Source organism: Phoenix dactylifera, unplaced genomic scaffold, assembly GCF_009389715.1.
Source record: "Phoenix dactylifera cultivar Barhee BC4 unplaced genomic scaffold, palm_55x_up_171113_PBpolish2nd_filt_p 000101F, whole genome shotgun sequence".
NCBI lineage: Eukaryota > Viridiplantae > Streptophyta > Magnoliopsida > Arecales > Arecaceae > Phoenix > Phoenix dactylifera.
The window spans coordinates 1,111,411-1,255,589 of record NW_024067683.1 but is presented as its reverse complement, the minus strand read 5'-3'; the positions used below and the strand labels follow the sequence as shown (position 1 = coordinate 1,255,589).

Below are 144,179 nucleotides of genomic sequence, written 5' to 3'. Positions count from 1 at the left end.
TCCGGTGGGATTGCAGCCGCTTCGGATGGAGGTTTCGGGATCCCAGATCTCCAGCTCCTCGGAGTCTCCACCTCTTCTTTACTTTCTTTACACCCTAATTCCCCTCTGAAAATTCCTTGTAATCACACGAGCACGCCGTTGTAACCGGAAATTATTGAAATGAAAAGTGTTATACATTTTTGAACTGTCTTTCTGGCATTGTCGTTCTACTGGTAATACATCCGCAGGTTAGCGGAATTCCAGCTCCTTGGAATTTCTCGACCATCTAGGGCCTCCAACTGGTAGGAGCCAGGTCGGTTTACCCAGCGAACCCTATACGGGCCTTCCCAATTTGGCGCTAGCTTCCCACCTTCCGCAGGTTGAGATGCTTTAGCTCGCCTTAGCACCAGATCTCTGATTCTGAAAAGCTTCGGTCGGACCTTGGAGTTGTAATATCGGGCCACCCTCCGCTGATACATCGCCATCCGAACCTGCGCCATTTTCCTCACTTCTTCCAAGAGATCCAGGTTCCCTCGGAGTTGCTCCGAATTGGCCTCGGGTCGGTGTGCGGCCACCCGAGGTGAGGGGAGTCCGAGCTCCACGGGGACAACGGCTTCCGTGCCATAGGTTAGGCTGAAAGGCGTCTCCCCGGTAGGGGTCCGATGCGTGGTCCGATACGCCCAAAGGACATTCTCGAGTTCTTCGACCCAAGCTTGCCCCGTCCGACCGATTCGCGCTTTGATTCCTTGGAGGATTGTCCGATTTGTGACCTCTGCCTCGCCGTTGGTTTGGGGATGCGACACAGATGTGAACAGATGCTCGATCCCGAACTCCTCGCAGAAGTCACGGAAATGCTTGTTGTCGAACTGTCGACCATTATCCGAGATGAAACCCGAGGTACCCCAAATCGGACAATGATGTTCTTCTTCACGAACTTCCGGACTTGCGCCTCCGTGATAGTGGCCAGCGGCTCTGCCTCCACCCACTTGGTGAAGTAGTCGATTGCAACAATCAAAAATTTCTGCTGAGCTGAAGCGACGGAGAATGGTCCGAGGATATCCATTCCCCACTGGGCGAAGGGCCAGGGTGCAGTAATTGGTGCCAAGGGGACAGAAGGGACTCTCTGGACGCTGGCGTGGCGCTGGCAGGCGTCGCATTTCCGTACATGATCCTTTGAGTCCTCCAACAGGGTAGGCCAATAATAGCCTTGCCTCATGATCTTGTGCGCCAAGGACCTAGCCCCCAAGTGTGATCCGTAAACACCTTCGTGGACTTCGCCGAGGACGTAGGCCGCTTCCGAGGGGCGGAGGCACTTTAAGAGGGGGGCGGTGAACGAGGTCCGATACAGCCTCCCTTCATAGAGTACGTAGTGGGCGGACTTCATAACAAGTCGCCGAGCTTGATCTTCGTCTTCAGGGAGGATCCCTTCGGCGAGGTAGGCGACAAGCGGGTCCATCCAAGACGGCTCCGGATCAATCGCCATCACCGCTCCAGCCTCGCCGATGCTCGGGGCATCCAGGGTCTCCAGGTAGATCGCCCTCGACAAGTTGTGCGCGTCTGCGCCCACTAAGCGGGACAACCTGTCGGCCCTGGCATTTTCACTTCTTGGGACCTGCTGGATGTCGACACTGCCGAGGTCGGGAATGAGTGCTTGCACCTTCCGGACGTAATTCTGCATGGTCGGGTTCCGGGCTTCGAACTCCCCACGGACCTGCCCGACCACCAGCTGGGAGTCGGTGAAGACCTTCAGGCGCCGGATGCCGAGCTCCTTGGTGAGTTTGAGTCCCGTGACTAGGGCCTCGTACTTCGCCTCGTTGTTGGTCACTGGAAATCCGAACCTCAAGGCATACTCGGCTATCACTCCATCAGGACTGGTAAGGACCAGCCCGGCCCCTCCACCTTCGGGGTTCGACGACCCATCGATGTGAAGCGTCCAAATCGGGAGGTCGAGGCTGGGTGTTTCCGGCGACCTAGGTTCCGCCTCTTGCACCGTGCACTCAGCGAGGAAATCCGCGAGCGCCTGGGCCTTGATGGCGGGTCGGGGCTGGTAGCGGATGTCGAACTCACCAAGTTCTACTGCCCACTTCACCAGCCGTCCCGCATTCTCAGGATTGCTGAGGATCTGCCGCAGCGGTTGATCGGTCAAGAGGGTGACAGAATGGGCCTGAAAATAGGGGCGAAGCCTCCTGGTCGCGGTCAGCAGCGCGAAGGCGATCTTTTCAGCCTTCGTATACCGCGTCTCGGCATCCCGTAGGACCCGGCTGATGTAGTACACAGGCTTCTGGAGCTTTGCCTCTCCTGAACCAGTACCGCACCGACTGCGGTTGGGGAGACCGCCAGATAGAGGTAGAGCATCTCCCCTTCTTGCGGCTTGGACAGCAGGGGAGGAGACGCCAAGTATTCCTTGAGCTGGTCGAATGCTGCTTGACATTCGGCCGTCCAGAGGAAGTCTTTCGGGCGTTTCAACACCTTGAAGAAAGGTTGGCAGCGTTCGGCCGATTTTGCCACAAATCGTCCGAGCGCGGCGACCCTCCCAGCGAGCTCCTGAACCTCCTTCACTTTGGTCGGAGGGGACATATCTTGGATGGCCTTGATTTTGTCCGGGTTGGCTTCGATCCCCCGCTGGTTGACAATGAAACCGAGGAACCTCCCGGCCGAAGCGCCAAAGGCGCACTTCGCTGGGTTCAGCTTCATGCGAAACTTCCGTAGGGTGGCGAAAGTCTCCTCCAGATCCGCGATGTGCTGGTCTGCATGGCGGCTCTTCACCAGCATATCGTCCACGTACACCTCCATGTTCCGGCCGATTTGCTCTTTGAAGATTTTGTTGACGAGGCGCTGGTAAGTGGCGCCAGCATTCTTCAGACCGAAGGGCATTACCTTGTAACAGTACAGCCCCCGGTATGTTATAAAAGCAGTTTTCTCCTCGTCCTGTGGAGCCATCATTATCTGGTTGTAGCCGGAGAAGGCGTCCATGAAAGACAGCAGCTGATATCCGGAAGTCGCGTCGACCAGTTGGTCTATCCGCGGAAGCGGAAAGCTATCCTTGGGGCATGCCTTGTTCAGGTCGGTGTAGTCGACGCACATCCTCCACTTTCCGCTCGCCTTTCGGACAAGTACGACATTTGCCAGCCATTCGGGGTAGCTGACCTTCCTTATGAATCCTGCCTTCAAGAGCTTGTCTACCTCCTGGTCGACCACTCGGATCCGATCCGGGGCACAGTGTCTCTTCTTCTGTTTTACCGGTCGGTGGGTCGGGTCGACGTTGAGGGCGTGAGAAATGACCTCCGGGTCGATTCCAGGTACATCGGCCGCCGACCAGGCAAACACATCGACATTGGCTCGGAGGAATTCCACCAACCGGGCCCGAGCTCCCAGGTCGAGATTGGCGCCGACCCGGATCGTCCTGTCCGGGCGACCTTCCTCGAGGGGAACTTCGATCACACCCTCGGCCGGCTCCCCGTGCCGCAAGGCCACCTCGTCTCTAGCGTCGAGGGACTCGACGCTTAAGGCTTCTACGGGCTTCTTCCCTTTGAGAGTTGCTAGGAAACATTGCCTTGCGGTCGGTTGGTCACCTCGGACCTCTCCAATTCCGGCCGCCGTGGGGAACCGCATGAGCAAGTGGTACGTAGAGACCACCGCGCGAAGGGCGTTCAGTCCGGGTCGTCCGAGGATAGCGTTGTAGGCCGAGGGAACACGGACGACCAAGAACCCGAGCCGCACCGTGGCTTCTGCGGGTGCAACGCCCGCAGTCACAGGCAGCTCAACGACACCTTCGGCCGAGATAGCGTCACCAGTGAATCCTATGAGGGGGGTGGATGTTTTGTGCAACAATTGTCTGGACAAGCTCATCTTTTGGAAGGCCTCGTAAAACAAAATATCAGCTGAGCTTCCACTATCCACAAGAACACGCCTTACATCATAGTTTGCCATAGTGAGGGAGATCACCATGGCGTCATCGTGGGGGGTCTGAACCCCCTTTACATCTTCATCACAAAAAGTGATTACATTACCGACCCTCTGCCTCTTTGCGACGGCTGCCCCTGACGCTTCAGTCGAGCCCCCTGCGTTCCTCTCGGGCCGGGGGCAGCCCCCAGTGATAGTGTGGATCACGCCCGCGACGGGTCGATTCTGCTCCCGAGGCTCCTGAGGGGCCGGGTCGGCCGGACGCGGGTCTGCGGGGGGACGTCGGTCGTTCACATATCGACCGAGACGCCCTCGGCGGATGAGAGCCTCGATCTCGTCCCGAAGCTGGAAGCAATCTTCGGTGTCGTGGCCGTGGTCCCGGTGGTACTCACAGTACGCCCGAGAGGGCCTCCTCCCAGGAATCTTCTTCATCTGTCTCGGGACCGGGAGGTCCTCCCGCCCCTTGATTTCCATGAGAATCTGGGCCCGGGGAGTCAGGAGAGAAGTGTACCGGTTGAAACGTCGGGGCGGAGAACGAGGGCGTAGGGCGCCGTGGTTCCTCGCCGGCGACAGGCTTCTGCGCCGACGTTGAGGCGTCGGGCTCCTCCTCTGGCGTGCCTCTTTTCGCCTTTTCTTCCCGAGCTTTGGAGGGATCTCGGCGGCCTCCTTGCTCCCGTGGGCGGCCGCCTCCTCGGCGTCCGCATACTGGTTCGCCCGGGACAACAGCTCCGGGAAGCTCCGCGGCAGGCGTTTGTCCAGGGAGAAGGTGAGTATGCCCTTTCGGAAGCCACGCTTCAGGGCTGAAAGAGCCACCTCCTGGCTCAGGTTCCGGACTTTCAGCGTAGCCTTGTTGAAGCGGGTAAGATAATCCCGCAAGCTTTCTCCCTCGTTTTGCCGGACATCAAAGAGGGAGTCGGAGACCAGTCGCCGCCGGCTACTGACGGCGAAATGGGTGATGAAGAGGCGAGTAAACTGGTCGAAGGACTGGATTGAGTTAGCCTCCAAGCCGGCGAACCACGCCCTTGCCGGGCCACGGAGGGTCGCCGGAAAGGCCTTGCAGAGGAGAGGATCTGATGCTCCGTGGAGGAGCATAAGGGTCCTGAAACTCTCGACGTGATCCCGCGGGTCCGCCGCCCCGTCATAGGGCTCGATCGCCGGCATTTTAAACCCCGGCGGATTCGGGGTCCGCAGGATCCTCGAGGCAAGCGCCGGCTGGGAGGAGATCTCCAAGTCGGCGAAGGGATCTTTGGAGTGGCCCTTCAGGACCTGGAGTTGTCGGTGGAGATCGTCCACCCGCCGGTCCAGGGAGCGCGACCGATGGGTGGGAGACAAGGAGCACCGAGAGGGGGACCGACTGGAGCGCGGGTTCCTTGAGGACTGGGGGGTTTGGGAACGCGCCCGGGCCCGCCTCTCGTACCCCGCGCAGCTCCGATGGGAAGGTCCTGGCAGAATGGACCGTGCTCGAGAATCTTCCTCGCGCCGGCGCTCCTCCCCATGGGAGAGGAAGGAGCGCGGGTTGAGGAGGACAGGTGAGCGCTCAGGGAACAGCGGCTCCTGGGCCCGCTGCGGCGCCCGAGACATCACACCCTGCAGGTTCTGCACTGCCTCCGCGAGGGTGCGAACCTGCTGGGCTAACTGGTCGAACTGAGCGGCTTCGACCATCTGAATGGGGGGTGGAACGGTGGAGTGTTGCTAAGAATGTGTTGGAGATGCAGCGGCCTCCCGACCGGAGGCGCGAGAGGCCCCGCGACCGGAGGCATTGGAAGCTCCACGACCACCTCGCCGTGCCATTACGATCGCTCTGAGATTCGGGCCCTCCTTCTAGCGCCAACTGTTGCTGGTGGTCCAAACCGAGAACGATTGGCACAGCGGTGTGAACGGGGTTCCGTTTGAGTTGCCTTGGTTGGTGTTGATTGCGCTCCACCTTCGACCGGAAAACCTGCAAGCAAGCCTCGCACCACCACTGGGGTAGTGGGGGCCCTCCGACGATCAAGTCAGAGGAGATTGGAGGAGAAGGAGAGATAATAGTAGCAAGTAAGAGAATGCACTGGAAGTTCTTGCTTACCCCCCCTCCTCCCCCAGCCGCATATATACCAGGCTGGGGGGTCTTTCAGGGGGGTTCGTCATCGTGGGGCACGATGGAGCTGCCACTGACACGGCCGTTACAGGGCGTCGTGGGGCAGCGCTGGGTACGGCCATGACAGGGCGTAGTGGAGCTCCGCCTTGTACGGCTGTTACAGGGGATCGTGGAGCAGCGCCAGATACAACCGTTGCAGGGAGTAGTGGAGCAGGAGGCTGCGGCGTGCCTCTGGGGAATAGCCTGTCGTTATTGAGAGATGTCCGACTCGGGGTCGGGCTGCGGAGACGAAGATATCCGACTCGGGGTCGGATTGCTGGATCAAGGGGCTGCCGACTCGGGGTCGGGCTGCGGAGCCGAAGATATCCGACTCGGGGTCGGATTGCTGGATCAAGGGGCAGCCGACTCGGGGTCGGGCTGCGGAGACGAAGATATCCGACTCGGGGTCGGATTGCTGGATCAAGGGGCTGCCGACTCGGGGTCGGGCTGCGGAGCCGAAGATATCCGACTCGGGGTCGGATTGCTGGATCAAGGGGCAGCCGACTCGGGGTCGGGCTGCGGAGACGAAGATGTCCGACTCGGGGTCGGATTGCTGGATCAAGGGGCAGCCGACTCGGGGTCGGGCTGCGGAGACGAAGATGTCCGACTCGGGGTCGGATTGCTGGATCAAGGGGCTGCCGTAGTCTTCCTGGGCGCGCATGCCGGTCACGTGGGGCATGGTGGCTAAGTTCCCCCGTAACACTTGTTGAATAGAATTACCTCTAAAAGTCCGTTCCTACCACACCATATGAGATATGACATGGTAAGAAGCCGAGTATTGGTCATCTCAAGATTTGGGGATGTCCGGCCCACGTCAAGCGACAACAGGCGGACAAGTTAGAGGATAGGACAATTAATGCTTGTTTTATTGAATATCATGAAAGAGTTATTAGGATACAATTTTTTATCCCAAAGGATCACAAAGTGTTTGTGAGACGCCATGCTATCTTCATGAAAATAGTTTATCCTTGATAGAGGCAGTAGGAGGAAAATTGAGCTTGAAGAGAAAGTCTCTGAAAAGCAACGAGTCATGGATTCTATCGAACCCATTCATACAGAGCCAGTACACGATGTCCCTCAACCACCTCGTAGATCTAGTAGGGTCTCCCATCCTCCCGATAGATACTTAGGTATAATAGAAGAGGATACCAAGGAAATGTTCCTAGTGGGAGATAGGGATCACATACAAGATTCCAAAACCTACAACAAGGCGATATCTGATATCGATTCCGAGAAATGGTTGGAAGCTATGAAGTCAGAGTTAGACTCCATGCATTCCAACCAAGTCTGGACCTTAGTAGACCCACCAGAAGGTATTGTACCTATTGGATGCAAATGGATATACAAAAGAAAGATAAGTTCGGATGGAGAGGTAGAGACCTATAAGGCAAAGCTTGTGGCGAAAGGGTATAGTCAGCGCGAGGGCATTGACTATCAGGAGACTTTTTCACCTGTAGCCATGCTGAAATCCATCCGAACATTGCTTGCCATTGCAGCATTTCATGATTATGAAATCTGGCAGATGGATGTGAAAACAGCTTTCCTGAATGGATATCTTGATGAAGACATCTATATGGAACAGCCTTTGGGTTTCACTTCCAGTGATGGAGATCACAAGGTCTGCAAGCTGCAAAGGTCCATCTATGGACTAAAGCAAGCATCTCGGAGTTGGAACACTCGTTTCAATGACGCAATCAAAACGTTTGATTTCATCAAAAACGAAAAGGAACCGTGTGTTTACAAAAGGGTTAGTGGGAGCGCTGTCGTATTTCTCGTACTGTACGACATCCTCCTGATAGGGAATGATATTCCCATGCTAACCTCGGTCAAGGTCTGGTTGTCAAAAAGGTTCTCCATGAAAGACTTTGGGGAAGCATCCTATATTTTGGGAATAAAGGTCTATAGAGATAGATCTAAAAGGATGCTTGGCCTATCACAGAAGATGTACATAGAGGAAGTGCTGAAAAGGTTCAGCATGGAAAACTCTAAAAGGGGTCTCTTACCCCTAAGGCATGGAATTAATCTCTCCAAGAAGATGTGCCCCAACACATCTGAAGAGATTCAACGCATGAGCAAAATCCCCTATGCATCAGCAATAGGGAGCCTCATGTATGCCATGCTATGTACATGACTTGATATAGTACATGCTGTGAATGTCACGAGCATATGTCAATCAGATCCAGGCAAGAAGCACTGGATAGCTGTGAAGAACAGTCTTAAGTACTTGAGAAGAACTAAGGACATATTCTTGGTCTTTAGAAGAAGATCAGAGTTGAAGGTAGAAGGATGCACACATATTGATGATAGAAAGTCTACATCAGAATATGTGCAATGGTGGTTCAGTAAATTGGAAGAGTTCCAAACAACCTATCATTATAGATTCTACCTTAGAAGCTGAATGTTAAGCCGTATCTAAGGGTGCAGTGGAAATCTTCTGGTTAAAAGTTCATTGCAGAGATAGGTGTAATGTCATTAGATGCCATAACACTTTACTGCGATAACATTGGCACCATAGCACTAGCTATGGAGCCAAGGTCTCATCAGAAGTCCAAGCACATAGAGCGGCGCTTCCATCTCATACGCGACTATGTTGAGAAGAAATATGTAGAGGTGCAGAGAGTAGACTCCGCGGATAACGTGGCAGACCCGTTCACTAAGCAGCTAAGTCAGCAAAAGACTGAAACCCACCTTGAGAAGATGGGGCTTAGATATATGACTGATTGGCTTTAGTGCAAGTGGGAGATTGTTAGATGTATGCCCTAGAAGCCAATCTGGCTGACACATTGTTAATTCTAGGGACATAATTTTGTACTTGACTATTTATTATTGAATAAATAAAAGGCATCTTTTCATTCATATTATTTATGTGTCTATGAATCGTCCAAGAAATTAATAAGATGATGATGCATATTCTCAAGAGTTGAGAATTTGAGCCATGTATCATTGGTGATTAATTTCTAAATGCTCCTGATCAATGGATCATCACGAGGACGGTGATCGATCCGATCAGTGCACAGATCACTTTTCTTCTGGATGGACGAGACTTGAGTCCACAGTGTAGGGACACTGAAGTGATAGTGCAGGTGCTTGTTAGAGAACAAGGGTACTGAGCGTGACCAAGACAAGAAGTCACTTGGATGTCTATCCACTCGTCAGTGACTTGCTTGATGTTGCAGTAGTGTAACTGGTCCTTTGACCTGCGGTGCTTCGGCTACTCACAGTGAGGTTATTGTAGTTTGACTGCACACATACATGGTCTCTAGCCATATGGGTCCATGCAGTGTAGATTGGCTGCAGTAGGTTCACTGTAGGAGTAGGGTATGCACCTACAAGGAATCTATCGACCTTGATAGAAGAGGAGTGATCCTATGTGATTTGTTAGACTGAGTTCTAAGACCTTGGCCAGGGCAGTAATATAAAGTGGAGAAAGAGTTTTCCACTATCGAACTCGAGTCGAATAAATTTTGACATATGACAGACGATGGGGTTTGACGAGTTGTCCATGACCTCCGTCCTGTAGGGATCCACGATAGTAGGACTGTATCACATGGTAACTGCACCTAGAGGTTCATCTTTCTATTCTACTGGGTAGCCACTATATGCTGCTAGGTGTCACTGGTGGATGGTGGGACTCACAGGGATTATCTCGATGATCGATAAACCCTAATGAGTTGAGTTGGAATCGTTCCAACCCATTGAAAGGAGTTTTCAATGATATAGTGATAGAGATCACAATATATCTCACTACCAGTCAGAGTAGAACCTATGGGGTCACACACACTAGAAGTATTGGCCGATCCGATGGTTGAAAAGTGATTATGAATCACAAGTAATCAATTCGATTGATATTCAGTTGAAGAAGGAACAAAGGAAATTAATTAATTGGACTTGAAACAAGAGTCCTACTTCGAGTAGGATTCCTAGAGTCCTAATTGGATTAGGACTGGAAATTCTAGTTGGAGTAGGACTGGGATTCCTACTTGGAATAGGATTCCTGCAATCCTAATGAGATTACGAGTTTTGAATCAAAATTGGATTCCTACTTGGAGTAGGATTCCTAGAGTCCTAATCGGATTAGGACTTCGGATTCAAATAGAGTCCTAATTGGATTAGGACTAAAATTATATATGTCCTAATTTGGATTAGGGTTTCTTAAGTCACAATTAATTATTAATCTAATGAATCAATAAGACTTCTAATTGGATTAGGATTGAAGAGTTCAATTGAGTCAAAATTGATTTAAGTTCTAATTGGATTAGGACTTACCTAGATTGGATCCAAATTGGTTCACCCTTGGGCTAAGCCTAATTGGATTAGGGCTTGACCACATTAGGGCATTCCAATCCCTACCTAATATGGATTAGGGTTTACCATGAGGAAGGGGATAAGCCCCTCCCCTTTCCACGTGGAGAAGGGAGAAGAGACGGCGCCCCCTCTTAGGAAAGACATCAAGAACTCCTAAATGTTAGGAGCTCCACATGTCTATAAAAAGGTACTTGTGGGCGGCACCTAGGGCATAGAAGAAGTCCTCTTCCTCCTTGCCGTACGCCTCCCTCTCCTCTCCTCTTGGTTCAGCCGCAAGCAAGGAAGATAAAAGCCAAAGGTGTTGGCGGCATCCTCTTCCTCCCTTCTTCCTTCCAACGCAGGGAAAAGAAAGAAGGCTGCGTGGGGATTCTTCTTCTTCCTCTTCTTCATCCTTCTTCTTCCTCCTCTCAAGTGCATTCAAGAGTTGAAAGAAAGAGAGGAGATCAGCCATCAAAAGCTATCTCTGTAAGGGAGCTAGCACCCCGGTGAGATAGAGAGCTTGGATCGGATCCTGCTTCGTGTGGATACCCGTAGAGGCCGGACACTTGAACGGCTTCAAGCGAACCTTCATCCTAGACCACGAACTTCAGTTTGCGGTGATCATCTACCCGCACAAGGTGAAGATCTGATCTTCCTAAAGGTTTAAAAAGTTTTAATTCTTATCTAACTATGAACGATTCATGAAACAACGTTCATGCGATGAACGTCGATCCCGCTTATGCCGATTCCGCTGCCATCTGAATTTTTTTGAATTTTCTGCGGCATGGGCGGGTTCCCAACAATTAGTGCACAGATCACTTAGTCAGATGGACAGGTCTCGAGTCCACGGTGTAGAGAACATGATTATGCAGCACTTGTTAGAGAACAAGGTACTGAGCGTGACCAAAGATAGTAGTCATATGGATGTCTATCCACTCATTAGTGACTACTTATGCTGCAGTTGTATGACTGGTCCTTTGACCTGCGATGCCTCAGCTATTCACTGTGAGGTTGCTGTAGTTTGACGAGCATGTGAACTTGGGCCCTAGTCATTCGGGTCCTTGTAGTGCGGATTGGCTGCAGTAGGTTCATTTTGGAATAGGGTTGCATCTAGATGGGATCTATCGACCTTGATAGATTAGGAGAGATCCTATGTGATTTATGAGACTGAGTTCGATAAATTCCTAGCCAGGTATTTTGAAAAAAGAGTTTTCCATATCTCGAACTGGAAGTTGTATAAATTTGACATATGACAGACGATGGAATTTGACGAGATATCCATAACCTCCGTCACGTCGGGATCCATGATAGAGGGATTGTATCATACGTTAACTGCACCAAGAGGTTCAGATATTCCATTCTGCTGGGTTGCCACCACATACTGCTAGGTGTCGCTAGTGGATTGTGAGACTCGAAGGCATTCACTTGGTGATCAGTGAACCCTAAGATTTGAACTGAAATCGTTTCAGTCCACTGAAAGGAATTTCAGTCCACTGAAAAGAGTTTCAGTGATATTGAGATGGAGATCTCAATATTTCTCACTACCAGTCAGAATAGAACATACGGGGTCACACACATAGAGGATTTAATTAGTCAGACTATCATAATTATGATTTGGAATCATAATAGAAATCAATCATCAATATGATTGGTGATTGAATTAACCCACTAAGTGTTAGTGAGTTAATGAAAGAAGAATTAAGTGGAATTGATTACAATTGGATTGCAATTGGGCTGATTTAATGAGCCAAATCAAATTGGGTTCAACCCAAATTGATTTGGGTTCATGATTGGGTCAATTTGATTAAACCAAGGTTTGTGCGGATTTTAAAGACCACATGTTGTCGTAGGATGAATATGACTTAAGTCATGTTCACACTATGCGGACTTTAAAGTCCATATGGCGTCGTAGGATGCATGCTCCCAAATCAATTAATTCTCCTAATGAGATTAGGAATCCTAATGTGATTAGAAAATTAATCAATTGATTAAATAGACAAATGTCATGCATTTATGAGCACAAGGATTGGACACTTGGCATTAATCCAAGAATGGGTTATAGTCCCATACTCCTAATAAGATTAGGAGGAGCCCTAAATCCAATCTATAAAAGGGTAGCAAGGGAGAAGTTATGAATTAATTCTCCTCTTCCTCTCCACGCCTCCTCTTCCTTTCTTCCTCCCTTCCCACGGCAGCAAGAGGGTCTTCTCCATCCTCTTCTTCCACGGCAGCAAGGCAAGGAAGATCCACAAGCAAAGGTCCCTCCTTCCTCTTCCTCCGTTGCGAGCAAGATCAAAGAAGAAAGGATTTTTCTTTAAGGAGATATGTTGCAGATTTTTATCTTCTAATCTATATGATAGTCATGAGAGGTCTTTGCAAGGAGCTAGCACTCCGGTAAGACCCTATCTCAGATGATTAGATCCTTGTGTGGATACCTGTAGAGGCCGGACAATTGTGTGGCTCAAACAGGAACCTAGATAGATCATCAGGCTGTGGTGTTCTTCACCTGCAGAATTTTTGAAGATGAGATCTTCAAATTAATTTTTTCTGATTTTAGTTTCAGTTTTATGAATCTTAATCAACCTTCCTCAGATCCTAATCTCCCCTTCCTAATGAATTCAAAGATCTTTTGGATTTGGATCCAGAAAAATTTTTGAATTCTACGATCCGAGGCGTGTTCATGCAATGAACGACGTTCCGTTCGAATTCCGCTGCGAATGTCGCATCGAACGGGGAATAACTCAGCAGTTGTATCAGAGCCATGGTTCTAGGGAGCATGATTAGGACTTGAGGATTGATTACCACATTTTTAATATAATTTTTAAAGAAATTATGCTTGCTGGATTTTCTGCATGCTGAAATTTCAGGTTGCTGAAATTTTCAGCATGCAGATTTTTATTTGCTATGATCTTGCAAATTATTTTAGAATTGCAATTAGATTACAATGTTTTAATTCAAGTAATGCATGATATGAAATCCAGAGAATAACATAATAGGTTTAAAATTTCAGATCTGAAAATATACATGAGATGCATATGGTAATCATAATGTTCATACTTGTTTAAGGTTATGTTTAAAATAATGTATGCATGAGATGTATGTATTAGTTAAACAAAAATTTATTTGCATGAGATGTAAATAAAACCCTTAAACAATAGGACATTTACATAAGATGTAAACTGAAACAATTATATCATTTATATAAGATGTAATTACATAATATATGAAAGGGTTTCATAATTACATAGGATGTAAACCTAAACCAATGTGACATTTACATAAGATGTAAATCGAATGACATATGGTATAGGGTAGATGGTTACATTAGATGTAAATCCTAAGAGACCTAAAACCTCCCTAAATCAATTAAGAGTGAACGATATATTGAGCTAGCCATATTTGATTAATTGATCTAATTGGTGTCTAGGCAAGCTCAAAGGTGGTTACTTAATTAGGACCTTACTCTCTGAGTAAGGGGAGCCTCCCACCTGCTTACCTGGCCAATTGATCGATTACCTCCTATGAAAAGCTCAAAGTTGGAATCACTAAGATCTGATTACACAATATTAAGTTAATTGGTCTTCCACCGTAGTAGAGTTGCTAAGATCTTTCCGGGTTGATTAGTCTCGGCTGGATACAGTGGGCTAGTTGCATCGGAGGATTGGACCTCTCTATTAACATGAGATGTTGTGGGGTAAAGGTGGGGTTGGGCTCCAATAACTGTTAGGTGAGGATCCAATCACAGCTTTATTTTCGTGGGATATACGGTGGGTCTGACTTAACCAAGGAACGGATCCAATAACTGTTAGGTGAGGTCCTTATGATTTGGAGACCAGGTTAGCTCAATATGCTTACGAAGCATTGTACAAGAGTTGTACACTCATCGTCTATGTGTCTCCAATAACTGTTAGGTGAGGTGACATGTAGATTGGTGGGACCGCAGCACCCCACTCGAAACCCTAAGTCGCAGGTTTCCGTATCTTTACCAGGAGAGTGTGAGAGATCTGAGAAATAGTGGAAGGATTTGATCCAATTTTGTTTTAAAAGTCTCTAAAACAAATTAATGTCAAATACAAATTTCTAATTAGAATCTTTACTCTCTGCAGATGTCAATGGCTTCCAACCCGATAGTTCGAATTCTAGATAACAATAGGTTGACCGGACCAAACTATAAAGATTGGCTCCGTAACTTGAAGATTGTCTTGAGTTGCGAAAAGATAGCTTATGTTCTTGACCATGAACTCCCGGTGTTACCAACCCGTGCAACCAATGAGCAACGTGAGACGCATGCAAAATGGTTGGATGACGATAATAAGGTTAGGTGCTACATTTTCGCATCCATGTCCAACGAATTGCAATGTCAGCATGAGAGCATGAAGACTGCTAAGGACATACTTGATCATCTACAAGAGTTGTATGGTGAACAGAGTCGCGCAGCAAGGTTTGAAGTGTCCAAGCGGCTCTTCAAAGCCAAGATGCGTGATGGGCATTCCGTCCATAAACATGGTTTGACCATAATCAAGGATCTTGAGGAGCTTGGCATGACCATGCACAAGGATTTGCAAACGGATTTGATCCTACAATCGTTGCCATCTTCATATGGGCAGTTTATTGTAAACTACCATATGAATAAAATTAAATGCACCAAACTTGAATTGTTGAATATGTTGGTGACAACTGAGGGAGCCTTGAAAGGTTCAAGAGGCACAGTTCTCGCTGCTGAGCTAACTTCTACTTCCAAGAGAAAGTCTACTGGGAAGAAGAAGAAGCCTGCGAAGAAGCAGAAGACCGAGAAAAAGCTGAAGAAGGAAGTTTCTAAGAAGAAGGCCGAACCCAAAGAAAAATATTTCCATTGCAATGAAGACGGCCATTGGAAGAGGAACTGTCCTATCTACATGGAAAACATAAAGAGCAAGAAGGGTGACACGCCTTCTGAAGGTATGTCTAATATGCTCATTATTGAAACTAATCTAACAGTTTCTTCTATTTCCAGTTGGGTTATAAACTCTGGTTCTAGTGTTCACTTGTGCACTACCATGCAGGGTCTAAAGGAAAGTAGAAGGCTTACGGAATGTGCAATAACCCTAAGGGTTGGCAATGGAGCAAGAGTTGCTGCTGTTGCTGTTGGCACATTTTCTTTGCATATACCGTTAGGATTTAGTTTGATACTTAGAGATTGTTATTTTGTACCTAGTGCTAGCAGAAATTTGATTTCTGTATCTTGTCTAGCACATGAACATTATGAATTTAATTTCAATAAAGACTACGTTTCTATTTATTTGCGAAATAAACTGTTTGGACGTGGTTTTATGATTGACGGTCTCTATCACATACATATGGATGTATCTGTGAATGTATCTGAGCATACAGTGAGTACCATAGGATCAAAAAGATCTAGAGATGAGATAAATCAAAAGTATTTATGGCACCTCTGACTTGGTCATATAGGAGAAAACAGAATTAACAAATTGGAGAAACATGGGCTTTTGAGTTCATTGACTTCTGAGTCATATCCGATTTGTGAATCCTGCCTTCAAGAAAAAATGGCCAAATTATCCTTTGTAGGACACGGGGAGAGGTCCACTGAAATACTTGCCCTAGTACACACTGATGTGTGTGGCCCATTCGATGTGCAGGCTAGGGATCAATTTTTCTACTTTATTACTTTTATCGATGATTTCTCATTGTATGGTTATGTCTATCTTATGAGACATAAATCTGAAGCATTTGAAAGGTTCAAAGAATTCAGATTTGAAGTAGAAAAACAGACAGAAAAATGGTTCTTCGATCAGATCGAGGAGGAGAATACCTTAGTGGAGAGTTTCGCGATTATCTCAAACAAAATGGTATAGTTTTACAATGGACACCTCCTGGAATACCTCAACTCAACGGAGTGTCAGAAAGGAGGAATCGGACCTTATTGGATATGGTCAGGTCCATGATGAGCTTCACTGACTTACCCTTATTCTTGTGGGGAGATGCCCTACTTACTGCTATCTATATATTGAATAGAGTTTCCTCTAAGTCCGTTCCTACCACACCGTATGAGATATGGCATGGTAAGAAACCAAGTCTTGGTTATCTCAAAATTTGGGGATGTCCAGCCCAAGTCAAGCGACAACAGGCGGACAAGTTAGAGTTTAGGACAATTGGTGCTCGTTTTATTGGATATCCTAAAGAGTCGTTAGGATACAATTTTTACATCCCAGAAGATCACAAAGTGTTTGTGAGCCGACATGCCATCTTCTTGAAAAAACAGTTTATCCTTGATAGAGGCAGTGGGAGAAAAATTGAGCTCAACCAGAAAGTCTCTGAAGAGCAACGAGCAATTGAGCCTAGTGAACCTATTCACATTGAGCCAATACATGAAGAACCTCGTCCACTTCGTAGATCCAGTAGGATCTCCCATCCTCCTGAAAGATACTTAGGTATGCTTACAGAGGAAATAGAGGAAGAGTTCCTCATGGAAGAAAGAGATCATACTAATGATCCAAGACCTAAAACGAATCGATGTTAGACATCGACTCCAAAAAATGGATGGATGCGATGAAGTCAGAAATAGACTCCATGCATTCCAACCAAGTATGGACCTTAGTAGATCCACCTGAAGGTATAGTACCTATTGGGTGTAAATGGATCTACAAAAGAAAAATGGGTTCAGATGGCAAGGTAGAGACCTATAAGGCAAGGTTGGTGGCAAAAGGTTATAGTCAGCGCGAAGGCATTGACTATCGGGATACTTTTTCACCGGTGGCCATGCTGAAGTTCATTCGAACGTTACTTGCCATTACAGCTTATCATGATTATGAGATATGGCAGATGGATGTGAAAAATGCTTTTCTTAATGGATATCTTGAGGAAAATATCTATATGGAACAACCTCAGGGTTTCACTTTCAGTGATGGTGATCACAAGGTCTGCAAGCTGCAAAGATCCATTTATGGACTAAAGCAAGCATCTCGGAGTTGGAACACTCATTTCGATGATGTGATCAAATCATTTGATTTCATCAAGAATGAAGAGGAACCATGTGTGTACAAAAAGGTCAGTGGGAGGGCTATAGTATTTCTCATATTGTACGTGGATGATATACTCTTAATTGGGAATGATATTTCCATACTCACATCGGTCATGTTATGGCTGTCTAAGAAGTTCTCCATGAAAGATCTAGGTGAAGCATCTTATATTTTGGGGATTAAGGTCTATAGAGATAGATCTAAGAGGATGCTTGGCCTATCACAGAAAATGTACATAGAGGAAGTGCTGAAGAGGTTCAGCATGAAAAACTCTAAGAGGGGATTATTACCCCTAAGGCATGAGATAAATCTCTCCAAAAAGATGTGCCCCAAAATATCTGAAGAGATTCAGCGCATGAGTAGGATCCCTTATGCATCGGCAATAGGGAGCCTCATGTATGCCATGCTATGTACTCGATCTGATATAGCACTGCTATGAGTGTCACGAGCAGATATCAGTTAAATCCAGCCGAGGAGCATTGGATAGCTGTGAAAAATATCTTTAAGTACTTGAGAAGGACTAAGGATATGTTTTTGGTCTTTGGAGGAGGCACAGAGTTAAAGGTAGAAGGATATACTGATTCAGACTTCATGACTGACCCTGATGATAGAAAGTCTACATCAGGATATGTATTCTTATGCAATAGAGGATCGGTAAATTGGAAGAGTTCCAAGCAACCGATTATTGCAAATTCTACCATGGAAGTAGAATACATTGCTGCATCGGATGCTGCGAAGGAAGCATTCTGGTACAAGAAGTTTGTCGAAGAGCTAGGAGTCATGTCATCAGATGCCATAACTCTTTTCTGCGACAACAACGATGCCATAGCACTGGCTAAGGAGCCGAGGTCTCACCAGAAGTCTAAGCACATAGAGCGGCGATTTCATCTAATTCGCGACTACCTCAAAAAGAAATATGTAGAGGTGCAGAGAGTAGACTCCACTGATAACGTGGCGGACCCATTTACTAAGCAGCTGAGTCAGAAGAAATTAGAAGTCCATCTTGAAAAAATGGGAGTTAAATATATGTCTGATTGGCTTTAGTGCAAGTGGAAGATTGTTAGAAGTATGCCCTAGAAGCCAACGTGGCTGACACATATTTGTAATCTGGGGCATAAAATTATAATTTGACACTTATTAATAAATAAGATTGGGTAATTTATTTTTCATTCATGTTTATATGTGTCCATGAATCGTCCAAGAAATTAATAGATGATGACACATAATTTCAAGAAGTTGAGAATTTGAGGCATGTGTCATTAGGGATTAATTTCTAAATGCTCCTGATCGATGGATCCATCACGAGGGACGGTGATCGATCCGCTGAGATTAGTGCACAGATCACTTAGTCAGATGGACGAGTCTCGAGTCCACGGTGTAGAGACACTGGAGTGATTATGCAAGTACTTGTTAGAGAACAAGGTACTGAGCGTGACCAAAGATAGTAGTCACATGGATATCTATCCACTCGTCAGCGACTACTTATGCTGTAGTTGTATGACTGATCCTTTGACCTGCGATGCCTCAGCTATTCACTATGAGGTTGCTGTAGTTTGACGAGCATATGAACTTGGGCCCTAGTCATTCGGATCCTTGTAGTGCGGATTGGCTGCGGTAGGTTCATTTTGGAATAGAGTTGCATCTAGATGGTATCTATCGACCTTGATAGATTAGGAGAGATCCTATGTGATTTATGAGACTGAGTTCGATAAATTTCTGATCAGGTATTTTGGAAAAAGAGTTTTCCATATCTCGAACTGGAAGTCGTATAAATTTGACATATGACAGACGATGGGATTTGACGAGATATCCATAACCTCTGTCATGTCGGAATCCATGATAGAGGGATTGTATCATACGTTAACTGCACCAAGAGGTTCAGATATTCCATTCTGCTGGGTTGCCACCACATACTGCTAGGTGTCACTAGTGGATTGTGAGACTCGAAGGCATTCACTTGGTGATCAGTGAACCCTAAGATTTGAACTGAAATCGTTTCAGTCCATTGAAAGGAGTTTCAATGATATTGAGATGGAGATATCAATATTTCTCACTACCAGTCAGAATAGAACCTACGGGGTCACACACATAGAAGATTTAATTAGTCAGACTATCATAATTGTGATTTGGAATCATAATAGAAATCAATCATCAATATGATTGGTGATTGAATTAACCCACTAAGTGTTAGTGAGTTAATGGAAGAAGAATTAAGTGGAATTGATTGCAATTGGATTGCAATTGGGCTGATTTAATGAGCCAAATCAAATTGGGTTCGACCCAAATTGATTTGGGTTCATGATTGGGTTAATTTGATTAAACTAAGATTTGTGCGGATTTTAAAGAACATATGTCGTCGTAGGATGAATATGACTTAAGTCATGTTCACACTATGCGAACTTTAAAGTCCACATGGCGTCGTAGGATGCATGCTCCCAAATCAATTAATTCTCCTAATGAAATTAGAAATCCTATTGTGATTAAAAAATTAATCAATTGATTAAATAGACACATGTCATGCATTTATGAGCACAAGGATTGGACACTTGGTATTAATCCAAGAATGGGTTATAGTCCCATACTCCTAATAAGATTAGGAGGAGCCCTAAACCCAATCTATAAAAGGGTAGCAAGGAAGAAGTTATGAATTAATTTTTCTCTTCCTCTCCACGCCTCCTCTTCCTTTCTTCCTCCCTTCCCATGGCAGCAAGAGGGTCTTCTCCATCCTCTTCTTCCACAGCAGCAAGGCAAGGAAGATCCACAAGCAAAGGTCCCTCCTTCCTCTTCCTCCGTTGCGAGTAAGATCAAAGAAAAAAGGGTTCTTCTTTAAGGAGGTATGTTGCAGATTTTTATCTTCTAATCTATATGATAGTCATGAGAGATCTTTGCAAGGAGCTAGCACTCCGGTAAGACCCTATCTCAGATGATTAGATCCTCGTGTGGATACCTGTAGAGGCTGGATGATTGTGTGGCTCAAACAGAAACCTAGATAGATCATCAGGCTGTGGTGTTCTTCACCTGTAGAATTTTTGAAGATGAGATTTTCAAATTAATTTTTTCTGATTTTAGTTTTAATTTTATGAATCTTAATCAACCTTCCTCAGATCCTAATCTCCCCTCCCTAATGAATTCAAAGATTTTCTGGATTTGGATCCAGAAAATTTTTGAATTCTACAATCCGAGGCGTGTTCATGCAATGAACGACGTCCCATTCGAATTCCGCTGCGAACGTCGCATCGAACGGGAGTAACTCAACAGAAAGGCCACTTGTTTAATCCCTTAGGCTAGAGAGAGACTAGCTGAAATTTATTAGAGATCACATACTACAACATCTCTTTCGATCTGGAGTCTGCTGGAACTCAGTCTATGATCTAACTATAATGGTGAAAGAAATAAAGACTGAGTTGGAAGGCTTAAAGACACTTGCTGCAACCCAACAAAGAAAACTTGGAGCCATTGAAGAAAATACTAGGCACCAAGGAAATGAAATCCAATGGTCATCGCAGCAAATTAAGGAAAAAGGCTCTCAGTCATCCATTCTAGAATCCAAAGTTAGCCAACTTCTAGGAGACAAGAAGGCCGATCAGTGTGGACCATCTACCTAGGTCTAGATGTTTATTAGATCAACTGTCACCTGACCAAATCTGAAATTTCTTGTCCAAACAATTCTCACATATTTTGTATTTCAGTTTGACAATCATTTTTTGGTTATATGTAAACATCCTTTGTAAAATGTTGTGTTATCAATGAAATATATGTTTTCTTTTCAATGAACTATGTCTTAAGGGCAATTTTTATGTTTTGATTGTCTCCAACTGCTCTAATATATTCTTAAAATCAAAAGGCTTTTCTTAGGTTAACATGTTCTGATACAGTAAAAAATTAAAAAACCCTAATACACTCTTAAGTCAAAAGGCTCTAATATATTCTGAGATTAACTTGCTCTGATTTTTAAGTTAAAATCATCTAAAACTCTAATATTATAATATGCTCTGATACAATTACAAATATCAAAAACTCTGATACATTAATAAGGTAAAAAGCTATAATATATTAGCTTTGATACATTCACAAATTGTTTTGGTATGGTGATAAGCTATGTTGGATCAAGCTTGAATTAAAAGGCTATGATACATTTAAAAATACTTCTATATCTATAAGTCAAAAAGCTTTGATCTTTTTAAGTCAAAATGCTCTAAAATATTGGCACTGAAACTCCCACTGAAACTCTAATTCTGTAATAAATTATTATCAATCTGTACCTACTATTCAATTATTCTCCTTAACTCTTGATGCTTAAATCAGGATCTATAAGTAGAAAACTTTCTAACCCCTCACCCTTTTATTGATGACAAAAAAGGGGAGAAGTAAAAGAATTTCAAGAAAGGTGGAGAAGTAAAGGAATTTCAAAAAGGGGAGAAGAAAATAGATTGTTTTATATCAAAAATCTTATTGAAAAAAATTGATAAATGACAAAAGATAGGGGGAGAAGCATAATTTGTTTAATCATAATATAAAGGGGGAGATTTTTTCATAAACATATAGAATTCACATATTGAAAGTCTTAAAACTCAATAATGCACATATTTTGAATATTTTCTTGCTCTGAATCTTATTGCAAGAAGTGCTCTCATACTAAATTTTATTGAATATTCTGAACTTTCTAAGTATCTTTTTGGATCTGAACTATATTGCAAACATGCTCTGAAAATTATTGCAAAATTCTTTTAGACTCAATAGTTTCGTTATCATCAAAAAGAGGGAGATTGTTAATCTTAAAGGATGGATTTTGATAATCACAAAAATAATTGAGTTAAATATGTACTCTAATGATGTTGGCTTAAATATGAAAGGTTAGACCTCTAGACAAAAGTTACACTTACAACCTCCAAGAATCAAGAAGAATAAAATCAAAGATCTCTGAAAAATCTGTGAAAAACTTAATGAGTCGACCCATACAAAAAATAAGTCGACCCCTGTATAGTTCAAGAAAAATAGAGAAGAATCACCGCCTGAGACCAATTAGAAGAGCCAACTCTTGTGTTTAAGGAGGTGACTCAATTTCTATATGAGCCGACTCCCGACATTAATGAGTTGACCCTTGGAGGAGCGCAGGAAATTTATGTGCACTAAAGGAATGAGGCGACTCTTGTGTTTGAAGAGCCGACCCAATATCTACACGAGTCGACTTCCGACATTGACAAGTCGACTCTTGAGGCAAGCGTGGGAATTTTGTATGGATTGAAGGAAAGAGCCGATTCTTATGTTTAGTGAGCCGTCTCCTTCGGTACATGGGATGACCCTCGAACCTAATGAGTCGACCCAAATAAAAAATACTAAATAAATTTAAAAGATTTATATACCTTCATCATATTGTTCACGAAGCCAATCTTGGGTACAAACTAAGGCTTCTACGTAGATGGGCTCAAAGAGCTTCGATATTGATCCACAACTCTACCACCAGTGCTGAATGTCGACTCAGATGAAATAGTGGAGACTGGAATAGCTAGAACATCTCGTGCCATTCTTGATAGTATAGGATAGACTGCTGTATTGCTCTTCCACCAAGCTAAGATGTCAAACTCCTTATTCTTGTAGAGGGATGCACCCTTGTTGCATTTACATACTCATTATACAATTTAAAAAGACAAGCACGAATATCATCAATCTTTTTCTTGCACTCCTCCAACTCAAATGTCTTTTGATAACAAAACTCTACAAATATCAACTTTGATCTGGGATCCAAAATAGAAGCAATTACCAACAAATTATTGCACTGAGACCAATATTTGTTAAACTTCTTTAGCATCTCATTTGTTAATTGCTTCACTGTTTCATCAGTATCGATACTTTCATCCATCAATAAAGCCCTAATTTTCCAAACTTCTTTTAGGTATAAATTGGATGTGGGATACTTACAACCAGAAAATACTTTAGTGGCATCAAGAAAGGCTTCTAAGAATTTAAGAATTATAAAAGCCTTTTTCCATTCATCATTGGTGGGGCATACACATGAATGCTCAGTTGCATATCTAATAAGAGCATCTTTATAACCAAGTGCATCATGCAACAATTCATAAGTAGAATTCCACCTTGTAGAAACATCCAAAGTGGATCCTTTTCTAGCAGGAAGTCTCATATGTTGTACAATTTCATTAAATGCTTGCATTCGAGATGGGGATGCAGAGACATATCTAACAATTTCTCTTATACATTCAATAGCTTCATGAATGATTTTCATTACATCCTGAACTATAATATTTAATATATGTGCACAACATTTAATATGATTATACTCCCCACTAAACAACATTGCATAACAAAAAAGATCTCGGAGCCTTCTCATTACAGCGTCATTTGTGCTGCAATTATCCAAAGTAATACAACATATTTTACAATCCAATTTCCATTCAACAAGACATTTTCTTATAGCATCTTCAATTGCAAAGCTGGTGTGAGGGTATGGGAGTTTCTTGAAACTAATAATCTTCTTATGTAGAATAAAATCAGAATCAATATAATGTGCTGTGAAAGAAATGTAACCAATTTTTTGATTTGATGTCCAAATATCAGTAGTGAAACTAACCCGAGAACTTAGGTTCTTGAATACATCATGCAATTTTTTCCTCTCTTCTTGATACAAAGCCGTACAATCATGTTTTACAGTCTTACGACCCATAATTTTGAATAATGGTTGAAAAGATCTCATAAAATCTAGAAAAATAGTGTGCTCAACAATACGAAATGGAAGCTCAGCACATATGATAAATTTTGCAAGAATTTTTCTACTCTCTTCTTGATTGAATTGGAAAGACTTTATCGGATCTTTTGAACTTGATAGTAAGAGCAACTGATTAGTCGGATTCTTTTGATACTTCTTGCAAACATTTTCAAGATAGCATTTTAGATGACTCGTTCCTCCTTTAGTGTTCCCACTTAAAACTTTTTTACAATATTTGCACTTAGCTATTGACCCTTCAGAATTTTTTTTTCTCAATAAAGTGATTCCATACCCAAGATCTTTTTCTAGAAGAATTGTCACAAACATTTTCAATAGTATCTTCATTTCTATCATCCTCATCCCTTAAATCTTCAACAATCTTATTTTCACCCATTTTAGAATGAGACGTTAGTAAAAATAATCTGCAAAAATAACAAAATAAATATCACAAATTTAACCTATAGCATCAGATATGTACGAAAATTTAAAAATCAACAGATGAACCCTAAAATTAATCCTTATAAGAAATAAGAACTGTTGCCCAGAGATGGTCACCCAAGAGGGGGGTGAATTGGGTGTTTTATTTGTCTAATTAAACAATACACACAAGTGTAGGTGCAAAAGTAAAATTAAAGTGGTAAGCACAATCAATCGCAAACACCGAGGTTTATAGTGGTTCGGAGCTTCCACTGCTCCTACATCCACTCCCCAAACACCTTTGGAAATTTTTCACTATAATCGGCGATTACAGTCCGGTAGTTTTTCAAGTGAACTATCCAACTCGTTGTTTTAATCCGGGCTAACGACGAACCCTACAATCCCCCAATTTAAACTAGGCTTGGGACGCCTAACCCTTGTTCCAAGTCCCTTGACTGGAACAAGCACAATGTTCAAGTGTTTTACAAGAATTTAAAAGCTTCTATGAAAGCAAATAAAACGATGAAGAACAACAAAACCGGAAGAACCCTCTTTGCCGTTGAAAGCGTGGATGATGGTGGTTCTTCCGATGTTGATTACGTCGGCTTGAATGCGAGCTTTGATTGCCGAGTGGGAGTGAGTAGATGAGCACGAAATCAGATGAAGAAGACTTGAATGCACTTGATTTCTCCTCTTGAAAGCACCAACTCCCTTGAGACTCTTTCTCTTTCTTCTCTCTTGAATGCTTTTGTGTTTGGTTGGTTAGAGATTCTTTTTATGCACTTAAAAGCTCCTTTTTATACTTTTACAAGCAATAGATCCGTTAGACACAAAAATATAGCCGTTAGAATTTCAAACAAACCTGCAAAAATGTGTCAGTCGCGTCCCAGGCATTCCGGAGACGTCTCCGCTTGAACGAGAGACGTCTCGGCTGTATAAAAAATCTTTTGACAATGTTGGAGTCGACTCGGCGCTTTCTGGGGACGACTCCGATGAAGAACAGCTCGATTTCTTATTTTTCTGAGAGAGTCGGCTCGCATGCCTCGGGGGACGTCTCGAAATTTTTGTGCTTTATGCGTGGGGATGACTCTGCGACGTCGGAGACGGCTCCGACGTTTTCTCAACGAAAAAGCAGGTCCTCTGAAATCCCTGAGAGAGTCGGCTCCGCGTCCTTCGGAGACGACTCACGCGCATCCCTTGAAATTGGCCTTTCTGCCGTCTCTGAGAGAGTCAACTCTGGAAAGCCGGAAGTCGACTCCGACCCTGCGAGACGCCTCGGCAGGTGCTGGGGACGTCTCCAGACGTCCCAGCTTCTTCTCTGCGTGCCAGAGACGTCTCTGGAACAAACCGGAGACGTCTCGGCTGCCCCTGATCCGTTTTCTTCATCTCAAAAATCTTCAATAAATCCACCGAAAAATATGGGAACATGCCTTGACAATCCTTAACAATATTCTTAGTTAAACACCTGAAATGCTCAAGTAAATTGTTAATATAACGAAAATTATACTCTAGTGTTTTGTATTCATCAAAATCCATTAGGGGGTCAACAATCTCCCCCTTTTTGATGATGACAAAACATTGAGTATATGCAAAATTTAAAATTAAACATATACACAGTATTTGATCAGATGTACAAGTATTGTGTTTTGGTTAGAGCTAGATACAGTATGCATAAATCAATATAGTCAACTGTCAGTTCTATCCTTATGTATAAGCATTGATCTTAGTAGCTCTTTGAGCAATTTTGGCATATCATCTATCACTTTTAGATTTGAATCAAGTTAAAGTGTAAATCGATGAAATATTGATGCTAAAGACAATCAAAAGCCAAATACTTTTGACTCCCCCTTTCTTTTCCAGAAGGACAATTGTCTTTAAGTCAATATTCTTCAATTTTATCTTTTCATTTTGTATTTTATACTACTCCCCCTTTTTGTCATCAACAATGAAGGGGACAAATTTTGCCTATTCCCCCAAAATGCGATGCCTATTTGAATGGTTCTACTTCCTTTTTCAGATTTGCATATTAGAATTCAGCATTCATATTAACATGAAACATTCAATGATTTGGGAAGGTGAATTTTACTCCCCCTTTGTTTTGGAATTCATTTCAGACCATTTAAACTTAATTATTACAAGTTGTGCTCCCCCTGTTTCATATGCATTGTCAAGTTGGCAAAATAGTGAAATGGTTGCACATTGTCAAGTTTGAACATTCACGGTATATTATGACATTTTCATGGCACATCACAATATTAGAAACATACTCCAAGATTCAAAAAGAAGGGATATGGCATTCATATAGTATTACAACATTTGATGCCATTACAAGGATTGATTGCAAACACAAAAGAAAGAATTTCACAATATTAGAAACATACTCCAAGATTCAAAAAGAAGGGATATGGCATTCATATAGTATTACAACATTTGATGCCATTACAAGGATTGATTGCAAACACAAAAGAAAGAATTTCATATAAGCCTAGGGCTATACAAAAAGATGAACCCTAGATGTCCACAAAATGTGCCTCACCGGTGAGCACGCTCAATAGCCGCAGCAGCAGCCTCCACAAACCTATTTATTGCTTCCATTAAACTTCTAAAGTTATCTCCCTGAGACTGATTGAGTGCTGTCACTGATGCTTCAATTTCATGGGTTGCCCTATCAATCCTCCCTCTAAGCTGGGCAGCCACACTGCCCAAATTGCCTTCAGGGCTCGTTAGCTCTTGAAGACTATCCGATATGATCTTCAATTCAGCTTGTATCTCACATGATCTTCTAGTTTGGTTTGATGCCACACAAACCAATTCTGACCCTATAGCTTCCATTTGAGTTCTGATTTCTTTCAACTCTTCTAAGAGTGCTTCATGTGAAGTGCGGATGGGAGCTATCTCAGCAGAAATCACTGATCTCATTTCTTCCCTTATTTGCTGGCACACCATGGATGCTAGGGTGTGCATCTGCTCATTCGACAAGAGAGTCGATCCACAAGCTGGAGGAGGAGGCATGGAAGTGGATGGTCCAGCCGAGCTGGAAGGTACATCAGGAAAAGAAAAGCTCTCCATATGATCAGTAAAGGGTATAGGGCTATGTGGAGGAGAGAGGTGGATAGGCTCCTGATGATGGATCTCAGGCTCTACAGTTTGGGATTTTCTTTTACAGACCTTAACCCAAGACCCGTTTTTCTTGTGAAATTCCATCCTATGTAGTGTGCTCTCGTTATAGAAGTCAGTGTTTCTCAAGGGTTTCTCTGACTCATTTTCAGGGATAGGAACCTTAAAGTGCTTGAAAAGTAGGGTGAAGACCATCCCATACGGTATGCTGAATCTGGAGTACCTATGACAGATTGAGATGTAGTTCAACATGAGCCTAGGAAGATTTAGGAGAATTCCTAGCAGGATGTGGTGCATAATGGCCAAGTCTCGCTCCGAAACGAAGTCGAAGCGACCGGTTTTTGGGAACAAGACCCTGTTGATTATGCTCAAGAGCAATCTCATTTCAGCATTGAGGTCTTGGGACTTAACTATGTCAAGAGGACCGCAGTTCTCTCTACCTAGAATTAGGTTTAAAGCAATCTCCCTTTGAGGATGTGAGGTCGGAGCCTCACCGTACTTAGGTATTTGCAATAAACTAGATAAAATATCCTCATTGACTTCTACCAATGTGCCTCGAACATACCCGGTGTACCCCGAGCTCCCTAAAGCCAAATTGCCAAAAACTTCTCTCATTAGGCCAGGACAGGTAGACACGTTTAGGGAACATAGGTGTTCCCAACCTTGGGCACGGAGTCTCTCTCCAATAGAGAACCCCTCATTCGCTAAGAACTGAAAATCTATGTGCCTACCTGTTGTTACTGTGCGATTCGCACAGGAGGGAGTCACGGTTGGCGGAGCAACCGGAGGAGACGGCGCGGAGGGCTCTTCCCTCCGTTCCTCGTCGTTCGCCACCCTAGGACGCCTCCCACCACTATGCCTAGCTTTCTTAGGTGCCACCGACCGGAAATCTAGGGAAATGGGCAGTGATTTTGGTTCGATTGGTGGTGGAGAGAAGATGGATGCTAGGGTTTAGGATTTTGTTGGGGACGATGGAAAACAGCTCGGGACGGCTCGAGCTGTTTCAGCCTATTTTAAAAAAACATTCATTCTGTCCCCGAGACGTCTCCGCGACTAATGCGAGACGTCTCGCCGGGGGGACGTCTCTGCGATTTGCCAGAGACGTCTCCGGCACTAAAAAATTTCAGAACGTTTCCAATCTTTTCCCAATTCATTTTATTCAACTTCAATGATCAGTTTAATTTCTTTTGGCGAATATAAAGTGAGCTTGCTTGTGATCCTTCCCCTTAATAATACATCCTATAAAAGTTTGACAATGATTTTTGAATTATCAATATTGAAATGAGAAATGTTTGATCAAATTTTGAATGCCTATGGAATAGGCTCTAAAAATATCTCTATGAAGAGTCCAAGGAGGATAACTATCCTCCGAAAAGTCAAACAATTCGTCATCTAATTTGATAGATTCATATTGTCACTTATTAAGCACTAGGTTTGCTATATGTGACCTTGAAGTGTATTATTGGTTTGAGTAGCATTCATATGTATCTTTAGAGCATACAAAGCATTGCATATGTTTGAGGAGTTAAATCATTTAAGCTATAGTATTGAAGTCAAATCATGCTTGCATTACAAATTCAATCTACTTGCTAGGATCATACAAGCACAAGGCATTCCTTAAAAAATTGAACCTATCTTTACAAAGGGGCTTTGTAAAGATATCGGCCAATTGATTTTCAGTGCATACATACTCAATCAATACATCATTTTTTAACACATGATCTCTTATAAAGTGATGCCTAATCTCTATGTGTTTTGATTTAGAGTGTTGGACAGGATTTTTTGTTAAATTGATTGCACTTGTATTATCACATCTAATTGGAATATTGTCCATTTTGATACCAAAATCTTCAAGTTGTTGCTTAATCCAAAGAACTTGGGCACAACAGCTTCCGGCTGCAATGTACTCAGCCTCAGCTGTGGACAAGGCAACTGAATTCTGTTTCTTGCTAAACCAAGAAACCAAATTAGCATCCAAGAATTGACAGGTGCCACTTGTGCTTTTTTCTGTCGAGTTTGCACCCGGCAAAATCAGCATCAGAATAAGCAATTAAATTTAAATCAGATTATTTAGAATACCATAAACCTGCATTAGATGTCCCTACTAGGTATTTGAATATTCTTTTAACAGCTTGTAAGTGTGATTCCTTAGGACATGCTTGGTATCTAGCACACATGCAAACACTGAATAATATGTCTGGTCTACTAGCAGTAAGGTAAAGTAAAGACCCTATCTTACCTCTGTACAATTGCAATCTACACATTTATCTTTTTCATCTTTGTCAAGTTTGCAACTTGAGCCCATGGGTGTGCTGATTTCCTTTGCATCCTTCATCTTGAACTTCTCCAACATTTCCTTGATGTATTTGGACTGACTGATGAAGATGCCTTCCTCTGATTGTTTTATTTGTAGCCCAAGGAAGAAGTTGAGCTCACCCATCATGCTCATTTCGAATTCTCCATGCATAAGCTTAGCAAACTCTTGACAAAGACTATCATTAGTAGCACCAAAAATTATATCATCCACATAAATTTGCACAAGCAATAAGTCATTCCCTTTTCTTTTAATGAAATGTGTTTTGTCTACATTTCCTCTTTTAAACTCATTTTCAATTAGAAAATTACTTAATCTTTCATACCACACCCTAGGGGCTTTCTTAAGTCCATACAATGCTTTATGCAATTTAAAAACATAATCTGGATGTAAGTGGTTTTCAAAACCTAGAGGTTGTTCTACATAAACTTTCTCCATTATATAACCATTTAAAAATACACTTTTTACATCCATTTGATAGAGTTTGAAATTCATGAAGCATGCATATGTCAAAAGTAGTCTAATAGCCTCTAACCTGGCAACAGGAGCGAAAGTTTCATCAAAATCTATGCCTTCTTCCTGATTGTAGCCTTTGGCTACCAACCTAGCTTTGTTTCTTATTACTGTTCCATCTTCATCTAGTTTATTTCTATATACCCACTTGGTGCCTATAATTGAAACATTAGGGGGTCTTTTCATTAGAGTCCAAACTTGATTTCTTTCAAATTGGTTTAATTCCTCTTGCATAGCATTTATCCAATTCTCATCTTTTTCGGCTTCTTCTAGTGATTTAGGCTCTATCTGTGAAACGAATGCAAAATAATTACTAGTGTTTCTTAAAGAGGATCTTGTCCTTACCCCTTGTGAAGGGTCACCAAGGATTAGATCCCTTGGATGACCATGTGCATACCTCTATTCCCTCGGAAGATCTTGATTTCTTGCTGGGGGTTGATCTTCTTCATCTTGTTGAATTGTATCTTCTTTGATTTCATCCTCATGTTGTTTGTCTTGTATGGAGAACTCCTTCATTTTGTCTTCAAGTATACCTGCATCACCATCTTCTTATTTTCTAGAAGAATCTCCATTAGCTTCATCAAAAATAACATGAATGGATTCTTCAACAACGAGAGTTCTCTTGTTGAAGACCCTGTATGCTCTACTAGATGAGGAATAACCTAAAAAGATCCCCTCATCTGATTTAGCACTAAACTTACTTAGATTGTCCTTTCCATTGTTTAAAATAAAGCAGCGACAGCCGAAAATATGAAAATAACTTATATTGGGCTTCTTATTTTTCAGCAACTCATAAGGTGTTTTCTTTAAAATTGATCTAACTAAAGCACGGTTTAAAATATCGCAGGCAGTATTGATTGCTTCAGCCCAAAAATACTTTGGTAGATCCGATTCGCACAGCATGGTACGAGCCATATCTGCTAGTGTGCGATTCTTCCTTTCTACCATCCCATTTTGTTGGGGTGTCCTAGGGGCCGAAAAATTGTGATTGATACCGTTTTCTTCACAAAACTGTTCAAAATGCTTATTTTCAAACTCGGTACCATGATCACTCCTAATTGCCTTTAGTTTAAGGTTAAGTTCATTCGAAATCCTATTATGAAACTTGATAAAAGCGGAAAAGGACTCATCTTTGTGGGCAAGAAATGAAACCCATGTAAAACATGAAAAGTCATCAACAATTACAAGACCAAACTTCTTACCCCCTAGACTAGCAGTTCTAGTGGGTCCAAATAAATCCATGTGAATTAGTTCTAAAGGTTTTGATGTTGAGACTATGTTCTTAGGTTTGAAAGAGCTTCTTGTTTGTTTCCCTAGTTGACATGCAGCACAAATTTTGTTCTTTTCAAAGTCTATTTTTGGTAGTCCTTTAACTAGATCTTTTATAATCAATTTAGAAATTAAATCCATGCTAGCATGTCCTAACCTACGATGCCATAACCAGCTAGTCTCATTGACCTTGGCATCCATGGCTACAAGACATTAGCCATCTTTCATGGTGAGATCATCAAGATCTACCATGTAAACATTTCCAAGCCTATGTCCCATAAGTATGATCTCATTGTCAATTGGACTACTAATTATGCATAGAGAAGATTCAAATGACACTTTGAAGCCCTTGTCACAAAATTGACTTATACTTAATAAATTATGTTTTAATTCATTAACTAACAATACATTGTCAATAAATGAGGAGGGTGATATGGAGATTTTACCAACGCCAATGATTTGACCTTTAGCATTGTCTCCAAATGTGACTACTCCTTTTGATTTCAAGGTGACGAAGAGGCTCTTGTCACCGGTCATATGCCTTGAGCAACCGCTATCAAGATACCACATTCTCTTTTTGCTCCCGGCTGCAAGGCATACCTGCAAAATAATCATGTGAAGCTCTTAGGTACTCAAGTTTTCTTGGGTCCTTCTTGGTTAGTGTAGTTGGTTCCCTTAGGAACCCACATTTTGGTTGTGTTTTTTACCCTTTACAAATGTGTTCTTATTAGTTTGAATCTTTCTTTGAACGCAAGAATAAGATTTATGTCCACTTTTTCCACAGCAAAAGCATGTAGGTTTTTCAGTTTTGACATCTTTTGCTTTTACAAAAAAGTTCTTTAGATATTTTTGTTGTTTGCTAGTTTTGTATCATAGTCCGGCTTTATTAAAAACAGCTCTTTGATTGGATAGAATAAGATTTAATTTTTCCGAGCTATGTGTAAATTTCTGCACAATTGGTTTATACTTGGGTAGCTCATCCTTAAGGTCCAAATTTTCTTTAGCTAATACTTCCTTATCATTTTTAAGGGATTCGACATTTTGTGCAAGTGAAGTATTACTAGTGAGTAGGAATTTGACTCTTAGATTTAATTCCCTAATGAGTGTATTTGCCGTTTCATACTCAATGCTAAGTTCTGAAATTTTATCCTTTAGGTCAATAATGCTATCATTTTCATAATTTTCCTTTTCAATCAATAGGCTTTTAATGTCATCCTTCAGTGTTTGATTGGAGGCCTTTAGTTCTTTATTTTTTACTCCTAACATACTACAATCATTCATGAGTTCTTGGAAAGCTTTATATAATTCTTCTAAAGTAAAATCTGTAGTTGAGCTTTGACATACCTCATCGTCATCGAATGCCATGAAACACAAATTGGCGGTCTCTTCCTTCTCTTCCTCGGAAGAGGATGTGTCACTATCATCCCAAGTCGCTTTCAACGCCTTCTTCTTCTTCTTTCCATAGTGCTTCTTCTGTTGAGGGCATTCGGAGCGGATGTGTCCCGGTCTCTTGCAATCATAACATATGATTGGGTCTCTTTCTTTTTCTTTTTCCTTTTTCCAATCATTTCTCCCTCCAAACTTCTTTCTTGGGAAGGCCTTCTTTCTTCTTATGAATTTTTTGAACTTCCTTACTATTAAGGCCAAGTCTTCATCTTCACTTCCCTCTTCACTTTCACTGCTTTCTTCTTCAGAATTACTTGAAATGGCCTTGAGGGCGATTGTCTTCTTCTTTGGCACATCTTCTTCATGTTGCTTCATGGTGAGCTCATGCGTCATCAATGAGCCCAATAGTTCTTCAAGTGCCAAGGTGTTGAGGTCTTTGGCTTCTACAATCGCCGTGACCTTTGCTTCCCAAATTTTTGGCAAGGACCTGAGAATTTTCCTCACAAGTTCTGAATTAGTGTAAGATTTACCCAAATTCTTTAGACCATTAATTATATCAGTGAAGCGTGTGAACATGCATAAAATAGTTTCGTTGGGTTCCATCTTAAATAATTCATATTTGTGAACTAGAATGTTCATTTTAGACTCCTTGACTTGATTAGTACCCTCGTAACTTCAAGCCTATCCCATATTTCCTTGGCGGAACTACAGGTAGAGACTCTATTAAACTCATTTACATCTAGAGCACAAAACAATGTATTCATGGCTCTTGCATTGAGTTGAACCATCTTGCTATCATTCTCATCCCAATCCTCCTCAGGTTTGGGAACCTGAACGCCATTAACTGTGTGAGATGGTTCGTGTGGTCCTTTGATTATAGCCCTCCACAAGGCATAATCTTGTGCTTGAACAAAAATTCTCATTCTAGTTTTTCAATAGGAATAATTTGTTCTATTGAAAAGTGGAGGTCTATTGGTAGCCTGCCCCTCAGCAGGAACATTGTTGAAGGGTGTTGCCATCTTGATCTTTGGCAAAGACGGTTAGGTCTTCAAGAATACACAGAGCACCTGCTCTGATACCACTTGTTGCCCAGAGATGGTCACCCAAGAGGGGGGTGAATTGGGTGTTTTAAAAATTTTGTCTAATTAAACAATACACACAAGTGTAGGTGCAAAAGTAAAATTAAAGTGGTAAGCACAATCAATCGCAAACACAGAGGTTTGTAGTGGTTCGGAACTTTCACTGCTCCTACATCCACTCCCCAAACACCTTTGGGAATTTTCCACTATAATCGGCGATTACAGTCCGGTAGTTTTTCGAGTGAACTACCCAACTCGTTGTTTTAACCCGGACTAACAACGAACCCTACAATCCCCCAATTTAAACTAGGCTTGGGACGCCTAACCCTTGTTCCAAGTCCCTTGACTGGAACAAGCACAATGTTCAAGTGTTTTACAAGAATTTAAAAGCTTCTATGAAAGCAAATAAAACGATGAAGAACAACAAAACCGGAAGAACCCTCTTTGCCGTTGAAAGCGTGGATGATGAGCACTAGATCCGTTATACTTCTACAAGCTCCTTTTTATACTTCTACAAGCAATAGATCCGTTAGACACAAAAATATAGCCGTTAGAATTTCAAACAAACCTGCAAAAATGTGTCAGTCGCGTCCCAGGCATTCCGGAGATGTCTCCGCTTGAACGAGAGACGTCTCGGCTGTATAAAAAATCTTTTGACAATGTTAGAGTCGACTCGGCGCTTTCTGGGGACGACTCTGATGAAGAACAGCTCGATTTCTTGTTTTTCTATTTTTCTGAGGGAGTCGGCTCGCATGCCTCGGGGGACGTCTCGGGATTTTTATGCTTTATGCGTGGGGACGACTCCGCGACGTCGGAGACGGTTCCGACATTTTCTCAACGAAAAAGCAGGTCATCTGGAATTCCTGAGAGAGTCGGCTCCGCGTCCTTCGGATACGACTCGCGCGCATCCCTTGAAATCGGCCTTTCTGCCGTCTCTGAGAGAGTCGACTCTAAAAAGCCGGGAGTCGACTCCGACCCTGCGAGACGCCTCGACAGGTGCTGGGGACGTCTCCAGACGTCCCAGCTTCTTCTCTGCGTGCCAGAGACGTCTCTGGAACAAACCGGAGACGTCTCGGCTCCCCCTGATCCGTTTTCTTCATCTCAAAAATTTTCAATAAATCCACCGAAAAATATGGGAACATGCCTTGACAATCCTTAACAATATTCTTAGTTAAACACCTGAAATGCTCAAGTAAATTGTTAATATAACGGAAATTATACTCTAGTGTTTTGTATTCATCAAAATCCATTAGGGGGTCAACAAGAACCCTTGTATACAAAACCCTGTGCCATTTGAAAACAAAGATAAATGGAGACCAAATTATACTTCTTTTTTACTTAAAACATGTAAGATTTACAAGGAGATATTCTTGTTATGTTATTTATAGGAGGTACTCCTCCTTAAAGGCCTCCATACGAGCGACATGTTGATCAGTCCAGATTGGGCAATCGACATTGAATTGTGCAGCATTATCAATATGGAGGCTTCGTACTGGTTCTTCATACCAATATGGAGGTAAGCATTGCATCTTAGTGAAACTATAAACAACTGATCTTTTAGAAAATTGATACTTGATTTCGTACCAAATTGTTTCTGTATTATTCTGATTTTTGGCCCAGAACCCGTGTAATGAACTATGAATGGATAACTCAGCAATATGTTGAAGAAATAACATGCATCCTTTTTCTTGGTTATACTACCTCAATACATCACCATTTAATCTTTGATTTCTCTTCCTGTGTAGTTTGTTATTGAAGGATTAGGTGAATTCTCTTTTATTGCTGGGAGTCTTTTTCTCTTTTTTTGTGGTGAACTGATGACATTTTAAAAATATAGATGTGTGCTTTCCTTGCTAGGTTTGCTTCCAAATCTTTTGACATTGCGAGAAGGGAGGGGCTGGAGGAGAACATCAAAATCAGTCCAAGAAACCCTAACCTGAGAGCCGACTAGAACCGATGCAGCTCAAGGCGACGACCAATTTTGGCGGTGAGGGGTTGGAGGAGAAGGGAGACCGGAGATGAGGGCGACGATCCGAGATGACTGGCACTCGGCGACGACGACGATCCGAGAAGGACCGTTGATTACTATCAAGAGAGAATAGAACAAGGTAAAGCACCAAATCCGCTAATCATCCTAGGAAAACATCAAAATCAGTCCAAGAAACCCTAACCTGAGAGCCGACTAGAACCGATGCAGCTCAAGCAACAACCAATTTTGGCGGTGAGGGGCTGGAGGAGAAGGGAGACGAGGGTGATGATCCGAGATGACTGGCACTCGACAATGACGATGATCCGAGAAGGGAGCGGAGAAACCCTAGCTGGCTCCACGCCTCCACCGCTCTCGTCTCGCCTCTGCACTCGACGAACCGACGACGACGACTGGTGAGAAACCCTAGCTGGCTAGCTCCATGCCTCCACGGGACCACCGTCTCGCCTCTGCAAATCGCAATTCGGCAAAAAATCCCAAGTCCCAACTATATGAGCCAATGAGAATCGAGATACCCAGTAAGTCGCGACTGGCAGTAACCCACTTTCGGGCCGTCTTCCATTCTGGTTCGGGATGGAAGCGGGCTCGGGCTTGGGTTGGCCCCGGGCCAGGCCAATGAGATACTCGAGCCTGGCTCGAAATAGAATTGGGCTTAAGTTTTCAGCCCGAGCCCGTCCTGAAATGCATTGAGCCTAGCCCACAGCCCGGCCCGCAGGCGGCTCGACCCGATGGGCTTCGGGCCGGCCTGAGCCCACTTCCAGCCCTACTTATAGTCTATAAATTTAAAGGAATGCCAAGAGAAAAAGAAGACGAGGGAGAGGATCAAGTGAGAAAATTATATCACCCAAAATCCAAGCTTCAAAAAGATAAAATTCTCATAAAATAGCTTTTTAGAAAAAAAAACCATATTGTGAAGAAATCAGTTGAAATATTCAACAGAGGAGTTGCTGCTGTGCTATCAAGATCTTCGACTGCAGCCAACAACTATCTTCAAAGCTTTTGATCGATATTTATTATTTTGTTTACTTTGAAGCTTTGTTTACATAGTTACATCATTTATTAGATATTATTTAAACTCTGTTGTAACAGTTTTATTTGTTCTAAAACTGAAAAGGTTCTTCCAAACCTCAATTGAAAGTTGTTGAATCAGAGGATTCAACAAGGTTAAAGGTTTTGGTTGGTGAGCCTGTAAAAACCGACTCGATTGTTTGTGAACCCGAAAAACAATCATGTAAAGTTTTGGTTGGTGAGCTTGTGAAAACCGACTGGGTTGTTTGTAAATCCAAAAAATAAACACGTTAAGGTTGTGGTTGGTGATCTTGAAAAAACCGACTGGGTTCATTGTGATCCCAGAAAAACAGCGAGTTGGGTTATGAGCTCGAAAAACAACCATACTGTAATAAGGATGATTATAGTAAAATATTCAAGAGTCTTGGAGAGTGGATGTAGGTGTGGGTTACACCAAACCACTATAAATTCTCTGTGTTTGTGTCTGTCTATCTCTTTATGCTGTTGCACTTTAATCTCTGCCATTATTCATTCATCGTTTAAGCCTTTATATCTTCAAATTGAAATTATATTTTATCCGTTGCATTCTAAACAAAAAGAATTTTAAAAATTCAATTTACCATCCTCTTGGGTTGCATATCTGGCAACAGCGCATTTTTCCAAAATGAAATAGTACGGAGTTTTAAATTTGTACATCCAAAATGAATTTCTCAACCCAAAAATCTTCAGGCTCTCTGCTCCTAGCAACCCTATATATCTGAAAAAATAATAAGGATCATTTGAGCTATGCGACTCAATAAGTAACCATGTATATCTTATTGGATCAACCATAATAATTCATATTCTAATGCATCATTTAAAGAAGATAACAGTTATAGCAAAATAAAGCATTTCATAGATGATATACTCAAAATAGTCATAAAGCAATGCATGTCCAATCATGCCAGTTCATAAATATGGTTATGCATTATAAAACTTTGCCATTATTCTATGCTTTGAAATCTGTACTCTCAGATGGTAATGCTGCTATGGCTGCTTTTATTTCCACAGCAAAGTCTTTACCAACTACTATTATCTATTGGCAGGATTATATGCCAAGCTACTTTTACCTGCTGGCGGGGGTCGTATGCCGAGTTACTATGACCCACTAGCGGAGGTCATATGCCGAGTAGTGTGACCAGCCGTTGTACCAAAAAAAATATTTTTTTATTTATGAGATACCTACTTATCTCCTTTTAATGGAATTTTTATGTCTCCTAGCATGGAATAGAAAATGGGTGTTATTAAGATCTTCTATGAAGTGGAAACATTAGTTTTTGTGTTTCCACTTCACTACATCATGTTATGCATGTCGAGTCACAATTCCCATCTCGGATTAGATATAACAGAAAAGAGGTTTATCCCAATATAGGCTTAGATGAGAAAGCCGGAAGGACCATTATATCTCTTCAGACTACTCCTACACCCTCCACACCTTTATGCTCCAGTTCAAGCAAGAAACCCAATTTATCAAGTAGTAGCGACAGAAGTTTGACGAGCTCATCTTCGAAGTTCGATTTCATGAGACCTTGAACTCACAAGTCTGCAAGTTTCAATGGGCTTCACTAAGAAATTTAATTCTAATGGTCATAACCTAGAGAAAAACCCCGTATGAAGCCTATCAAGGGGCCAAGGTAGCACCAAAGCTAGCCACTCCAACACTCAATAAGATTGGGTCATCTAAGCCCCATAATGATATATTGATGACCATAATTGCTCAAATCTGCCATCCAATGCTACAAGTGCAAGAGGTTTGATAAACATATAGCCTACTAGATCTCTAAATTCCTGCCAGCCATGTTAGAAAGAGCTGACAAGTTGCTCGAAAAGTAGCTGACAGCTTCCTTCTCTATCTTTCACTTCTCTTCTTTCTTACTTTTCATGTATTGGATCTTCATTTGATACTCGGGGGTTTTGAGGTGTGGAGACTTGAAAGAAGTGTCTTGTAACTTCTTCTCCAATCGAGGGTATGTGATGAGCTTCAAAATACGTTGACAAGCTTCGGCAAAGTCAAGGGAGAACTAACCCTGACCCAATCTCATTCTTTGTTCGGGTCCCAATGTTGGACCCAAACCCAACCCAATAATGATCGGGTCGGGTCAGGTCGGGTCCATCGATAAAATTTCTAACATCATGGATCGTTCGGGTCGGGTTGGATCCATGTATAACCTAATTCCAATCGAAAAAAAATCGGGTCCGAATCAGATCTGGGTCGGGTTTGGATTGAGTCTAGATCGGATCCCTATACTTATCATTTTTTATGATTGGTTTTTTTTTTGCAATGAATGAAAACTATAGAAAGTAGTCTCAATAATATAAATATTATATAATTTATTGATAAATCTAAAAAAAGAGTCACATTACTTACTTTGCGAATGTAATCCAACTAATAAATCCAATCAATTTTGAAAATTCCTATCCAAGCATATTATTCAATAAAATTATTTTTATACTAAAATTTCAGCATGATTATTCTAAAATAAAAATTCTAACTTCCAACACTCTCATAAGACTGATCAAGCGAGAGTGCCCGATGCCTAGTCGATCTGATCAAGATGAAACTCATCTGGTCATATTCAAACTAGGGTACCAATGGTTTAATAAAAATTGAAAGTGACCAAATCTAACAATACCTGGCAAGGGCAAGGGTGGGGGCTGGCATGCTGCTCGATGCCCTTGGATCAGGACTTTTCAAAAAGGTCAGTCCAAAAATCACAGAGAGGTGTACTTATGGGGTCCAATAATCCTATAGAGAAAAAGTCCAGGTAGAGAGAGAAACTTTGTAGAGAAAGAATAAGAAAGAGAAAGAAAAAAAGAGAAAAAAATAGGATAGAAGATAAGAGAGAGAAATTGAACTCTCTTTCTCTCTCTATTTTATTTGTTTGTTGTTTTTTTCCTCTTTTTCTGTGGCAAAATAGGGAACTTCTTCCCCCCTATTAGAATAGGAACCAAATTGCTGGTGGTTGTGCTGGTGATTGTCGATCGGAGGTTCGACGATCAAACCACCATGAATGGCAGCTAGTAGCAATAGATAGCCGGTGGTAGAACGATCAACTAAAAATGATAAAAATAGGGCTTTGGTCCAAATCCAAGAACAACAGCTTCCCTCGTGACTAAGACTCCGACCTTGGTCACGAACCATCATGGAAGTTTAAAGGAAGGTATATGGATCTAGCATCGGTGGCTAAGATAGCCAAAAAAGGAAGACGAAGTGGCAGCATCTAAAAATAGAGAAAATAGGGCATCACCCTTTCTTGTCAAAATCTGGCAATCATCGGCCAAAATGAACCTTTGAAAGATCATGAAAGAGGGAGAGAAGAGTTAACCAAAGATTGCTAGGTTCTTACCTAGCTTCCCATGACGATTTGCAGCGGCAACGACATTGGTAGTGGTCAGTGTTCGAAGAGAAAATCGAAGAATTTCGAGGATGGCTTCGATCGGGGATTTGGGCTCTCTAGTGGGGTGGAAAAGGCGATGAGAAGGACCCTACATAGAGCCTGAGAAGGCCAAAATCTACCCTTACGTTGGGTTTCATCCAATGAGATCGGGAGGAAAAATACTCCGATCGAAAATCTTCTTCCTTCTCCACATGTTCCCAACACATGCGATCCATTTTTTTCCCCTTTCTCTTTTGGGCCAAACCCTTTTCAACTGGGCCGGTCAAACGGAAAAGGCCAAGTTCACTAAAGGGTTAGGTATTACACCACCAGTACCATCATATCTTATATTGGTTAATTTATAATTAATCCATTAGCTCTCCAGCATCAGCCTTATTAGATTATGTATACCTCTTACTTATGGCATCAACGAATTGTCTAGCATTACCATTATCAAGTATAGCATCTAGAATGGAATCCAATATGGACCTCTTCATGATCATCAGGCTAAGACGATTCGCTCTCTTCCACTTTTCATAGGCAATATTTTCTTCTGGAGTATTCTCACTTGTAACCTGAAATAGAAGATCATTCTTGAGTGCAATATCCAAATCTATCAAACCAACGCTTGCTCAAGATACGTTTTCATATTTTATAGTTTGTTTCAATCAGAGTTTTAATAGGAGCAGTAGTGTTATTCACAACAAAAGGGCTAACTGCTGGACAACCTTTATGTAGTTAATTAATGGACAAATATGGGTAACCAATATGCTTGAAAAATATTTATAAGCATTACTTCAATGAGATCCCTTGGTGCAATACCATAAACTTTCTTTCGGAAGAAAGTGACCCACATAAGGTACCTTCTCTTGCATACAATGGGATCAACTAGTAAGGTATCATCAGTTTTCAGGCATCCATCTACTTTGGTGGATCCCTAAACCATGCGCATTTACTAGTCAAAAATATTTTACTTTAGAATTATAACACGTAATAAGTACCCTTTGGAGAGATGATTGCATGCAATAATTCTACAACGCTTCTCAATTCCTTTGAAGAATCAGACAAAAGGATCTTGCAAATCTCAGTGGATGTGCCACTTTGGTGGTCGCCATCCATTGAAATTCACAACCCTCGAAAAAAAAGCGATCAACCAACTATGCCCATAAATCTATTCATTAATCGTGATGCATCAATAGCATGCAATTTATAAAAAAAGAATTAACATAAGACTCTCAATTCCTTAAAACACAAAATAGAGGAATCCTATAAATCTCTGAAAAAGAGATCTACACAAAATATATCATTATTCAGTCTAAATATGAGAGTACTCCAAATTGCAACAACATCTTTAAGAACCTCTATGTAATAAAAATATATTATAGGGACCACAGTATAATTATTAGAGGACCATTTCATAATAATACTTTAATATAGGGAGAAAATAATTATTCAGGGACCTTTATGAATATAGTTCTATTATAGGGATTAAAATGCAATTTCCAAAGGCTTTCATGTAATAAAATGCTTTTTAGGGGCTAAATTGCATATTTTTCTTTTTTTGGCTAACTAGGTTTGGATTTCGGGACAAAACCCAAAATCTAAAACCCAATTATCTTTTTCTTCTTCCTCACGAAACGATGGAGGATGGCATTGATCCGATGGCTGGTCCTTGCCCAAATCACCGCCAAATGCCCTAAAATCCCTTGATCAAAGGACTAAGGACTGGGTAGTGGTTTACTAATGGTGAACCAATAGTCTGTGGCTCGCCGTTTGACCTCGATGCCGACACCTTTGGTTTCTGGCGTTGAGTCAACTGGCCGGCTGCTGTCCCACCCCCTCCCCATGGTGCAACCACTAGCCAAACTCACCATCGGTGGGAGGAGGAGGGCATGGTGTCAGGGAACCTGAGTGCCACCGTCCCTTCTTCTTCTTCCTTTTTTTAATTTTTTTTTGTTTTCTTCCTTACGCCCCTTTTCCATTTTTTTTATGTTTGATTTAATCTATTACTTTGATTCTAATTTCCTTCAAAAATTAGGCTCTGATACCAGAGGTGAGAGTTTTTCATGGACAACATGCAAAAGATTAGAACACACATAAAAAAACATAAATCCAATCGAAGAAGATTGAGACGTATCTTAACAGCCCTAAGAAGCCATTGATGATTGCTGCAATAATATTCTGCGGAAGAAGAAAGCACAAAAATAGAAGAGATCCTCCTCTCCTTCTCCTCTTTGAAACCTGTCTTCTCAATAGGATAGGTGCCCTCTAGAAACGCAAACACCTTGATGCCCTAGGGTTTCTCTACATGCAGATATATATAATAGTGGAGTGGGGACCTAACCTAGTTAGTAATGCTAATGGGTCCACCCTTTACAAAGCCCATTAACTAAATCAGGCCTATGCCAATACTCATCACATTACATGACAAAGACAATAGAGTTCAAAATAACCATATAATCACAAATTAATTATAGGCTCTTTAATTATTCATTCAGTCGATAACTTAGCACATATTATGTAACAAATCAAATTAAAATTAGTTCATAATAAATGGAATTAAACCTACTTTCATGAGAAATTTCAACATTATCATGCTGAATTATTATAGGTTCTTAAATACAATTGCAATAGTAGTGAAATGTCACCAAGAGATTAAAAATGTTTTCAAATTTTTATCTCTTAAATAAAATAACATAATTGTGATGGAAGTAATCATCTATTATAGTAGCTAAGATACTATGTTAAGTAGTTACGTGCTTGTCTACTTTATTTATGCGTCGCGATTAGGTCCAAAAATACATCTGAAACAACTCTCTCATTTCAACCAAAAATCTCTTTCCTCCGCAACCATAGGCTATTGTCCAATTCAAGAAGTATGTGTGTTATTATATAAGGCCACCATGAATAGCACTATAAATTATCAAACATATATAAATTAAGATTTTTGTATATATAAATTATTAAATATATTTACAACAAGATGCCGGTAAAGGTGACCGGCAAAAGCTATCAACCTAGGGGACCATTGTACATATCATTACATATACTAGCTATTTTTGTGACCATTGATTCAAATCAAGTAGCTATTTGAATGGGATATCATGCAGCTCAGCAGACATCTAAACTGCTTCCTGCTAGCACTATTCTCCACCTGCGGATTAGCTTGTTTTAGTGCACCTTTTAGTCCATATCAAAGAGCTTGTGGCCCCATCTAATGCTGGCACGATAACTATGACATTGTATATTCGCACCAATTCTCATAACTATGGCAATTCTCTCATATCGCATGCCAAGAGACTTTAGATAACCCATGCACCATAAACTTTTCTTGGCCCAGCTTCCTTAGGCCTTCATAAAGTAAATAATAATAATAATAACAATAAAACTATATGGAATGAGAAAAATATGAGACAAGGACCACCAACTGCAGATGAGACTCCTGCTCAGAATGAATAAATTTTACAGCGACATGAGCGGAGAACTACAAGCCACGTTGAGAGAGAGAAAAGGTGTCAACAAGTGATGATAACGATGACGATATGCATGAAAGTTTGAAGGCCAGAGTTTTATCAAGAAATACGACAAAGCACATGTTGTGGGCAGTACTCAAGGTCCCATCACGGGCCAGTTTAAAGCACGTTTGGGATACGAGAGGCAAAGTTGGCGGGCTTTCAAGATCAGAAGGGACTTGACTTTGGGGAGAAGCTTGGCCAGAAATTTATGGCAAGCTATAGCACGCGTTCCAATAACGCCATGGCCCAGGGTTTAGAGAAAACGTTCTCTCAATAGGAAAAGTGGCGTGTTAGAACCCTTCTTTTATAGGTACGTACAGTCTCATGTTTCAAACCAAAATAGCAGGTATAAAGCTCATCCGGTGCAGGATGTTCTTGCGTAGAAGCGAACAGCCTCAACGTTTGTGGCTACTCATATAGCTCATGAGAAAAATCAGGCTGCGGATTGGCTTGCAGGCAACACAATTCCTGAGGGTTTTCAGCTTAAACAAGGAGTGTATGGAGTAGGTTGCTCAAGAGACTAACGTACATGTGTAATGTTTGTTATTTTTTCTTTTAGTTGAACTGATCACTCCCTACGTACCCCCAAAAAAATCAAGGTGGTGGCTCTACAGCTTAAATACATGGTGGATTTCAATGTATACAAGCTATCATGAGTTGATATAACTTTTTCTCCACTTAAACTATCTGCTTCTAATGAACTGCATGAGAAGACAGAGATGTTAATTAAGGTTAGTCTAGCGAAATGCATGCATATATGCAGGCTGTCAAAATTTTCTACGGCTGGTTTGTTGGAAGATTCAGATTCAAAAAAAAAAGAAAAAGAAAACGACATTTAAAAGATTTTATGGATAAAAATTTCTATATGTTCTCAGCAGCCCGACGAGCCCCATCAGCACGAGTCTCGGTCTGAGCACGTGCCACCTGCTGATTGTCCAGATATGGATGACGTGCACATCCAGAATAATTTGATTTACATTTTTTATATTAATTTTTCTTACAATCTATGGATATTTTATTTTATTTTTATAGATGGACTGGGGAGAGTGAGGAGGACACGAGGATCCACTCGAGCACAGGACATGTGGAGTCTACGTGAGGATGAGAATATCGTCGTCCAATGCAATGAACTGGGGCAGCCTATCAAGAGGGCTGCAAGTATTTTATCGATTTTTCTAGGATCGTTTGCACGGAAGGGTCAGTTGTGTCCGCTCAATTATACGAAATGGAATGAAATGCTTCCTTCGTATAAGGTTGAGCTTCTTAAAGTTATTGAGGTAAAGAATTGAATTTAATTACTATCATAATTTTATTTTTTGATTTATCATTGTTATAACATTCACTACAAGAATAATGGTCATTAGCGACGCATTTTTTGGCCTTTAACGACGCTTTTAAGCGTCGCTAAAAACCATCCCGACGCTTTCGTAAGCGTCGGCAAAGCGTCGCCTATGCTACAGTGGAGAAAATGTTTTCCGACGCATAGAAAAGCATCGAAGACTTTTCCGACGCTTTTTAGCGTCGGCAATTGCAAACTTAGCGACGCTTTAAAGCGTCGCTAGCTGTAATGTAACGACGCTTTAAAGCGTCGGTAGCTAACGAGGCGTCGCTAATTGATTTCTGGTCGCGACATTTTAGCGACGCTTTAAAGCGTCGCTAATTAATTTCTGGTCAAACTTTTAGCGACGCTTTAAAGCGTCGCTAATTGATTTCTGGTCGAAATTTTAACGACGCTTTAAAGCGTCGTTAGAATATTAATTTTTTTTTAAAAAAAAATTTAAAATTTCTAAACCCTGTTTACAAAATCAAAGCCACACAACTAAGCGAGATATACACAAAAACAAACATATTTATCGAAACATTCATATTGTCAAATTACATTCATATAAAGAATCGAATTAACACCGAGTTGGTGACAAGAAATCTGGGCGTAGACGGGGAGTGGCGGATCGGCTGGCGTCCGATCGACGCCTTCTTGGAGGAGAGGAGGCGAAGGCCTCGCTACACGCAGCTCTGCCACATCTCACGGTCTCTTTCTGTTGCTTTCCCTCAAATGATTGAGGGAAGGGGATTAGTCTTCTTCTATTTATATGCGAAGCCTCCTCCGGGTGTGGATCGCGGAGAACGGCGAGAAGGAGAGAAGCCGGAAAAGTGCTCTCGGGAGAGTGGAGTGAGGCTGTAAAACCATTCTCCACCAAAATGAATTAAAAAAAAAAGAAATAATTAAATGAATTTGGAAAGCATCCTTGAACTAGCCCCATGTCTACCAGTGTCATCCACCAAATGTATAACTGCTAAAACTGCAAAATTTTTGCCTGTATTCTGCTATCTCCCATTGGTATCATCTCATGTTGCAGCACTGAGGTTTCCCTGTCTGCAACTTGTCCCACATGCAAATCTGCCTCGGGGACTGGTAGTGTGCTGTGTAGTAATTGTCTATGCAGCCAAACTGACAAAACTTAAGATCATGGACATATTCCACAGGCCTTGTCATGTTGAACTTCTCAACCCACATGCCCATGCTCACATCTTCCATTTTAAACAGCTGCATCATATGCAATCTCTTGTCAAAAAACTCATCACCATCGTATATAATAGTAACATTTGCAAAAATATCCTTAACAGATTTCGGGAGAACTAATTTTGGTGTCAGTTTATGCAAATGACAAAAGAAACCAAAGCATTGCTATAGGAAGATTTTTTGCTCTTCATAGACACAGTTCCGTTTTATTTTTGTTCCTTTCCAAAGGCATGTCAAGGAAACCAATTATTGAAACCAGAAAGGTTTTAAAACTTTTTTTTTATTTAAAAAAACATCTGTCCAGTGAGTACAGAAACCCATATCCTAGGCAAGAATGCACGTTTAACAGATTAAATAGTAAAGAAATCCACAAAAACATGGGAGACTGTCTTTTGATTTCAGACAGCCATCACAAAGATCATTTCAAAGATGAAAAACATCATGCACGCACGTAAGATTTGGTTTCAAGCAGTCCTAAGCCTGTCTAAAGAAATTAACTATTCCAGAATGTTCAAAGCATAAGAAGATTAAAGAAAAAGAAAAAGGCGTACCCTCAATTTTTGTTTCTCAAATTCTGATACAATAAAGCTTGAAATATCAGAAGACACAACATAGCCAGGACCATTTGCATATGGTGGATAATCTTCTTCAGGCCATTCCTAAAAAGGGAGGCACCAAATTTTTAAACCCTGTTTACAAAATCAAAGCTACACAACTAAGCGAGATATACACAAAATCAAACATATTTATCTAAACATTCATATTATCAAATTACATTCATACTATCAATTTACGTTTACAATGTACTTCAAAAAGCATAAAAAATACATATAAACTCCAAAATAAATGCTTCAGGGGTCGCTAGCATCACCATCTTTACGTGCAGATGAACTATCAGGAACCTGTAATAAAAAAACTAAAGCATTTAAGAATACGAAAATTATTAAACTCTTTAAGAAAAATATGATACTTATGCAAAATGTTCAAGTAGATGTAGTAATTTACCTGAGGAGGGACAAACTGATGCAACAAAGATGTAATCTGATTAATCTGAGCCCTCAAAGATTGCATCTCTGTCTGGTGGCTCTGCTTCAACTCTTTTATCTCTGCCTTCAGATCATTAACCTCTGCAGTGCTACTACTCTGTCTAACATCTTGAGTATATCTACCCACTGCAGACAACTGAGTGGGGGTAACTCCAACGCCATAACCCCTCACTCGACCATAACGCTCCGAGCCCATCAACTCGGTAAACACCTGAGCTTCGACACCTCTGGTGTTGCCGATTGAAGATGACTCTCCGATACGCTCTGAAATAAGGGATGTAGCTCTGTCCTATATCTCTCAAAAACAATCAAATTAATTTTTAAAAAATTAAAATATATAAAAAATCATTGCAGAAATTATTAATAAATACATACAACTATATCTCTCGACTCCTCTCGGACAAAGCTGCCATCTCGGTGGGTGTGAGTCATCTTATAGAACTCCACCTCACCAGGTTTCCTCCCATGGTCTTCCATCTACAACAAAAAGTATATTGGAAGAGTTTCATCTTATAGAACTATATCATGATACATGCTATATGATACAAGAGTTTCAAAAAGTTTCAAAAAAACTTACGAATTCAGCTCTGAGCCTCGCATAACTCTTCGAGCCTGAAGTGTGAGGAATTGTCTGAGATGCTCGTGCGGCTCGACCAATGTCAGAATATGTCTACCACGAAAAAATTAAACATTGTAATATATTAAATATATTAAATATTATATAAGGTATTGAGAGAGAATACACAACCTGTCCTCTCTCGGAAAACCATACATGAAAATCAATCCAGCTAACGGCTGCATATAAGAATCACTTTACACATCTACTAATAGAACCAATATGCTTTTATTTCTGCTTTCACTAAACAAATTCAGTTCCATGGATGAACAGACTCATATCTGTTAGCCTAAACAAATACAGTTCCAGTACAATCAATTCAATGCACATATTCTTTGTTTATCACAAAATAAAGTGACGCCTATTACATTGTGTATCACATTTACAGTCATATGACACTGTATCCATTTAAAAAAGGGAAAGAGGGAAACGAGTTCTCAAGTACCAGATAAGAGAGCAAGTCTTCCTTTGATAACTTTTCCAAATTTCTAAGCCAACGAAGAGATCTGAAAAACAGTAGATCTAGATCTGAAAAGCAGTAGATCTCAAGTACCTAATACAGTAATGAATGAACATTCCTAAAATAAGGAGACAGAAAGAGAAAGATATATAAATATCTCTAGGCAGAGCTCTCTCCTTCTGAAAGAGAAGAAGATAAATATATCACAATAGAGTGGTTGTGGAGTGATTGATTAAAACCTTATTTGATTTTGAAGAGATCAAAGCAATTGAGTATATTTCTTGTTTACTAATGAATTCAATTAAGTGTTTCAGTGAAAATCTTGTCTAAGTGTCTCAAGACTTGGTTCATAGTTTTTGGATAAGTTAAGAAGTCAGCTTGAACCAAAGTCTGAGACTCGAGTCGACTCCAGAGTATCACGAGTCGACTCCAAGCGTATCAAGTTCACTGGCACGGGCTCGAGTTGACTCCAGATCTGTACGAGTCGACTCCGACTGAGAACAGACAGAAGAACAGAAAGCTTCAACTCAGAACCTGTCAACGAGTCGACTCCCAAAGTGCGCGAGTCGACTCCGATGTTCACCGAGTCGACTCCAGGATAGTAAGAGTCGACTCCAAGAGGAACACAAAGAAAAAGTTAGAGAGCAGTTTTCGGGTCTGAGATTCGAGTCAACTCCAGTGAAACGCGAGTCGACTCCGATGGATGGCAAGTCGACTCCAAAGAAGGTGAGAGTCGACTCTCAGAGGAACACAAGAAAAAGTCAGAGAGCAATTTTCGGACTCTGAGATTCGAGTCGACTCCCGCAATATGCGAGTCGACTCCAAGACTCCGCGACCATCAACAGACAGAAGACCAAGTTACTGCCTCTGAGATTCGAGTCGACTCCCAGACAGCTCGAGTCGACTCCAAGACAGCTTCACATCAAAAAGGCAGAAGACCAAGTTTCGGAAACTGAGAGCCGAGTCGACTCCGAGGAAGTTCGAGTCGACTCCAAGACTGGACGAGCCAAAAGACGGAGAATCGGGAGTTCGGGCTCTGAGATTCGAGTCGACTCCCAGGATAGTCGAGTCGACTCGAGTGGATCAAATTCAAAATTGGATCCACGGACTTCAGTGGATGAGCCGACTCCGAAATTGCCAAGTCAGCTCCAGAAGTTGGCGAGTCGACTCCAGGTCAAGACGAGTCGACTCCCAGTCATGAAGGCAACTTTAATTTAAATTTGGAACAGTTGCCGAGTCGACTCCGGAAAAGCTTGAGTCGACTCCCGCTACAGCCGAGTCGACTCCTGATCGCGCGAGTCGACTCTAACCCACCAACGGACACATTGTCAGGCTGCGCAGAGTGTGCAGAACGGGCAGAAAAAGCTCTCTAACGGCTAGTTTCCGTGGGGGTTGGTTTAAATAGCCACAGAAGACTGTAGCAAGGCAGAGCAGAACCATTCCACTCCAACTAATCAAGCATTCAAGCTCTGCAACGTGTTCTTCAACGAAAAAGAGGAAGATCTGCATTTACTGCATCCATCTACATCTTCCCAGCAATTAAAGCCTTCTCCTCCTGCATTCAAGTCGACTACTCACTCAAGAGGAGACCAGAAGTTTAAGAAGCCATTCCTCTTCTCCAACCTAAAAGCGTTTGAGGCTTCTTAACTTCATTTATTGTTCATATTGTCTTTTATCTGCTTTTGAGAAGCTGTATTTTTCTGTTTCTTCTTTTTATTGACACATTGTATTTGCTTGGTTCAATCGGGAGATTGAATCAAGGGGATTGAGGTTGGTTGGTGAGCCGAGTGTAAAACCAACGTGTGTAAGGGTTCGATTGTGATCCCGAGAAAACAATCGGGGTGGTTCTAGTCGGTGAGCCTGGGAAAACCGACCGAGTTCGTTGTGAGCTCGTAAAACAACAAGTTTGGTTGTGAGCTTGGAAAACAACCGGCTGTAATCCAAGGGGGTTATAGTGAATTCCCAAGTGAGACTTGGGGAGTGGACGTAGGAGCAAGGGTTAGCTCCGAACCACTATAAAACTTGGTGTTTGTGATTGCGTGTCTCTATTCTTCTTCCTTTCATATCACTCACAGCACATAGTAATTAATTAAATAACTTACACTAGTTTTAATTACTTATCCACATCGTTTTAAATACCCAAATTATTTTAAAACCCAATTCACCCCCCCCTCTTGGGTTGTCTATCTGGGCAACAAGTGGTATCAGAGCCTAAACTCTTCCACCCAAGAGTTAAAAGATCAAAATGACAACCCCATTTGGATCTTCCCACATTGAGGGTCAGTCCACCCAAAGACCCCCTTTCTTTAATGGATCCGACTACTCATACTGGAAGGCTAGGATGAGAATATTCATCCAAGCCCAAGACTATGAGATGTGGACCATTGTAGTAAATGGCCCATACATCCCATCCACATATGTAGAGGGTATCACGGTACCCAAATTAGAAAAGGATTGGGATGAACATGATATGAGAAAGGCACAACTAAATTCTAAAGCTATGAATGTGTTTTACTGTGCCTTAGACAGAAATGAATTCAATAGGGTCTCTACTTGCAACTCTGCAAAAGAGATCTGGGATAGACTTGAAGTGACCCATGAGGGCACAAATCAAGTTAAAGAATCCAAAATTAATATATTGGTTCATAAGTATGAACTATTTAAAATGGATTCTAATGAGACAATCACTAGCATGTTCACTAGGCTTACTGACATTGTCAATGGCCTAAAAAGTCTTGGCAAGAACTATACTAACAGTGAGCTTGTCAGGAAAATTCTTCGGTGTCTACCAAGGTCGTGGGAAGCTAAAGTGACGGCAATCCAAGAAGCCAAGGACTTGAACAAATTACCACTCGAGGAGCTTCTTGGATCCTTAATGACGCACGAGCTAACCATGAAGCAACACAACGAGGAAGAGTCCTCCCACAAGAAAAAGGTAATAGCTCTGAAATCTACTTCATCTTGTCTTGCAGTAGCAGCAGTGAAGGAGAAGAACATGAGGAAGATGATGGTGAGGCACTTCTTGTGCGCAAGTTCAAAAAATTCATCAACCACAAGAAGGCTTATCATCAAAGGAGAGGCCCCTCAAATTCCTACCGCAAGGACAAAGGTAAGGAAAGGAAAAATGAGGGGATTGGGTGCTATGAGTGCAAAAAGCCGGGACACATCAGAGCTGAGTATCCCTTACTAAAGAAGGGCAGCAAATACAAGAAGAAGAAAGCCCTTGTCACCACCCTATCGGACTCCGACACATCATCTTCATCATCGGATGAAGAACAAGAAGAGAAGGCCAATTTCTGCTTCATGGCCAATGAAAATGAGGTAACTTCCGAAACACAGCTTGATTTTACATTTGATTAACTTTATGATGCTTTTAATGAATTAATGATAGAATATAAGGCAATAAATCTTAAGAATAAAGAACTAAAAATAACTAATCAATCATACCTGCATAAATACGATAAATTAGTTAAGGATAAGGATTTAATCACTAAAGAAAATATAGAACTTAAGACAAGCAACCAACTTTTAACTCAAAAGACTAATACCTTAACTAAAGATAATGAAAAACTAACTAAGGAATTTTCAGAATTTAAAAACCATAAATAAATCTTAAACAAGGATCTAACAAACAAACTAAATGATCTAAAAACAGAAAATCAAACACTAACTAAAGAACTTAACAAATACAAATCCTTAGTTGAAAAATTTACATATAGTTCTGAAAAGTTAAATATGATACTCAATAGTCAACGAGCAGTATTTAATAAAGCGGGTTTAGGATATAAACCAAGAAATAAATAAAAACTTCTTAGTAACTTCTTTGTTAAAGATGGAAAAACTAAAACTAAGAAAATAACCTGCTTTTGTTGTGGAACTATAGGTCATAAAGCAAATGTATGTAATTTTAGGAAAGGTAAATCAAGAAGAAAAATTAAAAGGGTATGGATTCCAAAAGGAACCAACTTGACTAACCATGAAGGACCCAAGAAAACTTGGGTACCTAAGTTGACATGATTTGCTTGTGTAGGAGTGTCTTGCAGCCAAGGTCAACAAAAACTGCTGGTATTTGGATAGTGGCTGCTCAAGGCACATGACGGGTGATAAGGATCAATTATTCACCCTTGAAGCTAAGAAGGGAGGTGCTGTGACTTTTGGAGACAACAACCAAGGTCACATCATTGGTATTGGTAAAGTTCAAATCATCCCTTCAACTTTTATAGATAATGTTAGATATGTTGATGGTCTTAAGCATAACTTGTTAAGCATCAGTCAATTATGTGATAAAGGATATGATGTTATGTTTAAACCATCACTATGCATTATAACAAACCCTAATGACAGTAGTTTAGTTTTTAAAGAGATTAGACGTGAAAGTGTATATGTTGTTGACCTAGAAGATCTTGCAAAACATAACCAATGTTTAGTTGTTAATGAAACTAAAGATAATGATGCTAGTTGGTTATGGCACCGTAAGTTAGGTCATGCAAGCATGGACACAATAACTAAACTAGTTAAAAGAGATTCCGTGATAGGTTTGCCAAAATTAAAATTTGAAAAGAACAAAATATGTGAAGCATGTCAATTTGGCAAACAATCTAGGAACTCATTTAAATCCATAAAATGTGTCTCTACCTCTAGGCCTCTAGAATTATTACACATGGACCTATTCGGACCAACTAGAACAACAAGCCTAGGTGGAAATAAATATGGTCTAGTTATTGTAGATGATTACTCTAGGTACACATGGGTCATGTTCCTAGCACATAAGGATCAAGCATTTTCTGTTTTTAAGAAGTTCCATAAGGAAGTAACAAATGCTAGAGAGTCTTCAGTCATAGCCATTAGAAGTGACCATGGAACTGAATTCGAAAATCAGTCATTTGAGGAATTTTGTAGTAAAAAGGGGATAACCCATAATTTTTCTGCACCTAGGACACCACAACAAAATGGAGTTGTGGAAAGGAAAAATAGGACTCTAGAGGAAATGGCTAGAACTATGTTATGTGAAAGGAACCTCCCTAAGTACTTTTGGGGAGAAGCCATTAATACTTCTTGCCATATATTAAATAGAGTTTTATTAAGACCCATCATAAAGAAAACACCTTATGAACTTTGGAAAAACAGAAAACCAAAAGTTAATTACTTTCATGTTTTTGGATGTAGGTGTTTTGTTCATAATAATGGGAAAGATAATCTAGGTAAATTTGACTCTAAATCGGATGAAGGAATATTCTTAGGTTACTCTACAACTAGTAAAGCCTATAGAGTCTTTAATAAAAGAACCTTAGTTATAGAAGAATCTATACATGTTGTATTTGATGACTCTAGTGACATCTCCTCTAGTAAGAAAGTTAATTTTGATGATGATGTTGAAATTCTTGAAGAAAAGATAGATGAGATGGCATTACAAGATGATAATCAAAAGTTGAGTGAAGGAGCATCATCAAGCCAAGAGGCTATTGTGGATCATGGGCTAACTAAAGCTTGGAGGTATGCTCACGGGCATCCTAAGGAACTAATTCTAGAGGATCCATCTCAACCGGTTAGGACTAGAGCATCCCTTAGAAATTTAAATAACCATCTAGCTTTTGTCTCACACTTTGAGCCCAAACACATAGAAGAGGCCGAAAATGATGTAAATTGGATAAATGCAATGCAAGAAGAATTAAACCAATTTACTAGAAACAAGGTATGGAATCTAATAGAGAGACCTTCTGAATATCCTATTATAGGCACGAAATGGATTTATAAAAATAAACTTGATGAAAATGGAATTGTTATAAGGAATAAGGCTAGACTAGTAGCAAAGGGTTATAATCAAGAAGAAGGTATAGATTTTGATGAAACCTTTACTCCTGTAGCTAGACTTGAGGCTATTAGACTATTATTAGCATATGCATGCTCTAAGGACTTCAAACTTTTTCAAATGGATGTAAAAAGTGCATTTTTAAATGGGTATCTTAATGAGGAGGTATATGTAGAACAACCTCCTGATTTTGAAAATCATCAATACCCTAATCATGTATATAAACTGAACAAAGCACTTTATGGTTTAAAACAAGCACCTAGAGCATGGTATGAGAGACTTAGCAAATTCCTATTAGAACATGAATTCTCTAGGAGAAATGTAGATACAACCCTATTTCTGAAAAAGCAAAACAAAGATATGTTATTAGTACAGATTTATGTTGATGATATCATTTTCGGTGCTACTAACAATCGCCTTTGCGAAGAATTTGCTAATTTGATGCAGAGTGAGTTTGAGATGAGCATGATGGGAGAGCTGAACTACTTCCTCGGGCTTCAAATCAAACAGTCTGAAGGAGGCATCTTCATCAATCAAGCCAAGTATATCAAGGAGATGCTCAAGAAGTTTGATATGGAGGGAAACAAGTCAATCAGCACCCCCATGAGCTCATCATGCAAATTAGATCAAGATGAATCAGGTAAATCTGTAGATCAAAAACTTTATAGAGGTATGATAGGATCCTTATTGTATCTTACTGCAAGTAGACCTGATATTATGTTTAGTGTTTGCATGTGTGCTAGATATCAGGCTAATCCTAAAGAATCACATCTAGCTGCAGTTAAGAGAATTTTTAAATACTTAATAGGAACTAAGAACATAGGGCTATGGTACTCTAAAGAATCTAGCCTAAACTTAATAGGATACATAGATTCAGACTTCGCTGGATGTAAGCTTGATAGAAAAAGTACCAGTGGGTCGTGTCAATTTCTAGGAGAAAATCTTATCTCATGGTTTAGCAAGAAACAAAACTCGGTTGCATTATCTACTGCTGAAGCTGAATATGTTGCAGCCGGGAGTTGTTGTGCTCAAATCTTGTAGATTAAACAACAATTAGAAGATTATGGCATTAAACAAGATAAAATTCCCATTAATTGTGATAATACAAGTGCCATTAATCTAACTAAAAATCCAATTCAACATTCAAGAACTAAACACATTGAGATAAGACATCACTTCATAAGAGATCATGTATTGAATGGTGATGTGACACTCCAATTTGTTTGTACTGATAATCAATTAGCAGACATTTTTACAAAACTCCTAAGTGAAGAGAAGTTTAGTGTGCTTAGGAGGGGATTAGGAGTGATTGATCCATCCTAGTGGTGGTTTCCACTAGATTCATTGATTTTGATGACTAGATTGTGGTTAAAATAGAGTTTCTTTTCAATAATCATCAAATCAGATCATACTTTAGTGTTTTTCCCTCATTTGGCACGATTATAGCATGATTTTTAGGTGCGTGCCAAGGTTAGAGACGACTCAAGTAAGTTTCAGAGTCGGCTCCTAAGGGGGAGTCGACTCGCACATTTGCGGGAGTCGACTCGCAAAGATGGCAGCAGAGGGGGAGTCGACTTGCATATAGTCGGGAGTCGACTCGAAGTCTTTAGGCGTATAAGGAGAGTCGACTCGCGCATATTCTGGAGTCGACTCGAGGTCGAGTCGACTCGCGACTCAGTGGAGTCGACTCGCAGTCGGGATCCGACTTTTTAACCCTAGATTTGTCGTTTCGAAAACACTTTTCTCTCAAGCCGCCACTGTTCAAAAGCCCTAGAGCCGACTCCTAGGTCGTCCCCGATCGTCTCCAACCCCTTTTTCGTCGATCTTTCACCGGTTCTTAGGTTTTTCATCCCTTCCTAGGTCGCCCCCGGTCGGTCCCAAGCCTCCTCCGTCGACCTTTCTCCGTCCTTTAGGTTTTTCATTCCGTCTAGGTCATAATGCCGCGTAAGACCGTTGTCCGGAAGAGGTCCCGACCCGAGGCCGGTCCCGAGCGGCGCTCCAAGGCGCGGCACGATCCCGCGAGGCAACCACCTCCGGCTCGTTCCCCGCCTAGGGCGGTTCCCGCGAGGCCATTGGCCGGGAAGGCCGTCACCACCGGGAGATATGTCGATTTCGACTATCTCTCCCGAAAAGGGTTCACCATAGGTGATAGGCTTAGGGCACAGGGATTAGAGTACTTCCTCACTTTAGATCTCCCCACTTACCCTGGCCTTGTTAGAGAGTTCTATGGTACCGTCCATCGGAGAGATGGGGGTATCGAGGGCACAGTAGCCGGTGTCCCTCTGTTTGTTACGGAGGATCTTATTGCCCACATCCTCCACCTTCCATTAGTAGGGGTGGCTCCCACACACCCTGAGGACAGGTTGAGGCCCTTACGGCCGTTCTAGGGCATCCACCCCAGTCACCTCTAGACGAGGTATCCGCTAGCTCACTACCGATTGAGGTGCAGATCCTTTTGAGTATACTGTCTAGGTCCATCTTCCCTAAGACAGGGAGATTTGATTTTGTAAATGAGAGAGACCTAGCTCTTATATTTTATATTCTTCAGGACACCCCGATCAACTTCCCCAAACTCATCTATAGGTATATGTGTGAGCCCCTAGATAGACCCAGGCTCACCCTCCCATACGGCATGATATTCACCCTTCTGTTTAGGGAGTACGAGATTCCCATTCCTGAGGAGGAGCCCTTTCGCGCATTGCGATGGACTGATCGCACGCGTGCAGGGACCCTACACAGGATGGGGTTTCGGAAGAGAGAGGGGATCTGGGTTAGGAAGTCGTCCCTCACCTCACAGACCACCAGACCTTCCCCCAGTCCTGAGCCCGATTCAGACTACCCAGACCTTCCAGACCATCCAGATCTTCCATCCACTCCTGCTCCTACCACCTCAGCCGGACCCTCCTCCTCAGCCACTCAGCCTATGGAGGTCCGGATCTCGTCTGAGCAGCTCCGGGAGCTGCGGCAGGAGATAGTCCGAGATCTGCTCCAGGAGCTCCGGGGTGCGGTGCCTACTCCCTCTCCTGCGCCCACATCTTCCGCATTGGTCCCTTCCCTGACAGCCGTGACAGACATGACGGCTGAGGTGCGGCAAGAGATATACAACATGAGGACCTTGATACAGGCCCAGTTCCACAGCATGAGTGAGGTCACGAGCACCACTCGACAGATGCGGGATGACATCGGCCGTGACATGTCCACCACCACCGCAGGGGCCGAGCGCTTGTCGAATGTGCTCATCGACAAGCTGGACGGACTGCAGAAGTCAGTACTCGAGCTGGATACGGCACAGAGCAGGGCCATCCAGGCCATCATTTGCCAGCTAGAGAACGTGACCAATGCGATCCAATCACTCGTGGAGCGCATGCCTCGAGGAGATACATCCTCGAGAGGAGGAGTCACATCCTCGAGAGGAGGAGATACATCCTCGAGAGGAGGACCTACATCCTCGAGGAGACCGTAGCTACTTTTTGTATTTTGCTTTGACATGTATTTCTTTACGTTACTTATTGTATTCTGAAATGTACTTACATACAAATTAATACAATGAGTAGCCGCATTTTTCTTCAATAATGTGCCTTTTGATCTATGTTTGATTGTGTGTTTTGATTACCTCCTTTTTGATATGATGACAAAAAGGGGGAGAAATATGTATAAAATATGTAAAAGGGGGAAAAATATAAGGGGAAAAATATGCATAAAATATGTAAAAGGAATCAATGAAAATCAATAAAAAGATAAACTCTTAAAACACACAAATTCGTTCTTAGTGGATTCGGTACCTCGAGGCTCATTATCTCTCTTTTGGGGCTCCTAATGGAGTAATCTCCAGAATCTATTCAAGGGATATTCGGAGATTAGCTGAATCCTACTCAAGAACAAATTGATAGATTTTCCCTCTAAAAACCAAAAAAAATTCAGTTCAAAAACTTCAAAGCATTAAAAGGAAATTCAAAGAATCAAAACATAGTAGAATACATATATTGAGGGGGAGAATCTGAATTTTAATCAAGCAAAATCATTAATGACATATAAGCCAAACAATTGATTGTATAATATGAAGGCTTATGTAATTCCAAATGAAAGGGGGAGCTTTAACTCCGAAATTTATTGTTTCACTCCTTTCAAGCTTGGATAAATTGAATTACCAGACATTTGAATTCATTTATGGATTTTATTTCATTGTTTATTGTGCAATTCACTTTACATATACTCAGTGTTTTGTCATCATCAAAAAGGGGGAGATTGTGGAGTGATTGATTAAAACCCTATTTGATTTTGATGAGATCAAAGCAATTGAGTATATTTCTTGTTTACTAATGAATTCAATTAAGTGTTTCAGTGAAAATCTTGTCTAAGTGTCTCAAGACTTGGTTCATAATTTTTGGATAAGTTAAGAAGTCAGCTTGAACCAAAGTCTGAGACTCGAGTCGACTCCAGAGTATCACGAGTCGACTCCAAGCGTATCAAGTTCACTGGCACGGGCTCGAGTCGACTCCAGATCTGTACGAGTCGACTCCGACTGAGAACAGACAGAAGAACAGAAAGCTTCAACTCAGAATCTGTCAACGAGTCGACTCCCAAAGTGCGCGAGTCGACTCCGATGTTCACCGAGTCGACTCCAGGATAGTAAGAGTCGACTCCAAGAGGAACACAAAGAAAAAGTCAGAGAGCAGTTTTCGGGTCTGAGATTCGAGTCGACTCCAGTGAAACGCGAGTCGACTCCGATGGATGGCAAGTCGACTCCAAAGAAGGTGAGAGTCGACTCTCAGAGGAACACAAGAAAAAGTCAGAGAGCAATTTTCGGACTCTGAGATTCGAGTCGACTCCCGCAATATGCGAGTCGACTCCAAGACTCCGCGACCATCAACAGACAGAAGACCAAGTTACTGCCTCTGAGATTCGAGTCGACTCCCAGACAGCTCGAGTCGACTCCAAGACAGCTTCACATCAAAAAGGCAGAAGACCAAGTTTCGGAAACTGAGAGCCGAGTCGACTCCGAGGAAGTTCGAGTCGACTCCAAGACTGGACGAGCCAAAAGACAGAGAATCGGAAGTTCGGACTCTGAGATTCGAGTCGACTCTCAGGATAGTCGAGTCGACTCGAGTGGATCAAATTCAAAATTGGATCCACGGACTTCAGTGGATGAGCCGACTCCGAAATTGCCAAGTCAGCTCCAGAAGTTGGCGAGTCGACTCCAGGTCAAGACGAGTCGACTCCCAGTCGTGAAGGCAACTTTAATTTAAATTTGGAACAGTTGCCGAGTCGACTCCAGAAAAGCTTGAGTCGACTCCCGCTACAGCCGAGTCGACTCCTGATCGCGCGAGTCGACTCTAACCCACCAACGGACACATTGTCAGGCTGCGCAGAGTGTGCAGAACGGGCAGAAAAAGCTCTCTAACGGCTAGTTTCCGTGGGGGTTGGTTTAAATAGCCACAGAAGACTGTAGCAAGGCAGAGCAGAACCATTCCACTCCAACTAATCAAGCATTCAAGCTCTGCAACGTGTTCTTCAACGAAAAAGAGGAAGAACTGCATTTACTGCATCCACCTACATCTTTCCAGCAATTAAAGCCTTCTCCTCCTGCATTCAAGTCGACTACTCACTCAAGAGGAGACCAGAAGTTTAAGAAGCCATTCCTCTTCTCCAACCTAAAAGCGTTTGAGGCTTCTTAACTTCATTTATTGTTCATATTGTCTTTTATCTGCTTTTGAGAAGCTGTATTTTTCTGTTTCTTCTTTTTATTGACACATTGTATTTGCTTGGTTCAATCGGAAGATTGAATCAAGGGGATTGAGGTTGGTTGGTGAGCCGAGTGTAAAACCAACGTGTGTAAGGGTTCGATTGTGATCCCGAGAAAACAATCGGGGTGGTTCTAGTCGGTGAGCCTGGGAAAACCGACCGAGTTCGTTGTGAGCTCGTAAAACAACAAGTTTGGTTGTGAGCATGGAAAACAACCGGCTGTAATCCAAGGGGGTTATAGTGAATTCCCAAGTGAGACTTGGGGAGTGGACGTAGGAGCAAGGGTTAGCTCCGAACCACTATAAAACTTGGTATTTGTGATTGCGTGTCTCTATTCTTCTTCCTTTCATATCACTCACAGCACATAGTAATTAATTAAATAACTTACACTAGTTTTAATTACTTATCCACATCGTTTTAAATACCCAAATTATTTTAAAACCCAATTCACCCCCCCCCCCCCCTCTTGGGTTGTCTATCTGGGCAACAGTGGTCTTCAGTTCTGATAGTCTAGGCAACTTCTTATAACTAGCACTTGTAGAAACTATTTGGACCTTCTGAACAGGCAAATCAGAACCAAATTAACATCTTACACAGCCCAAATTTAACACCCAAACAAAAAAAAGTACATAATAATTGAAGCCCAAACAGAACATGCAATAAATTTATAAGTCCAAAACCTACAAGCCCATTTGCCAAATCCAGCCATTCAAAAATTAAGGTTTTTATTATTTATTTGATTAGACAAATGGATCATATATATTTAGTATGAATAAATCTAATAAAATCAAAAAAATAAAATATTGTGCAATGCAATCGGGACGGCTAACAAGTCGGTTCAAAGCACGTCTCCAAAATGTTCCACTACAAAAGAGGCAACTCGCATCCGAAAACTAAATTCAGCCACCCTATAGCTGCAGCAATTATGGCATTTCATCAAATAAATACTACGCATTAATAATGTCAAAAAAAAAAGTAGCCGGTGAAGAAGTTGTGTAGGCAATGCTTTTAATAAAATAAATATGTTTCTTGTCCAACCATAACATCAGCAGAGAGGGAGAGTAAAAATCTGAAGTTTTTTTTTTCACTCATGTAATTGATAAGAAATACCATATCCAAATATCGCTTTCTTGATTCATTTATAAACCATAAATATGAAATTGAAATTAGTTGGTTTTCCTCCAACACAATTGATTAATAAAACCATACATATATGAAAAGTAACCATTCACAATAACTCAGTTCTTTTAGTATTTGTTACCCAGACTTACAATATCATGATCAAATAAAAATTCATTAAAAACGTATTATGATGTGCAATATTGTGGAAAACCAGAATTTCCAGAATTTATGGAAAACGTATTAAAAATTCATTTATATTTCCAGAATTTCCTCTCCTTTGCTTTTCTTCTTCCCACATCCCAAAATCACCACCATTAGCCGAGAATTTATGTTCTTTTTAATAAATAGCTATCAAGATGAGAGAGCAAAATTAACAAGCAGTATGCATAAAATAGTGCCTAATAAAAGTTAATAAATAGTTACAAAATAGCAAAACAAATGCATAATCTAATCGGACAAACTCAGTGAAATAAAAGTAAGAGAGCAAACGAAACCATATATTTCCAAGACTACCACCTCAAAACTTAGAAAATAAGCTAACAAAGTAAAGGAAACGCCAGAATCTGTACATTTACAGAGAATTCTAAAGCATAAACCGGAGATTAAAAAAGGGAAAGAGGGAAATGAGTTCTCAAGTACCTGATAAGAGAGCAAGTCTTCCTTTGATAACTTTCCCAAATTTCTAAGCCAACGAAGAGATCTGAAGAGCAGTAGATCTAGATCTGAAGAGCAGTAGATCTCAAGTACCTAATACAGTAATGAATGAACATTCCTAAAATAAGGAGACAGAAAGAGAAAGATATATAAATATCTCCAGGCAGAGCTCTATCCTTCTGAAAGAGAAGAAGATAATCCTATGATCCTATGATCGAAGCAAGAGAAGAAGATAATCCTTGCCGGCTCCAAACTTCAAACGCCGTGTGAGTGCTCTGCGGCGGAGGAGGAGGAAGTCGTCCACGAAGAGGAGGCCAACGGAGAGGGGAGGAGGGGAAGGAGATGCGGCGGAGATCGGTGAAAAGGGCTGAGGACGGAAGGGGTCGGTCGCCGGAAGGGGACGGAAGGGCTGAGGATTTAGGGCTGTGGCCTGTGGGGGGAGGGGATCGATTAGGTCTTGTGGTGGGAGGAGTGAAGTCCGACGACGCTTATAAGCGTCGTCGTATTTTTTCTATGCCGACGCTTATAAGCGTCGGTAATGGTTTTTTTTCCCGACTCTCTTTACAAGCGTCGGCAGTTACCGTCGGGAAAAAAAAAATTGCCGACGCTTTCATTTAGCGTCGGCAATATAGAGTCGCGACAGCCCTTAATTGTTGTAGTGATTCTTGACTTTGGTGTAGAAAAAGTTTGTCCTTCCTGCAAATAGCCATGATTGGGTGCTGAAGTCCGTCAACCGCAAATGGAAAGAATATAAGGCGAAACTAAAGGCAGACTGGAAGCACGTGGGCATGACTGAAGAGGAGGTGGCTCGTGTTTGTCCTCCTGATGTAATCCCTTATCAATGGAGGGAGCTTGTCCACTACTGATTTTCAGAGAAAGTTCAGGTTGTGTATATTTTTTCAATACCTTAGATTGTATTTACTAATAATATAGATTACAAATTTATACATTATATATATATATATTGTTTATTCTTTTTTTGGAAAGATATATTTCAACATTGGTAGAGCTGCACAAGCCTCTCAGACTGTTCCTCATACTTCAGGCTCGATGAGTTATGCTAGGCGTAGAGCTGAATTCGTAAGTTTTTTTGAAACTCTTTACAACTATTTTAAACTGTTCTATCATATAGCATGTATTATAATAACTAGCTTGTCAATATACTTTTTGTTGTAGATGGATGATAATGGGAGGGAGCCTGGTAAGGTGGAGTTTTATAAGAGGACTTACACCCACCGAGATGGCAGTTTTATTCGGGAGGAGGCAAGAGATATAGTTGTATGTATTAATCTTTGAATCTTTCAACGATATTATTATTAGTTCTATTATTGCCATACATTAATATGACTTTTTCTTTTGTACATTATAGGACAGGGCAACAACTCTTTTTTCAGAGCGTGTCAGGGAGTCATCATCATCCGATGCGACCAGTCATGTCGAAGCTCAGATGTTCGCTGAATTATTGTGCCCAAAGCATTATGGTCGAGTGAGGGGTTATGGCATTGGAGTTACCCCTACTCAGTTGTCTGCAGTGGGAATGTATACAAGAAATGTTGGAGAAGATAGTAGCAATGCAGAAGTTAGTAGACTTCGGGCAACAATTGAAGATATGAAGGATCGCCATCAGGCAGAGTTGGCGGAGCTGAAGCAGAACCAACAAACTTTGCAGTCTCAGCTTGAGCATATTTCATCTATGTTGCAGCGATTTCTCCCTCCTTAGGTAAATAACTATATATATTTGATGACTTTACATAATTATCACTTATTTTCATTAGTTAATGATTTTCATATTCCTAACTTCTAAATTTTTTTTTTTGTAGATTTCTGATACTTCAACAGCTCGTAGAGATGATGATGGTGCTGAATCCGGTCCCTGATATTTTTGAGACAGATATCTAAGAAGTTTTATATGTATTTTTCTTATATTTTTCAAAATACATTGTAATTCTAAACTTATTATGTAAATTTCATCATATATGACAATATGCATTTTTTGAATGATCTGAATGTTTGTTTTGATGTAAATGTAATGCAGGTTCATAATGCTATAATATGTTTCTTAATTTGTATTTATTTTTCTAATTTTTTTTTTTAAAAAAACCACTCCCGACGCTTTAAAGCGTCATTAAAAATCTCCTGCTGGCATGCTTTTGCCGACGCGATAAAGCGTTGGTAAAAACCGACGCTATTAAGCATCGGGGAAAACATGCGGTAAGCGTCGGACAAAATCCTGCCACTAACCGCCATGCGACTGTTCTAGTTTATGCCGACGCTTTTGTGCGTCGGAAAAAAGCATACACCGACGCTTTACTAAGCGTTGGCAAAGCTTGACTTTTGCCGACGCTTTTAGTTAGCCTCGGCAAAAAATTTCCCCACTCAGGCATCTCTGACGCTTTTGCGACGATTCGTTTAGCATCTGCGGTACTTTCGCCGACGCTTTTAAGCGTCGGTAAAGGCTTTAAAAAACGTCGGGAAAGGCCCATTTTCTTGTAGTATTTATGAGATATGGCAATGACCTTTTTTACCAAATAAAAGAGAAAGATATTATAATGACTTATAGCAAGGATATTATAGTGTCATGCATTTTCTTTATTAAGGAAACAATCTTTAGCACATAAATATTAGTGGTAGTGTTTTAAGAATTTAATATAAAGATAGCTATTGTTATATGTTGATGTTATATGACACCTATATAATTATTTGTTGCAAAATCTTTATTGTAATATTTATATCTTATTAATTATTAAACGGTGCGTATTATATAAGTTAATGTGATGGAGGTCATTAAACACTCCTTTTCTCATTTTGTAAATCGATAAAAAATTTGATACTAAAAAAATGAAAATGGAAAGAAAATCAATATATTCATATATGCACTTGTTTTTCTTAACTAATATGGGAACGGATATGAACAAAAACCCACTAGGTGCCTATACAAATTAGATGCTGATAAGTGGATATAAAATGGATATAGGTCAATAGTTTAATTATCTTTCTTTTCTTATTTTTCTAAGATTAATAAATAATTCGAAAAAACCCAACAAAGATATAATTATATTTACTTAATCACTTGACTATTTTGGTAGATCATAATAGTTTTGCTAAATTACATATCTTAGATTTAAAAATTGATTGTGAGGAGTGCTATCCACCAACTCAAAACTATATATATAGAAGGAAACTTAAATAAAAACATGCTAATATTGTCACCATTTCCTTTTTAGTATTTATAAATACTATTAAGACTCAACGAGATATTTTAACAAAGTGAAACATTTGGATATAGCTTAGACATATTTATTGATAATTTGATAAACTCCGCCCCTAATGGATTCACCCAAATACTATTCAACCTATTTGCATCCACACCAAAACCCATATGACCAAATCAAATTATTATTTATGTTAAATATTTGAAAATACCTCTATGAATATAATTAATCACAAAAACTAAGTGAAACATATCTTGTATTATATGCCAACATTTAATATTGAATCTAAATATTATACATAATTTTAAAATAGTAGTAAATACTATCATACAATGCCCTATGTAGCTTTTGATGGCCGCCACCATAAGATAGACAGACATTAAACAATGCGCATTATGTATTATATAATATGTGTTCATAGATCGTCTTATTTGATAACCATCCATGGCGACTATCGGGGGCTGCACAACGTTCTATGGTGAGGATCCATGCTCATCATTATAATTGTAATGATGGTTGGTATAATGACTATAGAATTGAAAGCATTTTTTTAGTGGTGGCCCCATGGGTCAATTAAAATGGGAATGGAAATTTAACGGTTATAAATAAAGATATCACAATGCAAAGCACGAGATTACAATTTAATGACTATTTAATTTAGGAAGACGATTATAGTATAATACAGGATAAAAGTTTATTTTATTTTATTTTTTTAACCAAAGGAAAATAACGCAAAAGGGAAATAAGATCATATTTTTTTCTAGCATAACTTGTCAACTGTGGAATAAACAAACTCACAATGCCAACCACATTCTTTATTTTATTCAAGAATGAGAGCAATGCATGTGGAGAGGAAATAATTTTGTTTCCCTAGTAATCAGTAGGTAGGAAGTAGGAGTTGGACCGGCAAATGCTTCTAATATATCATAAGGTAAAACTACAAGAGGGAGATGATGCTCCCTAATAATCAGATGCTTCTAATATATTCATGGCAATTTATGATCCGACCTATCAACTTCATCAACAAATGATCGCTTTAAGTAGGTTCATATTGATATAAATGGATTTAGATCATAAACAGATAAACTCATCTAAATTAGGCCTTTGATCTATTTGTTTCATTTTGACTCATTTAATAATTAGATCGGATCATGATCCAACTCATTTAACCTGTTTAAAATCTATTTAATCCATTTTAAACTTTCTTAATCCATTTTTGTTCTATTTAGCCCAACCTACTTAACTTGTTTAAATCGTTTAAATCTATTTAATTCATTAAAAATTTACTTAATCTATTTAACCCATTAAACCTGATTTGATATATTTCGTAAACAAGTTATATAGATTGAATTAAAATATTTATTTAATAAATAGATCTGATTCAGATTGATAAATTTTTGATTTAATTTATAACTCGATTGCCATCCTTGCCCCTCGTGTAGGTGCACTCTTTAAGCTGTATAGAGTTAGTAGTAGGTAAGGCCTACCTCGGATGAACGTGGGAACCGTGATTATATTTAAATGGATGTTCCATGAGTAACTAGTCTAAAAGGTATAAATTTTGTTGAGGTTTGCCCTTTGAGGACTAATTTGACCTTTTCTTCCATGCCATGGCTCTTGTTAATATATATTATCAACGCTATCGCTGTAAAGTTGACCCTTCATGCTCGTGTTTCATGCATCTTGTACGTTTTTATTTTTTTATAATCAAATTCCAAATATTCCTAGTTCTTTCTGCTAATTACATATATGCCATCATTTGTAGAAAATAACCCATAATTAAATTCTTAAAAAAGTTTAGCTGATCGCGACGCATCCAGTGTTATATGTGCAGATGACATGCCATTGAAAGCAAATATTGACATAACTTCACAACAAAAGATAATAATTTATATGTAGAAGTTTTGAGACCTGCCAGACCTTGCTAGAATGTTATGCAGAGGTTCTAAGACCTGCCAGATTTTGCTAGAATGTATATCAATCTAAAATATACCACCCTCATCATTATAATTTTTCTTTTTTACTGAAAAGAAGCTATGATCCCATTGATATACCTTTCTCATTCTTATTACCCATTATGAGCCACACCATGTTAGCTTCTCTGCGAGGAAGAGTCCTGGTTGAATCAGCATTATTGCTTTCCCTAAAACAAGCTACCTGTTAATATCATTTGCCCCATTAGTATGTTCATAGCACTAATGTTTATGTCAAAATCGGCATCCCAAGATTCCTTCACTCATGATTTAGCCTTGCATGACAAGACTTGATGAAATAGTTTACCTCCAAATATGACATTGGTCAGTCTTTTGACATTGGGCAGGGCTCTCATTAAAGCTTACCTAGGTGGGTAGGTGGGTGTTTTATTTTTCTAATGTTTAAATTGAGCTTGAAGTTGGGCATAAGGACATGCATGCCTACCCTAGGCTCATAGCCCCAGCAAGCCCGGGTACGATGCAGATATGATGCTTGGATACATAAGAAATGATCATCTCAAGCACATTGTACACATGCCTCACTACCATATCCATCAGACATCTTCAACATGTCATGTGAAAACTAGTCGAGGAAGCCAACACTAAAGAGAGCATGTTGATAACCATCATCTATCGCACCGCTCGACATGGAACGTATCATACCATATCATATTAAAAAAATATATAAAATATATCTTTAAATCGGTACAAATCTCATACTGTCCGTACAAAGATGTATTGTCCTATATCGAGATGTACCGATTTATACCAAGATACGTACCCATTCGTATCGAAACGTACCGAGATAAAAATTGAAAAAATAGTTAAAAAGCTATTTCAATATACTATATCATACTGTACCGAACCAATAAAATACTGAAACACTACCTAGTACGAAGATTGTGAATCTTGTTGAGAACTGTCGATAGCACAACAAGAGCAAAAGAATCCACCTAGAGTGTGACATTTGATACCCCAACAAGTTTGAGATTGCCGGACGAAGGAACAGCATGTGTCCAGCCATTTAACAATTTATGGAAGAGCTGCCAGAGTTCCATACAAGCCACAATTGGTAGCCCAATCACCTTTAAGTTTTTGCTTCCCATCAGCTTCCCAAAAAAAAATATTCTAGCAAAATAAAATTTTTTCCATGAACCAAACAAGTTGTCAGTAAAAAACCAACATATTAACCAAAAATTTTGGTTAGCTTCCTTTATTTGCAAAGTAGTTATTCATTTATTTATTTTGTTTTATTTTTTTTAATGAGACCTGCTGTTACTTCTTTTTTGATGAACCAATAACTTTGAATGTGTTGTCTCTTCCTTAATCTTTTTTTTGTAGTTCAGCCCATAGCCCTAATTGAAGCTGGGCCAAGTATGGCCTTGAGGATTCAAACCTTCAAACTCATCAAAATTTCTGAACTCCTTTACCACTTAATACCAGATTCTTTCTTTTTTTCCACTTCTTTGCACTCAGAATCCACTCCCAAGTGGAGAGGGTGCAACCACTAGGTTATAGACCAATTTGCAATCTACAAATTAATGTACATTTTCAATCTACATCTTTATGTGAATCAAGATGACTTTGCCCTCAGTTCCAAGTTTTCTTTTAAAATCTCTGACCTCAATTGCATCAGCAGCCTACCCAAATAATTTAAGCCTTCTCCCTCCCGGCCTCCACCCCAAAAGAGATCATGGGGTGATGCTTCAACAAGAACAGAGCCAGCAGTTGAACGTAGCATGGACTTCAAGTGAGGATGCATCGAAAATTTGCATTTTAAAGCCCTGTACATGACTTCGATCTTGACAGACTCCCAGTCAGGTCGAACCTGGATGGACATGAGATGGATGAATGATGTTTGAAGTGTTACAAAATAAACAGGTTAAGTCATTAGGAAAAGAAACATCAAAGAGAAGACTAGTTTAGAAATTGCATCATTATGGATCCAAGTAGTGAGATCGGTAAATTTGCTTTAAAAGAAAAAGGGATCAGAGAATTTCTGAACCATGGTAGGTACAGGACTGTGGGCCGTTACTTCACTATCATTGCCTGTAGAACTTAACAATATATCTACACAGATACTTCAACGCTTAACACCCACAATATCATTACCTGAATAAGAAACAAACAATTTGACTATAAAATATCCATAATGTAGTAATTTTGTTGTCATAACTTAATACATTCCATTACAATGGTTACAACACCCTTTATGATGCAGCCATAAAATATTTGAAGCAGTAAGTAGGTCATTATATTATTCTACACATAACGTCCATTGTAAAACTAAACTGAACCACAATGGTTTCATGCCATGGACACTATGTGGTTGTATGGAGATAGAAAAACTGTTCTTCTTGACCATTCTTCTCGACCATCAAAGAGAACCAATATCCAGCACAAAAGCAACTATATAGCGAAAATGGTCGATTACTGTATGAATCAAAAAAATTGAAAGATTTATGCGAAGGCAAGTTTTCATCAGATTTCACCAACCCCACATGCATGTTTGTCACCAGAAAAGTAACTTGACGGTATCTTTAATCAGTGCCTGTAGGTAACCTAACTGCCAGATAAGGCTGTAAATGGGTCAAGTTAATCTGTGACCCGATCCGACCCGTTTTAAATGACTCATAGAACCGATTGGGGTTCTAAAATTAGACCCATTCCATTTTCCCAGTTGGGTATGAGATTTACTGAATTATGGTCCAACTCGACCCGACCTGACCCGTTTGATATTTGAGGCAATTTTGGATATCCTACTCTACGACCCGATGCAACCCGACCTGAACCCGTACACCATTAAGGCCCAGAAGGGTGCTTAAGTCGGTCTCAGTCTCTACTCTGAAATACCTACATTGTCAGGATGCTGGATGGACTCCCAAGGAGTTTGATAATGAGTCTCCCTTTACCATTATGTTTGGACCTGACAAGTGTGGGTCCACAAATAAGATGCATTTCATCCTTAAGCACAAGAATCCCAAGACTGGGAAGTTTGTTGAATACCATCTCAAGTACCCTCCATCTGTCCCATCTGACAAACTTTCTCATGTCCATACTGCTATTTTGAAAACTGATAATGAGTTGAGGATTTTGTTTGATGGCGAGGAAAAGAAAATAGGAAACTTCTTGTCTGCTGATGATTTTGAGTCAGCACGTATCCCTCCCAAGACTATTCCTGATCCAGATGATAAGCCTGAGGACTAGGATGAAAGGCCCAAGATTCCAGATCCATATGCTGTGAAGCCTGATGATTGGGATGACGATGCAGTACGACCTTTTTAGACCACTATGTTAAGCATAAATTGTCAACAGTATGTAAAGTCATAAGCAGTATGACCTTTTCTAAAAGAGAAGTTTGATCATTTATAATCTAATTGGGAGCTTAAGCATTCTTTTCCATAGGTCTGTTGAGCATATAATATTTTGACATTTGTATTCTTTATTCATTATCAAAGTATTGTCTATATGTTTGTTGTAGTAGCTTAACTAATTCCAAATATGAGTTAGTTGAATGACAAGTACAGGGATCCGACTTGATCCCGATCCGGACCCGACCCGAGCTGGGTTGGGATCGGGTTACACATGAACCAACCCGACTCTAATGACCTATTAGGTTAGAAATTTTAGCCATGGACCTGACCGGGCTCGACTCGATCTTCTATTAGGTTGGATCTGGATCCAATATTCTAACTCGAACAAGGAACGAGTGGGTCTGGTCACTTTTGACCGAGTTCGACCTGACTCATTTACACCCTGACTACCAAAGTTAACAGACATGTAATAGATATCTGGATAGTTGCAGAGCATTAAATCCACTTTATGGGCAATATCTCAGATACATAGGACTTCAGTAGGCCTCTTGGAATAAAGTGCAAGTGTATATATGCACAAAGGAGCCCAGACAACTCAATGCAGTATTCCCTTCAGAAGCTTGTGGTAAATAGAAAACCAAGAGTTATCTTCTAAATGCTGGTTTGCTGAAAAGCATGGTACAACATATCTTTGCATAAGAAGTCAATAAAACACCCATATAGGCTGGAAGACTTCTTTCAAAAAAAAAAAAGCTATGTTAGATCTGTTTCTGTCTCAGAGGCATAAAACAATAGTCACCTGTTCCTGTACCAAAAATGGTTTCTTCAGGCACCATAACTTGAAGTGTTTCCTAATCTAGCCACTAAGGGATGTTAGCTCAAAGTTCAAGCATGAGACTACAAAATAAGCTAAGGGTTTTAGGCTGTTTCTGTCATGAGAAAGCTCAGATTAGTTTGCCTGAATCAAGAGATTTATATTCTGACATGAAGAATTATATGTGATATTGTGACAGTGGTCTCAAATGATATCTCGTTCCTGTTGACAAATAGGTCATCTCCTTCATTCTCTTCCCTCTACTTCTTCCACTACTTTTAGTGCATCACCTATGCACCCCCATCTCAATAGCTACTAACCATTTGGTCAGATGAAGTGGCCAGTTAGGTTGCTGGCAAAGTTTTTCACTTGCTGTGTTGCAGACCAGGGATCATCTTACGTTCTTTCAGGTTTGGCTTCCGCACAGGGAGGGTTTATGGTTACTGGGGGCACTCTACACACCATTTTGGAGTTATGAAGCCCAAAATTGCCTTGGGTCTCACCGTGTGAACAGTGTTTCCTTGGCACTTGGCACAGGTACCTCGTGTCCAGGTGCCCCCAAGTTTTGAACATGGCAACCTCCAAAAATCCACAAGGTGACACGACATATTATATATATATATATATATATATATATATATGTATATATATATGTATATATGTATGTATGCATATACACACACGTATGTATGCACGCATAGCTGTTTATATAGATGCCAAATCAAAATGCTTTAAGAAAGAAGGTAGACAAGTACCTGGATAAGTCAGAAGTTTCTCTCTTCAGTATACAAAGAAAACTTATGGTAGGTTATTTAGTTTTTGTTTCAAGTTATGTCTCACATAAATAGTAGGGAAGACCCAATCCCCACATAATATAGTAGATAACTTATTGCTTAGTTGTACATTAGTTAAGCTGTTATTTAAGTTGTTTTAAGTTCTCAGATACACATTCAAGTGCAGTGATACTTAAGATTAAAGATAAGTTATTAATGGCTGTGATAACATTACATCGAAAAAGTTGAGGACACTTTTCATTAAATATTTGTTTCTAGAAGTTAAGCATCTCTTACAAGACACTCCAAAAAAACATGCCAGGTGTCTCCACTTTTTTTTGATGATGCAAGTAAGACACTTCGAAAGTGGACTGCTCAGCTGTGACCATGTAACATAGTATAAAAATAATAAAAAGTAGGAAAATATATGGTATTTGGATAATCAATCAAATAAATAATAGTTAATCACAATTTGTTCCATATTTGTGAAAACACATCTTGTTGAAAAGTTCGAGCATCTTTCAATGCAATCCTAAGATTTTTTAGGATATTGATGATCATCGTTCTAGATGGTCTCTAATATATTGAAAAACTTGAGATTCAGAGAAGAAAACCCAGCCAACTAATCACCCCTTTCTCTTCTGTTTCCTATGCATCAACTCCCACCCATATGGCAAATATCAAGTAGATACAGTGTTCAACATTTAAAAAGCCTCTATACACCTATGTCAAAGGGAAGATGAAGCCAAACCTTTCCTCAGTTGAGAGAGATCAAATAACGCTCAATCTGTAAAGAAAATATAAAAACAACAAATAACAAAACAATCATGGGTGGCAATTTTTGACTCGACCCATTGTGGGACCCTGACCCAACCTGACCTATGGAGGGTCATGTCATTTTGTCTAAAGATTATGAAAAAAATAGCCTCCCCAAACAATATGATGCCCAAAATTAGATGAACTAGGCCAAGTAAAACAGCTCATCAGGTTTGGCTTTAGGTTGGATTTGTGTTGGCCATTCTTGACCTGCTAGCAGGTCAGGCCAGGTTCAAGTTGACCCTATGGGACTTGATATATGATGTCAACCCAACCTGAACTTGAGCCGACTTGAAGATCACTATCCCTACATATTAAGGCTCCATTTGGCAGAGCTTTTGGTGGGCCAGAAAGCACTTTCTAACCCTTCAAAAAAACTTTTGGATTGAATAGAGGTGTTAGGTAAAAAAATCGGAAAGCTGTTTTAGCTTTGCCAGAAAACTGAAAAACATCTACTTGAAAAAAGATCCAAAATAGAAATTCTTTGGAAAAGTACTTTTAGAACACGTTGGAAAGTTATTTTAGATTAATAAAAAAAAATTTCATACCAAAATACCCATAATAAAATCATATAATTATAGGAAGTGTCCCTTTATATTATAATGTATAAAAAAGAAATATTATATTAATAAAATATTAATATATAATGATAATAATTATAATATTTTATATCAAAAATGATATTATACTATAAATATAATATTATATTGCATTATATCATAATACATTGATATGTTATGTTATATAATATCGAATTATGTTATATTATTATGCTATAGTATACAATATTATATTAACTATATTAAAGTAATATTATATTATATTACAATAATATTATACTATATCATATATTTATGTATTAATATATATTATATTTTATTATGCTCTGTTGTATAATACTATGCAATGTCCTTTATAGTCATTGTCATACCAAAAGTACTTTTTTAGATTTTTTACCAAACACATATTAAAGTTTCACAGCACTTTAGAAATATAGTTACCAAACAATAAATAGCTTTTTGTAAAAGTTCTACTTCAAAAAGCTTTACTTTAAAAAATTATACTTCTGAAAGCTTTACTGCCAACATCTCTATCAAACGGGGCCTAGGATCATATGCATAGTTAGTTCTTGTGAAGACTCTGAAGCTTTAATGAGGAATAAGGGAAGGGAACAAAACTATTGATAGAAGCTAGATAAAAAACGGGTTTTACTGTGACATGCAACTTTCTATCAAGGTATGGTCTATTAGACAAGGATACCCACTAAAAGAAAATGCAAAACAAGATGCCAAAATGAGTTCCAATAATAAAACAACTTCAAATAAAATTATAATGCACAATCAAGGTCCACAATATGGTACTGAGGACTATAGTGGTTAGATAACTATATGGTACAGTACAAAGCCAAATTGTACCAACACTTGGTATACATATGCATACTAGTTCAATGCATGGTTTGTCGTATCGGCCTAAACCGGACAGTACGAAGTGTACTGTACCATACCGGTTTGGTACTGATACCTGGTATAGGATGCACATCGACACTTGATATGCTGAAAAGACCTCATACCGTTACATACTGACAAAGTGTTAGTATGGCACCGGTATGGGGTCTGATACCAAGATGGCGAACCTTGGTTTAATGCTTTGTTTTTGCCTTCTCTTTTTATATTTTCCAATTTTTGATTTCTAAAGTTATTTTAAGGTTTTTGGATCTTTAGATTCTGATTTTGAGAGTGTTTTAATGTTATTTTCATATGGGTCCTGAACAACCATATGATTGCATAATGGATGCAATAATTAAACATAGAATATTCACTTTTTTAAGATTGAAAATACATATATCTAATTGATTTGAATTACAAAATACATAGTAACATATTTTTCCTCGTAGAGTGTCTATATTAAATTTTTAATCTCAAAAATTATACAATCAACAAAAAATCATGATTTCTTCTTTGATGTATAGATTACTTTAGAACTACAACATATCATGAAATAATAACAAATTACAAAATTTTGACACGATCTCCCCTGGTTTTGCCAATTTTCATCAAATTTTAAGTATAAAAATTAGAAAAAGGATTAGAATGAAGAGGAAGGAGGGGATTATACCCGATTTGGCTTGGATTTGAGCTCAAAATAAACAAATCATCGCTTTTGACCTTTTTTTTCTCACAAAACCCACTTCTTGAAGCTGAATTATTGAAGAAAGGAGCATGGCCTTCTCTCTTATTAGTCATGGGGTGGCACGCATTGCACCAAACCACTTTGAATCGAAAGGAACCAGGTGGTTCCACTTGGTTCAGAGCGGTTTGGGCCGATTCAGGCCACTTACAAACTTGAAATGTCTTACCAACCTAGTTTTGCACCAATTTACGTCGGTGCGTCCCAAACTGAGTGGTTCAAGTCGGTTTGGTATTACCCTATTTAAAATGACTCGACTAAAATTTGTTAGGCCTGATATACATTATTGACCTTTTTCTCTATTAGCTTAAGCTTTGGATCAATTTGTTAGTCAACATGGTATCAAAGCAAAGTATGTCGATGGTCAAGGCCAATTATTCATTTAATTAATCTAATTCTTACCTTCACTTGTTCTAGTCATTGTGTTTGTTACCTTGACTCATTTCGGTCATAGTCATCCCTCCATGTGCACAATCGAGGTTGCATGTGCTAACGGGGTGTGCCTGATATACATTATTGACCCTTCCCAATCAACTTAAGCTTTTGGGGTCAATTGGTTGGTCAGCAAATTTAACATGGAGCCAAGGTTTATATACTTCTTTTATTGGCATTTTCTTGTTATATTCATGTCGGCGTTTGCTCAAATTCTATTTGGATCTCTTTTGGTTTTGTTTAAGTATGATCAGTTATCTAAAATAATTTCCAAATTTGGAATTTGGGTTCAGATCCAAGATCATGTAGCGAAACTGACTTCTTTTTTAGGGACGGGGATTGAGATGCAAAAATCATGAACTATGGAGGACAACTTGCATCTTGGAGGCAATTTTTGAAGCCTTGTAATGAAGTTAACTGATTAAAGCAGAAGGTAAATACAAAATGATAAGAAAGAAGAGGATGTGGCTACATTTATTTTAATTAACTCTTCTTCAATATCATTTTACATTATCTCCAACTTTTGAACCCTAAATGGGATGCAAAATGCATTTGCAGACCCTACAGCTTTATGGCCCGATAGTTATGAGAAGAAGAGAAAAATGTAGAAGAGGTGGCAGGTATTTACTAAAGGTGGATGGTATTTACTAGAGCAGAAAGCATTAATATTTATTAAATTATTTTCCTTTTTCATCCTCTGCCTTTACCTCCTTGCATTGCTTTACAACAACCACATCCTTCTACAGTTGAGATAGAAGAAGAGGTTTGCAACTCTTCGACCGAAAATAAGAGGTCAAGGCTCCATAATTAGCAATCAGCTATTAAAGTGTTGTCTTCATATAGTTGTGTGGCTGTACCATTCGAATCTGGACCAATATACGACAAGGGGTTAAAATTGATTTTGGTCTCAACTCAACTCATCGCATCTAATCCTTAATCCCAAACCAGTAGGGGTAAGCTACATAAATTATTTTTCTCCATTCCATTCTGTTTAGGCCATACTTTCTGGAAGATATATGATATCAGGTCCTTCCTTACCACTTCATCCCATGTGATTTTCGGGCTACAATTGATTTTGATCTCAACTAAGACAGAAAAAACAGTCTAAAACTAGCAAATACCTCATTAAAATAGAACAAACAACTAAAGCACCACAAAAAGGCAACAAACATTGAATATGACAGGAAACCATAGATGCTAGGAAAAAGGTTTCCCACTCCTGTGGGATTTTCTTGGGAAAACGAATCCAGAAACAACTTCAATTAACTGGAGATTTGCTAGTCAAAATGCAACTTCAAGTTCAATAAAACTCTATAAGAATAAACTCGGTGAGAATTTTTCTTGAGAGAAATTCCGTGGGAAACTTGGATGCGGAAAAGTTGGTGGCAGCTAGGTCTCCTAATGGATATAAGAAGAGAGAGAAAGGTGTGTGTTGTGGGGGGGGGGGGGGGGGGGGGGGGGGGATGTGTTATTGCCCCTTGCCACTGCTCATCCTTTCTTCTAGCCCTTCGATTTGGTCCATCAAACATAGTTCAAAAGCAAAAGAAGAAAGGGAAGGTGAAAAGAGAGAGAGAGAGAGAGAGAGAGAGAGAGAGAGAGAGAGAACATTGGTTCCAATGTACTCCTCTGCTACAGCCCCTGGTTCCAAATCCTATATGGTTTAAAACTAAATGAAAAAAGACACTGAAAAATCTGAGTTTAAATAGGTCCAATTATGGACTTTGACAAAATCACTTTTCTATTATTATATATCATATCCCTTTAATTTCTTTTCTTAAAGAAAGACCGAAAGAAAGCAAAAAACAAAGATATGGATTTTTTTTGTTAATTAAATTTATGATTACAATAAAATCACCCTCATATTTGAGAAACAAATATAAATGCAGGAAAATTAGTGCCCTTCAGTGATTCACTGACTGATGTGAGTGTATGCACATATATATGTATATACATATATATATATATATACATTTTTATACATATACATACATATATATACACACACACATATACACACACACATACATATGATTGACATGGAATCACATTTCTCTTTTCCTAAATTAAGGTTTTTCCCGGACCATCATTTCCCATTTCAGGCTTTGTTAATGTTTTCCGCACCAGTTTTCCCTTGTAGAACGTATGCAGCAAATTAATCCTAAGTAATGCTCCTAAATCAAATCGGCATTCTTTGTCCCAAAACTGCAAATTCTCCTCTTGGATCGCATCAATAAGTATAGAATTGTTTCTAGCAAAGAAAAGCTTCATAGCTATTTTATAGATTCCCTAAATTGTGACTTTTAACTTTGGACCATGATTTGCACCCATTAATTTTATGAGAAGGCAAGATTAAATTATCTCTTGGTTTTCAGAATGACAAAACATCATCCCAGATAAAAAAGTCTTGATTCACATGAAGAATGAGAACAGCGTTAAAATAGTAATCTGATAGTCTAGCAAAATGGAATGACACCTCAATTAGCAGTGTAGAGCATACCAGTTCAGGGTGTTCTCTCTGCAATTTCCTGCCTAAGCGTGCTGCTTCCTCAGGGCTCTTTGCTAACTTGATTTGTTCAATGAAGTCCTTTGCTTGTGGACTATCAACACCCACAAATTTGTGTGCCTGCAAAGTGAAAGCACTTCAAGTATTGTTTGTAAATGTTACAAGAAATAACATATCATAAAATATTTTAAAAAAAATACCAACAATGACTAACTGTTCAGTAGCAACACAAATTATGAACAAATAATATGCAGTTTGAAATCATCTAGTTCACAAGAATTACCTGATAATAGTGTTCTACACTTGACCACGTGTAATAAGTTCCATCTTCGTCAGGCATCCACACAGGATGAGGAGAAAAGTTTGATAACGCTCCATAAAGATCCCATGTCTTATAAAAGGATATGATTTTTGTATCATAAGGAGAAACTGCCGGATCAAGAGCAGAAGTTTCATCAGCTTGTGGAATTATAGGTGAGAGATCGGGGATGGGCTGAAGGAATCCACTTATAAGCATGTCTGGTCCAATCTGTCATCCATGTGAAAATCTAATTAATGTCATCCAAAACATCTTTTGATGTTCAAAGGAGAGCATAGAAAAAGCTAACCTGAAAAAGGAGGTCATGGGGAAAGGGACAGATCCTAATTGTTCACCTAATATTCTTTCTGCTACACCACTTTGTCCCTTGGCTACCTGGCAATCGATTCTTTCCTTCGTGCTCAGTTTTTTCTTTGTTTTATTTTGAACCTACTCTTTTATGCACAGTTTTCCCCATTCATGTTCCTCTATTACCTGCATTAGTCTCCTTTCTTCAAGAACCTTTCCCTTGACCATGGCTATTGCTTTACTTGTTAGAGTATGGCAACGAAATTCCACCATCTTAGGGTACAAAGGTGAAGTTGGATGGTACCACTTAAGAGGGCATGGTCTGCATACATGATGGCTCATCTCATAAGGCATCACACGGAGTCACTTACAGCATTAATGCAAACTATTCAGCGGGTAATAGATGTGATGCCAGCAAATGAAATAGCTACTAATTTATCAAAGTTATGCCTTTATTGTTCACATTCAGTCTGACATGCCTATCTTGTGTCTGTGGCTGGGTACCCTTTCTTTTATGAAGGTCATTTTGGACCATCTTTATGACATGTATATTTAGATAAATGAAACATGCCGGTGCTAAGAGAGACAGCCTGGGTTATAATTCAATTCCAAAGATTTTCACTGATGAGAAATTACTATGGAGCCTTTTTTACTCTTGAAACTATAGGTTGCATCTGCAGTAGGGATGTCAACAAGGACGTATACCCGCATATATTACCCATCCCCAAACTGAATGGAGCAGTTTTAACCAAAATTGAATGGGTATAGTTTCGGTAATGGTTTTAAAAATTAAAAAAATGTTTGGTTTTGGTTTCGATTTTGGTGAATTGTCTGACCCATACCCGATCTAACACTGAACCCAAAACCGAACCTAACACCAAACCTGGCCCTAAACCCGAAAACGAAACATACTTGAAAATTAATACCCTTAATACCTTTTATATTTAGTGTAAATTCAAATTAGGAACTCCATGAGATAGTAGTGAAGATGACTCTTATGTTGATTAGGTAATCTATAGAACCTTGCTTGGTATTAAAAAAATTGTAGACTTTAAATAAATGGTTGTAAATTATATTATAAATTATTTTATTAATTGAGCATGTTTTTCTTGTATTCCTTTTCCTTCTCTTAGGCATAATATGTTCATGGATTGGAGAAGACAAAATGGAGGATTCGATTATTCACTAAAATTCTCTTGTATTGAAAAATTTATCATTATGTTTTCTTTGATATAGTTGGACATGTTTATAACTTGGATTATTGTATTTGTTGGATGGTCGTATTATTATTTTTGAATTATTGAGTCTGTTTGATGGTGGTGTTATTAGTTTGGATATACTTATTAGTTGAGTTGGTATGAATTATATTATGAAACTACTACTATCTGGTCAGCTAATGCTTGAGTTTCTTGCTCCCTAGCATTCTTCTTGTCATTCTCTCTCTTTTCCTGTGGTTTTTTCTAGCTCACAGAAAAATTCTAGGCCATCTAATTGTCATGCACTAGCCTTGTGAGAAGCAGCAGCAACAATATCAAATGTACAACTACTTCTGCATCATAGCCTAGGCCTTTAGCTACTTCACCTGTCTTCACTAACATCGTATCACTAAGCTCCAGATTCTCCAATAAGGATTTTCCAAACATCATGATCACTATAGTTCCACGTGGCTCTCCAGGTATCTATGGTTTTATACTCGATTAAATTGGGCAACAGTTCTGATCGAGAAAACAAAAGATTTCTAGTCACCATATATTTCAGGCTTAGTAGATACTAATCCCTAAAACCCTTGTTCTACAGCATATTTGCATAAAAATCTGCTAGATTATGGAAAAGTCAAATGTGAACCTAGAATACTATTTCTCGAACCAAAATTCTTACTAAGACATTAGTTCTTCTCCCTAGTTTTTCTTAACCCCAAATCCCATCTCCCATTATGGAACCTTCCCTCGAAACCATAGGAAACCTCTTCTCCTTTCCCTTTTTAACCATAAATCTTAGATTTTTCCAGATATGTCTAATCTTTGCTAAGGACAGCAAGCCACTAGTATCATTAGAATCCTGATAGAACCCTTCTTCCTTCAGCCTAACATTAAGCACATAGGACTTTCACAACTTAGGATCTTGTGTGATCTTGGTCAGAGCCAAAACCTTGCTTTAGATTCTTTTTTATCCATCATAATGGTGTCAAATTCAGGGTTCACACTAGGTTTGATTGTTTATATGAAGATTATAAGAGCAGAATTAATTGTTAGATTTGCTGAACCCATGGATGATATTCATAGTTTGACACCTGCCCTAAAAAGTACACTGGATGTTGGTATTGCAGTTGTCAGAGATGGCAAAATTAGTAGACCAGAGAAGCATGTTGCTGTGGAACAGGCCCTCATTTCAACCCCCTAATTTTTAATACTATGAAAGTTAATTACTGGTACCAATACCCATACTGGTACCCAACTGGTATAGTGTTGGTACAATACCAACTTGGTACTGGGGGGGAGGGGGGGGGGGGGGGTGGAGGCGTACTGTATTGATTTCCCACTGGCACAAATCAGTATGCCTAGTACAAGACTTAAAAAAGGGGGGGGGGGGGGGTGGAGGCGTACTGTATTGATTTCCCACTGGCACAAATCAGTATGCCTAGTACAAGACTTAAAACCATAATACTTTGACTTGATTACTTCCTGAAGTTCTAGTTTTCATAAGAATGATGACTTGTAGATATGGACTAAGGAGCCAAACCGGAAGTCGAGCATTATCCAGATGTGCTTCTCAATTGGCTGCTCCACATGGGCAACTTCCAAAGTGTTGCTTGATACATCAAAAATACCTTTTCTTTCTGGTAGAGAAACAGTAAGGAGCAACTAGAGTTGATGGGCAATATAACCCAAAAGTCATTATGTACCTGCAAAATTTTGGGATGAAATGACAAGAATGAAGATTCATTGCTTTGTGCCTCCATTTTATGAGCCATGCTTACATGTTTCTAGTGCAAGGGAGCACAATGGTTTGAGTATACAACTAAATTTGACAAACAACAAGATAAAGGGCCGAATTCTCAGCTACTGGCTGCTAGTAGGCTATAAACCATGGTTCATTCAGTTGATTACTAGATGGAGTAAGAGATAAAGTGAGCACTTGCCACAGCTGAAGGATTTGCTAGGAGTAAAAAGGCTAGCTGGGTACCAAACCCAGAACAGATATCACACTGTTTTTTTTTCCCAAATATATACTAGCTGGTTCTTCTATATATTCCAGTGTTTGAGTGCTTTATATCTAATTCCAAGACTAGAGTGCAGATTCATAGCAGCGCATGTAAAATTTTTTCACATTTTTCAGCCTAGTGCCTGAATCAATTGGTTCTGCTCACCAAAAAGGCTGTCTTTATGGCCTCTACCAATACAAACCAAAAGTCAACAGAAATTTCCATTTTGGAATTTGAAGGAAGATAACACAAGAACTACCAGAGGAACAAAATCCTTGCAATATCCCCTAACTCTTTCCGTTATGCTTTTGGAAAACAACAAAGATCAGCATATTTTATTGCATTCATTGCAACGGGCACCTATACACTGATTACAGATTACATTAACACTATTTTAGATGATGTTCAAAAGTCAGGACTAAAGTCAAAAGCTGAATCCAAATCCATATGGCGACTAAGGTAAACATAAAACAATCTTAAATTCATGCTTATTTTGCTTGACAATAATGGCTGATATAATGCACATGATATGCCACTTGCTGAGGTATATCATACCTTCTTATGTTAACCATTGTGCTCTAATCCAAAGCTTCAACATGTGGCTACTGTACTAAAGTTCACGAATCACAAGGGCCACAAGTTCATTCCAATCCAGTTTCAATTGAAACCAACATGTTTCAGCAGCAACAAGGAGGAGAAGAAGACACAGTGCATGGTTTATTCCAACCCCCATTTCTAATGGACAGAGACAGAAGAAGAAATCTGGTCCATCTCCCAAAATTAAAAAAGAAAAAGAAAAAAGGAGACAAGACAAGAAAGAAGTGAAGATGAGGAGGAAAACCAGGGTACTTCCTGGATGGAAGAAGAACACCTAGTGGGAAAGCCATGGTGGAAACATTTGATCTGCCTCTTTCTCTCCCTTTGTCTGCCTATTACCCTTTTCGGCAATAGTGTCTTTTTGCCCCTTCTCTCTTTTGGCCACCAAGCCCCAAAATCTCAATCAAACATGCTTTTCCTGGGCTTTCCTACAAGGTGCCAAAAAGATGTTCTTTTAGACCATCTAAGTTGCCTCGCGTTGGTGTACCTTGTGCCTTTGACAAGACTGAGCTACGTAGTATCAATTTTGGGTTTTTTCTTTAGGGGGCTTTTAATTGTTTTCTGTTTAAATTGCTGCAATAGGAATTGTAGTTGCAAAAACTGTATGTGTTTAGTTGCCTATAACTGATGTATGTGGAACTTGGTTGTTGATGCTGAACAAGGTGTGATAACCCTGCAAATAACCTAGTAAGATTAACCACTTAGACATGGTGAACTATTTTTTTCATATATTAAACCGTCTGTTGTGTTGGTACCGGGCTCCGTATCGGTTGCCTGGCAGCACAGGTCGGTATGGCTCTGCGTTGTCATGCCGGCCTTGTGCCGACACAGTAGAGGCGGGAGAGAGGGCGAACAGGAGAGAGGAAGGGAGGGAGGGAGGAGAGGTCGGCCGGCCTCTGCGCAGAGGAGGCGGAGGCTCCCCACCTGACCTCTCTCCTCCCTCTCCCTCTCCCTCTCCCTTCCCTGCTCTCTATTTTTTTCTCTTTTTTCTTCTCCCCCTCCGGCGACGGGGTCTCGGTTTATTGCCGGAACCGTCCTAATCCGTCACTGGTATGGCTTGGGATGCTCCAAACCGGATGGTTTGAGACGGTTCTGTTAGATGTATGCCCTAGAAGCCAATCTGGCTGACACATTGTTAATTCTGGGACATAATTTTGTACTTGACTATTTATTATTGAATAAATAAAAGGCATCTTTTTCATTCATATTGTTTATATGTCTATGAATCGTCCAATGAATTAATAAGATGATGATACATATTCTCAGGAGTTGAAAATTTGAGCCATGTATCATTGGTGATTAATTTCTAAATGCTCCTGATCGATGGATCATCACGAGGACGGTGATCGATCCGATGAGATCAGTGCACACTTTGCTTTTCTTATGGATGGACGAAACTCGAGTCCACGGTGTGGCGACACTGAAGTAATAGTGCAGGTGCTTGTTAGAGAACAAGGGTACTGAACGTGACCAAGACAAGAAGTCACTTGGATGTCTATCCATTCGTCAATGACTTGCTTGATGTTGCAGTAGTGTGACTGGTCCTTTGACATGCGGTGCTTCGGCTACTCACAGTGAGGTTATTGTAATTTGACTGCACGTATACATGGTCTCTAGACATATGGGTCCATGCAGTGTAGATTGGCTGTAGTAGGTTCACTGTATGAGTAGAGTATGCACCTATATGGAATCTATCGACCTTGATAGATAAGGAGAGATCCTATGTAATTTATAAGACTGAGTTCGTAAGACCTCGGCCGGGGCAGTATACACAGTAGAGAAAGAGTTTTCCACTCTCGAACTTAGGTCAAATAAATCTTGACATATGACAGACGATAGGGTTTGACGAGTTGTCCATGACCTCCGTCCTGTAGGGATCCATGATGGAAGGACTGTATCATACGATAACTGCACCTAGAGGTTCATCATTCCATTCTGCTGGGTAGCTACTACATGCTGCTAGGTGTCACTGGTGGATGGTGAGACTCACAGGGAATATCTTGATGACCTTGGACTAAGCCTAATTAGATTAGGACTTAGCCACATTAGGGCCACCCAATCCTCCTTAGAGGAGGACTAGGGCAACACAAGAGGGAGGGGCGCACGCCCCTCCCCTTTTTCTTTGTTGGTGCGGCAACACAAGAGGGGCCGACGCCCCTCTTGGAAAAAGATCAAGGGCTCCTAATTTGTAGGAGCCCTACATACCTTTAAAAGGAGATGAAGGGGGCGGCACCTAGGGCAATTGAAGTCCCCTTCATCCAGCCGTGGCCTCCTCCTTCTTCTCCTTGGTCTTCAGCCGCAAGCAAAGAAGGGAAAAGAAAGCTCTTGGCGGCCCCTCCTTCATCTCTTGTTTGGGTTTCAGCGCAGGCAAGGGAAAAGGCTGCATCTAGCTTTTGATTCTTCTTCAAGACTCATCCTTCTTCCTCCTCCCAAGCATAATCAAGGGTTGATTCAAAGGGAGGAAATCAGCCATCTAAAGTAGTCTCTGCAAGGGAGCTAGCACCCCGGGGAGACAAGGAAGCTTTGAACGGTTCTCTACTTCGTGTGGATACCCGTAGAGGCCGGACGCGTGTGCGGCTTCAAGCAAACTTTCATCCTAAACCACGAACTTCAGTTTGCGGTGATCATCTACCCGCACAAGGTGAAGATCTGATCTTCCTAATAGTTTAAAAGTTTTTAATCCTAATCTATCTACGAACCGTTTTTGAAATACATTCATGAGATGAACGTTGATCCCGCGCATGCCCATTCCGCTGCATCTGAATTTTTTTTAAATTTTCTGCGGCATGGGCGGGTTCCCAACAGTGGTATCAAAGCCTAGGCTTCGTAATATAAGATTAGGATTAATTATTAAAAGGCGTATAAGATCTGAAATTTGAAAGGTTATGCATGCTGAAATTTTCTGCATGCAGAATTTCAGGCATGCTGATTTTTGCATGCTGATTTTTATGTGCATAAGTTGATGATTCAATTGCATTGTTAATGAGATTACAAAGGTTTAGAATCATGTATTGCACAATCAGCAACTCATGTGATGACGTAATCAATTAGATTTCAGATCTGAAAATTATAATTGTTGCATGTGGTGATGATCATAGGATGCAAATCCTTTTGGTATCAAATGTAAAGACCTGCGATATGATCTGTAATGTCATATAATTTTTCAGATGCTTGCATGCATCTTATTTGATGTTTTGAGGGGCCTGCGTGCCTCCTAAAAGGGATGAAATTATTATCTGGTTGTATTTCTGTGATGTAATGTACGTCAACGATCAGTCGAAGATAGTACATGAGATGAACGGCGATCTGAGTGGTTGATGGCGATTGGATCAAGAGTTGATCAAGGATTGAATCAAGGAGGCTCGGGACCAATTCAAGAGTTAAAGACCAGCTGATCGATTGACGTGCATGTGCTTGTAATATGACCTAATTAGAATCCATGATCATCACCTATTTAAAATTCAGCTTTTATTTATTGCTGCAATTATAACTGCCTGCAATGTGCCGTTTGCATGTGATGCAAATGTAAGCGGGGTAGATAGATTTACATATGATGCAATCTAGTAGAGCAATCCCAATGACCTAAACTAAAACCTCCTCAATCAGTCGAGAGTGAACCAACATGAGCGAGTCATATTAGATTAATTGATCTAATTGGTGTCTAGGAAAGCATGAAAGGTGATTACTTAATTAGGACCTTACTCTCTGAGTAAGGGGAGCCTTCCACCTGCTTACCTAGCCAATTGTTCGATTACTTCTTATGAAGAGCTCAAGGTTGCAAACACTAAGACATGATTAACCAATATTAAGTCCATAGGTCTTCCACCATAGTAGAGCTGCTAAGGTCTTTCTGGTGTTGACTTGTCTCGGCTGGACATAGTGGATAAATTGCATTGGGGGGCTGGACCTCTCTATAGACATGAGATGTTGTAGGGGTAAAGGTGGGGTTGGGCACCAATAACTGTTTGGTGAGGACTCAATGACGACTTTATTTCTACGGTAATACGGTGGGTCTGACTTAATTAAGGAATAGGACCAATAACTGTTAGGTGGGGTCTTCATGACTTAGAGACCAAGTAGCACTGCAACATGCTTGAGAAGCATTGTACAAGAGTTGTACACTCATCCATTTATGTGTCACCAATAACTGTTAGGTTAGGTGGCATGTAAATCGGTGGGACCGCAGTACCCACTAGAAATCCTAGTCGTGCAGGATTTTCGTTTTCCTACCAGGAAAGTGTGAGGAATTCGAGAAAATAGTGGGAGGTACATTTGTTCTAAAAGGACCCTAGAACAAATTAGGATCAAGTACAAAATCTAACTAGAATCTTTACTCTCTGCAGATCACAATGTCAGCCTCAAACCCTTTGACCCGTATTCTTGAGACCAACCGACTGACCGGTACAAATTACAAAGACTGGCTTAGAAACCTCAAAATCGTTCTGAGTTGCGAGAAAATAGGCTATGTGCTCGACAATGATATCTCCACATTATCAGCACGTCCGACCACTGATCAGCGTGCGACGCATGAAAAGTGGACAGACGATGATATTAGGGTCAAGTGCTATATCATGGTATCCATATCCAATGAACTCCAATGCCAGCATGAGAATATGAAGACTGCTAGGGACATACTAGCACACCTACAAGAGTTGTATGGTGAGCAGAGTCGCACAGCTCGTTTTGAAGTGTCCAAAAGGCTCTTCAAGGCAAAAATGCGCGAGGGGCAGTCTGTCCATGATCACGGTCTGACTATGATCAAGGACCTAGAGGAGCTTGAGAAGCTCGATATGAACATGCACAAGGAATTGCAAGTAGATCTGATCCTGCAATCCCTTCCTGATTCATTTGGACAGTTTATAGTAAACTACCACATGAATAAGATTGAATGCACTAAGACTGAACTGTTAAATATGTTGGTAACTACTGAGGGAGCATTGAAAGGTTCAAGGGGCAATGTCCTTGCTGCTGAGTTGACTTCTGGTTCCAAAAGAAAGTCTACTTGGAAGAAAAAGAAGCCTGCAAAGAAGCAGAAGAAAGACAAGAAGCCAAAGAAGGAAGTTCAAAAGAAAAAGGCTAATGACAAAGAAAAATGTTTCTACTATAATATCGATGGTCACTGGAAGAGGAACTGTCCTTCATACCTCGAGAGCCTGAAGAACAAGAAGGCAGACACACCTTCAGAAGGTATGTTAGACTTGCTCGTGATTGAAACTAACCTTACGGTTTCCTCTACTTCTAGTTGGGTTATAGATTCTGGTTCTAGTGCTCACTTATGCACTACTATGCAGGGTCTAAAGGAAAGTAGAATGCTGGCGGAAGGTGCGGTAACCCTCCGGGTTGGCAACGGGGCAAAAGTTGCTGCTATGGCTGTGGGCACCTACCCTCTGCGACTACCGTCTGGTTTTGGTTTATTACTTAGAGACTGTTATTATGTACCTGCTGCTAGCAGAAATTTGATTTCTGTTTCATGTCTAGCACAGGAAGGTCATGTTTTTACATTCGACAAAGACTGCTGTTCTGTTTATTTCAGAAATAAAATAGTCGCACGTGGTTTTATGATTAACAGTCTGTATCATATGCATAGAGATGTATCTGTAAATGTGTCTGAGCAAGAAGTGAGTGCCAAAGGATCCAAGAGATCCAGGGATGAAATAAACCAAAAGTATTTGTAGCACCTCAGGCCTGGCCATATTGGAGAGGACAGAATGAACAAAATGGATAAAGATGGGCTTCTCAGCTCATTGACTTCCGAGTCATATCCAGTTTGCGAGTCCTGTCTTCAAGAAAAAATGGCTAGATTGCCCTTTGTAGGACATGAGAAGAGGACCACTGAAATACTTACCCTGGTACATACAGATATGTGTGGCCCATTCGATGTGCTAGCCAGGGTCGTTATTCATACTTCATTACCTTTACTGATGATTATTCACGGTATGGGTATGTGTATCTTATGAGACAAATCTGAATCTTTTGAAAAGTTCAAAGAGTTCAGAAATGAAGTAGAAAAACAAACTGGAAAACCCCTTAAGGCTCTTCGATCAGATCGAGGAGGAGAATACCTTAATAGAAAATTTCGGGACTATCTCAAGGAGAATGACATAGTCTCACAATGGACTCCTCCGGGTATGCCTCAACTCAACGGGATGTCAGAGAGGAGAAATCAGACTCTATTGGATATGGTCCGGTCCATGATGAGCTTCACTAATTTACCTATGTTTCTTTGGGAAGATGCCTTACTTACCGCAATTTATCTACTGAATAGAGCTCCCTCTAAATCCGTTCCTACCACACCGTATGAGATATGGCATGATAAGAAACCAAATCTTGGTCATCTCAAGAACATCCCATGAGGATGGTGATCGATCCGATGAGATCAGTGCATACTTTGCTTTTCTTATGGATGGACGAGACTCGAGTCCACGGTGTGGCGACACTGAAGTAATAGTGTAGATGCTTGTTAGAGAACAAGGGTACTGAGCGTGACCAAAACAAGAAGTCACTTGGATGTCTATCCACTCGTCAGTAACTTGCTTGATGTTGCAGTAGTGTGACTGGTCCTTTGACCTGCGGTGCTTCGGCCACTCACAGTGAGGTTATTGTAGTTTGACTGCACGTATACATAGTCTCTAGACATATGGATTCATGCAGTGTAGATTGGCTGCAGTAGGTTCACTGTAGAAGTAGGGTATGCACCTATATAGAATCTATCGACCTTGATAGATAAGGAGAGATCCTATATGATTTATAAGACTGAGTTCGTAAGACCTCGGCCGGGGCAGTATACACAGTGGAGAAAGAGTTTTCCACTCCCGAACTTAAGTCAAACAAATCTTGACATTAGTTGGAGATGACCACGTCATAGCCTTCCATTAGTTGTGTGATAATGAGTCCAATGCGTCTATATACATTGGAGGCGCATGCGCGCACTGGTGCGTATCGGCCATTGGAATTGTCATACAATAATGATGAGTTAGTTGCAACTATTGGAATGGGTGGTCCGGTTGGATACCGACCAAAGTCGAGCTTGACCATCTATTAGATAGTTTTCATTGATTGCTACATGTTAATGGTTGGACCTAACCGAAACTTTCAGTAGTGTCGATATACGCCTGCTGAAGTGATTTCTGGGGCAAAATGATCACTGGAATTTGTTTAGTTGAAACAATTTGTTTTGAACCTACCTTTAGGTGTATTTGGGTTGATACCGACCAAAGCCGAGCCCGGTGTAGGCTATTGGATTCTAGTGCCCACTAAAGAATTAAGAGTAATTTTTCGGATTAGAGGTAGAGGCTCCTGATTCGTATAAAATAGTGGAAGGATCTTTAGACTAAAATCCATGTCTTTAGATTAATTGATTCATTTACTAATAAGGCCTTGGTTTTGTCCTTTATGCAGGAATGTCCTCTTATAAGTTCCCCCTATCACTATTGGATAGTGATGAGCCGACTAGACCTTTGATTAAGAATCAGGCTAACTCGAGTGCTAATGAGAAAAGTCAGCAAAGGGTTGCTGGTCAAGGTGGTTATATGATAACACCTTATAATTTCTCTGTATGTGATATTATGACTTGGGTATTGGATACCGGGAGTCCTTTTAATATCTGTAATACGTTGAAAGGACTGCAAGTCATTAAGAATTTCGGTAACAATGAGAAATTCCTAAATGTTGGAGATAAAAGAACTGTTCCAGTTCTAGCATTAGGTAATATTCAAATTGTTTCAAATTCTCACATAATTGCCCTTATCATTTTGGGGTTATGCACTTGAGACTGCTTGTTATATTCTTAATAGAGTTCGCAGTAAATCTGTGACTAATACTCAATATGAGATATGGACCGGTCAAAAGCTTGTACTCTCTCACCTTAAAGTTTGGGGGTCTCCAGCCTACATCCGTCATTTGAAAGCAGACAAACTAGAAGCTAGGTTGGAAGAATGTCTTTTTGTCGGCTACCTAAAAGAAACCAAAGGGTATTATTTCTACCAGGCTAATGAACAAAGCTTGTTCGTCAGCAATAGAGATTTCTTCTTGGAGAAGAAATTCCTTGGTGAAGGAATGAACAGCTCTAAGGTTGAGCTTGATGAAGTTCAACAGGTAGAGGATCAAACAACTAGAACTGAACCGTTGGAGTCTGATTTGATTGGATCAAACTCAGAACCCATTGAGGTAGCACCCGTTAGGCGATCCGGTAGAGTACCGCATCGACCGGATAGATACTACGGTTTTCTGGTCCGGGACGATGATCCCATTAGTCTCGATCAGAATGATGAGGATCCCGTCGCCTATATGGATGCTATGCAAAAGTCTGACTCTGATAAATGGCTTGGAGCCATGGAATCTGAAATGGAGTCCATGAAGGTCAATGATATATGGACATTGGTTGACCCACCCGAAGGATTTAAACCCTTAGGGTGTAAGTGGATTTTCAAACGGAAAAGAGGCGCAGACGGAAAGGTGGAAACCTATAAAGCCCGTCTGGTTGCCCAGAAATTTCGTCAACATTATGGTATTGACTATGACGAAACATTTTCGCCTGTGGCAATGCTAAAATTTATTCGGATCATGCTTGCGATTGCGGCCCATTTGAACTTTGAGATCTGGCAGATGGATGTTAAAACCGCTTTTCTAAATAGAGATTTAGAGGAACAGATGTATATGATACATCCTGAAGGTTTTATTTCTGCAAATGAGTCTAAGGTGTGCAGGCTGCAAAAGTCCATATATGGACTAAAGCAGGCATCTCGAAGTTGGAACATTCGTTCTGACAGGGTTATCAAAACTTATGGCTTCGTTAAGAACGAAGAGGAACCTTGCATATACAAATGGGCTAATGGTACGGTAGTTTTATTTTTTGTACTGTATGTGGATGATATTCTCCTAATAGGAAATGACATCGCTGCACTACAGGAAGTAAAAATATGGCTTTCATCACAATTCTCCATGAAGGATTTGGGAGAAGCATCCTACATCTTTGAGATGAAGATCTATAGAGATAGATCTAGGAGATTGCTCGGTCTGTCCCAATCCATGTACATTGAAACCGTGCTGAAAAGGTTCAGCATGACGAATTCCAAAAAGGGTTATCTTCCGTTAGCTTCTGGAATTTTTCTCTCTAAAAGAGATTGTCCGACAACTCCGCTAGAGAGAGACCGTATGCATTGGATTCCCTATGCTTCGGCTGTGGGGTCCATCATGTACACCATGATATGTACACGATCGGATGCGGCACACTCGCTAGGAGTAGTGAGTAGGTACCAATCTGACCCAGGAGAGAGCCACTGGACCGTTGTAAAATCTATCCTCAAGTATTTGAGAAATACTAAAGATAAGTAGCTGGTCTATGGAGATTCTGACTTAAAACTTGTGGGATATACTGATTCCAGTTTCCAGTCAGATCGTGATGATAGCAAGAGTGTGTCTGGATTTGTTTTTACCCTGTATGGTGGGGCTATCTGTTGGAAGAGTTCCAAGCAGACTACTATAGCGGACTCCATGTACGAGGCGGAGTACATTGCGGCATCGGATGCGGCAAAGAAAGCTATGTGACTACGGAAGTTCATTGCTGAGCTCGGAGTTGCACCCTCCCTTAGTGGACCAGTCCTTGTCTATTCGGATAATACTGGGGCCATTGCTCAAGCTAAGGAACTAAAGGCACACCAGCGCACCAAGCACATTCTGCGCCGGTATCACCTTGTTCGTGAGATAGTAGAACGAGGTGACGTTGATCTTTAAAAGATTAACGGGAAGGATAACTTAGCCGACCCCTTCACTAAGGCCCTCAGTGTAAAGGAGTTTGACCATCATTACTTGAAGATGAGTATACGATACTATAGTGATTGGCTTTAGTTCAAGTAGGAGTTGTTGGAAATTGTGTCCTAAATTCAATCAATTGTTGATTGTAAATATATTTGAATCAATTATAAATAACATGGTATTTATTCATCACCAGAACATCTTCACAAACTTCGATGTGATGAAGTCCTTATGACTGCTTTGTATAATGAAATATGATTTTGTCACACAGGTCCTTAAATGTTCATAACCATATGATATACTATTAACAGGACGATAGTATCATTGGGCGTAGGTCATTGTGTATCATATTTGTTGGTTGTATTCCAAACCAAAGAGTATAGAGATACTAGTATGGTATACAGGTGAATGGTAGTGTACGTTCACTGAACGTGACCAATTGACGGACTCTCTCTTGTCAAGAGTTGTTCCGAGTGGATATGGGTATATGTATCCTTTAGACCTGAGATTGCAACCGGTGGCTTGCAAGCAACTCACTGTACTTTGGTGCCGGACTACCTGGATTTCTAATCCAGCGACGGAAGGTTTCTGGATCCAGTCAAGTACTTGTGGTAGTCAGTTGCAGATCAAGATGGGATTGACCTCCCTTAGAAATAAGGGTGAATGCCTTGTGTTTTCAATTAAGTAGTACCCTGGCTAGGAAAAGTCAAATCACTATCACTTGACTTATCGAATTGAAACATATTTCCGAATGGATCGTTTCAGGGTAGACAGACTCTGAACCCACCCTAGGCATTTTCTGGTCAAGAGGATGAATTATGCGGTAACCATAGTCTATAGGTTCTAGAATGTTGCTTTGCATCTATTCGGCCTATCCGATCGTCGGGTCCCATTGCTAGATGGTTACTTCAATTAGTGCAGGAAGTGTTCTTGTACTACCGACTTAGGTTCGAACCTGTGAGGTCACACGCTTAGAAGTTTCTGGATTGATCAAATGGCTAATTGACGATTGAGAATCGTCTAGAGGTAAAATAGTCAATGTGATTGACTGATTGCCCTAAGCAATTATTGCTTGGAGAAGTTAATTACTGATTGGATTACTGATTAGACTCAATTTGATTGAGTAATAGAGATTGGGCTTGACAAATTCAAATATGATTTGAAACTGGTAAAACCGTAATTGACACCAAAATTGGTTTGGTAAAAATATTTAATTTGCCTCCAACCAAATCAGATTTGGCTTGAGTCAGATTAGATTAAAATCAATTATGATCCTAGTATGACTAGGACTCCCTTCTCTTTGTGGGACCCACGTCCTGCCTAGGTGGGACCCTCATACTGTATGTGGGACCCACGTCCTGCATTTATGGGACCCACATACTGTATGTGGGACCCACATCCCGGCCACCTCACCCCTTTGCATGCGTGACACGTGGCGGAGCAGGACACCTCTTTTTCTTGCATGTGTGACGTGACACCTTATCGGACACCTTATAGGGACACCTCACCCTCTTCTTGGCCTATAACTAGGCCACCCCTCTTCCTTCTTCTCTAGATGAAGAGCACTAGAGAAAGAGAGTGAGAGGAGAGAGAAGCTCTAAAAGTGAAAGCCCAAGAAGGAGTTCTTGAGCTGTGAAGGTCCATCCTCTTCCTTCTTCTCCCTTTCAGCCAACCTTCGGCCTCTCTGCGAGCTAGCACTCCCCGGAAAGCTGATCATTCTGGAGCTTCGCGTGGACGAGTCATCGAGGCCGGACGCTTATGCGGCTGCGAAGCATCCTTGAAGGAACCCCTTTCTAAAGGTAAGAGATCTTATCTCTTTTACAGTTGAGATATGATCTCAATCTTCAAATCACAAGAAGTTGTGATTTATGCATATTTATTTGAATCACACAATCCTCGGGATCTGAGGGCTTTGTGATATTTGGTGTCAAAGCAAAGGATTAGTGGACTATCCGACTCCTGAAAACTCTCACGCGTGATTGTGTGACGAAGCGTGGCTCTCCACCCGGAGGCTCATATGATGAGTGCTTTGATAGGCATGCGCAGGTGTCACCCTATGTATTGGGACTAAGCCCGCACCACATGTGATGTGCAGTTGAAGACTGTCTTCGACTGGTACCAGAGTCAAAATATCTAAAATATCAAGCATGTTTTGGGTTAAAATGTTTAACTTGTTCTTTCCGCATAAAATTTTCTGAAATTCATGCTTAGCCCTCCACACGCATTCCATCACGCACGCCCCTCCCCTTTTTCTTTGTTGGTGTGGCAACACAAGAGGGGCCGGCGCCCCTCTTGGAAAAAGATCAAGGGCTCCTAATTTGTAGGAGCCCTACATACCTTTAAAAGGAGATGAAGGGGGCGGCACCTAGGGCAATTGAAGTCCCCTTCATCCAGCCGTGGCCGCCTCCTTCTCCTTGGTCTTCAACCGCAACCAAAGAAGGGAAAAGAAAGCTCTTGGCGGCCCCTCCTTCATCTCTTGTTTGGGTTTCAGCGCAGGCAAGGGAAAAGGCTGCATCTAGCTTTTGATTCTTCTTCAAGACTCATCCTTCTTCTTCCTCCTCCCAAGCATAATCAAGGGTTGATTCAAAGGGAGGAAATCAGCCATCTAAAGTAGTCTCTGCAAGGGAGCTAGCACCTCGGGGAGACAAGGAAGCTTTGATCGGTTCTCTACTTCGTGTGGATACCCGTAAAGGCCGGACACGTGTGCGGCTTCAAGCAAACCTTCATCCTAAACTACGAACTTCAGTTTGCGGTGATCATCTACCCGCACAAGGTGAAGATCTGATCTTCCTAATGGTTTAAAAGTTTTTAATCCTAATCTATCTATGAATGGTTTTTGAAATTCATGAGATGAACGTTGATCCCGTGCATGCCCATTCCGCTGCATCTGAATTTTTTTTAAATTTTCTGCGGCATGGGCGGGTTCCCAACAGGTTCCGCCGACCATATTTATACAAATAATACTATACATTATGATAATTAATATTTGTAAAAATTATTGCACTATCCGTAGACTGAACTGAAACTGTAACTGCTAACAAAGGAAAGAAGGAAAGAAAACTCCTAGCTAGAGAGTAATGTCATAGTGATCATAATTGTAATTATTATAATGTTATTACAACAAAAACTATTGAATTATTATACGATAATTAGATTATTATATCATAGTTGTATATAACAATGTTTATGATGTTATCATCATATTGTTATGTAACATAATATAATATGATATTACTACAATATTATAATCATCACATATTGATATATTAAATAGTATAATTTTATATTGCATCATGTTGTTGTATTAAAATATAATAATATATTAGCATTAATGAAGTAGATTACTAAAGTATTTTTCCAATAATATGTAAGGAATAACATAAAATAGATAGTAATTCTTTAAAATAAAATATTTTAATTTAATTAAATAATATGATATCTTCCAGTATAACAATTATCTAATATATATTATAATGATATAATAATAAAAGTATAATAACAATTAGTGCACTATCATAATGATGATAGAAATTTTATTGTTATATTATAGTTGTATCTAGTATTAGTACAAATATTGTAATAATTATATTATTCTCAAAATTAGTTGAAATTATATTAACTATATATCAATGATAATAGTTACATGATTTAGTATTTATTACGATAAGCTTAATAATCATTATATCACATATTAAATATAATAATGAAAATTATTGTTATATTCTGCTTAAAATTATAATAGTAGTAATATTATTATAAGATTATTATAATATTACAAAATAGTTATTGCAATATATTTGTAATATGTATGATTTAATAGCTAATAATTATCTAAAACAATCGATATAATATAATATGGTTTTATTATAATATAATTATAATTACAATAGAAACACCATTTTTAAATGATTATTGCAATCCTATAACAATAACTATGATAAATTATATTACTATAAAATTAGTCAATATTATAGTAATTATACATTACTATTGCACTAACAAATATATTTTATGGTATATATTATTATAACAATTAATTGACATTTAATATGTTAGTATTGTATATTATTAAGTTGCAATTGGTATTGTGGTCATTTTTTACTGCAATACCAAAAGAAAGTTTTGGGGTCTTTTTTGCAAATCCAATGTAATTGAATTGCAAGCAACCAACAAGCATTTTCTTAAAATATAAACATGGAGTTCTACTAAGTTTTAGAAATTTGGAAGCATTTGTGATTTGGTATTAATTTTTTGAAGACAAAGGTAAATTTTCCTATATGTAAAAAGTTATTTTGAATTCTAAGATATCTTTTAAGGGGAAAGATGAGAAAATAGGTCCATGTAGTAGATATAGACCCTAGATGTATTCACATCACTTGGCTCTTGTAATCATATTTATTATTTAGTAGCTTAAATCTTATATGTATGCTAAATTATGGTTTTATTTTCATATTGTCTAAATCATAAGTTAATATGTTTTTACATCGTATTAATATGATAGAAATCATTGCATTTGATTCAATATTTATATGTAATTGCGATAATTGCATTAAAAATTCTATAGATACTTATATGTAATGTTTCATTAAATTGTAGGCAAATAATTGACCATAATATATTCCATTAACATAGTTTATTGGTTCTTTTTTCTCAATGAACAAATTTATTGGTCCTTAAAAGGCGTATCATTTGCTTACTTTTATACTTTAGCTCACACACTACCATAAATCCAAACATCGTGAATTGGATAGCATAGCCAAACATTATGTTACATGAGTCCTTGATGGTTTTATTTTTCTCTAAGTTTTACTTATTTTTCACAATTTTTTCTTATTTTTTTGACTGAAACTCCAAAACATAGATATGAATTGGATAGCATAGACAAACATGATGTTACATGAGTCCTCCATGGTTCTATTTTTCTCTAACTTTTACTTATTTTTCACAATTTTTTCTAAATTTTTTGACTGAAACTCCTAAACATAGATATGAAACTATCAAAATCATTGAAACCATTGAAATCAAAACACAATGGGCAAGGCCAGATGTTCAAGCCTTTGCTTTCAATAGTGCATGGAGTCATGGACTCTTTTAAAGATGACATCCTATGCCAAATCCCTAACTAAACAAAATTGAGTTCTGGAGGAATGACGCAGCATCGACCAAATATAGGTTCGTGATAAATGAAGAGAAACAAAAGAAAGAATTAAGCTGCTCAACGTGATTGAGAGTAATCAAGACTTATGAGCGTACAAGGAGCAATAAAAGAAGCATTTCTTAGTTATTTTAGCCTACAAAGAGTTCAAATTGTGCAACTAGTTAATCAAGCAATAATCTTATCGGCAAATTAGGGATATAGAGACATGATCAAGTACAACTCAGAGCTTCAATCATCATCCAACAGCTCAGATTTCCAGTCGATTTGAAGCCTACTACAGATTACTTAAATAAAGCATTTGTGGGGTACTTTAAAAAGTGAATACGGAGTTGGATGGGTTGTTGACCAGAAAGAGAGTTTTTGATTTCCTCTTTCATCATATTTTGTACGCGTTATATATATTGGTTTAGAATATACCAAACGGTAAGAGTATATTATCTTTCTGCAAGACTTTTAGTTAAAATATAAGAATAAATCTGTGTGAGGAAATGTGAGATTTTCTCTCGCGCATTTTCTCCTATGTCTTTATCATCTCTCCTTTCTCTCAAAACCCTAAATTTACATGGTATCAAAGCCTTCATTAGGTTATTTTTCAGCTGGATGTAAAAAATGATTTCATTCAGGGACACTTGCAAGAGGAAGCTTACATATGGCAACCTCCTGGGTGTGTTGTTCCAGGGGATTCTAGGAGTGATCGCAAGTTGAATGAGGCAAATTATGGTCTAAACAGTCTCCTCAGGCATGGTTTGGAGAGTTTGGTAAAGCTGTCACGAAATTTGGACTCAAGCAGTGCAAAATAGATCATTCAATATTTTGTCACAGCTCCACACATGGGAGAATTATTTGGTAGTATATGTTGATGATATATTCATCACTAGTGATACTCAGCAAGGAATCGGAAAATGGAAGTATCTGCAACAACAATTTCGTACCGAGGACCCAGGACAGCTTAGATATTTCTAAGCTATCAAGGTTGTTAGGTCCAAAGTTGGAAACAGCATGTCTCAAAGAAAAAATGTGCTGGATTTACTTGAAGAGACAGTGTTGTTGGGTACCAAACCAGTGGATACTCCTTTGGATCCTAATATTAAGTTGGTGGCGGATCAAAGAGATCTACTTTCCAATGCAAGTAGATAACAGTCATTACTTGGCAAACTAAATTATCTTACAATAACTATACCAGCTATCTCCTTTGCTGTGAGTGTGTGAGTATTGTTAGTTCATGGCGGCTCCTCGTGCAGCTCACTGGAGTTATGTGATTCCTATTGTAAAATATCTGAAAGGAGCTCCAGAAAGAGGAATACTATATAAATGTAATGGCCATCTCTAGGTTAGGATATACTGATGTTAATTGGGCTGGTTTTCCTATAGATAGAAGGTCAACTATGGCATAATGCACTTTCTTAGGAGGTAACCTTGTCACACATGGAGGAGTAAGAAACAAACAGTGGTTGCTCATTTGAGTGCTGAGACATAATACAGAGCCACGGAACATGCTGCTTGTGAGGTAATATTGCTAAGATATCTTCTTCAAGAGATTGGCTTCAATGTTGGTAAACCTCTAAAGCTTTTCTATGACAATCAAGCTACAACCACATTGCCTCCAATCCTGTCATTCACGAACATGCGAAGAACATTTAAGTTGATTGTGATTATGTTCATGAAAAAAGTAATGTGCACCCTGATTTCCACTTATCTGCATTCTGGTTACCAGCTTGCTAATTTGCTTACCAAGTCCTTCAGGCAAAATCAGGTTGAGTTTATATGTTCCAAGATTGGCTTATATGATACATTCAATGGCTTGAGGGAGAGTGTCATATATATTGGTTTAGAATATACCCAAATAGTGAGGGTATATTCATCTTTTATTTTTCTACAAGACTTTTAGTATATAAATCAGTCCATGTGAGGGAAGGCACTGGATTTTCTCTTTCACGTTTTATCTTACATCTTTCTGTTCTCCCCCTTTTCTCAATTCCCTAACTTACAATATCTAAGGAAAGGATTTCAGTGCCAAATTGAGGGTGTTTTATTTCTTTTTCGTATAGAATCATAGCGGAACTATAATACAAAGGGCTTGTGGGTCTACTCTAGCTTCCTCCTTTTTCTTCTTTTTTTTCTGGAAGGAGCGAGGCATGGGAGGGCGAGTTTTGGCTGCAATATTAACTAAATTCGGAATTATTTTGATGAAAGAAGAAGAGAAGACAGGTCTAACAACCTCTTCTCCTATTTGATCTCTTTCATCTCTTTGATCTCTCCCCAATTCTATTTTCTCTTTAGTTTTCTCTAATATTATTCTTTTTGCTGCCGCTATTCAAGCAGTATATAAAACTTCACTGCTTAAGTAAGTTTCTAGGGTAAAACTAATATCTATCAATGATAGTAATTTCATTCCGAATTGCTAGGTTCAGGGCATACCTATCCGTACACAGTTGAAACCAAGACAAGATGGGGTTTTAGCTCGGTATAAGCCTCAAACCAGCCCGAATCGACCTATATCGGTTCGAACCGAGTGGTACTGCATTGCACCGGGGTACTGTATCATATTAACATGTACCACCGAATTTTAAATGGTACCATGATAAACAAAAGTGAGAAAAAGAGATCGAGAGCTATATCAGTACGGGGTACATAGCGTACCGAACATCCCATACAAAATCGGTAGTGTATCACTACAGTATCCAATACCGAGATTGCAGACCTTAATCTCTATTTCTCTTAGAAAAGTTAATGCTTACGTATATACATATATATATATATACATATATATATATATATACATATATGTATATATCAGAAGGTAAACAAAAGGTGTCCAAGTGCACGAGGTTTCTATCACTGCAGGGTTTGGGGAGGGTCAAATATACAAAGCCTTACTCCCATACCACATTGTCAAATGCTAATGCAACTGGTGAATGTATTGCATTTCTTATCGACTACCGAGCATCACAATGACTTCTCATGTTAATTTTATTGCTATTTATATTTTTAGAGAAAAACATTTTAAGCATATGATAGACCAAAAAATTGATTCACTTAAAGTATTAGGTTCCTTGGGTTCTAGAAAGATAAAATATATGGGAAGCACTTGAAGAGTTCACTAAATTTAGATAAAATTAATTTAAGAAAAGAATATACAAAAATGTTGATTTCGAAAAGTTTAAACAAACTGCCAACCGCTTTAAGAGTTATTCCACAATTTCTTAGGCCCTAGTTGGGATTGCTATTGGTAGTAGTTTTTGGAGCTTTTAAAAAGTAAAGCTTTCACAAAATGTTATTTGTTGTTTGGTAACTATATTTCTAAAATTCTGTAGCACTTTAACATATGTTTGGTAACCAAACTGAGAGTGCTTTCGGTATGACAAAAGGATAATAAAGAATATTGCATAATATTGTACAGTAGAGTATAATACAATGTAATATTCCATATTACTACATTTTAAAATATTATTACATAGTATAATATTATTGTAGTGTTATATAATATGATGTAACATTATAGTTTAATATAATATTATACTATAATATAATATTATTATATTTACAATGCGATATAACATAATATAAAGAAATATAATATGATATGACATAATATAATACAATATAATACAATACAATAAAATAATATAATATAGCTAATGTTCGTGTGTTATGTTTTAAAGGGACAAATGTAATTATGAGATTTGTTCGTGGGCATTCTAGTCATCACAAAAATTTCATTAAAGTTAAAACAGCTTCATGACATCTGCAAGAAAGCACTTTTTGGAAAAAAACTCCATTTCAAATAAACCTTTTCAGCCAAGGTACACCATCTCGATACCAAGGCCCATATTGGGGCCACCCTGTCGCTATGCCAATGCATCCATTACGAGGTCGGTTCGGCGTACTGCGTGTGAATAGCCTCCCCGTACTGTGTACCAATGTCGAACCGGTATGGTATTGTATAGCAAATCTATACAAGCTGGTTCAATATGGTATGGCGTACCATATTTTCAGCTTTCTGGCAAAGCCAAAAAAGCTTTCAGATTTTTTTACCAAACACTACTATGCCATCCAGAAATGCTTTAAGAGGGCCAAAAAGTGCTTTGACTCGCCAAAAGCTTTGGAAAATGGGACCTTAGTCCCATTTAATCCAATTTTAATCCATAGGTGGCACTAAAATTTCCTTCTACTAATTTTTGAGTTAGAAACACAACCCGATAATCCACAATTACATCTAAGCAATGCCATTTCTCCTAGATAAAATTTGAAAAAAGTTAATATTCTAGCCCAATTATAAAGACAACTCTTTAGCATGTGTTGTTTTCATTACTCCATAAAGATAATTAAGATCTATCCTTGAAGTTGGCCACTTGCCAACTTTGCCGAGTTTCCAGCCACCATAATTATTGATATCAGCCTAAAAATTGGAGTGAACCAATCTTAAGGCTAACAAACAGAAAGTTGCGCACCATAAATTGTGTATGAGAAGAGTTTGAACAAGATGGTATCAATTTTCTGGAATGAATAATTGACGAAGAAAATTCTGAAAATGAGTCCTTAGGTGACAGATTTGGAAAGAGTGGTCCATAGAAAATGGAGCATCAAAGCGAAGACTAGGAAATTAAACTTCTTCTAGGACAGTATTTTAAAATGCTATGCATGAGGCCACAGATGCAGCTCCTTATGCCTATGTGGTCCCCTGCATGTACAGCCTGCTAATCATTGTGTGACTACATATGCGGCCTTTTTAGAATTATATGACCTCAAACTTGCCCACTCATACAGAGGCCCATACAAATAGGGTAGGTTCAAGTTGATGGTTGGTTGATGCTGGTTTTAGATGGACTGGATGTGTGTACCAATAATGTCAATATGTTAATTATGTTATAATTATTGGTAATTTGTTATTAAGAATTTAAGTATTAAGAAATAAGCACCAATTGCTAGATGTCATTGTTATTGTATTGTTATTATTATTAATTGTATCTAATATATGTTGTTTATTCTTAAATATTTAAAATACTAACCACATATACAACCTGCATAATGCATATGCCCTATGCAGTCCCTTGACCACTAGCATACCAAGCCACCTTTTAAAACACTTTTTTAGGATATCCATGAATATAAACATGATCAAGGTTGAAATCTACACTCAACTTGAGTGCTGCGCCACACTTATTGCAACATGAATTTCAATTATAGAAACTATGATCAGCACATGGTGTAACAAGAAATATGAGGCCTTACCTGTTCATATGAGACATCAATTACATTAAGAGCCTGTGACATTTGAACCATCCCGAGTTCACCTACTGGAGATGGAGCATTTATTCCCCCTATGATTTTTGGGGCAACAAAAGCACAAACCTGCAACGAAGACCATTCAAATAAAGATTGCCATGGAAGAAGCGTCCCTAATACAAGAGCATGAAACAGTATTCTGGGCTTGAAAATGAACGTAAAGAACTAATGAAGTGAAGATACTAATATGCAAGCTATATACAGGTAACAGATTCTAGATACACACAGAAAGACTATTCATGCTAACCATTCTGTCCTCATTCAGAAATCCTTGATTATGAAGAGTTTACCGGTAGAGAACTATGCCAATAATAGCATCAAATTTACCAGTTCAAACACATAACACAAGAATAGAGGTCCTTGCAAGGATTAAAAATTTAGAACCAGATATAGCTTTCAGCAACAAGTTAAAACACGAAAGGAAAAAGTTAACAAATATCAAAAGTGTAAAGAAACACAATTTGATTGTCAGAATGACTTGACCATTCATCAGATATGATCACCAAGGATGAAGGCAAGGTAAGCCAAGAAATATGAGGGAAAAAATGAACAAAGAATTAAACTAAGTTAAGAACATAACAGATACATCGTCCCCTGCAAACAATTTTTGAACCTTTTGGTATCTGCATCCTTACAGCTGCTGTGAAAGTACAGCTAAAAGATAGCTAATAAGTGCATAAGGTCATTTCCAGGCCATCCTTCTCCCCTTAATTACAGTATAGTCTAACTGGCGACTTCTACATTAAGTTTATTTGAGCATCACACTTTATCATGTAATGGAAAGCTTATGGAAGGTTATGCAGCCCAGGGCTATATAGAATTATAGACAGTATCATTGGGAAATGTAGGAATCTCATAAGATATACTACAGCATGTGTCCACTTGCAATAGTCAATAAAAATGCGTACCCATTAAAAGTTAACCACATAAGACCACCAAAAGCAGTTCTCATTTCAAAAATTTATTTGTCCTTTTAATAGAGAAACTTTTACTCAAATTATTGAGGTTTCGAGGACAAAAACAGGGGTAAACTATCAAATTAAGATGCAACTATAGGTAAGTGGGTTATATTGTAGTTCACTAATATACAGCCTCTTACATCTTATGTTATTTCTAGGTGGATAGACCTATTTAAAATGCTTAACCACATAAGACCACCAAAAGCAGTTCTCATTTCAAAAATTTATTTGTCCTTTTAATAGAGAAACTTCTACTCAAATTATTGAGGTTTCGAGGACAAAAACAGGGGTAAACTATCAAATTAAGATGCAACTATAGGTAAGTGGGTTATAGTGTATTTCACTAATATAGAGCCTCTTGGGATTACATCTTATGTTATTTCTAGGTGGATAGACCTATTTAAAATGCTTAACAGTTTTCATTCAAGCAAGTCATTATTAAGTTATTGTTCAACACTAAAGATGAAACAAACAGTACTAATTACCCAATGTTTTATGGATATCTCTGCAGATTTTTTCAGAGCGGCAGAGTGGGTATCATTATATGATTCTATCATGCATATATATAATGTTTGTGGTTGTATGAGAGGTGATCTGAGTAACTTGATATAAAGCAAGAGTTTTTTGTATTTACAGCCTTTAATGAAGTTTGGAATCCTTGCAGTTGGAATCTTCTATCTAGGATAACACACCCACCTCAAAATGTTTCCGGAATCTCAAGCATGCACCCACTTTTTAAGTGTTTTCTTATTAAACATGTTCCTAAATATCTACATCTCTGCACCCGCAACCAATCTCACTCCCACACCCGCTCCCGATTTTTTAGTAACAAAGTTTTGAAGACCTAATTATTCTAAAAATGTTAAAATGTGCTTTCCCTTTGGTTCCATTAGGTATAAAAAACCTTTTATATTTGCATAAATTAATGAGGTTGTGTCATACCCAAGGTATGCTAAACCGGTTCATACCGGCCAGTTCAGCACGTACCATACAGGTCTGGCCTTTAACCAGTACAGCTCGGAGGTGGAAAATGGTTGTGAACTGGACCGGTTCGCACTGGTATGAGCGGCGCTTGGCGCGACCTAGGAATCTGTTGAGGACCCACGTAAGCAACACCGAGGAAGCGCCAAGCTGAGAGAGGACCATCTGCCAACCGAAGGCCAAAATGGCCACGTCAACCAAGGAGGACATTGGGCCAATGGAGGGTCAAGCCAAGGCCAACTACTTTGCTTGGAGGGTCAATGGAGGGTCAATGGAGGGTCAAGCCAAGGAGGAGGCCAATGGAGGGTCAAGCCAAGGCCAACTACTTTGCTTGGAAAGCCTTGACCAAGCCTCTTCATTCTGCCAAGCACATCCATGGTCGGCCGAGACCATGCCCGTGCCGCACACACCGCGCCCATGCACGCCAAGCCTCGGCCGAGCCAACCGTGCGCCCATGCGTGCCCAAGCCTCGGCCGAGCACGCCCATCCTTGGCCAAGCCCGCCGTGCGCGCAGCCCCGCCAAAGCCTTGCCGCAGCCAAATCCTGTCGCGGCCAACCTCGCCTGCTACAGTGCGGCGAGGTTCGACCACACGAACCTCGCCAGCTACAATGACCGCGCGCCAGCCAGCCCACCAGCCCGCTCGCGCGCCCTCACCTGCTATAGTGCGGCGAGGTTCGATCGCACGAACCTCGCCAGCTACAGTGACCACGCGCCAGCCAACCCGCGTGCACTCGCCTGCTACAATACGGCGAGGTTCGGCCGCAAGAACCTCGCCGGCTACAGTGCCCGCGCGGGCGGCTAGCGGGCTGGCTGGCACGCGCCCCCAAGTCCCAATCCCTCTCGGATTGGGACTCTCCTAGCCGGGACGCACGACCCGGTCAACCGGGACATGCGTCCCATGCGCCCAGGCCGCACGCCCTGCCCTGCCCCAGTCCCTCTCGGACTGGGATTCTTCCAGCCAGGACGCGCGACCCAGTCAACCGGGACACCGCCCCGTGCACCCAGCCCGTGCAACCCGAGCCATCTCACCCCTCCATTGCCCACCCTTCAATGACTAAGGACCAAGTCAACACCAGCTGCGGGAGGACCTCTTCTTGGGCGATTTTCAACCATTGATCTCATGCCAATCGACGGTGGAAAGGCCTTGGATCCATGGAAATACGATTTGCCATGTTTATCTAAGGAGGCTTACTTAATTTTGCCTAGGGTCTTAGCCTATAAATAGAATTGTAAGGGGCCATTGTGAGGCATCCCGAGAATTATTCTAGAGTTGTGTTCTCTTGTTATAGATCGGCCGTAAGGCTTAGGCAGCATTGTGCCGATTTCGGTCTAGGGGTTAGGCCTTAGACTTAGGTTATTGAGAAGTTAGGCCTTCAAATAGATTTCGGTCCTTAGATCTTGTGTCTAGGACTTGGGCTAGTGGTAGATACATCAATCTCCACTAGATTGGGCTAGGAAGGGATTTTTTCAATTCTTTGCTAGATTTTTTTTGATTTCATTGTTCTTGTTATTTGTTCTCCAATTTAGTGGAATAGAATTCAGTTTGCTTTCATGGTTGATCTTATATTGAGTTATTCCACCGGCATTGCCTACAATCGGCCCATCATCAGCGTTTTTTGAAGGCGGATGCAAGAAGCGTGAGAAAAGAGGCATGGTGAGTGGCTTTCGACTGTAAGCCCCCATTAGAACCCCGCCTGCACGCAGTTTCCCGCGCTGGGCAGCACGTCCGTGCACGCATTCCCCGCACTGAGCAGCCCGCTTGCATGCGCTGGGAACCACACGAGCACGCGCCTAGGTGTGCTGGGCAGCGCACTTGCGCAGCAGACCGGTTCGACACCCGTACGAACTGGTCCGGTAGGCCACCGGTACGCCTACCGGTACCGATTCAGCGGACCTTGGTCATACCTTTCTTTGGAATAAAAATTTGTACCTTTATTAGTCTATCAAGATTGTTGTCCCATCCTTTCTAGGCACATTAATGGTCCATACAATGAACAAAAGGATCTAAGTGCTTACTTTTGTATCATTTACACGATACATATTATGCCAGAAAGTTATTGGCACAGTACATGTTCTATGCTAGTCTGCAAAACCAAAATAAAAACCTGTCAGCACATATCGCATGTATATTTTGAGTTAATGCATACATTCCCATGTGCATCCCTTTTTAAAGTCATGTTCAACTATCCCAAACAGCTTTGTCTCTATTTAGCACAATCAGGAAATCTTTTCCTTTGGTTCCTTTTTAAGTTTCTTTGACTATTTGAAAGCCAGAGTCAAAAATTATAACAATGCAAAATTGTCATCCTACTTCAAATCAAAAGCCAAAAGATAATGAAATGTACTTTTTTCTTTATACTTTACAATCCTTTCTAAGAAGCCAGGTTAAATCATGTTTCTTGTTCTATTTGTATCGTGGCTACACCATGTAGGAAGCAAGTTGTTAAACGTGTTAGCCTTTTAGACTTTAGAAGAAATCCTGATGGTGAGGAACTACTTACAGAGGGTCTTTAAATGGTTTAGATGATCCAAAACTGATCAGTCAAAGATCAAGGCAAGTTTTTCATCTCTGCCATTGCATCAGACCATCAATATAATGTTTTTCAGGGCTATCTATTACTTATTATCAATGTTGGCAGAACTGTCCCGAACAGGACAGTTCGGAGAGTACCGAGCTGTACTGGCGGCATACCGAAACAGTTCCGGCAACCGAAACGAAATGCATCTAGGGGAGAGGGAGAAGGAGAAGGAAAGAGAGGAAAGAGAGAGAGCAGGTGGGGGAGAGAGAGAAAGAGCGGAGGCCAGCGGAGGCCGGCAAGCACGCGGAGGGGGAGAAGGAGAAGGAAAGAGAGGAAAAGAGAGAGAGAGAGCAAGGGAGGGAGGGAGAGGGAAAGGAAGGAAGAGCGGAGACTGGCGGAGGGCCGACGGAAGCCGGTGAGTGTGCGGAGGGCCGACGAAAGCTGGTGAGTTTGTGGAGGGGGAGAAGGAGAAGGAAAGAGAAGGAAAGAGAGGAAAAGAGAGCTAGCGAGGGAGGGAGGGAGGGAGAGGAAGAGGAAGGAAGAGCGGAGGCTGGCGAGCGCATGGAGGGCCGCGGAGGAGGGGCTCTGCCTTCAATCCCTGTTTCGTTCAAAACAGAGGCTCCAATAGAGGTTCCTTTTTAAATTTTGCGATTTTTCAGTGAAGCCTCCGCTCTTCCTTCCTCTTCCTCCCTCCCCCTCTCGCTCTCTCTTTTCCTCTCTTTTCTTCTCCTTCTCTCCCTCCGCACGCACGCTGGCCTCCGCCACCCTCTTTCTCTCCCTCCCTCTCTCCCTTCTCTCTCTTTTTTTCTCCTGTTCTTCCTCTCCCCTGCCTCCTCCATTGTGTCGGTACAAGCTCAGCATGGAACGATAAGGGGGCATACCGACCCGTGCTGCTGGGCAACTAGTCCAAGCCCCAATTTTGGCACAACAGACCTTGCTTATTATCCATTTAGATTCATTTTCGTATGTATCAGATCCAACAACCAACTAGTTTACACAACTCGTATAGGTAAACAACTAGACCTAAATAGATTCTTTCGAAGCAGATATGCGAGCTTTATCCCCATTATACCCACCATCATCGATGCCCTTATGTCATAGGTGCGATGTACCTATCTTCACAACGGAATTTTAAATCCACAACACTATAGATACAGGATATTGCATCCTTTCTCAAAATGATGCTGAATGCTTAACCCAGAAAAAGATACAGAAAATTCTTTTAATATGTTCTTGTTCAAAAAAATCATAAATCATTACCTCAATCAATTCCGAGAGTTTATCCAGGTATCACTTAGTAAATTGGGTTATTTAGGGGGATGACAAGGCTCTAACTCTAAGAAACAACTTCCTTGATACACTCCAAAATCCACTTCTAATGTAATATAGATGGTTAATCTCAAAGTTCTTGATGTTGATTTTATTGTATGCATAATGAGTTAGGATCTATGAATATAAATGATGACTAAATGATGGAATTTATGGATGTCGATGTGATTGTATGAAGTATAGATTCTGTTATTGTGATAATTTTATTATGCTTCATTAATGTTCTTTTACATAACGCGCGTGTGTGTATCCCAATTGTATTTACAAGATTTGCCATATCACGTTGTATATTCGTAACTAGTGTTTTAATTGATCTTTGCAAGATAGCAAGGACATGTTGGATGTGCCTTGATAACTCATGGAGTTGAACTTAGCATGGGACCTTTGAGGGACTGGTTTCTAAATGATTTTGCAGGACAACAAGCACATGCTGGATACATTCTACAAAACAATTATATATGCATATTTTACCACTTTGTTGATAGGTATCAAACATAAGTTTTCCTAAGTATCAAACATAAGTTTTCCTAATGAAAGAGTTACAATGGATATCAAACATAAGTTTCCCTGATGAAAAAGAATCTACCTTGTGAATGACACCACAAGATATTGCTGGTGCAGCAAGTGCCCCACCGCACTCCCATAATATGGAGAGGTATCCACGGTCATAGCAATATTCCATAACATCTCTAGGATTCAAAATGTCAAATTCCACCACTTCAACGCCTTTTCTTGCTAGATTCTTCTGCACCTCTTTTCGAGCACCCCTTTGTGTTGCAACTATAGTGTATGCATCAAAGACATTCCAAAGCTTTGCTTCTTCAGGGAGATCAAGTGTTTGTGACATTACAATTCGTACCGGAACATGGCCCCCTCCATGTCTTGCTGTTAGATGTGGATCTAAGATTGCAAGGAAAACAATACAATCATGTGAGGTGGCACCAACACTTCCTCATTAAATGGACTCACAATTACAACCTATTCAAAGAGATATACCATCACGGCGTACAGTATTTCCTCCAACAACAATGGCATCACTTCTCCCACGCAGCTCAAAAACTCGACCTCTAGACAATTTGCTGCTTACCCAAGATGCATGTCCACTGCTAGCTGCAATTTTTCCTGCCAGCAAATCCCCAGCTATAAGTTTATAAATGCAAAGATATTATACATATCTTCAGTATGATGCTCTTTCTAAGCTGCAGGAGTTTTTTTTTTTTAAGAAAAAGGAGAAAAGATGTGTAACATGAAGAGAAGATAAATAATTAGGAACCATATAAATTACCCAAGAAAAATTTTATTGCTCACCATCTAAGGTCATTGCGTACTTGAGAATAGAGAATGGAACATGACATGCAGTTCTATAAAGCAATGGAGCATTTACTACGAGGCAGGACTTCAAAGCTTCCTATAATAGATGATTTCAACAAGTTAACAAGGTGATAACATATGCGACAAAATATGATATACTTCATTAAGAATGATTTTCATGAAGATCAGTTGCTACACATAAACAAGCTGGTATGAAATGTTAGGGTATCTGAATATCAGCCTTCTACTTAAATTTACACAAATAGATATATTATGTAAGCAAGCACAAGGAACACAGTATATCTGAAAGAATGAACAGGCATTTATGGGTTTGAAGATCAACATATATTCATATCACATAAATGGACAATTATTGAGCTTGCAATGAACAATAAGAAAGAAAATGGAAGTACTTCAGGCCTACAGCAGATTTCATGAAAAGAGAATCTACAAATCATGAACAGGATAGTGGACTATGACATATTAAAGAAATCAAACTACAATCTCAGCTTGCCATATTCAACAGTAGCTGTTTCTCTTCTTCTTATCTAGAGCACAATTAATGACACGAAAGAAAACTCATCTAAATATGTTCGGATCAAAAATTGCATCACAAAATTAAGAAAAAATACTCCAAGTCTGATATATCATTACTGGGTAAAGGAAAAATTGAAAGTCGGACACATAGGCTCATAAGTTTGGTATGGAACTTGAATTTAACATTATCAAATATAACTCATATGCAAGACTGGTGTTCTTAATAGTTCCCAAGGATGAGGTTGTGGTCTCCTTCTTCACCAGCTCTTGTGGGCCCAAGCATGGTAGCTGGTCAAGCAATGGTGGCTAGGGTGATGGGCATGGAGGACAACCCCTTCACCTGTAGGTACACTCATAACAGGGTTATACAAGTGCTTTTAGGACTCAAAAACTGCAAAAATAGAAAAGCAACTGGAGGCATCATCTGCTACTGCTATGGGTGAGGTTAGATGAAAGATGGTGGAACAAAATGTGAATGTAATGGTGTGATTGGCATTATAGTGTCTAGGGATGTCAGCAAGAATAGAGGACATTCAACTTGAATTGCCTAGTTCAGGGCATACCGAACTGAACCAAGATGGTTTGGCCCTAATTTCTAAGAAGTGAGAAGAATTGCTCCAAACAGAATGGTTCAAAGTGGAACCAATGCGAACTGCTAAAATATGAACCAGTTCGCTCTAGTATGAAGTGAGCGGTTCGCACCAGTATGAACTAGTCTGCCCCCCCCCCCCCCCTTTCTCTTTCCAATAATAAAGAGGCCTAAGAAGGCCTCCTGAGCCTTCTTAGGCCTTCTACTTATTTTTATTTTCAGAGCCCCCCCCCCCCAACACTATTTCGTTAAAAAATAGGTGAATTCAATAATTAAAGACTAGTTCTGTAATGTCCGGGCCCACAACCTACTAGGCCCAATAAGAAATGGGCCCAGTTAAGGGTTTGGGCCCAAATTTCACTGTGGGCAGTGCTGTTATAAATTTTTTAAAAAAAAAAAAAAAAAAAACGAAGGGATAAGACCGACAGGGAGGGGTTACCGCACCCCCTGCTGGCAGCCGATGCCGGCGCGCCGGAGACAGGGGGGGCGGCGGCCAGTCCCGAAGTATGGTGGAAAGGAGAGGATGGGACGTCTCAGAGGAGGGTTTCATCCTCTAAGCAAATATTTAAGCCTCTGCCGGCAACCCCAAATCACAGACCCCCCTAAACACCGAACGAGAGAAAGAGAGAGGGAGCCGAAGCCCTGGAGCCTAAGGCCAAGGAGCCCTGAAGCTCTGAAGAAGGGGGGACTACCAGGGAGGAAGCACTGCCCGACTACACCCGACTAAAACCAGGTATGGACCCCCTGTTAATAACATTATAAAGCATGGAGAAACCCCTCTGTGGGGTGCTCTTCCCCTCTGTGTCAACAGTGACATAGAGGGGAGGAGGCCGGCACAGGAGAGGGAGAAAAACCCACAATCCCTGGGTCGGGCCGGACTCACAGGCCGCGACCATCCGGACCGAACCCAACCGGGTTCGGCCTGTTGACGAACCGGACACCGCGGCCTCGGCCGCGGGTACCTTGGGGTTCGGGGGGGGGGGCAACCCAGGCCGCCATATCTGGCCGGGACGACAACAGAGGCGGCCACAGGGCCACCAGCCCCGGCCGGACCACCACCTCTTCTCCGGCAAGGGGTGGTGGTGCCGGAAGGAAGGACCGAAGAAAAGAAGAAGAAGAAAGAAAGAAAAAAAAAAAAAAAAAAAAGAGAACTCACCGGACTTTGAGGCTTCATCCTCTCCGGCCATGCCTTGCCGTGGACGGAGCGGGTGGAGGCTCTCGTTTATAGCCGGATCCCGACCCATCTCCGAGCCTTTCCCCTCTCCGGCATTACTTCGGAGGGAGGAAGGGCTGGCCTTCCCTTCCGCCGGCGCTCCGGGGGGAAACTCCACCTCGGTTGGTAGATCGGGGGGAGCCTCGTCTCCCCGGCCGCCTGCAAGGAAGAAGAGGAGGGTTTCGGTGGGCCGGAAGTCAAGGTTTCGGCGAAAATAAAGAAGAAAAAAAAGAGAAAGAGAGAGAGAAGGAGAGGGAGTGACTGAGAGAGAGAAGGCCACAGATCTGGTCGGAGGACCGGTCGGAGGCGTGGCTTCCGGTGAGAACGAAGGAGAGAAGAGGGAGAGAGAGAGAGAGAGAGAGCCGGAGGAGAGAGGGAGGCGATGGAGACGAAGAGGCGGAAGCCTCTGGAAGGGGGGAAGGAAAAGGTGATAACGGGTTCGCGGGTCGGATCCGAATCCGAACCCGCAACCCGTTAAGCCCAAAGAAAAAGAAAAAAAAAGAAAAAGAAAAAGAAAAAGAAAGAGAAAAAGAAAAAGGGAAAGGGTTTAGCCAAATTTGACTAAACCCGAGCCCAATCAAATTGGGCTAAGTCTGGGCAAGCCAGACTATAAATTAAACCAAAATTAAAGCCCAATTCAAGCCAATGTAATTAATTTGGGGGCCAAATTGATCCGGATTTGACCCTGACTCAGGCCCAAACGGGTCACAGTGACCCTAAACCCGAAATTAAACCCAATTAAGCTGGGAATTAAGCTTAGTGGCCAATCGGAAGGCCAATTAAGACTTATGAGCCCAGCCAAGACCCCAATACAGAGGAATTAGGCTTGGGCTAAATTTCAGGTAGAAAAGGAAATAATATATTGTTATTATGACATGATTGTAGGTGACTTAGGACTCGTCACCAGGACGCAGGAGACCTAGGAGAAAGGCGAATCACTGTAAGTAACCTGTCCTAATCCTGTTATGAATCATGTTATGTTATTAATGTTTCCTAAGCATTTATTTTAAGTATATATGTTTCATACATGATATGTTACAATGCATAAGTAACTTTAATGATCCCAGAAGCTATGGCTATGTATGCAACATGATGATACTGATATTATAATCATGCATGTAAGTTTATAAAGTCTTAGCTAGCCCAGAGGCACTATAATGGGCTCAAAGATGCTACTGAGAATGACTGAGCCGCCAGTGGCTGAATAGTAACTGAGCTGCCCCGCCAGTGGCTGAATAGTAACTGAGCTGCCTCGCCAGTGGCTGAATAGTAACTGAGCCTGCCCCGCCAGTGGCTGAATTGGAATTGGGCCTGCCCCGCCAGTGGCTGAATAGTAACTGAGCTTGCCCCGCCAGTGGCTGAATAGTAACTGAGCTGGCCCCGCCAGTGGCCGAGTCTGACTTCGCAGTAGCATCCGAGAGTAAAAGGACCACGGCATGCCGGGGGGGCACGGTTTCATATGCATATAATATGAAAATTTTGTGATTTGCACTACTGCTTTGTTTAAATTGCATACTTATTATGCCAGAATGATTATTAGATAAACATGCACGTCAGCTTCTCAAAACTCTGATTTACATGTTTAGTCTACTGGTTGATCCGGTAGGATTATGCAGGATTACTTACTGAGCCGTGTAGCTCACATCTGTTTATGTTTCGTTTTCTTTCAGATCCTCACCAGTGATCGCCATCAGATATGTTTTTATTTTGTTACAGAGCTTCGTATTTTTGGAGAAGGTTATATACTTCTGTACATTGAATAGCATAGAAGTTCTGTATTTTTGGTTTCAAACTTGAAGGTTGTACTGCAAACTTTTAATATATATATAAGGATGAATCCTTTTTGGCTACCTGTTACCCCTGTATGAGGCTGCGTGCTACTATGGGCGATAGTCGGCAATAGCACGGCCGTTTCACGGATCCGGATCCGGGGCGTGACATCTAGTGGTATCAGAGCCTTAGGTTAAACAATAGAATAACCATAAAATGCCTAAGGAAAAGGGTAGTTAAGAATGTCACCGTTATAGAAAATGTTATAATATGCTAGTTATCATAACCTCACTTTAAAAATTTTTGACTGCTAGGTGATCATTAGGAAGTTATGGATGACGACCGGAGACCACCCTCCCCGGAGCCCAGCGAGCGGTCAGTTTCCCCGGATACTCCACGGTCTGCAGCAGGTCAGGCAGGCCTAGCCGGAGTGTATCAGCTTATGGCGCAAGTGCTGCAACAGCAGCAGATGATGCAGTTGGCCGCTATGCCATCAGCAGACTCCTGCTATGAGAGGTTCCGCCGACTGAACCCCCCGACCTTTGAGGGTGGGTCTGACCCTATGGCGGCTGAAACATGGATCCGGGAGATAGAAAAGATGTTCCGAGCCCTCCACTTTCCTGATGAGGTGACAGTCTGGCTGGCGACCTCTATGCTGACAGGAAACGCCGAATACTGGTGGACGGCCATGGAGACGGCTTATGCCGTTGACAGACTCACCTGGAGGGACTTTAAGAGGATGTTTTACAATCAATACTTTCCGGACTCAGTGCACCTGGCGAAGCAGAATGAGTTTTTGACACTAACTCAGACTGACCAGATGTCCGTTTTGGAGTACGCCAATAAATTTAACGAACTGGGACGATTTTGCCCCCAGTTCATGGAGGATGAGAGAAGTAAGGTGAACCGTTTTGAGCAGGGATTGAGGTACGGGATTCGGTCCCGAATATCCTCCCATTTATTCTCAAGCTACAAAGATGTACTGGACCGAGCCTTGAAGGTTGAGGCTGACCTGATACGGTCCGGGAGAGAGAGGGAGGACCTGAAGAGGACCCGGTCATCAGGAGCACCGAGTAGTGGGGCTGGAGGCAGCAAGGGGGCTGTGCCCAAGAAGAGACAGAGCAGAGGCTGCCCCACCTGTGGCGGAAACCACAGGGGTACCTGCATGAAGAAGACCGGAGCTTGTTATTCTTGCGGGCAGACAGGACACATCGCCCGCAACTGCCCTAGCCGAAAGAAGGACGAGCCCCGACATACTGCACCAGAGGACCAGAGATCGAGGGGTAACCCTCGGGTTTTCGCACTGACTCGACAGGATGCCAGTGCTAGCGATCAAGTGGTGACAGGTACACTTCTGGTCAACTTGGTTCCTGCCCTCATTCTATTTGATTCTGGTTCTACGCATTCTTTTGTGTCGGTTAGCTTTTCCAGACAATTACATAGCACATCTGAGAAATTAGTGGAACCATGGCATATTGCTACACCCCTTCAGAAAACCGCAATTGTTGACATTAAATATAAAGATTGCATAATTCAGATAGGGGAAAAAGAATTAGAGACATCTTTTACAGCTTGACATGCAAGACTTTGATATTATCTTGGGCATGGACTGGATGTCACAGTATCACGCCCACATTGATTGTTACCACAAGAGGGTGGTATTTCGGATACCTGGGGAGCAAGAATTTTTCTTTCAGGGCGATATACCCCTTCAAGATGCTCCTACACTACACTTTATTTCTGCCTTGAAAGCTGGAAAGGCTGTGAGAAAAGGGTGTATGGCCTATCTGGCCTGTGTAATGGATACCCAGAAAGAGACCAAACTGGAAGATATTCCAGTAGTCAGAGAATATCCGGATGTCTTTCCGGAGGAATTACCAGGATTACCCCCAGACCGAGAGATCGAATTCACAATCGACCTCGCACCAGGAGAGGGGCCAGTCTCCAAGGCTCCTTACCGGATGGCCCCTGCTGAGTTAAGGGAATTGAAGGTACAACTACAAGAACTCCTGGATAAAAAGTTCGTCCAGCCCAGTGCGTCGCCATGGGGAGCTCCTGTCCTATTTGTGAAAAAGAAAGACGGGAGTATGCGACTATGCATCGATTACCGGAAATTGAACAAGATAACCATAAAGAACAAATATCCCCTACCACGGATCGATGACCTGTTTGATCAGCTGCAAGGCGCCCAGGTCTTCTCCAAGATAGATTTGAGGTCAGGCTACCATCAGCTGAAGATCAAATCTGAGGATGTGCCAAAAACTGCATTTCGAACCAGGTATGGGCATTATGAATTTCTGGTTATGCCTTTTGGACTGACCAATGCCCCGGCTGCATTTATGGACTTGATGAACAGAGTCTTTAAACAATATTTGGATCAGTTCGTGATAGTTTTTATCGATGACATTTTGATATACTCAAAGAGTCGGAAGGAACATGAAGACCATTTGAGGGTGGTGCTACAAATCCTTCGAGAGAAGAGGCTGTACGCCAAGCTGAACAAATGTGAGTTCTGGCTGGACAGTGTGGCGTTCCTCGGCCATATAATCTCCAAGGAAGGAGTGTCAGTGGACCCCAAGAAGATAGAAGCGGTGGTGGATTGGCCTCGTCCCACCAACGCCAAGGAAATAAGAAGCTTTTTGGGATTAGCCGGGTATTACCGGCGATTTGTGGAAGGGTTCTCCAAAATAGCTACCCCCTTGACCCAGTTGACTAAGAAACGGGCCAAGTTTATCTGGGACGGCAAGTGTGAGAGAAGCTTCCAGGAGCTTAAACAAAGGTTAGTTTCTGCCCCAATTTTGACATTACCGTCCTTAACTGGAGAATTTACCATCTACAGTGATGCTTCCAAGAACGGGCTAGGCTGTGTGCTGATGCAAGATGGCAAGGTGGTAGCCTATGCCTCGAGACAGCTGAAACCCTATGAACAGAACTACCCGACACATGACCTAGAGTTGGCCGCAGTAGTGTTCGCCTTGAAACTTTGGAGACATTATTTGTATGGCGAACACTGTGATGTGTACACCGACCACAAGAGCCTGAAGTATATATTCACCCAGAAGGAATTGAATATGAGGCAAAGAAGGTGGTTGGAACTCTTGAAGGATTATGACCTGAGTATTAAATACCACCCAGGAAAGGCCAACGTGGTGGCGGATGCCCTAAGCAGAAAGTCAGTTATAAGCTCCGCCGCTTTACTCACCACTCAACCACAGATTCAGAAGGGTCTCGATAAAATGCAGGTTGAGGTGGTTACCCAAACTACAAAAATTTTGCTGGCCGCCTTGAGTATACAACCAACCTTGATCGATAGAATAAAGGTTGCCCAGCAGTCTGATGAGCACATTTGCCAGCTCAAGGATGAAGTGGAGAAAGGGTTGCGACCCGAACTCCAAATGCACCCAGATGGCACTCTAAGGTTTGGCCACCGACTGTGTGTACCGGCAAATGTTGACCTAAAAAGGGAAATCATGGAAGAAGCCCACCAATCCCGTTTCTCTATTCATCCAGGCAGTACTAAAATGTACCGGGACCTTCGGGAACATTACTGGTGGAAGGGGATGAAGAGAGAAATAGCTGAGTTTGTGGCCCGATGCTTGACCTGTCAGCTAGTAAAAGCAGAGCACCAGAGGCCAGCAGGGTTGCTGGAACCAATAGAAATTCCTGAATGGAAGTGGGAGCACATCACGATGGATTTTGTTACAGGACTCCCCAAAACGGTGAGAAAGAATGATGCAGTGTGGGTGATTGTTGATCGCCTTACAAAATCAGCTCATTTTCTGCCATTCAGAATTGGTACTCCTTTAGACAAGCTGGCCCAATTATACATCGATGAGATTGTACGCCTGCACGGAGTACCAGTGAGTATCATTTCTGATCGTGACCCCCGATTCGTGTCCAGATTCTGGGAAAGCTTTCAGAAGGCCATGGGTACCGGACTGAGGCTCAGTACAGCATACCACCCCCAGACTGACGGCCAGTCAGAGCGGACAATCCAAACTCTGGAAGACATGCTGAGGGCTTGCACTGTGGACCTAGGTGGAAACTGGGATAGTCACATACCATTGGTGGAATTTGCTTATAACAATAGCTACCATTCCAGTATCCAGATGGCCCCATACGAAGCTCTGTATGGGAGAAGATGCCGATCCCCCTTACACTGGGATGATGTCGGGGAGCGGAAAATGCTAGGCCCCGAACTGGTCCAGCACACCAGAGACAAGGTACTACTAATTAAGCAAAGGCTTCAGGCTGCCCAGGATAGACAGAAAAGATGGGCTGACAGAGGAAGAAGGGCCTTGGAATTTTTGGAGGGGAACTTTGTCTTCCTAAAAATTTCACCATCAAAGGGTATTACCCGATTCGGAAGACACGACAAACTAAGTCCTCGCTACATAGGCCCATTTGAGGTTCTTGCTAGAATAGGCAAAGTTGCCTACAAATTGGCCCTACCTTCAGAGCTATCAGGCGTACACAACGTCTTTCACGTCTCTTTGTTACGGAGGTACGTTCCGGATCCCAGCCATGTGGTACCACATGAGCCTCTGCAATTAAATAAAGATTTAACCTATGAGGAGGCTCCCCTGCACATCATAGACAGAAAAGAGCAAATTCTCCGAAGGCGCACCATTCCCTACGTTAAAGTCCAGTGGACCAACCACACTAAAGGGAAGCTACCTGGGAATTGGAGGAAGAGATGCGACAACGCTACCCTCAGCTCTTCGAGAACCGAGGTATGTTTAATTTCGAGGACGAAATTTATTTAAGGGGGGAAGGATGTAATGTCCGGGCCCACAACCTACTAGGCCCAATAAGAAATGGGCCCAGTTAAGGGTTTGGGCCCAAATTTCACTGTGGGCAGTGCTGTTATAAATTTAAAAAAAAAAAAAAAACGAAGGGATAAGACCGACAGGGAGGGGTTACCGCACCCCCTGCTGGCAGCCGATGCCGGCGCGCCGGAGACAGGGGGGCGGCGGCCAGTCCCGAAGTATGGTGGAAAGGAGAGGATGGGACGTCTCAGAGGAGGGTTTCATCCTCTAAGCAAATATTTAAGCCTCTGCCGGCAACCCCAAATCACAGACCCCCCTAAACACCGAACGAGAGAAAGAGAGAGGGAGCCGAAGCCCTGGAGCCTAAGGCCAAGGAGCCCTGAAGCTCTGAAGAAGGGGGGACTACCAGGGAGGAAGCACTGCCCGACTACACCCGACTAAAACCAGGTATGGACCCCCTGTTAATAACATTATAAAGCATGGAGAAACCCCTCTGTGGGGTGCTCTTCCCCTCTGTGTCAACAGTGACATAGAGGGGAGGAGGCCAGCACAGGAGAGGGAGAAAAACCCACAATCCCTGGGTCGGGCCGGACTCACAGGCCGCGACCATCCGGACCGAACCCAACCGGGTTCGGCCTGTTGACGAACCGGACACCGCGGCCTCGGCCGCGGGTACCTTGGGGTTCGGGGGGGGGAACCCAGGCCGCCATATCTGGCCGGGACGACAACAGAGGCGGCCACAGGGCCGCCAGCCCCGGCCGGACCACCACCTCTTCTCCGGCAAGGGGTGGTGGTGCCGGAAGGAAGGACCGAAGAAAAGAAGAAGAAGAAAGAAAGAAAAAAAAAAATAAAGAGAACTCACCGGACTTTGAGGCTTCATCCTCTCCGGCCATGCCTTGCCGTGGACGGAGCGGGTGGAGGCTCTCGTTTATAGCCGGATCCCGACCCATCTCCGAGCCTTTCCCCTCTCCGGCATTACTTCGGAGGGAGGAAGGGCTGGCCTTCCCTTCCGCCGGCGCTCCGGGGGGAAACTCCACCTCGGTTGGTAGATCGGGGGGAGCCTCGTCTCCCCGGCCGCCTGCAAGGAAGAAGAGGAGGGTTTCGGTGGGCCGGAAGTCAGGGTTTCGGCGAAAATAAAGAAGAAAAAAAAGAGAAAGAGAGAGAGAAGGAGAGGGAGTGACTGAGAGAGAGAAGGCCACAGATCTGGTCGGAGGACCGGTCGGAGGCGTGGCTTCCGGTGAGAACGAAGGAGAGAAGAGGGAGAGAGAGAGAGAGAGAGAGCCGGAGGAGAGAGAGAGGCGATGGAGACGAAGAGGCGGAAGCCTCTGGAAGGGGGGAAGAAAAAGGTGATAACGGGTTCGCGGGTCGGATCCGAATCCGAACCCGCAACCCGTTAAGCCCAAAGAAAAAGAAAAAGAAAAAGAAAAAGAAAAAGAAAGAGAAAAAGAAAAAGGGAAAGGGTTTAGCCAAATTTGACTAAACCCGAGCCCAATCAAATTGGGCTAAGTCTGGGCAAGCCAGACTATAAATTAAACCAAAATTAAAGCCCAATTCAAGCCAATGTAATTAATTTGGGGGCCAAATTGATCCCGGATTTGACCCTGACTCAGGCCCAAACGGGTCACAGTGACCCTAAACCCGAAATTAAACCCAATTAAGCTGGGAATTAAGCTTAGTGGCCAATCGGAAGGCCAATTAAGACTTATGAGCCCAGCCAAGACCCCAATACAGAGGAATTAGGCTTGGGCTAAATTTCAGGTAGAAAAGGAAATAATATATTGTTATTATGACATGATTGTAGGTGACTTAGGACTCGTCACCAGGACGCAGGAGACCTAGGAGAAAGGCGAATCACTGTAAGTAACCTGTCCTAATCCTGTTATGGATCATGTTATGTTATTAATGTTTCCTAAGCATTTATTTTAAGTATATATGTTTCATACATGATATGTTACAATGCATAAGTAACTTTAATGATCCCAGAAGCTATGGCTATGTATGCAACATGATGATACTGATATTATAATCATGCATGTAAGTTTATAAAGTCTTAGCTAGCCCAGAGGCACTATAATGGGCTCAAAGATGCTACTGAGAATGACTGAGCCGCCAGTGGCTGAATAGTAACTGAGCTGCCCCGCCAGTGGCTGAATAGTAACTGAGCTGCCTCGCCAGTGGCTGAATAGTAACTGAGCCTGCCCCGCCAGTGGCTGAATTGGAATTGGGCCTGCCCCGCCAGTGGCTGAATAGTAACTGAGCTTGCCCCGCCAGTGGCTGAATAGTAACTGAGCTGGCCCCGCCAGTGGCCGAGTCTGACTTCGCAGTAGCATCCGAGAGTAAAAGGACCACGGCATGCCGGGGGGGCACGGTTTCATATGCATATAATATGAAAATTTTGTGATTTGCACTACTGCTTTGTTTAAATTGCATACTTATTATGCCAGGATGATTATTAGATAAACATGCACGTCAGCTTCTCAAAACTCTGATTTACATGTTTAGTCTACTGGTTGATCCGGTAGGATTATGCAGGATTACTTACTGAGCCGTGTAGCTCACATCTGTTTATGTTTCGTTTTCTTTCAGATCCTCACCAGTGATCGCCATCAGATATGTTTTTATTTTGTTACAGAGCTTCGTATTTTTGGAGAAGCTTATATACTTCTGTACATTGAATAGCATAGAAGTTCTGTATTTTTGGTTTCAAACTTGAAGGTTGTACTGCAAACTTTTAATATATATATAAGGATGAATCCTTTTTGGCTACCTGTTACCCCTGTATGAGGCTGCGTGCTACTGTGGGCGATAGTCGGCAATAGCACGGCCGTGTCACGGATCCGGATCCGGGGCGTGACAAGTTCCAACCCAAAACAAGGTAAGGTGGCTCTCCTCCACCTCATCTCTTCTTCTTTTTTTCTTTTTTAACATCAAATAATGCAAAAAAATAAAAAATAAGGGGAAGTCATGCCATTTTTTTGATTTTAGCATGATTTCATATATGATATAGATCTATGAATGATCTACATGATGAAATTAAAATCTTTAATTTTTGTTAAATCTATATTTTTTAATATAAAAATATATTTCTAGATTAAAAATTAAAAAATAAAATAAAATCTAAAAAATAATTGTAAAATTATAAGCTTGTTTAGGAGGATGCAAGCTACTCTAGATCTAAATTTGGTGTCCATTTATTCAAGTTTGGATACGATCATGCGCACAGTGGCCAAGGCCCAAATTTGCATAAAATTAGAAAATAAGCAACCATTGATGCATGCCCCATAAGCCGAGAAAAATACACGTAGCTTCTATGGTAGGGTTCTATATAAATCTGAGCTATATCTAATTTGTTAAAAATTTTATATTTAAAAAATTATTTTTTTAATTTAAAAATTGTTAAAATATATAATCAATAAAAATATAAAAAATTAGTACTACGTATTCGATAATTCAAAAGTATTTTCTGAAGTATAAAATATATTTCTTAAATTTTTTGATATTTAAAAAAAATAATTTAACATTTATTAAAATATATAAATAATAATAAAAGAAAAATTAGCACTATATATTTGATAATTTAGAAGTATTTTTATGTAAAAAATAAACTTTTTTCATCATAATAAAATTATACTATTTTTAAATAATTAATAAACTAATGTGCTTAATAAACCTGTAGGCAAGGAAGGCCGAACTCGACCGAACCACCTGATTCGGCCCGTACCAAGCCGACCCGGTGGAAAACCGGATTGATTCGACCATTGGAGTCGATTCCTGCCCCGAACCGGCCGAAACCAGTTCCGAACCAACCGGAACCGGCCAGACAAGGTCCGAACCGACCTGTATTGGCTAGAACTAACCTAGAACAGGCCGGAACCGTTTGAAACCAGCCGGTTTCGTTTGAACATGATGCAAAATAGACAGTTCGCACCGAGTCGACTCGGTTTTGAACCAGACCCTCTCCTTTTTTTTTTGTTTATTGATAAAATGATCTTGAGAAAGCCCGAGAATCATTTTCTAAGGGATGGAGAACTTTCCTCCTTTTTTCCTTCCATTCATAGCAAAAATCACACCGATTCAGTACTTCAAAAGGAAGATCCAAGCCTAAATAAAGTGTACTTCCTCTTTTTAATCTCATTCCCTCATTTTTACAGAGGCTTGAAAAAATAACTCGAAAATTGCAAATTAAAGAAAGATCGTGCAAAAATTTTTGATTTGGGCTTGATTTTATTATATGTTATAGATCTATGATGATCTACATGATGACATAAAAATTTTTAATTTTTGAACTATATAAAATTTTTAAAAATTTCAAAATTATTTTTAATTAAAAAATAGAAAAAAATCTAAAAAATAAAAATTACAAAAAAATTGTAAAATCAGATGTGTATTTTGGGGCATAAAAACTACTCTCCAACAGAATTTGGAGTTCATTTATTCAAATTTTGATGCGATCATGCGAATAGTGGTGTAGGTTTAAATTTGAAAAAAAAATGAGAAATAAGTGGCCTTTAATGCATGCCAACGAGCCTAGAAAATACATGTAGCATCCATTGTTGGATTCTATGGATCTGAGCTGAAATTAATTTTTTTAGTAGTATATATTACATAGTTCAGAAGTAATTTTTGAAGTGAAAATTTTTCTAAATTTATGATATTTAAATATATTTTTAAATTTAAATTTATTAAAAATATATAAATCAATAAATAATATAAAAATTTAGTATTATGTATTAAATAAATTAGATGTATTTTCTGACGTAACAAAATTATCTTTATCATAACGAAATTTTGCTTTTATTAAATAATTGATAAACTGACGTAGTTATAAACCCGTAGAAATTGAGTCATTAAGAAAAAAGAAACCAGAGCGTAATATTGGTTGAATCATGAAAAGATGCTCTTAGGTCGGCACTATTGAAGTGTAACTGGTGCAACATAGTGTTCAAAAGAGGAGGGATAACCAGATTGAAGGAGCTGATGAAGAAACACTTTGCTGATTTCAGAGCAATGAAGAAAAAAAATTTCAAGAAGGCAATGGTGGACCGCCAAGCAACAGAACTACCTTCCTATCACTCCAGAGAGTCAGAGGCATCCCCTCTAGATGACGAGGGAAAGATCCTAGCTGCCATGCAGGCGAGCCTGGATGATCAGTGGCAGCAGAATGAGGTGGCCAGGCATAGAGGTCAATTTGGGCTCTCATACTACGAGTTAGGCTCCGGTTCTGCGAACAGCAAGGCAAATCCAGAGTTTAAAAAAATCTCCTCAGTTAGAGAGGGTGTTAGCAGAGATAGTGGCCATATTGCATCTATACTGAAGGCTTTTGGTAGCAAAGAAGTCATCTAGAGAGATTCCATGAGGAGCAGCAATCCATGATTTAGATTATGCCTTCTCCAGTAGAGAATCGAAACAATAGAGAGTTGACATAATGCTAAAGAATGCTAAAAAAAGTATATATGGCGAGCTATTAGATACCGGTTCTACTTCAGCCACATTCCAGCGAATGTGACAGACAATACATACTATAGGTCCGCCATTTCCGCCATACAGACTGTCGTCTCGATGCAGATCCTTCAGGCCCGAAAAACATCTACAGTGATCTTCTTGACAACAATAACGGGTTAGAGGAGCGGAGAGTATCATGCAGATCATCACTGATAATAGGCAACAATATAAAACCATCGGAGAGATCTTGATGGAACGCCGGCCTAGGCCTAGGCCTAAATTTTTAAAAAAATAAGAAATAAGTAGCCTTTAATGCAGGCCTAGGTGCTTAGAAAAATATATGTAGCATCCATGGTAGGGTCCTACATAAATCTGAGCTCAAATTAATTTTCTAAAATATCTGCATTTAAAAATTATTTTTTATAAAAATAAAAATATATAATTAATACAAAATATTATAAAATTAGTAGTATATTACATATTTTAGAAGTATTTTCTCAAATAAAAAAATAATTTTTTGAATTTATGATATTTAAATATATTTTTATATTTAAAAGATATTAAAAATATATAAATAAATCAAAAAATATGAAAAATTAGCACTATGTATTAGATAAGTCAGATTTATTTTCTAAAGTAGAAAATATTTTTTTAATTGTAACAAAATTTTGCTATTTTTAAATAATTAATAAACTGATGGGCTTGATAAACCTACAACAATGGAGCCATCAAAGAAAAAGAAGGATCCAAAGCATGACATCAATTGGGATCACAGGCAAATGCTCTCAGGTTGGCATCACTGGAAGTGCAACTGGTGCAACACAGAGTTCAAGAGAGGTGTAATCAGGTTGAATAGCACCTAGCTGGTGGTTATCTGGATGTATACAGTTGATGAAAAAGCATTTCACTGATTTCAGAGCAATGAAGGAGAAGATTTTCATGAAGAAGGCAAAGATGGACCGCCGAGTGACAAAGCCACCTTCCTATTACTCTAAGGAGTTACAGGAGGTGTCCACTCCAGATGACAAGAAGGCAGATCCAAGCTACTATTCAGGCAAGTCTACATGATCAGTGGTAGCAGGATGAGGTGGCCAAGCATAGAGCTCAATTGAGCCCTCACGCAATGAGTCGGGACTCTGGTTCTACGACCAATAGGGCAAAGTCAGAGTTCAAGAGGACCTTCTCAGTTAGAAAGGCAGTCAGTAAAGGAGGTGACCATATTGCATCTATGCTAGGAGCTTTTCATAGTATAAAGAAACCCTCCAGAAAGATTCTTTCAAGAGCTACCATCCATAATTTAGATCCACATGTCTTTTTTAGAAAAGATTCGAAGCAGCAGAGGGTCAACACCATACTAAAGAAGAATAAGAAGAAAGATATGCGGCGAGCTATTGGATCTTAGTTCCACTTCAGCCACATCCCAGCGAATGCGGTAGACAATACATACTATAGATTTGCCATTTTCTCCATACAGGCTACCGATCCCAATGTAAGTACTATAGGACCGAAGGACATCTATGGTGAGCTTCTTGACAAGAATGAGCTAGAGAAGTGGATTGCCTCATACAAGAGTAAGTGGCCCATATATAGATGAACAATGATATGTGATGGTTCGACCGGTCCTACTAGGTAGAGCATCATCAACCTCTTGACATATTGTGATATAAAGATTTTCTTCCAAAAGTCGATTGTTGCTTCCCATCAGGAACACGATGCCATATACTTCCTCAGATTGATGGAGGAGGTGATTAATTAGGTAGGAGAGGAGAATGTCGTGCAGATCATCACTGATAATGGGCTACAATATAAGCCATCAAAAAGATTTTAATGGAGCAGTGACCACATTTTTTCTGAAGCCTGTGTTGCATATTGTTTTGACTTAATGTTGATGGATATTGCGAAGATTCGTAGGGTGCAACAAATAGTGGAGACAATTCAAACCATTACTAAATATATTTATAACCATACATAGGTCCTATCACTGATGAGGAGGTATGCAGGGGGAGAAATCTTGAGACCAGGTGTGATACGGTTTGCTAGTAACTATCTTGTATTTAATAGCCTCCTTAAGAGAAAAGCAAGCCTACATCAGATATTTGTCAAAGCCGAGTGGCAGAAAAGCATATTTGCGAGGGCCGACATTGGGAGGCATTGTAAAGGATTTGGTGATGAGACAGACATTCTAGCAGTAAGTTGAGAAGATAGTAAAAGTTATCAAGCCATTATACAAAGTGCTTTGGACCATGGACAATGAGAGATATCCCTAGATAGGCTTCTTGTATCATATTATGGAGAGGGCAAAAAATCATATCAGGGAGGCAGATACGATGCATGCCTAGGAGTACATTCATTAAGCAGCGGTGGAGTTACCAGATGGGTAAGAACTTGCATCTAGCAGGTAAGTAAAAACATTGAAAATTAGACTGCTTTTATACTTATATAATTTTACTAAAACAATTACGAACTCTATCTACAGCTTACTATCTGAACCCGAGATTCCAATACACCATACGTAGAATCGTTATGGACGACAAACTTCTGGCCGCTCTGCGTAATGTGATTTACAAGATCGAGCCTGATCCAGAAGTCGCAGCCCTATGTGCAAAAGAGTTAAATTAACTTAAGTGACATACGTAAGTTAACTCGTGTCTTCAATGATTAATAAATTACAATATAGCTCTTTTTCACATCCAAAAATCTTTAGAGAGGGCACTGACAACTTTGGAATCTCGACGGTTGTTATAAGAAAAGTATGAATTTTTGGTATATTACGTATCAATGATAACTATGGCTTGACGTTAGATAGTTACTAATATGATACTATCTTATATGTAAGTTTCTTCAATATTTTTGTAGCAGAATGATGAATTTATTTTGGTTTGTTATCCGGATCCTCTCCCAAACAGTCTCCTTGAGTGGCTGTGAGAGCAACTAGTCCACCTTCGCCCCCATCCACAGCAAGCCGAGGAACCATCTGACATAGAAACGTTCAAAGACTATGATATGAGGTTAAGGCTGAAATGCATTCAGGACGAAGTGGAGCTGAAGTATACGAATCCGATTCACAATACTTTTGTTGACGATGAGGATGATCCTATGATCTGATGTCTTATGGGCCAGCAACAAAAGTTGGAGCTTGATAAGCTAGGATCGCCTCTACGATCGGCCTGTTTTATAGCTAGCAAGGCTAGGATGGATGCAGGGCAATGGGTAAATCGCAATATTTCACACATCTTTCCAACTGATCAGCTACAAAGGTCACTGGAAAGTCGGTCATCACATGACTCCTTGTTCGAGACATCCTCCTAAAGATATGATCGAGAGTTGCATAGATGCGACCACCGCGCTACTTGGTCGACCCGGTCCAAAGGGCAACATCTATCCCAGCATAGCCAAACAGAGATGGGCACGAAGAGTAAGTAGGCAGCTGCTCAGCACAACAAAAAAGAAAAAAAAAGGTAGTTGCAATCTCGATGGAGAGTATGGAGGCGTTAGTTCACTCAAATTTAAAGACGAGAAAGAGTAGCGATAACAATTCTGGTCGTGACTGGCCAAGGAGGGAGTGGAGGACATGAGACCACTATTTATAAGAGAAAGCTGTGGGATAGTCTTCGATTCACCAGTAAGTTCCAGTTTACGCATTCTATACAGAATAGGGATCACAGTGCACGATCTAGTAAAGCCCGCAAGGATACGATGTATATAGAAGACAGGCTCCTCGAGGTCATTTAGAAGGACACAATGCAGCTGCAATGACCTCACACAGGTAAAATCTATAAACATATCAGGTTCTGAGTCATATACTGGATCCTATTATCCGCAGCTACAGGCAACCTATGACCCATAGAGATACGAATTTAGATATAGTGCGTCTGAGCATTATCCTACGCAGCCTAGAGCATCCTACATGTTGAATTTTGCTTCCGGTATATTAGGATGGGCCCCTCCATAGTCATATTATCAGCCAGAGGAACACCTCTCAAAGCTTGAGCTTTAGTGAAACATCTGAGAATGGTTATAACCCAGAGCACGTTCCTTATGGAATAAGCATACAGGACTACAATGTCGTTTGGTTAGAGTAAGCTAATGTGCCACCTCATTATGTTAATGATCCGGATAACTACGAGAGGCATCATTACTCGAAGAGATTTTAGATATCGGTATGTATGTTGTACTATAAATATATGTAATTAATTGCATCATTTTATATTTTGTATCTCACTAATTGATTTTAGGATATTTTATGTTGCTTCTTATAACATGCAATATCTTACTGATCATTTTATGTTTTGCATCACTCTAAAATAACAAGATGCATCACTTAGATTGTATTGGGGTCATACAAACATGAAAAAAATTAAATTATACTTAAAATCATTGAAAAAAATTAAAAAAAAAAGATTACCAATAAATCAAACCTAAAAGGCATTGGGAAAAAATTGGCATGTCGTTTCAGAATCAGCATGCCTTGGCATACCGAGTGTCGGTACGGTACTAAACCAGCCGCTAACCGATATAGGTCCCAAAATCAGTTTGGCGGATCTTGATCTCAATATTACATAAGACAAATAGAGGTTGCATTTCGCCATCTAATTGCTCAAAAATTATTTAAATAACCCTCAATGTTGTGTCTGTAAGATAGAAGAAAGCAAGATATTTAAGAGAGCTAGAGGGCTGCTTGGGCAACAAAAAGGGATTTGGTGATGTGACACATGGTGTTTTTCTTGTCAAGATCTAGCAAGTGATCATTTGTATTGGACCTTCAATATTTACGAAGGGTAAGGATTTCTTCCAGGGAGTCGGACTATCCTTTAAGAGGCAAATACTAGATTAGCCGTCTCAATATCTTTGAACCATGGATGTAGCCCAAATTTGGGTGAACCATATAAATTATAATATCTTCTTTGTTTGCTTTCTTTTGTTCCTTTGCTTACATATGTTCTTTTGTCATGTCTTGCACCTATTATGTCAAATACTGGGGCTATTTCCACAATAGAATAGCAATTTAGTCCTGAAATTAATTTCAAACCTAGCCAAATACAAACCCGGCTCGATTAGGTTTTGTTCAATTGGGCTCAATATATTATATAGTTTTGATATCAAGGGATATTCTCTCTTGATTTCGTATGATCATTTTTTATGCCAAGAATGCCCACTCGCTTATCTTACATTAATTACCCCACTTGCTCTCTTCTTCATATCAGTTACCACATGTGGATATCTTCCTCTCTTTCCCCCGTTATTGCCTATCTCTCCTCCTTGATCAGATCAAAATAGACTACAAGAACTAAAAAATAAAACTCCCAAACAAATCAAACTCTATCTTTATCTGATTCAACATAAAAACATATCCACTTCCCCTCCTTCAAATGTACATTGCATATACCTAATTGCTAATGTGCATATATATTTATACAGTGGCCTTTGGATTTGGATCTAACGGTCCATAGCACTAAGATTGTTCCAAGCTTGAATGTTTATTTAATTTTTTAAATAAATTAAATGTTAATACAGGCTGAATCAAGCTTGGTTCAAGCTTGAATTGATTTGTAGCTCGATTTAGGATTTTTCAAGCTCATCAATAAGACTCGTGTGGCTGCAATTCAAAATTTAACTTGAACTAAGTTCAAGATAGTGGTAAATATATCAAGCTTGAACTCAAATTTCAAGCTCAAAATTAATTTCAACAAGCTTGATCAGACTTAGGCTCGATCAACCTCGGCTCAGTTATGCCCGTTGACACTAGGGATCTCCAAATGTACAGTCAACACCTAAGCATCTACTTGGACTGATTAGGGACCTAGGCAGTTCCTTTACTTCCACTTTTCTTCCTTAAACAGATATGCATGTGTAATTGCACAAAAAAGGAAGTAAATCATTTATGGTAGCATACTTTAATAACTGAACTGAAAAAAATTGTATCATTTAAGAGTAATATAATATAAATCTGCAAATAAACTTAAATAACTTCTATTATAACATCATGATAGAGTAGAATAACCACAATCATAAAATATGAGGAAATCTAGAAAAAGACTTGATATTCATGATATTGGAGAAATGATCATATCATAGTGAAATATAAAATTGTAAATTATATTATATGCATAAATTGTAATAGAACAGTGGAATCTTTCTCATATTTTTCCTTGAATTATCGCCCTTAAGAAGAGCAACTAGAATCTAATTATTTTTTTTCATCCATTCTTTTAATGATTGCTTTATTTTTGAAAAAAAAAAGTCAGATTTATTTGGTTAGGAGTTAGTCCTATATTGTAATAGATACAGATGGAATTTTTGGAAGAAAAATGACAGTTGTAAGTGGAATCAAGTATTCCTCAAATATAAAACTGCTGTTTTTATATATAATACAGATTCTATAACATGATAATATAATAGATGCTCAATTAAAAATTATCTACTTTAAATATTTCCTGTGCTTCATATTCATAATCTAGTGGACAATTATAGAAAATAGGTAAGGAGTTTGAATTTAAGCTTTGTTAACCATGGTAACTAACACTAATGGAAATGAAGGATACTCATACTTCCAAGTTTAAGTAAGCAAGCATAATTGTGGGCCTAAACCAAGAAAGCAAAAAGATGGAGAGACAAAATGAAGGAAAACAAGTGGCATAAAACATAAAAGGAGGAAAAAAAGAAGAAACTAAAAGAAGAGAGAAATGGAATTTTAAAAACAAATCCATAAGGTGAAGAGGGAGAAGGCTTAGGAGAATAGGACAAATTATAAGGAAGTAAACTAGCATGACTTTAGTCTGACTAAAGAGCAAAGAAAGAGAAATATAGATAAGATATGCCAAAGAAATTAACAGAAAAGAGATGAAAAAAAACATGAAGGAATGGTGAAAGAAGGGGAGAAGAGGGAATTGGGGGAAAAAGCGAGAACTAAATTATAAGAGAACAACGGTAAAATATGAGGAACAAAGTTTTATATCCAATGTAAATTTTCAGATGTCATTGGACTATAAAATATATTGCTAAAAAGAAACATATGCCTATATACACAAACACATACATGCAAACAAAATATATGCATATTCTAATATAGTTAAGTGCAAAAATTCTAGATTCAATTAGATATAATTATATATAATTTAAAAGCTAAAATACATGTTATTTCTATTGAATGCTATCATCACTTTAAATTGACCGATGCTTGACCACCAAAGAACCACTTAGTCCAACAATGGATTACACATTATGCTTAAGTGGCCATCCATGGCAACATAGGGTCAAAGTGATGGAGAACCAAGAGAGATGGTTTGGACATGTGCAATGAGATGTGACGAAGGTCAAGCAAGAAGAGGTGCTCAAATTTATGGGAAAGGATATAGAACTTGTAGAGGAAGACCTAAGCTAGCATGCATAGAAATTGTGAGGCAAGATATAAAAAAGCTGGGAAAAATACTAGAGCTAGGCATTAATAGGAGCAATTGGCAAATGAGAATTCATAGATCCAAGATCAAATGGTTGGGACAAGGCTGATCTTTATGGTCATGCTTATAGGGGAGGGAAGGACAAGAGAGGTCATATTTCCAATTATGAAATGAATGATCCCTAGGAATAAAGTAAGAGACTAATGGAGTTGAGATGCAAGTTGCCAAATAAAGCAAGAGAGAAAAAAGTAAACCTTAAAATTGTTGCATGAACAACTGCATGAAGATAAAATGTGTATTCAACTCTCCATATCCAAAATTTTCCAATAAGAGCAAAACTATCATCAACTGATTTCCCAAAAACAGTATGATAGCAAAGCTACACATAGGGTTAAAATTGGCAATTCTGCAAAAAAATCCCTTCAAAGAGCAACAAAACAAGGTTACGTGGTATTCATAAATGCTCAAAACGTATGATACTAGAAATTAAAATTTTAATGATGAGAATCTATGATAATCACAGACATCAAACTAGTAAGGACTAGCCTATACTAGTGCCCAGTTAATGGCAATGATGATTTGAACTTGAATCATGCTTTATTAAACCAATAAATATCATGTATTGGTAAGAAAAGGACTAGGGATTAAAACCTCCCATTTTTAAGGCAAGCAGCGCGCTAATAGTTTGAAATTGATTATAAAAAGGCCTTTCTCTTGTAGGTTTACAAAAAGAGTAGATAAAAGAGAAGGATTGGAGAGCATGATTCAAAATTTAAGCATAAAATTTGCAATATATGATAAGTTGAGAATGATTTTTAATATGTGTCATGCATCAAAAGTTTTCTTTTCAATAAGTTGTGTCATGCATTAACAGTCAGGCAGGTAAATGCATCCACAGCACATGTTGAATTTAGACTATAATATGGAAAGTCTGCAATAAACCATTGAACCAAAAGGAAAAACATGTTGTATGAAAAAGATTGGTGATGGCCTTTGCTATTCTAGTTAATAGAGACAATACAGCAGCATGTAGAGTGAATCAAAATGAAATCAAAATCAATGTAGAAGTTTTTAAGTTTATTCTAGTTAAATCAGAAAATATGCACAATTGAACTGCAGAATGTAAAGGAAAATCTCCTTTCATCATTTTCATTTTAGGTTTGTAAATGAGCTGTTTTATGCATGCTATCACCTTAATTTTATACCCTAAACATCCAGCCAAACTATTTGAGGCCAGATGTATGGATCTTCAATAGCCAAATTTTCCAAAAAAGGAAAATGTTTATCCAAAATGCGAAGAGAAAATGATTATTGAAAGCCAAAAAACTAGGAAATTAAGGGTACAGAATTGAAGCTTTGGGCTTCATATCAATAAATTTTGTTCAGAAGAAAGTAGTTTCCAAATTCTATAGAAGAAGCCAAGTGCCAAAGGACATCATGTACTAATACAGAAGAAAAAAGAAGCATCTAAAGCATCATAGGAAGGGTATCTTTTAAACTATGATATTAAAAATTCTGAAGAAATTTTTCCCCCGATCCCATCAGTAGCCTTCTTATCCCGCTCTAGGAACTGATCGCTCACCATTCAGTTTCTTGAACAGTTCATGATAAATCGGTTTGGAATGTCCTCATGCATACACTGTAATTGGAGTTTAAATGCTTTAAATGTAGGCATTGTATTTGTTGATATTCAACATTCATGATAGTGAAATAAGCAAGAAATCATGCTGGAGAATAGAGAATAGAGATAATGCCTCCTTAAAACCCATAGACCCCAGAAATGCAATGATTTTCTAATGAAATAATGTTAAAATTACGCAAGAGAGGCAAGAAGATGCATTGTGACATGAGCAATGTAATGGGGATGATGAAGTTGCGGCATCCATCTTTTCTGAAATTCTTTCAACCTAAACAGTGAGCTCAGTAATTTCGCGAAAAGCCATAGGCTCTCGTTCATCTTACCAGTCTACAAGAAAGAAGGTTGAAAGGTTTCATTACCTCAAATACTTTACCATTTAAATCCTCTCCAACAACATCAACTTGAACACCTTCACTCCTTAATGATTTGATCGCCTTTCCTCGCAGGTGCTCCAATGGATGTCTGAGCCCCACCACAACTCTTGAAATTCCTGCCTAATGGATAGAATATCAACATCATACGCACTGAACACATTTGATGAAAATTCATCCTGTTCATGCAATTACAAACACAAAATTCTCCAAATGTTACAAAACACACAGGTGACATTAGCCTAACATCAGCCCTTCATGTCTCATATGCAATATCTCATAAATATACATGTAATGTTCTTCAAATGTAACATAATATTATAAACAAACATATCCATTTTCAGTGGACCATAAAAACAGGAATTTACAATAAGTTGATCATTATGAAGAACCATGACGATTGCGAACATAATTGGCTCAAAAGTATGAGGTTAGATGACCATATAGAGTTACCCAGCAAGCTTTTCCGCATTTTGGACAGAGAAATCTTTCAAACACGAAGAAGAAGTTCCTACTGAGGTAGAAAACTAAAAATATGATGATTTGACAACCGTTTAGTAATAAAATTGACAAAAGGGAAAGAAAAGGAACCCATCTGAGTACAGATGATAGAAACGAACATTAAATTCAAACCCAACGGATGACCTAAGATGACGTATTTGAACTGGAAGCATGACGCCAAAGTTCATATGTTGACAGAAAATTGATATAAATAAAACCAATATCAGTTGATAAAATCAATACAGACACCAGAAAACCGATCTTGTTACTTGATGATCAGCAAATAAAAAGGAAAAAAAGTGTCCAAGACAAAAGACAACATCTTGCTACGTGATCAATCCAAATAACATCGAATACATTTGAGACATTCATACAAACACCACACGACCAATTAATCCGTAAACATAAAAAAGAATAGCTTTTCGAGCAGTTTGAAGGTCAGCAGACGGGGGGGTCCAAACCTGGACGAGAGAGGAGACGGGGGTGCGGTCGCCATAGCAGTCGTCGGGTTCCAAGTTTAGGTAGGCGGTGGCCCCGCGGGCGAGGCCGCCGGCCATCTCGACGGCCTGGAGCTCCGCGCACTTGGTGCCCTGCGCGTAGAGGAAGCCCTGCCCGACCACGTCCCAGCCCATGGTGATCAGGCACCCGGAGTTGGGGTGGGGGGCGGAGAACCCCGCCGAGAGGTCCGCCACCTCCGCCGCCCGGCGGACAAGGGCCGCCTCCTGGGCGGATCCGAGGCCGTTGGCGCTGCCACGAATGGAGCGGTGGCGGCCGGCTGCAGGAGGAGGAAAGGAGAGCGCTGCTCCGCCGGCCTCGGCGCCGCCACGAATGGGGCGGCGGCGGCCGGCAGCCGGAGGGGGAAAGGAGAGCGCTGCTCCGCCGATGGATAGCAGCGACGACATCTTGGCTAGCGAACTCCACCAACGAGACAGACTGAACAAAGACGGTTGAGACGAGTTCGATTTCTCTGGCCCTGTTTGGGGGAGCTGCTGGCAGTAGAGCTGTTGGAAGTAGAGCTGTCTGAAGTAGAGCTGTTATAAAAAGCTGTTTCCTGTTTGGTAACTACATTCGTAAAGTGCTGTGGTACTTTGTTTTGTGTTTGATAAACAAACTGAGAAAGTACTTTTGTATGACAAAATTACCATAAAGGACATTCCATAGTATTATACAACAGAACATAATAAAACATAACATAAATTAATACATAAATATATGATATAGTATAATATTATTGTAATATAAAATAATATTATGTTAATATAGCATAATAGTAATATAATTATTAGAGTAAATTAATATTTGGAAATATAACATAATATTAAATTATTTAACATAACATATTAATATGTTATGATATAATGTAATATATATTATATTTATAGTATAATACAATAATAAAAGTATGAAGTATTATAATTATTAGTATAAATTAATTTCTCATAATATAACATAATATTAAATTATTTAAAATAACATATTAATGTATTATAATGTAATGTAATATAATATAATATTTATAGTATAATACAATAATAAAGGTATAAAATATTATAATTATTATTATAAATTAATTTTCCATAATATAACATAATATTAAATTATTTCAAATAACATATTAATGTATTATAATGTAATGTAATATAATATAATTTTATAGTATAATACAATAATAAAGGTATAAAATATTATAATTATTAGTATAAATTAATTTTTCATAATATAACATAATATTAAATTATTTAACATAACATATTAATGTATTATGATATAATATAACATGATATTATATTTATAGTATAATACAAAAATAAAGGTATAAAATATTATAATTATTAGTATAAATTAATTTTCCATAATATAACATAATATTAAATTATTTAACATAGCATATTAATGTATTATGATATAATATAATATGATATTATATTTATAGTATAATACAAAAAATAAAGGTATAAAATATTATAATTATTAGTATAAAATAATTTTCCATAATAATTTTCCATAATTTTTTATAAAATAATTTTCCACGGTCCAGGGGCTCTTCTTCGTGGTCCACGCTCGGGGAGGACCTCAGCGTGGGCCGCGAGGTTGATGAAAAAAAAATAATAGATTGATTTTGGAAGGTATGGATAAGGATTAAAATTTTTTTCTTCTAAAATGTGGTTCAAGAAATGCATACAAAAATTGAAAAGAAAAATACCTTTTCTTACGGAAGGGAGTCTGACGGCTAGGGTTCTTGGCTCCAGCAGATTTTTAGGTTTATAAAGGGACAAACTATAAAATTATGTTATTTTAATATGGACATTTTTGTCAAAAATACAGCTTTCCGAAAAAGCTGAAACAGCTTCCTCCCAAAAGCTTCAAATTGGAGCTTCCTCCCAAAAGCTGTTTTCAGCTTCCCGCAAAAGCTGAAACAGCTTTTTGAAAAATTTATCAAACACAGTTTTTCATCTAAAAGTACTTTTGGAGGGCCAGAAAGTGCCTCTATTGCCGACTCCCTGGTACCACGACCCGGTTACGGGACTTTGTTGGGTCTTTTTTTATCCCCCAAGCTCCCCCAAAAGCTCCCCCAAAAATTGGAGCTTTCTGGCCCTCCAAAAGCTCCCCCAAACAGGGCCTCTATTGCCGACTCCCTGGTACCACGACCCGGTTACGGGACTTTGTTGGGTCTTTTTTTATCCTCTGGGTCCGCTCAAACCCATCAACGGCAACCTAACGGACCACGTTTCTCTCCGTCACGGTGCGAGAAAAAAAATATATATATATTTGTACCATCAACTTCTAGGCTGCTGGTAATCGAACCTATGAACTTTAAAGTTGGGCAATTTAGTAAACAATCTTAACAAATCATGTTAAATAGAAAGTCAAATAGATGGAGTCCAACATTGTTACCCTTAAATGTTACATGACCTTACATAAATTTTTAAGGGCTCGTTTGATTCGCTGTAAGCATTTTTCCTCCTATAAATATGATTTGTGGGAAAGAGATTCCTACAAAGAGGATGCCTGAAAAAATACTTTTGGCATGTTTGGTTAACAATGAAAAAGTGACAGATTTTCAAAGTGCTTATGTTTGGTTGACCATCTACTTTCCTGAAAAAATTATGCATAATTCCTATTGTACCCTTAATAAAAATTAAGTCTTTCATGCCTCTTTAATATTGAAGGGCTTTTTTGAAAAAAAATAAAAATGATATGATTTCCGACTTACGGGAAAGTAACTTTTCCAGAGGGTTCGTTTGGTTTCGCGGGAAGCATTTTTCCTCATAGGAATATGATTCCTATGAAACAAATTTCTAGGAAGAAGATGCCTAGGAAAATACTTTTGGCATATTTGGTTGATAATGGAAAAGTGACAAATTTTCAAAGTGTTTATGTTTGGTTGGCCATCCACTTTCTTAGGAAAGTTATGTATAATTCCTATTATGTCCTTAATAAAAATTAGGTCTTTAATGCTTATTTAATGCTGAAGGGTCTTTTTGGAAAAAAAATAAAAATGGAGTGATTCCTGCCTCATGAAAAAGTAACTTTCCCATGTTTTTCATATGAAATATTTTTCTATGAAATGTGGGAATCATATTTCCATGGGCATACAACTTTTCCGTCTCTCTCCTTTGAAAACTCCAACTAAACAAAAGGCACCTCATTACTTTTCCGCTGACCACACTTTTCCCTCTTCTTTTCCTGCGAACCAAACGAGCCCATATTTCTCATGAGAAAGACTTTTCCACGAAACGTGGAAATCATATTTCCATGGGAATACAACTTTTCCTTCTCTCTCCTTTGAAAACTCCAACCAAATAAGAGGCATCTTATTACTTTCTGGTTGACCACACTTTCCCCCTTCTTTTCCCACAAACCAAACGGGCCCTAAATGTGCTAACATTCCCATCCGAAAGAGAAAAAAATTGTAACTAACATTGCTCAAGTAGCAACGTGAGAGATTCTTTGGTCCTCTTATAGTCTTCATCTAGGGCTTGTTTGGTTCGCGGAAAGCATTTTCCCCCCTAGGAATATGATTCCTGGGAAGAAGATTCCTAAGAAGAGAATGCCTGGGAATGAACTTTTGGCATGTTTGGTTTAACATGGGAAAGTGACAGATTTTTAGAGTGCTTATGTTTGGTTGATTATCCACTTTCCTGAAAAAGTTATGTGTAATTCCTATTATACCCTTAATAAAAGTTAGGTCTTTAATGCCTCTTTAATGCTGAAGGGTCTTTTTGGAAAAAAATATAGATGGAGTGATTTGCGCCTCATGGAAAAATAACTTTTTCATGTTTCACATAGGAAAGACTTTCTCATGAAATGTGGGAATCATATTTCCATGGGAATATAACTTTTCCATCTCTCTCTTTTGAAAACTCCAACCAAACAAGAGGCATCTTATTACTTTCCTGTTGACCACACTTTCCCTCCTTCTTTTCCCGCGAACCAAACAAGCCCCTAGTGTTTTGATGGGAAAGCAAGAGAAATGCCAACCAACAAGAGTTCGCTGCATGGCTACTACTTCACCTGAATCATGCCGAATCAGGCCCTAACCGATCTGACTAGAGCTGACGTACTAAGGTTCACTAAGTGGCCCACCACTAAACATGCAGTTAAGATCTGCCTAATATTAGGCCGTTACAGCTCGGCCCACTATATTAGACATTGGATATGAGATAATCCAATTAGGATTCTCCTACGATCTCTCAACGGACTCCAACAAACTCCATCTATAAATAAAAAAGCTCGGGGGACCTCGAAGTACATTCATCTGATACCTAGCCTATAACTCTTTGACCCTCTCTCTCCTCAGACCTTTGCCTCTCTCAGACCTCCATTGTTTTCCTAAGATCTTGCCTAACTTAGGCATCAAAGGGTTGTGACCAGACACTCAGGCAAGTGGACTTTTTCTTCCTTATTTCAGATCAAATCCAACACTAGAATTCCTATCCAAGCACAGCCATTTCCATCTAGCTACTCCTTCTCAAGCTTTGAGACTGACAGCAAGTCCAAGCCCACCTTGATGATCTGATCAAAAGTTTCATCATTCTTGTCATCTCAGTGCCTAATAGTTGGGCCGAATTTTAGCAGTAATAAATTGGCACTAGAGGAAGAGTCCCTTTTGCTCTAAAATCCCAAAAGTTTAAGAAGATGTGTTGCCCAAGGAGACAACCCAAGAGGGAGGGGTGAATTGGGTTTTAATTAATTATTGCTCAATTAAAAATAAGGTGAGTGATTAACTAAATATATTGCAAGTGAATTAGTGCAATGAGTGAAGAGAGTGAAAGAGACAAGGTGCAATACAAACACAGAAAAATTTATACTGGTTCGGAGCCAACTCTTGCTCCTACGTCCACTTCCCAAGCCGCACTTGGGAGTTCACTATAATCCCTCGGATTACAGCCGGTTGTTTTACAAGTTCACAACCCAACTTGTTGTTTTCACGAGGTCACAACGAACTCGGTCGGTTTTGACGGGCTCACCGACTAGAACCAATCGATTGTTTTTCTGGGTTCACAATCAAACCCAGTTGGTTTTTTCCCGTTCACCAACCACAACCTTACACTATTGGTTTTATCTTTGGCTCACCAACAAACCTTACAACCCTTGATTCAATCCTCTGATTGAATCAAGTATATAAAATAAGAGTTTAAAAGTTCTCAAAGAAAGCTTCTAAAAAGCAAGTGTGAGACAATATAAACAGAGTAGAGTTAGAAGCCCTTAAACAGATTTTAGATGAGGAAGTGGGGGCTTCTCGATTTCTGAGTCTCCTCTTAAATGTGCCGAATGATGGAGGACAGTAGTAGAGCCTTGAATGCGAAGGAAGCACTTTCAGATTTGAGTTGAATGCACTTCTTTCTTCTTTTTCTTGGATTTACTCAACGGAAGCTCTTAGTGGTTGAAATGCTTTAATGCTTAGATAGAATAGCTCTCTTGTTGTCTACTACTGTTCACTCTGGCTATTTAAGTGGTTTCATTCGAAAACTAGCTGTTAGAGAGAGATTTGGAGCCGTTCTGTCCCGTCTGCACATCCTGACAATGTATCCGTTGGGATCGGAGTCGACTCATGCGATCTGAAGTCGACTCAGCTGTTACTGGAGTAGACTCGCGCTTTACTAGAGACAACTCGCCCATTGTTCAGGATTTGAATTAAAGTGCTTGTCCCGTCCTGGAGTCGACTCGGACCAAACCTCGAGTCGACTCGCCAACATCTGGAGATAACTCGAGCACTTAGGAGTCGGCTCGTTCTCAGAGTTCCAGAAACCCATCTTTCTGTTTTCTTCCTCGAGTCGATTCGGATTTTCTTGGAGTCGACTCGGCTGTCTTGAGAAGCGACTCGAGATCTTCGGAAGACGACTCGTTCTCAGTGTCCGAAAAACCGATTCTCTGTCTATTGAACAGATCTGCCTCGTAGTCGACTCGCCCTTTGTTGGAGTCGACTCGGCTGACTTAGGGGTCGACTCTGGAACTCTTGGAGTCGACTCGTTCACAGGATTTCCGAGATTGGTTCTCTGCCTTTCAAACTGCTTTCCTTTGGAAGTCGACTCGGACCAAACGTCGGAGTCGACTCACCAAACGTCGGAGTCGACTCATAACCTTCTGGAGTCGACTCGGTAACAGGGTCTAAAATCCATCGTTCTGTCTTTCTGTCTGTTACCCTTTGGAGTCGACTCGGAACCGTCGGGAGTCGACTCGATAAGCATCGAAGTCGACTCGAAACGTTTTGGAGTCAACTCGCTGATAGGGTCTGAAACTATTCTTTCTGTCTTTCTGTCTGTTCTTAGTCGGAGTCGACTCGTAGAGTACCGGAGTCAACTCGAGCTTGTGCCAGAACCTTTAAACCACTCAGAGTTGACTCGTAATCTTCCGGAGTCGACTCGGGATGCAGACTTTGGTTCAAATTGAGTCCAATACTTATCCAAATTACTTTGAATCAGAGCTTGAGGCACTTAACTAGAAATTCACACATATTTGCCTGAAATACTAGATTGAATTTATTAGTACAACATAAAATATACTCAAATGCTTTGAGCTCATCAAAATCAAATGGGGGTTTGCTCAATCACTCCACAGTGAAGATTTCTAAGTCAAGAAAAATCAGAAGAAATGAAGCACTGCAAAATCATAAGTTCTTCGCAAACATCTCATTGGACATGTTCCAAAAGAAAATGATCATAATCTAATCCATGGAGATCAGAAGTCTAAAGATTTATGTTTGAAAAACTTGAGTCAACTCCTAAGCAAAAAGGACAAGTTTAAGTTGATTCTGATAATCAAGGAATACAGTCAATGAGTCGACCCCCGCAAAACATGAGTCGACCCTTATATAGTTTAAAGTAAATAGAAAGTTTTTACCGCCTGAGAGAAGCTTGAAGAGTCGTTGACCCCCGAAATTGAAGAGTCGACCCCAGTTCAGTTTAAGCGACAGCCGAAAAATTATGGTATGAGTCGACTCTTGCATTTAAAGAGGCGACTCCTGAAGACGATGAGTCGACCCTTGTGTTTAAAGAGGCGACTCCTGATGAAGATGAGCCGACCCTAAAGAATTAAGAGTCGACCCTTTGAAGATGACACAGCAAAAGCTTTCTCCACATTTTGAAGTGTCGATCCAGAATGAACATAAGTCAACCCTTGAGTTATATGAGTCGACCCTTGTACTGCTGGGACCACAACGGCAAGCTGTGAATGACTTTTGTCTTCTTCTGTAACAGAAAAAGATTCTCATCAGAACGGAAAGAAAGAAATTCAAATTCTGCCTAAGAATTTGTCTATAAATACGAGGGAACCTCAGAATGGAGGAAAAAAAGAAAAGAAAAAAAGATTCTATTGAAAACAAAAGGTTTCCACTGAGAAAAAGAGAAGAAAGCTTAACAGTTCATCATTCTCACCAGCATTGTAATCTGAAACTTTCTCTTATGAGAAGATCAGTCGAAGTTTCTCACTGCATCGTGAAGAGCTGCTATTCGGATATTAGAACATTCTTCCACAGCCAACTTTTTCATCGGCTTCAGCTTTTACTTTCATTGATTTATTCTTTATATGCTCTGAAGCTTTAAATTTTCTAGTTACAGCATTCTTTTAGTTGGATTAATTGCTGTTGTAACAGTTTCATTGATTTGAAACTTGTAAAAGCTCTTCCAAGCCTTGATTGGAAGTTGCTGAATCGGAAATATTTAGCAAGGAAAAAGTTTCTGGTTGGTTTATCTAAAACCAATTGGGTTGTTTGTGAGCCCGGAAAAACAAATGGTGTAAAGTTTTTGGTTGGTTTATCTGAAAACTAACTGGGTTGTTTGTGATCCCGAAAAACAAAAGGTTTTCAGTTAGTTGCCTGGGAAAATCAACAAGATTTTGATTGTGAGCCCGAAAAACAATCAGACTGTAATTTGCTGGATTATAGTGAAATCTCAAGCTAGGTTTGAGGAGTGGACGTAGGTGCTGGGAGTGCACCGAACCACTATAAACCTTGGTGTTTGTGATTGTAGTTCTTCTTTTCCTTTCCTCTGCATATTCTTGACTGGTTTTCTAACTTTATTCATTGTCGTATTTGTGCAATCTTATTTCCGCTGCTGAATCTATAAGATAACAGTAACTCATACTCTCCACACGTTTTAACTTTAATTATTTTTAAAAAGACCCAATTCACCCTCCCTCTTGGGCTGCACCTCTGGGCAACAAATAGTATATCGTTTGGTCGCAAATAGGGTTAAGGACTTATAGACAAATCCTCCTTTATCTTTTAAAAGAGTCTTAAGGACTTCATCACATTATAAGAGTTCAAGAAGATGTACAAAATATATGCAATGAATAATGCCAAATAATCTTTTATTAATTCAATAATTCATATACAATTCAATCATCAACAGGCTAATGATTGACTTTTAGGATACAATTCCTAACACGATATGGCACATAACGACATTTTCTTGATAATGCTATTATCCTAGTAATAGTATATCATTCGGTCGCGAATAGGTTTAAGGACTCATTGACAAATCTTCCTTTATCTTTTAAAAGAGTTCTAAGGACTCATCACAATACAAGAGTTTAAGAAGATGTACAAAATATATGCGATGAATAATGCCAAATAACCCTTTATTAATTTATTAATTCATATACAATCCAATCATCAACTGGCCGACGGTTGACTTTTAGGACACAATACCTAACAACTTCCACTTGGACTAAAGCTAATCGGTACAGTATCGTATACCCATCTTCGACTTGTAATCGTTGAACTCTTTGATGCTGAGAACTTTAGTAAATAGGTCGGCCAGATTTTTCTTTCCATCGATCTTCTAAAGATCTATATCACCTTGTTCTACTATCTCTTGAATAAGATGATATCACCGCAGAATGTGCTTAGTCTGCTAATGTACTTTTGGTTCCTTTGCTTGAGCAATGGCTCCAATGCTATCATAGAATAGTAGAACTGGATCATCAATGGAGGGTGCCACTCTAAGCTCGGTAATGAACTTTCACATCCATACAGCTTCCTTGGCAGCATTGGATACAGCAATGTATTCTGCCCCGCACACTGAATCAGCCACATTATGCTGCTTGGAACTTTTCCAGCATACAACACCACCTTTCAGGGTAAAAACATAACCCGACACACTTTTGCTATCATTTTGATCGGATTGAAAATTGGAATCAATGTATCCCACTAATTTTAAGTCAGCATATCCATAGACTAGCCACTTGTCCTTAGTATTTCTCAAATACTTAAGAATGATTTTTACAACCTTCCAGTGGTTGCTACCTGGATCAGATTGGTATCTACTCACTACCCCTAGTGAGTATGTCACGTCTGGTCTGGTACATGCCATTGCTTACATAATAGATCCCACTGCTGAAGCATATAATTCCATGGCCCATCGGAAGATAATTTTTCTTGGAATTAATCATACTGAACCTCTTCAGTATAGTATCAATGTATATGGATTGGGATAATCCAAGCAATCTTCTAGATCTATCTCTATAAATCTTCATCCCTAGGATGTAAGATGCTTCTCCTAAATCCTTCATGACAAATTGAGATGATAGCCAAACCTTTATTCCTTTCAATGCAGGAATGTCATTTCCGATTAGAAGAATGTCATCCACATACAAAACAAGAAATATAATAACTGAACTATTTGCCCATTTATAAATGCAAGGTTCCTCTTCATTCTTAATGAAGCCATACGATTTGATCACCTTATCAAATCGTCTGTTCCAACCCCGTG

At 40.2% G+C, this 144,179-nt stretch overlaps 2 protein-coding genes across 2 annotated transcripts; both read right to left on the bottom strand.

Moving 5' to 3' along the window:
* Positions 1-47,288: 47,288 nt before the first annotated feature.
* LOC120104782 lies at positions 47,289-48,370 on the bottom strand. The gene is made up of 5 exons (XM_039116541.1): positions 48,356-48,370; positions 48,185-48,277; positions 47,983-48,084; positions 47,567-47,896; positions 47,289-47,463 (listed from the first exon to the last, which is right to left on the bottom strand). The coding sequence occupies exons 3-5, from the start codon at positions 48,082-48,084 to the stop codon at positions 47,413-47,415; spliced, it is 483 nt and encodes a 160-aa protein (XP_038972469.1). The 5' UTR covers positions 48,185-48,277; positions 48,356-48,370; the 3' UTR covers positions 47,289-47,412.
* A 20,238-nt stretch (positions 48,371-68,608) lies between these two features.
* LOC103696140 (riboflavin biosynthesis protein PYRR, chloroplastic) lies at positions 68,609-134,932 on the bottom strand. The gene is made up of 9 exons (XM_008777674.4): positions 134,427-134,932; positions 133,453-133,587; positions 109,735-109,834; positions 109,423-109,548; positions 109,013-109,326; positions 102,584-102,703; positions 78,318-78,563; positions 78,029-78,154; positions 68,609-69,023 (listed from the first exon to the last, which is right to left on the bottom strand). The coding sequence occupies exons 1-9, from the start codon at positions 134,865-134,867 to the stop codon at positions 68,769-68,771; spliced, it is 1,863 nt and encodes a 620-aa protein (XP_008775896.2). The 5' UTR covers positions 134,868-134,932; the 3' UTR covers positions 68,609-68,768.
* Between the last annotated feature and the right edge of the window lie 9,247 nt (positions 134,933-144,179).

Bases quoted from the DNA above. Each gene is read 5' to 3' on its own strand.
- LOC103696140 (XM_008777674.4), bottom strand. From the start codon at position 134,867: ATGTCGTCGCTGCTATCCATCGGCGGAGCAGCGCTCTCCTTTCCCCCT. The intron at 133,588-134,426 runs GTTTGGACCCCC...TCTATCCATTAG, and splicing joins CCGTCTCCTCTCTCGTCCAG to GCAGGAATTTCAAGAGTTGT. The intron at 109,549-109,734 runs GTGAGCAATAAA...ATTTGCTGGCAG, and splicing joins GTACGCAATGACCTTAGATG to GAAAAATTGCAGCTAGCAGT.
- LOC120104782 (XM_039116541.1), bottom strand. From the start codon at position 48,084: ATGGAAGACCATGGGAGGAAACCTGGTGAGGTGGAGTTCTATAAGATG. The intron at 47,897-47,982 runs GTATGTATTTAT...TGAGAGATATAG, and splicing joins AGGAGTCGAGAGATATAGTT to GACAGAGCTACATCCCTTAT. The intron at 47,464-47,566 runs GTAAATTACTAC...TTTTTATTACAG, and splicing joins ATCAGTTTGTCCCTCCTCAG to GTTCCTGATAGTTCATCTGC.